A 144,179-nucleotide genomic window follows, 5' to 3' on the forward strand; every position below is an offset into this window, starting at 1 on the left:
ATTAGCCATGCCAGGGGAGAGTGAGGGATGTGGGAAGGGAGCTTGCTGTTGCCAGAGTGTCTGCCTCCCCAGGCCTTGTCCAACGCCGCCAAGGGCCGTCTGCCCTCCCGCCGCTGTTATCAGCTGGCTCAGCAGCGGCAAAGAAATGGCTAAACAAGGCACTGTTTATCTGTGCAGACTGTATTCACTGCACATCCCAGCCGCTGGGCTGCGGCACCATTTAGATCTGCCCGGCTCTGTAAAGAAAAGGTCGGCAGACCTACTCTCAACAACAGTCTGCATAGAGGTGCCAGGGGTGCAGATCAATAGGCGACAGTGTCCCAGCTCTGTCCGACACTGCAGACCCAACAACCCCAACTCTCCACGCCAGCCTCCCCCGAAGTCTGTCTTATCCAGTTCATCATGGTACTCCAATTCAACATGGTACAGGGAAATTCTTCTGCGCATAAGAACTTCTAAGATTATTTTTTTGTTGTGCTGCATTGCTACAGAATGACCTGAAATCACCCTGAGTCAAAATGACTTTGGCTAATTCAGTACCATTCAGACTCATTTAGCAAACTGACATACCAATTGTTCCAGAGCTGAACACATTATTTTACAACTTTAATTCAACATATGCTAAAGTCAACCTGAAGAGTCATCATGCTATTGTACAATTACCCTGCAAGGTAGTTTTTTAAATGGCACTTAGAGTTTGCATTCCTCACAGGTTAACTCGAATCAAATTTAATGCATGTGTGTGCTGCACTGACTACCACTTCATTTTTGGATTTGTATCAGAATTGATTACCTGAACATTTGGGAAATTGATGTTTCTTCTTGAGATGCACTTACTTAATTGGTACCTCTGGCATAAACAGTATTTAATTTGTAATTGTCTGCCAGCAGTAGAGGTGTTGTTCAGTGCCTAACCCAGCACCCAGTGTAATCAACAGGTAGGCAGACCCTGCACTGCAGCAAGTTAGGTGTACTCTCCTTATTTTCAATCACACATTATTAAGAGTGTAGGGCCTGCTAAGAGAGCAGCTGAGATGCTCTGAATCTGCAAGGACTCTCTCACTGTTTTCAAACGCACATCTTATCCATGGGCCTAGGAGTCCAGCCTGAGTAGACTGGTTTCAAACCAGGCCATGTCTCTATATGCAAAAGGAAATCACCCACACCACATGAAGAAATTAAATCTTTTTCAGACGTTTCAGGGATGACTAATTCAGCTTTAGACCAGTCAAACACAAGACTATGTTGAAAATCCAAAGCAAAACTAAATATAAAAACACTTTTGACTTTACATATTAGAACAAATTACTCTCATTCCCCCGAGCATGTTAAGGACAATGTCTCTCGTGTGATCTGTCCCACTTTGGCATAAAACGTGTTGTTTTTGCGTTTTACTCTGACTTTTCACTGGATGTAGATTCTTTGTTACTTTTTATTCTATCAAGGACCCACTCAGACTAAAATGCACTTCTGTGTAAGACAGTGCTGAGATCATGACAGTGTTTCAGAATGAGGCGGTAAGACTGACAGGCGGTCAGGGTAGAGCAGACAGCACCATGCTGGAGGCGAGAAGTCGGAGATCAGAGGTCATAAGGAAGTGAGGACGGTGACCTCTCAACAGGACAAACTGTTCAGTGGTGTTGACTTCAAATTGCCCAGACTCCGAAGTGGTTCTCACCCTCCATTTTAGGTGACCTATTCCAAGTGCTCACCACAGGAGAGAACAGCAAGATGCCCCGTAATAGCCTGGTACAAGACCCAGCACAGTAGGAGTTCTTCGACACTGATACTCTGAGGATCCTTAGTGGTAGAATATGCTGACTTATCAACACTACTTGATGAAACACGCATTTGGGATTCCTGGAGAGTGTTTAGTGTTTCCATGTCAGTCAGCCTCTTTGCTGCAGGAGGTGTCACAGCTCCAGCATAGCTATGAATTAAACACGCTCTGCTGTTCTTTATACTTGAGACCATGATCTAAGGAGAAGACATCCTGTCCAGAACTGTGAAGTGGTCATGTATTTATTTATCAGTACAATATAGGGCCCGACCAATACGGATTTTTTGGGGCCGATGCCAATGCTGATATTTGGCAGAAAAAATTCAGATAACCGATTAATCGGCCGATTAATTTTAAAACTATATTATGAATAAAATAATTTCTTCTTTAGTCCCTTAATGCTTAAAGATATGAATTAGAGGCAGAACACTTTACTGTTTTACAATACTTTGTCCTTTACATTAGTAGTTTCTATGATAATGAATCATTTTGTCCTCTTGGAACTACATGGAGTAATAGGATCAGGCCTGTTCCATAAGTCACTGAGGCCCAACATAGAGATCTAATCACTGGCTGCAAACAGATTCTAGTGAAGGCAACAGAACATCATATGCCAAAGTCTCAAGGACGGTAACAGAATGGCTGAGCTGTCTCACAGTTGGACAAAATGCCATCTAGTATTGTCTTTTATCTATTATTGTCTAAAAGATATCATTGGAAAAATGGTCCTTTGCACCTTGTTTGCAGACAAGTTTGATGTTTGCATGTGACTGCCGACTATGTATATAGGGGGTCCTCGACTTGCGTCAGAGTTCCGTTCTTACAGATCGATGTAAGTCGATTTTCACCAGAAATCAGAATTCTGATGAAAATGTAAACAAAGCTCTTACGTGCATCATTGTACAGATCAGTTCTTCAGAAAAGTCATGAATACCAATGACTTTCATGCATGTATGAGTCATTTTACAAGAAGATAACAGAATATTGTAACGGACTGATATTGTTGTTGATGTTTCAATGTTTATTGTTCAGTTCACGATTTACCTGATGTCAGTGAACATGCCATGTTTAGTTAGCTCACCTATGATTGGCTGAGAGTCAGAGAACAGTGGCTAATTATGGAGCTAAGTTGTAGGTTTTTGTAGTTATTTTGATATTGGCTACAGCCCACAGTAACCTGTGTGAAGATTCAGTAAACGATCAGAGAACGAGATACAATCTCACTCATTCATCACAGGGTCGTGACAATATATTTCACTGTTTTTACAACTTGACCAATGTCCATCAGTGTTTGGCCCTGTTTCAAGCGTGTTATTATATATAATTTCACTTCCACGGAGATTGCTTTCCTTTTCTTCGAAGCGCTGCCAAGCTTAAGTTTGGGAGCCATAATGAAGGGCAAAAAGTTAGCGAATGTAGCACAATCCAAGGTGGTGTACAACTGCAGAATGTAAACAAAGCCATCTTATAGCACTGGGTGATGACGTATTCGTTCACTCCACTCGCCAGCTAGTTCCACATAACCAGGTCCGATGTAACAACGAAATCAAGGACCCCCTGTATTTAGGTTTGTGATAGGGGTTACTGTGTGGCACAAAAATATAGATGTAGATAATTTACATACAGTTAACAATCTTGGATACAGTTAATACAAAATACCTACTTATCTGCAGCAGCAACTTCATGCAAACCACAGCTGTTTTTTATGTTCCCATCACTCAGTGAGCCTCTTCAGCTTAGAACTTGTAGAGAATATCAAAATCTGTTAGAAACATTCATAATATCAAATTACTAGCCGACTGTTTCCTAATTTGAGTTGCTATGGTTTTATTTCCAGTGGTTCAAGCCTTAGACAATATCATCTATTTATTGGCCAGTATAGGTATACATTATTAAGATGCAAATATACATGATGTATACATTCAAACTGAATTTAGTTGTCAGGCTCATGCTATTTCTCCAGCACCATGCGCTGATCTGTTTTCAGATCTTGACCATCTCATATCTTTGGCCTTTTTGACTTCCCAGAAGTTTAATATTGTCAGTGCTCTTAACCATTTCTGTCTGGATGTGGTCTGAGTGACACAGCGGGTGTCTTTGGATCAGACTAAAGAGAGGAGGAGGGCTTATTTTTACCACTGCTTTGGGAAATACTGGGCTGCAATCACTGGGAGAAAAGATGGTTCTAATTACAGATCTCTTCCTTCTATTTCCCTCTGCGTCTGTCTCTCATTCTTTTTGTCCTCTTTCTATACCTACTTGTTTTCTGTATTTTCATCTCCCCCTCAAAAAAATGAATTGTTCCCTTCTCCGTTTTTGTGCAACATATCAAAACACAGAACCATTTTAAAGAGCGTTCTGTAGTGCTATACACTAACTCTTGGAAAAATGGGCTAACAGAAGAGGACAGTGAGTCCTGTGCAGCTGTCAGTTCCAAGCTACTCATGAAACAACATCTGCAGCGCACACCAGGCCAATGATAATGTTGTGTTTAAGCGATAATGGCTGTTTTCACAAGTGTCAATTTGAGATTATGATGTACTGTTCTTAACTATGATGGATGAGTGTATGTTATGAAAAATCAGTTGCTGTTATTTCATGCAGGGGTCAGCATTGTGTGGACCACCAAACATGATGAAGTACGTCCAGAGGCGCATACCCACATATGTCTGGCAGCTGTCACTGTACGGTAAAAAGTTACATTCATACCAAACTAAACCCACAGACAAAGATGTTGGATTACAGGTTTCCAGGTCCGACAAGGGTCAGTTTAAAAGCTGTCCTTCATGGAGGATGATTGGAAAAATGTGTGGAAAGGAAAAAATCTGAGAAGCGGTGGTCAAGGAGGAATAAGAGCAGGGGTGAGAGAGGTAAAGGGATTGAGGTGGAAGGATTGCCCTAGAGAAGAAAGAGAGGGGGAGTGCAGGATTAGAGGCTAAGAGCAGTGTGAAGAAAGGGATCAGAGGTGGGGGGAGTGAAAAGAGAGAAAGAGACATAGCAGAAGGGAAGGCGTCTGCATCCGCCAGCAGGCCATGGTTGTCAGTGGCAGGGCCTCTCTCCCAGCACCAGGGGCTCCAGGGCTGTGGCCACATAATGAAGGCTTGTTTGAGTTCACATTCAAACATCACAGAGAGCGCCTGGAAAAACAGTGCCCCACGGGCTACTTTTATTAACCCAGCTAGGATTCCCAGCCTTTAACCCTGTTCCCAAAGTCTTCCTTGCTTCTTATTCACACACACAATGTCTGCCTGGTATAAAATTTGCAATGTTGAAGCGTGGAACCTGTAGTTGTTTGATTGTAGCTCCGATGGTGTCGGAGACTCTCCTCTGTCTCCCGACTGTGAGAAAATTAGCAAAGCTCCTTTCACAAGTGAAGTTAATTGAGAATGATACTATTGCACAAGATAGGGTTTAGTGCTATTACACTTTTGGCACTTTCTGTCTCACACGGAACCTCTGCCGACTGCTCTGCTGTTTGTCTTTTCTCTGTCTACCTCTCTGTCATAACACGCACAAGCCTGCTGAATGATGGCCCAGTGAGATTCACAGGGGAGGATATTTGACTCAGGATTTTCCGATAATAGGATTTGAAGCATGCTTGCAACAGATAGTGGTTTTGTGGTGAAGGAAAGGAGTATGTGATCCTGCTTCTGTATGTAAATACAGCAGCCGTTTGTGACAGCGGTGTTAATCTGTTTTTTCTGTTGCTGCTTCCAAGATGATTGTGTTTTTTCTTTTGTAATTGGAACAACAGAGCATGTCAGGACAATCTTTTAGAAGTTGGGAGGATTGTGTTACAGAGTTTTACTGTGGTTGTTTGGAGAAGTTAGTTGTCTCTTAGGATTGTAGTATTTTTTAAAGTCAGCTAGACACAAAAGACACAATACAAGAAATAGAACATTCCTGTTGTTAATTAGTTACCTGGGAGTTGAGCGGTAATGACATTTATTAAAGGGAGATGTTTGAAATCCAACGTGGGAGAGAAGTCCCCTCTGTTTTTTCCAGGGTTGCCTGTTTGAAGGGGCCCGTCAGTCTTTTGGACTCACAAATCCCCTTAAAACCCCTGGAGTCACTGAGGGTGTATCAGGCCCCTGGATCTGCTGTGTACAGGGCTGGGTGACGGGCTGTGGTCCGGAGCCAGCCAGGGGGAGAGGACAGCTACTGTGAGGGCGCCCAGAGAGCTAGGAGTCACTCAGCCACAGAAACCCTGTGTTTGTGTATGGAACGCAGTGCTCTTATCTCCCGCCTGTACTGACGCCACACTCTTCCTGTTTCAAATCTTTACTGCTGATTTTCTCTTCACTCTTGCCTCAGCCCCAGCCAGTCCTGTTGTTTTTTGGTGTTCTTGTTCTTTTCAATTGAGATTAGATAGAGTTGCTGTGGCGACACAAGAGACAGAAGCATTGCTGATTTGAATGAGTGTGATAAGCGCTTTAAATTATACTTTATCCTCAAATGTCTTTGATATTGTTACATGTTTAAATTTTACCAAAAAAATAAGTGTTATGTGTCAGAGATGCCCACCCTGTTAGTCTGTTTCAATATGGAGAATTTAGGGTTGGAAGAGATGTCAGCTACATAAGTTATGAGCAATTTCCTGTCATTCTCTTAATACACTGTAAGAAATTTTAAGTGCATGTAAGATTATACTGAATATTTGAAGTGCTTTTGACAGTGTTGTAAGGCTCCATGCAAACAAGCTCACCAAAAGCAGTATTTAAAATAATGCATGTGTAATTTAGAGAAAAAGACTTTTTTTAATTTTATTTACCAATGTGGCGATTTGGTCTCCATTTGACACAGCTTCAAAATAGTCCACAGTGCAGCATATTCAAAGGGTCAGGCGGGATTTATATGAGGCCATTTTGACTCTGTTATCTTTGGAAGTGAGAATGGAGGTGAACAAATCTGTGAGGTTCATTACAGTTATTACATTACATGGTAAAATTGTTAATAATTTTAGTGTTCAGCTTTAAACAAACCTTTTCAGAATAACCTTGTTAGTGATCCTTTACCGTTTTTTCCCCCTCAAATGCTGACCTTATGGACAATTACAGGCTACAGTGTATATGTGTGCCAGTCATAATTACAATATAAAATGTATAGAATACCTTTACCCATCTGTTTTTTCTTTTCTTTTTCTTTCTTTGAAAATTTCTTTAAAAAGTGGAATGGTTAGTAAAACGAGACCAAATTGAATCAATATCGATTGTAATATATACACTACCAGTCAAAAGTTTGGACACACCTTCTCATTTAATGGTTTTTCTTTATTTTCATGACTATTTACATTGTAGATTCTCACTGAAGGCATCAAAACTATGAGTGAACACATATGGAATTATATAGTAAAAAAAAAACCCTGAAGTCAAAACATGTTTTATATTTTAGATTCTTCAAAATACCCACCCTTTGCTTTGATTACTGCTTTGATTCTTGGCATTCTCTTGATGAGGTCCATGAGGTAGTCACATGAAATGGTTTTCTAACAGTCTTGAAGGAGTTCCCAGAGATGCTGAGCACTTGTTGGCCCTTTTGCCTTCGCTCTGTTGTCCATCTCATCCCAAACCATCTCCATTGGGTTTAGGTCAGGTGATTGTGGAGGGCAGGTCATATGACACAGCACTCCATCACTCTCCTACTTGGTCAAATAGTCCTTCCACAGCCTGGGGGTGTGTTTGGGGTCATTGTCCTGTTGAAAAATAAATGATGGTCCAACTAAACGCAAACCGGATGTCATGTCGCTGCAGGATGCTGTGGTAGCCATGCTGGTTCAGTGTGGCTTCAATTTTGAATAACTCCCCAACAGTGTCACCAGCAAAGTACCCCCAAAGCACCTCTCAAATTTGGACTCATCAGACCAAAGCTCAGATTTCCCCTGGTCTAATGTCCATTCCTTGTGTTTCTTGGTCCAAACAAATCTCTTCTGCTTGTTGCTTTTCCTCAGTAGTGTTTTCTTAGCAGCTATTTGACCATAAAGGCCTGATTGGTTCAGTCTCCTCTGAACAGCTGATTTGCTGTTTGCTACTAGAACTCTGTGTGGCATTTATCTGGACTCTAATCTGAGATGCTGTTAACTTGCGATTTCTGAGGCTGGTGACTCAGATGAACTTGTCCTCAGCAGCAGAGGTGACTCTTGGTTTTCCTTTCTTGGGGCAGTCCTCATGTGAGCCAGTTTCTTCATAGCGCTTGATGGTTTTTGTGACTGCACTTGGGGATACATTCAAAGTTTTTGCAATTTTCCAAACTGACTGACCTTCAGTTCTCAAAGTAATGATGGACTGTCGTTTCTCTTTAATTAGCCCATTGGTTCTTACCATAATATGGAACAGTTGTCAAATAGGGCTGTCAACTGTGTACCAACCTGACTTCTGCACAACACAACTGATGGTCCCAACCCCATTAAGAAGGCAAGAAATTCCGCAAATGAACATTGACAAGGTACACCTGTGAAGTGAAAACCATTTCAGGTGACTACCTCATGAAGCTCATCCAGAGAATGCCAAGAGTGTGCAAAGCAGTAATCAAAATAAAGGGTGGCTATTTTGAAGAATCTAAAATATAAAACATGTTTTGACTTATCACACAGTTTTGTTTTTGTTTTGTTTTTTACTACATAATTCGATATGTGTTCGTTCATAGTTTTAATGCCTTCAGTGAGAATCTACAATGTAAATAGTCATGAAAATAAAGAAAAAACATTAAATAAGAAGGTGTGTCCAAACTTTCGACTGGTAGTGTATATTTTAATCAAAATTGCTGTGATCAGCTACATTTAACCAAAAAAGAATGATGCCATAATTTTCATAATTGAATCACAGATTACAAGACACAACAGATTAGGAAACTGGAAGTGTCCCTGAATACTCAGACACAGAGATGCATGCAAATGCACGGATGGAATAAGTTACAATTTTTGTGTGGTGGCAAATATTGTTCTTCAGAAATTATTTTTACAAAGTACATCTTGACATTACACAACAGAAACCTCAGCTGTGGTCAGCTATTAGGTGTTGCGCTCAGCCGAAGCGCTGCACAAGTTATATGACTGTCACTGACTTGCAGTTCACTTACAATAGTCAATGCATTTGTTGATTTTACATAAACTGAAAGGTGTGTACACAAAAAAAAATCTCAGAAGCCAGCATCTGCTGTTTCTGTCAGAAAAAAATGTTTTCCCTCAGTTGTCAAGCAATGCTAAAACTGTCTCCAAGTACATATTTGGAAATTATGCATAATGTATCTTACATTTAATGAATAATCACTGCATATCCCTTTAAGTTAGGTGGTGCCTATGAGCGACTATGAGCGACACTGTATCTCGGTCATGAACAAGGTTGACATGCTCTAATTGTTATGAGCTAAATAATTGGAAAAAGTGAAAAGGGTTTTGATATCCATAGTGTTATATGTATAGCAATATACGCTTTCTACAAGGTAATTATACAGTTATACAGTTATTCAATATGTAGCACATCAAAACAGAGTGGATTGCATAATTTGTGTACAAAACAAGTTTGGTAACTGTGGGAAGTGTCTGTCTTTCTTCTCCTGCTTTACAAAATCAAAAACAGCCATCTAAAATACATAAACACTGAAAGTGCTCCGAACAGTCCTTTACTTGGTATTTCAAGCGTCACGACCAGTCTTCCTCTCCCCCGTCTGGCCTACCCGGCTGCCTGGATGGCTGATTTTGATGGCGCCAAGCGCTCTGCAACTCTGCCGTAATCAGGAACAGTGAGGGGCAGTCTCTATCACAGAGAGTTTCTTTCCCTTTCCTTTGTTTTCCACAGATTTCCTTCCTCGTTTTCTTAGATATTCTCTCCCCACTGATGTAAGTCCAAACAGAGGCCTATTTAGAAAGTAAACAGATGAATGAGGGGAGGTTCTGAGCCTGGCGTCCATGGAGTCAGGCACAGAGCGGAGACGTCTCGCTCCACCCGCCCTGTGCTGACACAGCCTGTAAATATACAGCATGACAAATGGCATGGCTCTGCAGCAGTCCCCCGACCAATCTCTAGCAAGCAGGCCTGATGCCGGAGAGGCTAGCCGACAGGCTTTGTCTGATTCACTGTCACAAGAGACACATTGTTTATAGGACAGAGAGACACTGTAACACAAACACTAATACCCCTCGAGTAGGTTACACATTGGGAAAACCCTTGGTTTATGGCTCCAGCATTGACCTCTAGGAGAAAATTGCAATGAGAAGTTTGTTGTAGCTCCTCGTTGAACAGCTTGTGCAGTGTGTCCCTTTTACGTATCCCACTGATCAATCACTGTGCCCAAATTTTGGCCTCATTCTTATAAGATCTCTCCAGAGGCCCTACTCTAGTTACTTTGACTTGAGTCCTCATGTTTGGCTTCAAACAAATATTCGTGTGTCTGATTATGACTGGGATCATATATTTTCACTATGGCAAATTTATTTTCATGCCTCTCACAAAGGACCTCTTCCTGGGGAAAATCCATCTTGGGAGACCTCAAAATAACAGTTTTTCTTCCCGTTTGTCTCGCTTTTTTTATTTTAAAGTTTTGGGTTTTTTTTTTTTTTAGCTTTGTTTGGCTTTATTAGACAGGTTTGTAGAGAGGCAGACAGGAAAGTAGGGAGTAGAATGGAGGGAAGACCTGCAGCAAGGGGCTGTGAGCTGGAATCGAACCCAGGCCACTGCATCGGACACTATAGCCCCTGTTTATGGGTCACCCGCTCAGCCAGCTGAGCTATCTGGGTGCCTTATTTGTCTAACTTTTGGCAAAATCACTGGCTATGTGATAACTGAATAACTAAGCAAAAGGTCATCTATAGGGAAATATATTGAGATGTTGATGGATCTGCACTGTTGTGGAGGCAAGGTTTAGAGAAAGGAATGCCTTTGAGGAGGAGGGGGAGGGAAAGGAGAGAGTTCGGAGGCCCTCAGGGGGGAAAAGCTCTGTTTGACCTCTAAGGACAGACCTGCAAACTGAAATGACCACACTCTTTCCGGCCATGTTCTCTACCAGGATTTCCTTCCCATGTCCAGGCCCACATCTACTGAAGCACCAGGGACATGGGCCACAGTGGGCCACCTATTGTGAACACTGAGCAGACTTACTAGCTGAGGTCACACAGGGAGTCTGTGAGCGCCAGACTGGCAGGCGATCCATGGTTTCCTCCAAGATAGGAGATCAAGTAAATCAGAGTTAGGAGTCGTTACCCTTTAAGAGTCCTAATGACCACTGCTCCTTCCCCCCAGCACGCAGCTATGTCTGAGATCTGGAGCATTATGAAGATGGTATTTTGTGCTATCATCCGTTTTTCATCGACTGGCTCTCCTTTCAGCAAACATGATATCATCCTGGTATCATGGCTAACTTAATGCAGCCAGTGTTAGTGTTGTGTTATGTAGCATTAGCATATAGACTGGAGCTCCATTAGTCATGCCCTGGACTTATGCCCCACATGGATACTGTGTTACCTCTTAAGAGGATCCATTTTTCACAGGCTGCCGTGGGCTATAAAGACAAGAGACAAACCAATTGATTTTAATTCGTTGGCAGCGTCAGGGGAGCCTGTTGGAATAGACACATGGAGATTCATCTCCCCAAGCACTAGTATTGACAAGGTTGTAATGACAACTACATGATCAAGACAGATTTACAGCTGCTGGGACAGTGGAAAACTCCTTGATATGGTCCATGGTGTATAGCATCACTTATATCATTGGACCTACGTAACGCTTGAAACACTACCTTCAGAAAACTACAGCACATTCATTATCTAGTGTTTTCAGATTACACACATTTCCATAGTGATTTGTTCTCGCTTAAACTGCAAGATCAAGAAGATGTAAATTTTGGGCACAGTAAACCATACGTATTAGAGCTTGATAGCTTTAAAATGTTAGAGGTTTTGTTGGTTTGCAAAAGATTTTAACTCTCCCTGCTTCATTTTGCCCAGTGCAGCCTCCCCACAGTCTTAAAAATCAGTTGTCATGGTCTAATCAGGTTGACAAAAAAGAATTTGGGAGTCCTAGCTTTCCAATTCTTCTACCGAGCCTCTATCCATTCTGAAAACGTACACACTTGCAAGCATTGCAGTTCTAGCTCATTGAACCCATTAAATCCAGATTCAAGTGGTGTGTTATTAACATTCAGCCGATGGTGATTGTATGATATGCAGTCCTATGAAATTTGTCATGAAATCCATCCTGTGACAATTCTCACAAGAGTTTAAGTCTTGATTAATATAGGATTTGTGACCATATTAGAGTTAGTGTCAGTGATGGGTGTATGCTCCGTAAAGATGGAGTCATTCATGAAAAATTGTCTTGGACTCTAAAATTTAGGCTAATACCCTTTATTGTGTGCATTGCATCCAATAAGACAGTTTAGGTATAAATCTTCTCTGTCTCAGAAGAGAACGTCAGAAGAATGAATTCCATATGTTTCCTTACAGCATTTACTCAATTCACCGTACAGTATAATCATGGTGGATCTGCTGAGGTAATCATTGGTCATGGTACATTAAATTTCACTTATCTGCAATGTGTAACTGAGCTGCAGGTACATCAGGAATTTTGAAAACCAACTTTTGGCATTCTCAACAACGTGTTCCTTCTCAAGCTAAAAGGACTCACCGGGATCATTCACTGACTTCCTCTCACCCTGCTTCACTCCAACGCTTGCACGGGTCCAGCTAGGATAGACTGGAGCTGCTTTGTTTTCATTTCATGATTCAGTGCCTGCTGCTCTCCTCTCTTATTGATTTACTTCAGGAGCTCTGCAATGGATGTGTAGCATCGGAGACGATAATTAGCCTTTCTGTGTAGGACCAACTAAGTGACTCTTAAGAGTGACTCTTGAGGGAGGACGTAAGCCAAGGTAGTGCCTGGTCAGAGAAGAAAGTGTGCCCTCTGTGCGCAAGTGAATCATCAGTGGGAAAGACAGGGTCACGAGCTGCACCAGCAGGCCTTAAATCACCCTGTCCCTGGGTGAAGAGAGACAGTACAGGCTACATAATGAAAACAGCATGTTTCTTTGAACATAGCTGCTGTCTCAACTTTGCATACTTTCCTTTAACAAGCTCACCAAAAATATTTGAGCTACATGTGGATGACCTGGTGGATATGGAACTGTCTGAAAATATAAAGCTAATGTTACCAGTTCAGTTTGTGAGCTACAAGGTGTGCTTGTTCTATGACCACAGTCACAGACACAGAGCAGGCCGTACACTGTTTAGTGATAGTGACCTGACCGTAATCTTCATCGGCTCTGTGGTAGTGAGTGGCTTCCACTCTGTACAGGCGGCTTCATGTCTGACCTGTCTGTGGTGTGACAAGGCTCTACTCAGTGGGAGAACTAAATGCTGAGGGTTGGGGTCACTCAGTGTCTGCCACCTCCCTTGAATATCTGCATGCCATTAACAGCAATGGCTCTGATGACATGTTCTTCCTGAACCAGTCTTGTCTGAGCTCCTTTGCTTCGGCTGGAGTCACCCGTGGCCCCTGGTCTTGAGGCACTTGTCTATTTTGGGAGGTCATTTGGAGCCGGACACTCTGTCTCCCCAAAGCAGCCTGTCTCCTGATACTGCTATCTACTGCCGGCTTTTAACAGGGAGTCACGGCAATTTACGAGAGTGACGCCAAGCAAGGCAGTTATCAGGACCCCAACACCAGATTAGCTGGTCGGTCTTCTAATGAGCATCCTTGAACGGGGAAATGGAGGGAGAACAATAATAACACTATTATCCATGGTCCTGACAGAACAGGAAATACTTTGCAAAGTGTGGCATCTAAGACAAAATAATGTCATTCATTTCTCAAGTTCAAAGATGTACGGTGACCTTCTGGATTCCAAAAAGCCAAATGCACGACACTGGTACATTTTCATTGCTGTTCGTGTGAAAGAATTGTTACATATAGTGGAGCACTTTTGCTTTTATTACAAGATGGAGAATAGAGAAGATTTGACAAGAAATGAGATAAGAAGAGGGAAAATGTCAGGTGTTCAGCCATTAATTATTCAAACAAATCTATATTGTATGGACCTTAATCACTACATCCACACAAGATCTAATAAACTACAGCATTAGATGAAATGCTTTGTCGTGCCAGGTTTTCTGAATGTAGAGCAACTAAATGCAACCCACATTTCATTTTTGGTTTCCACATCCTTATAGCCCAGTCATAAAAGGGACAATGCGTTTTTTCCTACTTACCTGGAGTCCAGAATAGTATGGATGGATATTTTAATAACTCTGCATGAAGTCACAAGGTATGTTGTGGAGCATGAAATGTAGCTTCACTCAGTTGGACTGGGTGTCTGCAGCAGAAAATAGCAGGTCCTCTCAGATGTGAGGAAATAAACCTCTACTATCTTCTAAAAATGGGTCGTGCATCCAGTTGTGATTGAAATATATGTACTTACTATACATTTATGAAGTGGTTATTCACTGTTTTAACAAATTATTTCATATTGTTCATCCCAGGCGCTTCCTACTTAAACTAAGTGCTGAAAAAAACAATTAATTGATCAGTCAGTCCACATAAAATTAATCTATTAATTGTTTCAATTCATGTATTAAGCATGAATGGAAAGCATTCTTTGGTTCCAGCTTCTCAGTTATGAGAAATTGCTGCTTTTATCTTTTGTGACAATGACAGGCAGTGTGCTTTCTGCCAAAGCTCAAACAATATATCAAGTGCATACTCATGGCAAGAATTAAAAAGACAGAATATTGACACTGATGCCCCTAATCACAGATGACTATCAGTGAGTGCTGGCATTCTGTCTGGTGTTTTTCTCTGTTTTGTATCGCTGTTAACTGAATGCCTTTTGGTTTGGGACTGTTTTCTGAACAAAACAACCAGTTCAAAGACATCAACTGGGAACTTATTTGCATTTATGATTATTTTGTGGCGTGCTGTTTGATGAAACTAATAGCAGTGAAGAACGAGCTACATTAAGAAAACAGCAGCTGATCTGTCCCACATCTGAAGGGCTCTTTAAGTTTGATCTGAAGTGAATGACTCAGCTCGCCAAACTAGTCTCTGCTGTTCAGTGTGGCAACTCAGCTTTAAACTGGACTCTGTGGCCTGCCCAGCCCTGGTCTGGTTAAAAATCATAAAATGTGTCTGTGCAGTGGTGATGTCATACTTGGCATAATGTTTCACTGTGGATTTTAGGAGGGTTAGATTTACTAGCATTCGGGAAACATTAAAAAGTACAGTGGTTCACACTAAGTGCCTGTGCTAGTGTGTATTGTTTCCCTGGCCCCCTCCTGACTTCATGCAGCAAACTACCACCGTTGGTGCTGAGCGCTAAAAACAGATACAATCAAACTTCTCAGAATACAAACTAAAGCCATTGGGTAGGATTTGAAAGTTGTTGTTCTCAAAACACCATGTTTACTTTTGTCTTAGCTTAAATGTGTAAATTAATGAGTTATGGATTGTGTCAATGCAGAGAATACAAACTTTGCAGAGCATTTGCTTGTGAATGTTATGCCAGTGTGGGTGTATGATACCTTCCTGAAATGTGAAAATCCACTTACTGCCAGTTGGTTTTTGCTCTAGTGCTCCTCCTCTGGAACAGCATTTTCATTTGACATTACTTGTACGGATGGCCACAGGCAGTCTAACGCAAAATTTATGAATGCATTAGGCACATTTAGACAGTTCAAATGAGCTGAGTGCAAATATGCAGCCAATTATACTTCTGTGGTAGTTATAATTTTATAATTTCAGTCAGCTCCTATACTGTAGGCAAATTACAGAAGCATATTAAAAATACATGACATCAGTTATGGTTTAATACATATCAATGAGTGTGCTGTTAAGTGTGTTCTTGATGGAGGCAGTTTGCAACAGTAAAGTCCCTTGTGGATAGCTTAGAGCCCTGGGGCAAGATGGCGCCCACACAAGAACCTGTGGTACCGCTTGGATAAGACAGTCAGTGATTATGATGTATTTAAACATAAAAATGTCCAACTAAATGGAGATGTTCCAAAACAATAATAAGAACGGAGGGGGTTGTATTGGGCCAAGAGAGGGTGTGGCTTCGACTCCATGGGGCTTGTTACCTTTGCTCTTAGCGATGCTTTTAAGTTGCAGATGAGAGGAATGTGGTGATTAAGATAAAAATCATACTGGCAAAAAAATGCAATTAAATGTGTTAAAAGTATATAAAATGCAGTCTTTCTATATCATTTAATGAAAAAGGTCAGCAGAGAGGGAATGTTATTATTTCAGTAGTATTCATCTTTATCATGTTCTGAAAGCTCTGTTGAGTTTTCCTCTTAGGAAGTGAAGTCAACAATGCACATAATGCTCATGACATCATGTCTTAGAAGAACATTCTTTATGGCATGTAGTCTGCATAGTTAATGCAGGTCCCACGTCCCGATAATAAACATCAGAGAACATTAATTGTGTATGTAAGTTTGTGCATGTGGACTGCGGACTGTGGATTTGTGAGCTGATCATGTTATGCTTATGTGGCTGGTTGTGACTATCCCCAGACTTTAATCTAAGTTTGTGTTTGTAGTCTTTGAGGTGTGGATTAGTGGGAGTGTTGAGTCAGGCCCAGGCGAGGGCCCAGGAGGTCAGCCCAGAGAGAGGCCCACGTAAGCAGGCTCCAGTGCTGCTGAATGGGCCGATAATGGCCTGGATCAGAAGGAATGTGTTCATGGAGCCTTGCTACTGACAGCCGGCCCCTGGGGACAAGAATTACTCTGACTGATACAAAAAGAAGATGACAAAAACAGTGCCACAGGCACTGTCTCTCTGGACTCCTTGTCTCCACTACAGCTAAATGAATCAAATTGCCTCCAATTAAAGATTTAACTATTCTTCTTTCCCCTCGGCTGTTCTATTTTTTTCCTTCCCATTTCATCAAACAAAAACACTTTTAACTGCATCATTGTAGTAGAAAAAACAAACAAACACGAGGTAAGCTTTGTAATGTTTGGAATGTAACTGTTTTCACCGGATTGTTGTGCAAAGAAATAGTTATATAACTTGGATAATTATATGAGCTATGTAAACAAAATCTTTGTGTGTTTGAAAAATGCAGCCTTGTTCTGCAACAAATAGGCAATCAAATGGCCTGAGTACTTGTAATCTACTAGTAGTTTAGTTTTGGGCCGAAAGATTCTAGATTTCTATATTTATAATGTATCTAGAAAGACTTTTTTCACTAGACCACACTTCTGTTAAGTGCCCTCAACTCTTACAACTGCCACTCATCCACCAATTGTGCACTATGGAAATTTTGAACTCATTGCAGTTGCCACAGTCCCTTGATCTTCAAGAGACAGTCAGTCCCTGTCAGCTGGGGTTCACACTAATTTTAGTTGTCCGTACTTCACAATATGCTGTATAATCATTTTTACCCACAAGTAAACCATTCTATGTGTTTCATTTCATTCATTTTAGTTTCTGGTCTCTAGTAAAATTCACTTATTAAACCTTTTTTTAATAAACAAGATTTGGTTGTACTGTACTTTCCTTAAGACATTTAAAATAAAATAATTATTATATGTATGAAATAATTTATTTTTTGTAAGATTTTCTTTTCTCTGTTTAAGATATGGTGGTTAACACATGGATTCAATCAAGCCAGACAGCCTAACATTACTGTATTCTCCAAAGAGGACTTTAACACAGTTGATCAATTAGGCAACCAGTGAGCTGAGATCACCTTCAAATAAACTACAAATTAATTAGACCCATATTTCATCACCACAAATTTGCCTTGGGACTGAGAGCATTCTCTTCCAAACCAGTTCCTCTAACCTAATTAAGTAGATACTCTGTGTGACTGGATACACAGCTTTGATCACAGGTTACTGCTTTTATTGATTCTGCAGCATCACATCAGTTCCTGGTACTACACATTTTCATTAAAATCATATGTTATATTTCAATTCAAAATTTATTGTGGATTATTTATTAGCTGTGTTTAAATACTGCCATGAAATAACGGCACAAATGGGGCTGAAGCATTACTTTCCTACAGCTACACAAAGCTGGTTTGTCAAAATTCTGTATATTGTCTTTCTGTGGCTTCTGGGGTCTCGCCTGAAGAGGGTTACACTGGAACTGGACAAAATTGTAAACTTTATAATCTTTTTAAAAGTGCAACAGTTTTATGTTCTATCATTCCTTCTTGTTTTGGTGTGACTTATTCTCTCACTTTGTCTGAAACATCAGTAGTTGGAGCTGGGCTGGTGTGACCACTGCATATTACCCAGGGGTCTCCAGGGGTGCATTGGCCTGGACCTTCACGGGGAGAGGGGCAAGCCAGGGGACAGGCCTGTGTGAACAGCTGTGCCCTGTTTTAGATCCTCGTACTCAGTTACCTCTTACTCTTTGAAGAAGTCTTTCCTTACACACTTTCACACATGCAGCACGCATTAGTGCAGTAGGACTCGGTCATGACTGCACAATGAAAAGTTCAAAGGCCTAAACTTTGATTTCTCAATTTAAAAAAAAAAAAAAAAAAAAAAAGATCCAGATGTTTTTGGTGGTTTTTAAATTGCACTTTTAAAAAAGATAGATCTTCCACTAAAGGAACCGATTGCGAATCCGTATAGGCAGTAAATGTTCAATTTAAAACCACAAAGAACTACAAATTGTTGTATGTAAAGCCAAAGTGGTTTTCATTGTTCTGTAACACTGGAGTTCATGCCCATCATGTGGTAGAGAGTACATGCAAGCTGAGCTGCCACAGCAACATTTAAGAGAAATAGCCTCAATCCTATTCTAAGGAATTGTTGGCTTGACAGTTTGTCATCTGTGCCACAGTGGAATTGAAATGCATGTCAAAAATCACATTAAAAAAAAACTCAGCTCTGTCTGATAACCACAAAATTCTTTCATGAAGGAACTTCTGACTATCTGTCTTGGAGCTGTAATGATAACTTTGCAGTATCAAGAATTCAGTACAGTCTGTTTTGTCAGTCTTATATTGACAAGTACCGTGATTATTTTTTTAATTTAGCAAAGTTTTTGCTTTTGCTCTATGGAAAAAAACATAATTTAAGCCTATGTACCTATAGAATTTCAAGCTGCATCAACATTAGAGTAGACACTGTTAAAGTTGGGGTAGGCAGAAATCTGAAAGAAAAAACTTCTGAATCTGAAATAGTTGTTCCCTCATTCAGCTCTCCCCTTTCTCTCCTACGCCCTACCCAACAGGTGAGCATGGACATATGGATGTGCTTCATACATGCATGCAAGACAAATTATTCATAAACATGATCAGAAATTTGAAACTCAATTAACCAAAGCCGTCATTGGCTACAGCTAGCAGACGGCAATGCTCAACATATGCCAGCCTGCATGGTAAACCTACCCACACAACCTATAAAAACTCCATTACAATACATTTTTATAATACAGAATAATAAAATCATCAGCTACCCTGTTCAGGAGAAGATTGGCAAGCTCAGAATATTGCCCTTCCTGCACGGAACTCCAATTCTTCGCAGGCATTTCACCAATATTGACATGTTTTACCGTGTTTATTGTCAGACTCTCTCTTTTTTTTAAGAAGTCCATCTTCCTTATTTTGTTGAATTGCTTTGCAGTGTAGGTAGTTCTTGCCAATGCTGGATTAGCAGTTTTTCTGTAGGATTTTCCACCATTGAATCAGGCTTTCTTCATCTGAAGAGATGAGCATGTGCATCTGCATCAGAATAGCCAACAGGAATGATGCTCTCTCACCTGTGATTAGCTAAAGTCTCTTGTCAAGGGCTAGATTTTCCTTGAAACTAGATGCAAGAGGAGGTGCAGAAATCTAGTTTCCCCTTAGACCACTTTAATTACAAAATGCTGAAAGGTCATTATGGAATTTTTGTTCACTGATGCCAAAAACATTATTACCTACTACAGCTTTAAGAGCATTGCACTGTTATACATGTTTATGCCCTTGTCATCGGCTTCAGACAAAGATGGCAGAGTTGTGATTAAAGGTTCAGCAGAGAGCATCTCCTTTTGCAAAACTTAAAAAGTGCACCAGCTATGTGTTAATATTCCACTCATGCTCCATTTAGATGTGTAAATTGTGTTTCCTTCTCAGTTCAAATTAAATACATTTGTTTTGAATAGACTATGTTGGCATTGTCAATCAAGTACAATGCAAGACAACAATCCAAACCTTGCCAATCATCATTTCTCAGTGGCGGAGTGTAGAGAGCCTCTTAATCAATCAAACAATACTTAAACAGATGGCCTTCATTTATTAATGTGTAGTCATCGTGGATAATAACTTCAGCTGTCTTCCTTAAGACCTGAGTTTGACACTGATTAACATGCATCATGACTGTTGGAGTAAAAATATCTGTTTAAAAATATTTACTTCTTAATAGAAATAAAACGGGCTCAGTGTAAAACAGAATGTTATGAAAACAGATTGCAGAAAAAAGTAATTTCCAAGTAATGAGTGATCAAAAAGCTGTTAGAATTGCAATTTTCCATTACAAGCAAGTCATCAACTGTCTTTTACACTCAATGAAATAAATGTGCATTGTCAGACAATCCAAATTTTAAGCAGCCATTTGTGATATGTCCAGATTTTATAAATTGACAGTTAAAATCAGCACAAAAGTGAACAGTAAATGCCTGCTTTAATACATCATTTATTTATTTCAAATCTTGTTTCTTGAATTCTTCAAACTCAATAAAGCATGTATCGGATAATTTTTTTTTATACTCCTACACATCTATAAATAAGCCAGTGAAGCCAACCTATATCTTCAGCAATCAGTCTGTTATCTCTGACCTTACATAATGCATATATTCTGATATCATCTTGATTTAAACATGCATGTAATCTGTCTCTGTGCTGCACCTCAATTGAATATCCTGCTGGAGCACGATACATCAATTTAAGATATCACGGTGTGATTTTAAAATTTGTATGTACATTTGAATACCTGGTTTATGCTATACTATTTCTGTGCAAAGAGAAAGTGGGGAAGATAGGAGAGTTAAAGTTTGCAGGGGTTAGGGTTTGGTTTTGTTTAACTTTGAGCATATTCACACAGTTTCTATAGTTAACTCACTGTAACAGTGACCGAGTCAAGACCCTCTCACAGGGTCACTGGATTGTCTGTATGTAACGTACGCTCTACCAAATTCAAAGCATCTAATATGTCTGCATGCTCCTGATGCTTTCAAACATTTGTTTCACATGAAACAGTTCCAGCAATGAGAATAGCAGAGCAGACAGCCTTGATGACTTATGAACCAGCTGGGTTTTCTTTTGAGTTAATTGAAAATTGCCCGATTTAAATGAAGCAGTACTCTGTAATAACAGTTTTCTTTTCCTCGTCTGACATGTGATTGAGTTACAAAAGGGAATGCATTTGCAACAGGTGCCTCTAACACAGTGCAGGCATGAGGGCCTCCATGTCCACCCTCAGTAACCTCCCTCTGCCCCAAAGCCCCGAGCTTGCCAGGGAAACCTGATTCCAGTTCAGACACTGGCACACTCTGCTGCTGCCTGGAGTCTCCACTGGTGCTACTCTGAGAGCCTCAGAGATGTCCCACTGAATACTGTGTGAGCAATATAAATTTGAGTTTGTGTTTTAGCACATCCTTTAAGATTTCATAATCTAAGGTATATTGGTAACATTTTCTTTTGTCAGTGTATCCAAAGTTCGCAATTTAACAATTGCAGTGCATGAAGCAGTATCAGTTTCTGTACCAACCGTGGAAGTTTTATAAATAACATTTCAAATGTATAACTGTGTAATTTTAAAATGAAGTAAATAGTTTTAAATAAGAATCACTCATGCGACACATTTATCTTATTTAGGTGGAGCAGCATTTTTTGCACATTACTAGTGGTTTAAAATTTGAATTTTATTTATGACGACTCACAAATTTTACATTGGGTGTAACTTTTATCACCAGGGGGTAAAGCTTCAAAGTTTTGTAGCCAGTAAAGCGGTGTTTACTCCTAAACTTTTGCTTCTTGGATCATGTTAATAGATCTTGGGGTGCGGCTTTGCCCCTTGATTTCAGTGCCAGGATATTTTAACTCTTACAAGGCCAAATCAGACTGTCATAATAGTGGTACTGAAATAATACTCGGTGAGCCTTGTGCCCATATTTGACGACAGATAGTTATGGATAGTTCCGAATATTATGTATATAATGTAACATTCTGGCCTCTGCTAACATCATCTTTTCTTAAAAACTACAATGGTCAGTTGCTCAAGAACCAGAACAGTAGCAGGAGTTCTGTTATTTACTGCCTTCCTGGACAAGACTAGAAACCTGAGCAGTCTGAGAGATGTCAGTATACAAGAACTCACCTGTTTTATTTATCAGCCTGTGAAGACCGCTGTCTCTAAACATGTGAAAGGTCTGAATTTAAATTCATATCATATATATCATATTTCTGTCTTGGCAACCTTTTGATTTGAATTCAATTGATTGCACAGCGCTAGCATGTGACATGTAGTTGTGTAATGAGTGAGAGTGTATCCTAATTATTACTTCAGGTAAAATGGACAAAAAAGAGATTTAACAGACGCTGAAAAGGCATTCCATTTGATGCTAATCTATTGTGACGTATCCACCAGACAAACAGTTTGTTGTGAACAGTCAACAGAGTCGTGAAAACAAAGCATGGAGTAGAAAAGTTAAAAATTGCAAAACATTTGAGAAAAACTTAAAGCTACCAGATCACGTCTCCAGAACTGCAGCCTACCTGGAGTGTCCACAAGTGTCAAGTGCTCTGAGACGTGGCCAAGGTAAAGAAGACTGAAACACTACCACGACTGAATAAGATTTACAAGTTGAAGCATAAAGATTGAGCCAAGAAACACCTGAGGAGGTTCGGAGACAGAGTTTCAAAGGTTTTATGAACATATGAAATGAGAGTGACTCTTTATGGAGCAGATGTGGGTGAGGCATGATCACTAGTGGACATTGAGCATGACTTTGAATCAGGTGCCAGCAGTGTGTGGAGGAAAAGATATGGGCTGCTGTCATTGAGAATAAGCTAGTTGGATCTTTTTTGGGTTGAAGATGGATTGAAAATCCACTCCCAAACTTGCAAGCTTACTGCCGATTTTTGTCAGGTACATTTCTCAAGCAGTACTGTAGGAAGAAGTCTGCAACTTTTGAGAAAGCACTGATCTTTATAAAAGACAATGCTTCATCACATGCAGCTCCACTGCTTGGCTTGCCAACAAAAGCCTCAAAGTCGACCGAATAATGACCTGGCCCACTTCCTCACCTGACTTAAATCCAATTGAGAACTTGTGGGCCCTTCTCAAATGTGAGATTTACTGTGAGGAAAGACAATACACCTCTTTGAAAACCCCATTTGGGAGGCTGTGGTTGCTGCTTCAGTGAAAGTTGATTGTGAACAGATCAAGAAACTGACAGACTGCATTGATGGAAGGGTCATGGCAGTTAATGAAGAGCGACTATATTGGTCACTATTTCTTAAAGGGGCAAAAATGTTAGGAGGATTGATCGAAATGTCACGAGACTTTGCCTATTAAAGTCAAAAACTGTACCTGACTTGAATATGGCCACCGTCCCTGATGAAGTGGCCTCTGTGTGCAGTAAAACAGTGTTTCCAGCACTTATGCAATGTTTGTAATGCTTTCTGAAAGTCCCATTATGTAAACATGTGAAGCACCATCTGTGATGACCATTGAATGTCCTAAGTGAAAAATGTAAAATTAATCTTTGTCTTTTGTGGCTTTTAGGAGTTACACAATCTCTAAAATTTAGGATTAGGTTGGGATAAAGTTTTTTTTTTTTTTTTTGAGATTGAGAAGAATAATTCTTTGCACTAAAAGTTGCCTAATAATTGTTCACACATATATATTCCCCTGCAAAAGACAACACTCACCTTTCCTTTGTGAACCATTCAGGTTTGAGATTCAATAACATTTTGGATAGACTGAGAACATTATACTTGTTCAACAATAGAACTGATTTTAATGAAAACAATTTGCTTAATAATTGTGCATGCAGTAATAAAAACTTTGACCCCCAATTTATCCCAGCTATTAAAATTCAATTCCCTGTTTCCTGCAGCTATTGTCACTTTAACCCTTTAGTTAATAGTCTAATAGATGCAAATACTCTTGTGCTACCTCCTTGGTGTTACCATCCTCTCTTTCTGTGCCACCCAACAAGCTCAGCAGCAATTGCAGTGCAGAAATTAGAAATGTGTGTAAATTAGTGTCTTCATTACATAGTTTCTACACTCAGTTGTAAACAAACCTTTTCAGCATTTGTCTCTATTCCAATTCTTAAACAAAACTAATTTAAAGCAACCTTTCAAATATGTTTTCATAATGACTTTATGGAGAAAAATCTGATTATATATTGTCTTAATTACTGATGTCAGTATAAGCTTCAAGAATCCAGTCAGTGAGGTTGTACTTCACACCCTTATCTACCCCCCACCAGTGGGAATCACCAGTGTAGTCGCTTTTCCTGCACCTCACTATCATTCTGCTATCGGGGAAAAAAGGTTTGAACTTGTCTTTGCTTCTTTTAACAGTGATAGTTGTAGTGGGCAGAGTTGAACAGCTAAGGATGAGATTTCACTGTTTCCTGAAAATAGTGGAATTGTTGTGGAGGAACATTTCCATGCAGGAAGATGAGCACTGTGATTAAAATGGACAATTTCTTGCAAAAAACAAGCAGAGCTGCTTGACTGGACAATCCAAATCCTCCGCAAAACTTTCAGTTTCATTTCCGGTCTTATAGGTTGGAGCTTCTTGTTGTTGTTGATTCTCCTGGCTCAGAAACTGTAACACACAGATAGCGAGGAGGAGAGGAGACTGCCGACTGCCAACTGACATAATCGACCAATTGCAGGCTTATACCTGCAATCTACATCAGGTGAGTCAGACTACTATTGTAGCAATGTAAACCTACAGTAGCCTCCCAAAAGCGAAAAACGCATATAATTGTCGTCATTCAGAAGCACAACAAAGCCAGAAAACCACAACTATCTGGCTCTGGGCAAGAAACTGACCCTAGTATAGAATGCGCCGTTTAGAAAATGAATATCTTGGCAAAATTGTCAGTGTTTTTTTCATATACTTTTCACTTCTATTTGTTCCATTTATGACATTTCTGAGATTTTTTTTGTGCTGTACATTAAAAACTAAAATACTTAATTTAACATGAATATCTTGGCATAGTTGTCGGTTCTTTCTACATTCACATTTGACTTACATTTGTTCAGTTGTTTCAGAGATTTTATTTGTGCTGCGCGTAAAAACCAAGTACTGAATTATTCTGAATGGAAGTTACTGTGATTTGAATGCTATTTACATACCTAACAGATATTGCAGTTTTGCAATCATTACAATTTGAAGATTACCACGGTATGGTATACCCTGTCAATATACTAAAATTAGTGCAAAATCTTCCAGTCATTCTAATTTCAGCAAAATTTTCTTTAATTTACTATATATTCATCTGTTTAAGTAAAAACAGACTGGCTGATGACTGGCAGTATGTGATTATTCTTGTCTTCCATGTCTTGTTTTCCTTTTTTGTCTTCAATCTTCATAATCCCCTTAAATCTTATTAGATTGGCGAGTATCCATCATCTCCATCAATTTCCAATTTATGTCTGAATATGTGTGTTTCGAAAAGAAGGGAAAAATAAACTGACTTTTTAGAGGAGCAAATGAACAAACAAAAAATATCCTATGCTTGAAAGTTCCTAGATTTCCTGTTTTTGTTTTCGTTTTTTCCCCACTCAAACTAAACTCACACCGAATGCAGCGTGGATGTAAATAAGTTTTAGTAACTTTGACTTAAAAAAAAACACGAGAGGTGGGAGTTTCGCCTTTAAGAGTTAAGAAACTTGAAACCTTGTTTGCGCAACAATCAGTGCAGCTCACAGCCGCCAAAGTGTCTAGACTAGCACATGATGGTAGTCAGCCAATGGCTCCACCGCTCTCCTCGGGGGCCCCGTGTGTGTGCGTCTGTGTGCGTTTGTGTGTGTTTGTCTGTGAGCGTGCGTGTGTGTGTGTGTGTGAGGAAGCGGGGGGGAGAGAAAAAGAAAAAGAGCGAGAAACGGAGGAAGAAAAGGGATCTGGGCTGCAGTTTGGTTGAGATCTGAGCAGAGGAGCAGGAGCGCTATTCAGCCCCGGATTGATCCTCTTCATGTAGTTTCAGCTCGCATGGATATTTTGTTGGGATTTTAAAGAGGACAGAAAAAGAAAACCCCGAAGAAGTGCACTGACATCTCAAGAAGACGGCGAGGATCCTGACTTTTCTGGTGCATTTTCTTGGGATTAAAATCGCATCGAAGTGCCTCATGCCCTACGTGCCGGTGTAAGAAAGTAGATCTGAAGCTTGTTTAAAAGTCGGAAACTGTTTCAGGCTGCAAGTTTGCCGTCTCGGTTGCGAAGGCTGCTTTGGATTATGTTACTGAGCGTATTATGTTTTTATGCATTCTACTTTTTGTACTCGTTCGTAACAAACACATAAACAGTCCATTCCGCAGCGATCCTGGACAATCAGCCACAGTTTGAGCCGCTTCGCTTTATTTACAGTGTGATCGGTTAAATGAAAAATGAAAGCCTTCTGATCGGAATGCTGCAGTGCATTTATTGCGCGGTTTTGTTGTAGATGCAACAAAATATCCTTCAGTCTAATGTTGCGGTTTTGCCACCAATGCTCGTCAGTTGGCTGTGCATGCTTTGCACGGCATTTCACCGTCATTAATGTTTTGCAACGACCGGAGAAGTGTGTGTAACATTAGGATATCCGTACAAGAATAATAATAAAAAAAAAACCTTATAGATTTTCAAGTTGTCGTATGTTCAGGACGAAACGCTCAGGTCTTGTGCGGCGACTCTGGAGAAGCCGTTTGATCCCAGATAAAGAAGGGGAAGATGGAAATGGCAAAACTAGTGAGGGCTGTAGGGACGATCTGTTCGGCAACAACCCAGAGAAAATTCCCAAAACGGAGTTCAGACCGATGACCCCTAGCGGGTCTCTTGTAGGGGACATAGGGGGTGTGTGCCCCGTGGAGGGCAGCGGCTTGGGGGTCACCTCGGACCAAGATGGGGGAGCGGTGTGCGTCCCGGAGCAGGGGAGCCCCCGCTCCTTGCAGGACAGTGAATGCAGGACAGTGACGTGCTGCTTATTCAAAGACCGGGACCACTCCGTGCTTAGGGGTCCAGAGACGGCTCAGGGTACCAGGGATCCGGGGTCGTGTCACTTCGTGCTGCGGAGCCTCGGACCGGGGGACGGCGGCTCTCCCGAGGCGCAGGAGGCGATGCCACGCACGGTGTTAGAGCAGGAACTGAAGGCGGCCACATACTCGCTTTTAAAGAGGCTAAAAGAAAAGGCGCTGGATACCTTACTAGAGGCCGTGGAGTCCAGAGGAGGGATGCCGAGCGACTGTGTTATGATTTCCCGGACAGAGCTGAGGTTGGGCGGCCATGTGGCATCCCCACAGCTGCTCGTGTGTAAACTGTACCGCTGGTCTGACCTCCAGCACTCGGCCCAGCTCAAACCGCTCTGTGAGTGTAAGAGCTTTGGGGCCCTGGACAGTCCTACAGTATGCTGCAACCCCTATCACTACAGCCGGCTCTGTGGGCCAGGTAAGGTCCTCTGACATACACTGTCTTTATGTTGTACCTCACAGGCCTGCACAGATAAACACTGGACACCTGGGTGTATAGTTTTATCAAACTTTCTTGTCCTAAACTGCAGTTCTTTACTGGTTTTCACTGAGGATGCATCTTTACTTCTACATATCCATCTGATCTGTAAACATGCAAGCAAGTCCTGCAGAAACAGTCCAACAATTTGTCTTATTTGGTCCTTTTGCATCCCAGATTTTACCCCATGATTACAAAGTGAAAGATCGTATTTACATTTGCAAGGCAGAAATCAGCTTTCCTTGATCGTAAAACTGCAAGGGTTCTTGAAATATGCTCTGAAAATCTTTGGTGTTTTCTCTGATGTTGTTTGGCTTACTTTGATACACAGAAGTGGAAGAAGGCAGATCGTTTGATTAAATAGTTAATGATTACCAAAGTCATCCTTATTGGAAGGTGAACAATAATTATGTGTCTTTGAGCAAGGGATATGGACTGAAAACAAATATAAGATAGCTTCCTGTTATTTTGACGATACCTTGAGTAAGTTATCAATATTTGTCGGGGAAAAAACATGCAAAATATTCCATCAGTTTAATATTTTTGTCATTTTCTGTCATTTTAGTGTCCTAGGTGGTAGTATTTGAATAGTTTTATGCTACCAGAGCATCACTCACACTGGCCTGCAACATCTGGACCTTTGGAGTGTGTTTGGACTGTGGCCCTTCCAGTGCCTCCATGTATTCCCTAATAATATACAGTACATGACAGCTTTAGTGTGTCTGCGTATGTCACTGCCTTCAGTGTGATTGTCAGTACAGACGTTTTCAGCTCTTCCCGCTGTTTGAAGTCCCTGCCAACAGTGTATGGCATGTATTTGTTTAGACTCATTCAGAGGTTTGGACTTGCTGTCATATGTCAGTTTAGTTGGTGTGTGGTAGAGGATTGAGCTTTATTTCCACAATCAATGAGCTATCTATGGCAGAACCTCCCTGACCTATATTAAACAGATTAAATTCTGGCAGGGGGTAGGCCTGTGATTTGGAAAACCTTAAACGCTGGGCCAATCGACCCCGCTGACCCAATGACAACGCCTGGTATCATGTGTAAAGATGCAAGCGTCAGTATTTCTGTCTCCTCACTGGCACAGGAGGTGGATTTTCCATAACATCCATGTTTACTAGAGCCAACTGGCTGTGACAAGCACTTCAAAGTCATAAGTCCAGTAATATCAGAATTCACACCGAGCAAATGTGGGAAACTGATGTGGATTTGGCCGTCTTGTCATAGCACACTGTCCGAATTGATCAGAACTGATTATATAAAGCTCCACATTTACTGACAAGCTGTGGCATTTATTGGTTTAAGTAGAATGTGTTTGATAGGAGGACATTTGTTTCATCTGCTGAAGTCGATGTGAGGTTATGTTAAGTACGTTTCTTCTCACTAAAACTACCAAGATGAATTGTAAGGAGAGGGAGAGAGGCACATACCCCATATTGGGACTAAGGCTCGTAGTAGACATAGCTCACATGCGCTCATGCGTGGCCCGATAGAGCTGGTATTTCTTTCACGCTATTCAAGAAGGTGGGCTTTGAATCAAGACCTTAATCGCTGGTTTTGACAGTGTTTGTAATTGGGAATGTAAGAAATATAGAAGAAAAACAATCAGTACATGGAATAGATTTGAATTTAAAAACAGTTCTTTTCTTTGTAAAACACAGTTGAAAACATTCTCAACAACTATTTACATCTACTGCTAATCATAATAAAATGCTGCTATATGTTTTACATGAGCGTTTTTAAAGGTTAAAACAATATCTAATGTGAGGCAGAGAGCTTGGATTGAAGTGCACAAAAACTTTTCCCTTTTATTTTGCCAGGCATTATGCTATTCGAATGAGATCAGTTTCAAGTTGCGCTTTAAAAGCCCTTTTGTCCTGAGGAGGTCCCCTCATGCTATTTAGGTGAAGGAGTGGTGATAATATACAGTTTGCATACTACTGGCGCCAGACTGACTAGCTGTGTATCTGAGTGACTGAGTTCAGATCCTGGCAATTACTGCCGCCACTCTTAAAGGACCCGCTGCTATTATGCTTTTCTCCTTCCCATTTTCCCTGTAGGCGAGGTCACTGAGCTCACAAAGTTTTCTTTCCTTTGTGCTTTCCTTCTTGTGCAAGTTATTTTCCTCATTTCTTCTCCTTTTATTGGATAAAAACAAGGTCCTGGAACACAATGAAGTTAAAAAGCAGAGATTTACTTGTATTTATTAAACTACTAACTAAAAGTTATTGTTAGTCTGTGGTCATTGTCACAACTGCTGCCGTTAAATAATATGTGCTTAAATAACAGAGACAAATGAAACAAATGCTTTCTATTGGCTTTATTAGCTTTTTAACTAGCTTGTGAACTAAATGATTAGATTTTGCAGTGCAGACACAAAGCTGTAAGAGCTGAGATGTAGTCTGCTGTCTCCTCTGAAATGGAACTGCTGAGTTATGTGTTTGAGCTTCTATTGTAGCTTTAATTTGGATGTATATGTGTGACATTTTAATTTTTGCTTTTATTAAACACTTTGATCATATTACATGTGGAAAATTCTGTGTAAAATACAGAATACAAGATATCTCACAATTCTCAGCTGGTTAACATTTACATCTGTCAGAAGCTTTCACCTTCTTAGCATAGCTTTCTTTCTTACATTATGTTAAGTCTTTGAATCCAGACATTGTTTAATAAATGTCAGATTGCTCTAAGACCTGAAATAGTTCATTCAAATTGTATTTACACATGACTGACTTACGCTGAAGAACTTGGGTGTCTCTCAAGCAGAGACTCGGTTTCACCCTTCTTGCTTTCCTTTATTAAGTTATTGACGTTATTGTTTTGTGTTACAGAGTCACCCCCACCCCCTTATTCGAGGCTTTCCCCTAATGAAGAACACAAGCCACTGGGTAAGTGACAAACACACAAATGTACTTTGAAACTTGCTCTCTATGTCATCCTCAGTTATTGATCTGGATACTGCGATTAATATTTGCTTTTCTTTGTTGTGAATTGTCCAATATAACTTGATTCATTTTTTTTTTTTCAATTATCATACCTAAAAAATGTTCAAAGCCTTTAAATGGCAAATTGCACAGTCAGTCTTTTGCTTTTGTTTGGTCTTCTTGAACAGGAGGAACATAAATATAATAATGTGAAGAATTTTAATGGCTATAATTGGGCACCGTGACTGACAATGTACATGGTAGCTTTGAGATGAGACCAAGGCCGGCATGTGGCATAATGTCAGCATGCCAGCTAGAGCCAGTGCAGATAGTAATGTGTGGGTAGTACAGGTGCATTTGAAATTATTCAGCCCTGCTCAGTTTGCACGTGTTTGCACGCTAAGCATTTTCCGATGATCTAGAATTTGACTTGAATCATATAGCCAAATCAAGACTATGACTATGAAACATAATCTCCCTGATGATACCTATGTAATTAATCAGCCTTCTCTATTATTGTTCTTGTTTAATCACTGACTAGTACTTAAGGCTGCTAAATCATTGCAAAATGCAGTTAATCTTCAATAATGATGCTGAGTATTCTGCGGCTGTGAGACACGTAAACCCCACCTATGCAGGTGTTCAAGCTCAGTAGCAAACATGGAAGAGGTAAACAAGCTGTCTGAAACGCTAATAGAAGAAATGATTTCATCATAGCACACAGACAAAGGTTTAAAAGATAGTGCCAAGACACTTAAAGTTCCAACAGACAAGTTTACAACTCATGGTACTGAAACTTTCAAGGATGTGGTAGAAAAAAGCAAATCAGACATTTGAGAACAGCAGCTGAGGAAAACCTATGTGTTATTTTCGAAGACTTTCAGGAGGACGCAATGAAAGCAGAACAAAAGTATCCGTAGAGACTATAAGAGGAACACAAAGCAAGCAAGATCTGCAGGGCTAGAAACTTTGCCGCACTCATATCTTGACACAAAGAAGCACACAAAAGTTGAACTTGCATATACAAGAAAAATGTGAACAGCCTTATAAATTCTGGATGCGTATCATGATGAAACTAAAGTGGAACCGTTGGATCCGCAGTATATCTGATGTAAGAAACACAACAAAGAGAAGGAACTATTGAACCTGACCTCTTTGAAATACCTGTAATAATGTTGAATAAAGATGTGATACCTTCAGTGCTGAATTGGACCCTGGTAATCACTGGACTCTACAACAAGACAATGATCCCAAGCAGATGTCCAAGTCAGCCAAAGCTGCTCCTGGAACGTCCTTCAGTGGCTGCCTCAGCCATGGATTCAAATCGAACTGAACATCTTTGTTGGGATTTAAAAAAAGCTGTGGCAGCACAGAAATCAAATATTAGTGAGCTGAAAGATTTTGCACATGAGGAATAGGATAAAATTCCCTGAGACAGTTGTCAGGAGGTTGTGAGACTACCACAAACTCATGTAAGATGTAAAAATAAGAAATAACGCCATAACTGACTTTGGAGGTTGAATTTTAATTATTTTTTTTTTTTTTTAAATCTTTAGTTCTATCAGGCTCTCAAAATCACTCTACTAGTCTGTATTAAACTTTATTTGACTGAACGTTAGTGGATATATTTAATTAAACTCAATTTACATTACTAGAATGTCTTGCAGGTACAGGGATTTGAATATATTCTGTTGCAAGTGTAGTTGACACGTTATTCGCTATGGCATAAAACTGCTGTGTTAATTGCTTTGAATTTGATATATGAGAATAAAACAAATGTTGGAGTGAAGAAGTTCTATAGATAGCCTCTCTGATGACCTGATGATCAGTAAGAGTGCGACGCAGCCATTGTCACTGTTAGTACATGAGGAATTAATTTCTGTTTTGTCCCCCACAGATCTGTCAGACTCCACATTGTCTTACACTGAAACTGAGGCAGCCAGCTCACCAAACATCACACCAGGGGAATTTTCAGGTGGGTGTTGTTTTTACAACTGTCACAAGTCTCCAAATAAGGAGCTCTGAAATTTAGAAAAGAAGGATTACTGCAAGGTTACCATTTCATAGGAGCTGGTCTGTAAATACTGAAGTGCCTTGTGAAACAAAAGGTTCTCTTTCTTGGAGAACTTGAAATTTTGGAAAAGTAGTTGGTTTTTCAGACTTTGTTGGCACTTTGGGAATACTGGATGACTTTGGATGGTCAGATGCTGTCTTTGTGGTTGGATACAGCGCAAATAGAAGTGAGTACAGGTGCTAATCATTTAGTGATATTTGTCAAATGCTAAATTTCAGCTGTGTATCTTTCTGGACTTGTGGTGTATGTGTGAGCAGCTGTTTGAAGTAGTAATGGTGGTATAGCGGCACATTAGCTAGCACCAGCACCTTCAACTCTGAGTGGAATTGACAGTTTTGAGTAATAAAGACCTACATTAATTTGTAATTAAGATATAAATGTTTTCCATGCAGATGTATTTGCACTTGCTTATGTTTAGATATTTACGTCTAAGCATAAAGCATCTAATCAGAATAATTCCATCTGTGAATCATGGCAATAAATCCCAGAGCTCTGAGTGTTGCGTCGCCCTGTCTTTCTGGCTTTGAAATGGTTAATTTAAGCCCAGATGGAAAAAAACAAAAGGAGTGTACTTTAACAACAGTTCAGTGCTGTTCTCTGCATAGAAGTTGAGGGTATGACAGCAGTTTCAGTTTTAAGCTGTACTTTATTCTTTCTCATTAAGAACCATTACAAACAGTCCAAGCTTTAAAGATAAAGGTTTCATTGTGAGCGGTGCAGAGGTTCAGTGGGGCGTGTGCACTGGCTTCAGAGCTGGTCTCCCCTCCTCTGTTTTTCTTTCAGAAATATTTGAGTGGGATCAAACTGTAATAAGATCCAAGCTTGCTCCGAAACACACACAAGCGCACATAGTTGTCCACATGCATGTGCGCAGACACTCACACATACAACTCTATCTAGCCTGGCTGTAAGTGGGCTGCAGGGAGGGGTGGGTTCACGGAAATGGACTTGCTCCTGTGAATGGGGCCACACCAAAGGAGGTGAGTAGAAACAGTCCTGTCCTCTGATTTGAAGTGAAACACTCCTTTCTCGTGGCATATAGTGAACATGCCTCCCCCTTCATGCTAGAGCCACAGCCAGCATGCACAGCGTCATGTGGACAGGGAGTCTGAGCCCTCATTTTGGGCCTTGCAGGGAACAGCATTTCCTGTTCAAGGGTCTGCCATGGCTCAAAGGCCTGGACACTGAGAAGTTGACATGGCTACCTGGTAGTGAAGTATTCAGTCAGCAAAGGCCCCCTCCTCCCCAGCACACAGGCTGTCACCACCTCAGCATGGCCTGGCGACACTCCCTGAGTCAACAAATGAGGGGCTTGTCAGAGCGCGCACCACAATTCCTCAGAGACTCTGGTGAGGGAGGATCTAGACATGCTAGGCTTTGGTTTCTTCCATCTGTATTGCTGTTTGTACAGGCCGGGCTGGATCACTCTGCATTGAGTGAGACACACTCAGCGGATTGGACTTGGGGAGAAAGAATGACCAGCGCTCTAGAGGGTGTTTTCTGTTCTATGGGCTCATTTGTGCAGCAAGTTTGTTTCTGAAGTTGGATTTGGTGCATGATGGTTCTTCAGTTGATTGAAACTATTAGCATCTTGTCAGCGATGCAGACTCACCAACAGGAATTTGCTCTTGTTCAAAGCATGTACCTTCATAAGACCAAGTGCCTGAAGGCCTACTTAGTGTAGTTCTGCTTTAACAGGCCTGAAATGCATATTGTCAAGTTATCCTGTGTTGAACATGCTGCTGACCTGGAGATGACTTTCCCTGTGAATCCCCCTCCAGCTTAGGTAGGGAGAGTGTCTGTGTGTAACCAGAGTATATATGGGATCCAGACTCCACCCCTCATGCAGGAACAAGTAAACCTCTTAAAAGCAAGTCTGGGGGGCACTGAGTGGGTGGGGTGTTAGTCAAATAATCAACTGCAGTTTGTAGCCCAAGGCTACAGAAATACCCACTGAACATTCTTCTGCATCACACAATGGCAGAGAAACTGATCGCAACTGTTTGGCGTGCTAGATAAGCTTGCTCTACCACTTTTCAGAATATATTCAGTAGAATTTGAATAGGAGTTGTGCTTCTGCTTCAGACTACTTCGTGCCTTATTAATATGGGATATCCCATTAAATCAATACACTGTGTTTTGAAGTTAATGGTAGAGTTACATTTAAGTGCAGATACATTTATCGGATCCCCCTCACTCATTCTTGCAGTTGTTTAACATGTTAAAATATTCTTAGTCATGCATTCTTGAAGAGCTTCCCACATGTATATTGTATAAGTGTCTATATTGTATAATATCTTGTGTAATATTCATACCTTATGATCCTATGTGGTCACAGACATTTGGACCATTTCTAGCTATTTATTTAGGTGTGATTTTCTCACAATGTTAGGCAGCCTGTGATGTCAGTTTACATCATGAGTGGGCCTAGCTTTAAAGTCTGTACCCTTGGTAGTAAACTCAATAGGGGTCAACCAATTATCAGCCTGGCCGATTATCAAATCCAATTTTCGGTATTTTTTCAATTATAAATACATTTCAAGATGCACTACTTTGCTTCTGATGTAGCTGCCTTTTCAATCTGTGGTCACCACTCTCAAGCAATCTGATTAATTACACATTGTGGATAAAAGCCTATCAACACTAAAGGATAAATATTGAAAAAATCTCTTTTTGATTAAAACATTACTTATGTAAAACAGAAATTTAAAAAAGTATTTCAGTGAAGTTTTCTGTTTGAGTTTGCGCTCTTCTACATTTTGACAAGAATACATTTTTACTGCACCAGCACCAAACGGTGGTTATCACCATCAGTCGACCCCTAATATCCTTGCACTGTGTGTGAGTAAATGTGCCTTTGCTGGTGCTGCCCTCCCAGTCTGCCTGCACACCCGTTTCCTCACTGCCTGGGCTGCAACGTGTGGACATCAGAAAGAAGCCCTTTGAAGCAGGTCTCATTGCTTCCTGTATGACTGTCTGTGGGGGTGTTTCTACACATTGACTTTATTATGTCAGTCACATTGTCTCTGACATTGGGGGCTCTTTATGTTTGTCACTGCTTCATTATAATGCTGTTCTGGCCAGCTTTAAATGTGAGGAGGCAAGCCAAGATGGAAAGATTTTTTGCGCTATTAAGGATTGTGCTGGCTGGAGATGTATTTTTTCAGAGTAGTACAGCATGTGTTGGTTACCATATTATCAACATTTATGTACTATGAATGATGCAGAACTTCCCTCTGGTTTAGACTTTTTAAGACCATGGCTCCACTCTGCCTACATTTATCAGCCACTAGAGGTTGTGTCCTCAATCAACCCAGTGGAGTCAGCCTAACGCTTTGTGTACACGCCTGTGTTGGTGTGAGTTGGATGGGCTCCTTCACATTTGTTGGGTCAGGTGACCAGAGGACAAGCAGAGTTGCTTGAGTCACTGAGCTTTTTTTTAAATTTGCAAATGAAGGGAAGTTGAACGAGAGCAGCGGAAAGATTGAAAGTTGCTAGACGTGGATTACACAGAGTGCTGTAGCGCTTACTGGAGGAAAGAGGGCATCAGCAGGTAGTCTGTGTTCCCACACAGCAATCATACATCGCTCTTCTCTGTCTGCCTGCCTGTCTCTGCTGGAAAGACCAGCGCTGTCTCTCTGGATGTCTCGTCTGCAGACAGTCACTGTGTCAGGTCCACTCTAGTATTGACTCATTCTTCCAGGCAGAACAAGGTATTTGTTAGATAGATGGGAAAGGCCTCGTGTAAATCAGAATACTGAGGGAATTTACAGTGTACAATTCACAGGTACTGGGACTCTGACTAGGCACTTGTAAAGCTTTTATTTATATATTTTTAAGTCTATGTTTCTTCCTTAGTGGCCCAGTGTTAGTCGGGGTGCATACTGACATACATTCACACACAAGAGCTAAGCAAATTAAATTGTGCAGTCAATACTAATCACAGCTTGCCTGTCTGTGTCAGGAAGAGGCGAGCGCCAAGCATCAAACCACCCCCTCTGTCTGTGTCAGAGACAGTGGAAATGCATGGAATAATTAGACAGTCTAATCAAGGCATGTGATGCTCCTCTTGATTAAAGCAGATTAGACTGGACACATACTTGTTGATCTGACTTTGAAGGCATGTGATTCCACTTCTGCTAGGATTTAATTAAAACACACATCTGAAAAGATTTGGGATTGATTGCCTCTCTAAAAGTTTCTGTAATGTCACATTGTGTTTTATATTATGTTTTCTGGTACATTTGATCATCTATTCATTTCATTGCAATGGGCTCAGATGGTTCTTTTTCTTTGGTGAGCTTATATATAATCACGAATGACAAATAGTAGGTGTACCCATATGAACACTAATAGCTGTCATCCTACATTTCTATCTTTTGTGCACTGTGTGAATACACAGTATATAATTCCCGCTGCACAGGCCTCCAGCGTTCTTGATGCAGCAGCAGTACTCTGACACTCAGACAGAAGCATGTTCTGATGGAGCTGCATCAGCATGTTAGCTATGTCCCCCTCCCACCTTGAGGCATGAGCCCCTTCCTCCATTCTGCAGACCCCAGAGTGATGCAGCCTGGACTCATCTCCCCCTGCAGCCTGGCACATGGCCTCAGGTTTCCACCGCAGCCCTGAGCCTTCCCAGTGCCTGGCCGCCCACACTCCCTCAGGAGCCCGAATGCTCCAGGATACGGGATGTGGAAATAATGTGACTCGAGTGCTTCCACCCTGCCTCCCGAAATCAGGTTTTGCGGATTGTTTATTTGAGGGGAAGGAGGCCTCAGACAAACATCCTGTTTTAAAAAGCTGCCTGGGTTTTGTAGCAGCGCAGAGCGGTGAATTGCCCCTTTGACAGCGGGGGGAGACTGAGGAATGTTGAAGAGAAGGCCAGCATCTCAGGGGACGTGAGGGGGCTCTCCTCACCCGTTTGTCATGTCCAGTTTGCAAAGTCTGTTTTAAGCTGGGGGAGGAGGATTGTAGCGATACATCCTGAAGGGTCTTGTGCTCTATTCTCTGTGTAGTGGTGTAGGGCCTGTACCCACAGTCCTCGTCTCAAGTATCCGTTCCTGTCCTGGGAGGCTGGCTTCCGTTTCCCCTTACGTAACACACATACACATAGAAAAAAGAGCCATTGATAAGAGCGATAAGGCCATTTTTCATTTTCCCTTTCTCAGCATTGTTGGACTGTGGTGTGTCACAAATCTGCTTTCAACTTTTTCTGGCTTGAGTTATGACATTGAAGATTCTCAGCAGAGTCCTCCAGAGTCTGCACGGCCAACTGCTTCATGAATATAAGCTTTGGTATTGTTTATGGAGGGGTGTTGCATGGTTGTAGTTGTGTAGATGATATAATTGCAATGTGGTTTGTTTCTCTTCTGTGTACAACGAGGTCATCTGGCCCTTAGATTAATATCTTTTACATTTTGTTCTAGGTTTTTGAATTGTAAAGTCCATAAGATGAGAGGCAAGCTAAGATTTACAACATTTCTAGCAAGCCTCAGGCTCATAGTAAATACATTTTCCCTGTGTTGGCTTTCTGTGTTATACAGCAAAAATATGAATTTGAAGAAGGCACTTTTTTGTCATCTTGAATTTCCAAAAAGATGGAAAGATGTCATTCTGTTGAGTTTTTTTTTTTTTTTTTTTGCCTTGATTGGTTCTAAGAGTGATTTTGAGTCAGATCTGCCACCACAGGTCCTGGATGTGGTGAGGTAATGTGACCTCTCCGTGCAGAGTGACAGCCATGCTAATCTAAAGCAGTCCTTGGAGAGGCCTGAAACCCCTTACATGTCAACAGAAACTAGCCTGCTGAGCTTAGTATTTATCTGTCTCCCTTTGGCAAGCCAGTGTGGTGCCAGTGCTGCTGGGTGTTTGACTAACTTCTGAAGGGCTCACAGATAAAGATAAATCTACAGCCTCGTACACAACTGCGAGTCTAAGCTCACAGTGCTGTGCTTGTCATTCGACTTAGAGTGCACTGTGCTCAGTTGGGAAAAGGTGGACTGTGTTTCATTTTAGGGCTTACCACACAGAGAGCAAGTACAGTCAGTAGAAATAACAGGAGGTGTGCTCAGGTGTGCTATAATTTTTGCCCCATATTCTACCTTAGCAAACAAAGTGAGTGAGCTAATCTTGACGTGTGCTCAGGGAGGGCTGCTGTTGCCATCTTCACTCCCTTCACACCGCAGCACAGCACCAGCCTCCACCAATAGGGCCATTCATTCAGCCCAGGGCACAGGGTTACAGCAACAAATAAAGAGCGTGCAATGCCATTAAAAATGTAAGGAATGTCCAACTGTTAGTTTAGCATTTTAATGTGCCTCCTCTCAAAGCTGAGAGGGGGAACAATACTCCATTTGAGCTGGCCTGTGTAAATGTGCTAGCCTAGCATCGCTTGGCATAGAGGAGTGAAGGAGGTGCCAGTTGTGGATGCTGTTTTTATTTTCTGACCATTTTACCCACAATTATAAATCCAGACACTGGCCTTGGCCAGCTATGATTTAGGCCTGTGGCCTGATTGCTAGCGAAAATAGATTCAGGATTTTTTCCCTTCCTCCCCAGAGGAGCATTGACAGTTGTGCCTGAACCTATGGCTGTCAGTATTTTTAAAACTCAGAATAGCCAGTGCATTCTTTGAGCCTCCAGAATGCTGTGTGTGGATTAACTGTAGGGGCCCATGTCATTCGACATCTCTACACAAGCCTTTTACAGCTGGAGGGAAAGGATAGAAGCTCATTGTTGATGAACTGTAAACTCCTACTGTATCAAAGCCTTGTCATTTTTCTCTTTATTGTAGTGTTGTGATTTTCTTCCTCTTTTCTTATCTTGAATGTGATCTCCTAAAGCTTTATCTTCATTCCACTCCCTTGTCCTAACACGGGGACAAGTATCATCTACATAATTTGGAGCCTTTGATTTTGTTCCTGAAAGCTGATACCTTTTAAATGTTACTAGAAAACCGTTATTCAAGTACAACTTTGATAAAGTAAACAGTAATCGGGGATCAAGTTTTTGCAAGTAGTAGTTATAACAAGTTGTAAACATGCTTATGTGAAAAATCTCATTGATTGTGTTCCACAGGGGAAACGATATTTACTTTTGTCATGTGTGTTCTTATCTTTTATTTGTGTGCATTTCTAAAGTCTTGGCGGTGTGGCTCAGTACGTGCAGTCAGGCTGTCGCATTTCAGGGTACGGTTTAGATTAGAGGTCTGGCTGTAGCTTCCCCCTCTTCCCCTCTCTGTGACTGCCAACACATAATTTACTTAATGAAATCCTGCCATTCCCTTTAGCTTCGAGATTTTTTGCAGATGTTGACAGGGAAGGACTTTGTGAATTATTGGAAATGTTCACTCCTGCATTTTTAATGAATGTCTTGCTTGTTGTGAACGGGCTGACTTGTCGAAGATGGGGGAAACAGTTGTCTGTGTTTGGGGAGCTGGTGTCTGGATGCCCGCGGTGGAGCAGTGTGGGTTACAGCCGAGCAAGTGTTGTGATTGAAACAGAAACTCTGGTGCCGCATTATCCTGACAGAACACATTCTTCTCACGGACTCTGATCCACTGGGCCAATCAATAGAAAACCATTGTTTGAACGGTAACTCTGTCCATCATAGCTGCTCCACCTCCCAGCCCCGTGGAAACCAAATACCTGCCTTTCGCCTTAAATTAGTCAGACTAATATAACTCGTAATAATAGAGTTCCTTGTTATTGTTCATTTGAAACCAAGCCTTCAGCATAGCTCGAGAATATACGCTAACTAAAGTCTGTTTCCTCCCTCAACGTAGGGTCTTGCTTTTCCCAGAAGAAAAGTGTGTCAAATCTGAAGAAAAATGCTAAATTAAATATTAGTTTACGAGTCTGCATGTAAAAGTTTCAAACCACCCAAACTTGCTGACTTGACATGTGATTTGGTGACAATTCACCAAACAAAAGTCCTTAAGGAAGAGGAAGAAAGCAACCTTCTTGCTGCCCTCCTCACCCCCCACAGTCCTAACCAGAGTAGGAAGTTAGGAGGCACAGTGAGGGGAGGGGTTCAGGAATGTGCAGGGTCTCCTCTACTCAAACGCTCCAGCCTACTTGGCTCAAACCTCCCTCACACACCAGCAAACAAACACACACACACACACAACACTCCAAAAGATAGGTTGTATGAGGAGGTGAAAGAGCGCAGCCACCCAGCAGGATGTTCACTGGGTGTTTTGCTTTCGATGCTCTCTCAGACTCTGCCGGCCTTTAAGGCTGCCTGTAGATATGACATATTCACAAACATCCCCCGCAGTTTTCACAGAACTTTTACATGCCCTGGAAGGCTCTTGTAGGCCTCACTTGGATCGCCACCATCACTTGTGCTCTATGTTTCTGACACATTGCAGAGCTGAAGCTTTGGAGGAGGTTCGGAGGAAATGAGCAGCACATTTTCTTCCCCTGCAAAAAAATAAAATAGAGCCTTCTCCCTCAAAGCGGCAGCGTCAACGCGCCCAGACGGATCCTTCACATTAGCCTCCTTAGCTTCCTGTGCTTTTTACACCCTCTGTTGTTTATTGATTTAATTTATGGATTCTGTTAGTTATCTGCTACCAAGGGTACAGCACTTTTCCTCCCTCATGGGGTCATCCCGAAACAGAAACAGGGAAAGTGAGGAGGAAGTGGATGACAATGTAAAGCATTCCCATTGTGACCAGCAAGGCCTGGTGACTGGATTCAGTTTCTTGGGCCTCACAGTGTTTTCTCCCAGCATATATCTCTGTCTCTGCATCTCTTGTGCTCTCTCAGCACAGAAAGGCCATACCTCAGGGAGAAAAATCCATAGACATGTAAGAGCAGCTCCAGTTAGCGCGTCTGTCTGATAAAGCCGACTTTGATGGCAGTGATAGTCCAGACGCCAGCCTAAATGTGGCCTGCTCAGGGGTTATAGTCAGCCTGTGGGAGCCATTGTCTACAGAATTAAAGCCATACCATACTCTGAACGGGAGGAGGGGGAGGCCTTTGCTTTAGTTCCACTTTGCTGTTTGGGTGTAAAACAAAGTTAAATCAAACAAATGGTAGGAGCTCAGGGTGAGGGGAGGCAGCAGTGGACCAAAAAAAAGAATTGATTTGAAATTTTCACACATACAACCACAGTTTACATACACGGTCCTCAAATCCCCGCACCTCCAGCCCCCAAGCCCAGAGCCTATCAGTTCATTGGTCGAGTCTAATAGCTGGAGGGGAATCTAATCCTTGGCATAGGATGAGAGACTCCTGCTCTCCTCCCCTCGACTGCGCTGCGTAGAGACTGGCAACAGTGTTTTTCTTCTTTTTTTTCCCCCCTCCTCGGCAAAGTTTTGGGGGAATGAGTGCGTCTTTGCTCCCCGCTCTGGATTAGGAGAGATGAAGTATAATGGGGGTGGCTCCGGAGCTTGGTGGGTAGATGTTAGCACGGAGGGGAAGCTGTTGTTTGTCTGCCTGTCCCTGACACTCGGCCTCCCATTCATCTCACTCCAAGGCTGCAGAGCTGTGTTTACCCCGGGGCAGCTCTTTTCTGCTTCTCCCGCTGCCCTTTTCCCCCCCTTCCTTTTCATGCTGTCTTTAAAAGCATTACTGGATGATCATCAAGGATTGCCATTGAAACTTTCAAGCCTTCATTTTTGTGTACTTAACAGTAATTATCCAGATTCGCCCTCAAGTGCAGGGAACTTGTAACGGGGCGATCTGCTTTTTTTTTTTTTCTCAAAGTAAACCTTTGGAAGAGGCTTGGGTACATTGTGTTCAATGTTGCTGTATTTAAAGACAGTGTAAACAGCATGTTGGTCCTCTGTTATAACCATCTATATAATAAAGACCCATTTGTTTTGGCCATCCTCCCATATTATATGTAGCTGTGGAATGTAACTTAGCACAATTATTCAATACGTGTACTGCTACTCTCCCACATTCATAGAACATCTTTACTTACTAGTTGCTTAAAAACACAAGGAGCTTATCAAATATACACTGTTCTAAACTGTAATAATATAATAGTCTAACAACCGCAGGGGCCAATTTTTTCGATTATTGTTATGTTTTGCTGATGATACTTCTGTAATTTTACCACAGTGACATTTCCATTCCAAGGTTTTTCTTGTAATATCGTGTTTTTATATTTAGTTTGGCTACTGTTTTTTTTTCTCCACCACCGATTATCTTCATGCTCTGTCATTTTTCAAAGAGAATAATAATGTTTTAACTGGACCACTTGCAGCTGACGTTTTAATCCTTTCTGCAGAAATGTGTGCATGTGTCACTGTTTGCCATCTAAGTTCCAACAAACTGATATAAATCTGCGTTTGTTGACAGATCTAATGTCCTGCTTTTGATACTCCAAATCCGTCCAATCAGTGAGGCCACAGGGAAACTGAAAAATCAACATTTTCTCACCGTTTCCATGGAGCTCGTGTAGTGTTGTGGAAATCAAACTCTGACCACCAAATTCTCGATCTTGGAACAGCGCTTGTTAAATACCTCTGTTTACTGTGTGATTGTGCTCGTATATGAAGTACATGGAGTTACGGGCATTCAAGGCTACTTTGAAACAACTAAAATGTGTGGGTTTGTTGCATTTTGAGTGTTTTAATCTGCATATATGGATGCTTAAAGGAAAGCCTTTTTTTTTTTTTAAATTCTCAAACATATTTCCAGTTGACTGTGGAAACTTTTATTGTCCAAATACTTGCTACAGATTTATGTATCTCGACTGTTCTTATACCAACACTGTGAGTCTGGTTGTGTAAGGCGTTAGAGTTCATTAACTCCTTCATGTGCTCAGATCTTTGCCTCAGGCTGAAGGAACAGGAAGTGTAGCGTCCGTACTGTGGCGGCGTCCGCTGACTCTGAGACTGACACTAAGAGGAGAGGCTTTTGAGAATAAAATAACAATAATAACATGCGCTACTATTCTAATGGGTAAACGGAGCTGTTAAAAGGTGGCAGGGTTAAATGGATGCAGAGCACCAGTAATTGCTCCCAGCCGTCATGGCTCCACCCTGAGCAGATCCTGTGAAAGGCCCAACATGGAGTCTAAGAGAGTTGGGTGTCCATGTTGTGGTCAGAAGGGAGGAAGACACACGCCCTCCCTTCACCGCCTCATGTCTGAACTTTAAGGTTTGGTCTGAGCCTTGGGCTGTTTTGTATCTGCATCAGTTTATGGTCATATACTACTAATTAAACTGACTTCATACTCTCTTATATCAGTTCGGGAAATGCAGATAAACATTTACAGAACATCCAAATACGGGTGTGGAGTACGGAAAGCTAAACATCTTCAGCTTGATGCTGTAGCATCGGTGGCAGCAGTGAAAGCTGCTAAGCTAATAGAGCTGAAAGTCCTGCTGTTGGCGTATGTTGTTTTTTTTTTTCACAAAAACAGCATTTTGTAATTTAGTCGGCTTAATGTAGACAAGCTCTCAGCCCAAAAGGCCTAAATTCATGGTAAAAACACAAACATGCTCGCTGATTTTCTTCCCAATCCAAATAGACATATGTGCGCAAAGGCACACGTAGACACTAAATACAACACAGAAACAGGAAAAGGCCTGGCTCTTGTGCTCATTGTCTTCCGCCAGGCTCAGACTTAACATTAAATACATTTCTAACCTTTGTCCCGCTCTCTCCTCTTCCTGGTCCTCACAGCCTCACTGGCTAGCTTTGTTTCAGTCTATGTGTGAAAAGTAGATACTATTGACCAAATTGTTTTTGCTTTATTCTTTTCATCCAAAAAGGAGGAGACGGTAGCCATTTGGTCTTTTGTGTTTCTGTGCAGTTTCAAAGTGAGTTTACCTTGATGTGTGGGCTCCATTTGATTTGAGACAATAGAGGGCCATAAACGAGTTGGGACTGAGTTCTTTGTGTGGCCGAGCCGTGCTGCAGTAAAAGCTGAGCTCAGAGTGGAGGAGCTGGAGTGTGGAATTCACTAATGGCACATGCATGTTGGGGCCCCTGAAGAGAGGGGGTCATTTCAGCCATCAGTGTGTGCGCAAACACACAGAGAGCCTGTCTGCAGCTTCCCCCCACCTCCACACATCCCCACTCACTCTTTTCCTCCCCTTCCACAGCACAGAGAGCCTTGAACCAGCAGGCGTTTCATCTGTGCAAGTCTGGTCAACGTTTTTGCTAATCTTTGTATAAACTTTACTAGTGTGGGTCACTCAGCAGAAAGGTTTAGTTGGGTGGGAGGTGAACAAGGCATTTTGTTGCTGCGTGGATCTGCGATGCTCCACCTTAAAGGCGTTTGTTAATGGGGCGGGCGGTCATTAAGCCCTGAGAGCAGAGAGACTGAAAGGAATGGGGCCACAGGCCCAGGCTTTAAATCCTCTGTGCCAATAGACTCTCTGAAGCAAAATAATGGCATCACTCTGTGTGTGAGTTAATGGGAGCTGATAGCATGAAGGCTAGGGGGTCAGCAGGTCATGGGCTTGTGCTAAGTTGTCAGGGAGCTGAATGCCGTCCCTGGGCCCACAGCAGGGGGAAGAGCTGGGGGGAGGGGGAGGAGGACCCCCTGCCTGGCCCTCTCCCCTCACCCCCTCTCCTGTGGAATGTGAGGAAGATGAGGGAAGAGGAGAAAGGGGCTCCCTCATTCTCCAGGAGGAAAGGGTGAAGAGACGGATGTGAGATCATGGAACCTTCAGCATGTTTTATTCTTTTTCTTCCACGTCTCCGTCCTCCGTCCTCCCTTCGTCCCACAGCTTTTATGAGCAGCGTACATGTAGGACAGCGAGGAGCAGAGCGCACTGAAACAGCTTCTGAAAGTAGTCAGTGTGTGTTTGTGTGTGTGTGTCTTTGGTATGGTGAAGATCGAAGTCTACCTTGGGAGCCATAACTCACTTTGGAGTGCTGAGGGCTGTCACTGAAAAGAGTTCACAGACTGCAGCCATGAAAACTGAATTAAGAAGCTGATTTACTGGACAGAGATGTTCAGGAATGAAATGCCATCTTTGTTCCACTATAAACAAAAAAAAAGTTAATAAAACATGTGTCTGCAAAACATATACTTTTCAGAAAGTTGTGACTAGACTTTGAATCCAGCCCCTATTGAACATATTGTACCTGCAAGGACTTATTTTCCTATTTTAAGTGGGCGCATATGTAATCTTTATTTCATTTTAGTAAACAGGATCTGTTTTGAAAGTGTATGTGTGACTAGGAGTGAGTGCCTCTGCTGGGTGGTCAGTGTTTAATCATGACAGCGCCCTCTGGAGGCAGAGAGGGGGTGTACAGGTCTTCAGATGGACTGACCTCACTACACCCTCCACTCCCAGGATATGTATAGTAGCGTGTGTGTGTGTGTGTGTGTGCGTGCGTGCGTGCGTGCGTGCGTGCGTGCGTGCGTGCGTGCGTGCGTGCGTGCGTGTTGGACAGACATGCATGCAATGGTATTTATACAAGGCTTAGATTTCAATACAGTGCCTCTTTCAGTATTTATAGTGTAGCCATCTGCTCTGAACAATAAAAAGAGATAGTTAATCCCTTAAAACTCAAACCTTCCTTTTTACTATTGCTGTTTACTTTTGTTTATCGTTTTGTTTAATGGCCGTTTCTTCCATCTCTTCTAGATGCCAGTATGTCACCTGATGCCCCTAAGCAGAGCCACTGGTGTAACGTGGCGTACTGGGAGCACCGCACACGTGTGGGTCGCCTCTACACAGTGTATGAGCACTCCGTCAGCATCTTCTATGATCTACCTCAGGGCACGGGCTTCTGCCTGGGCCAGCTCAACCTGGAACACCGTAGCAGCACCGTTCAGCGTACACGAGGCAAAATCGGCTACGGTATCCTCCTCAGCAAAGAGCTGGACGGCGTTTGGGCGTACAACCGCAGCGAGCACCCCATATTTGTCAACTCCCCCACTCTGGACGTGCCGAACAGCAGAACTCTGGTGGTGCGTAAGGTGATGCCGGGCTACTCCATCAAGGTGTTTGACTATGAGCGCTCATGCCTCCTGAGGCACACCACGGAGGCCGACCTCCTGGATGGACCCTATGACCCCAACAGTGTGCGCATCAGCTTTGCTAAGGGTTGGGGCCCCTGCTACTCAAGACAGTTCATCACCTCCTGCCCCTGCTGGCTGGAGATCCTCCTCAACAACCACAGATAACACAGACGGACCCCACAAACTATCCCAAATATCATCTACCTAGATTTAATATAAAGTTTTATATATTATATGAAATATATATTATACTTGTAAATACGGAGTCATTTTTACAATGTAATTATTTATGTATGGTGCAATGTGTATATGGACAAGAGGAAAAAAACGGAAAATGCACTTTGGCTTATATATATTATATATATATATAAATATATATAAAAATAAAGAATCTTTCAATACCAACTTGAGAAATTATACAGCAAAATTAGGATGAGCCTGGATTTGGTGTATAGTTTTCATATACTATTAATATCCAGACAAAAAGCTAACACCATTCACACATTGATAATAAAGTATTCGCATAATGATTCTCTTTGTTTGGTCTGTATCATTAGCACACATTCAGTGTTTCTCTTTATTTATTTTTACTGTATCTTGACATCAGTATCCTCAACCCTGCTCTTCCTGTCTGACCACAGATTGGGGTATACTGCCACATATTGTACTAACATGTTATATATGTAATTGTGTGGTATTTACCGTTTAAACCAGGGGCTGGGAGACTCTTTTCACTGTCAATCTGGGAGCAGATGGTAAAATTCAGGCCGTATTTTGCTCGCTCAGCTTTTCCGTTAACAAAATGATCAGAACTGTCATGTGGCAGTTTATTCTGAATGGTTGTTGTGAGGAGAACTGTGGTATCTGCTTTAGTTTCAGCACTGAGGCGTTTATTAAACGACTCCACAGACAACTGATGATATTTATATTGCAGTAGCATCTACAGTATTCGGTTCATAACTAGAATTTTAGACTAGCTAGCTCAACTAAACCAGATGTCCTTGAGGTCCTAAGGAGCCCCGGTAATGACGGCTGAGAGGAGATGGTGTAGTGGAGAGGACAGCGTGGGAGGAAATGATGAAACTCGGTCGCAGCAACGCTACGCTAGTCCTTCCAAAGGTGATCCCACTTCAGCACATCATCGATGCCTCATGGTCTCAGCTCGTCTCACAATGGACGTTGTTGTAACTGACCAGGGATGCAGCACCCTGAAACCACCACAGTGATACTGGAATGTATGCAGAGAAACCAAGAAGTTTTACAAGCCTACTGGAATCTTAAAAACTACAGCCAAGCTGGATGTGGTTTAGCTGGCTTCCTTCATAATTGCTGGTATTGGGTTGTCAGGTTGGCGGTGATGGTAGCGAGAGGGGGGGAGGTGCAGAGGTCTCTGCCAACATTCAGCAATAGAGGCATTCAGTGACACTCTGATTCTGGTTTAATGAGCACTGAACTGTGCAGTTACAAGGATGTGTGTGTGTGTTTGTAAGTGGGTTCTTTGAGACATCAGAACTGTTTGATGGGCTTTTTGAAGTTTGTGAATAACGTGCTTCGAGCAGAGACAGTGAGAAGAGCTGCTTTCAGTTTGTCATATTTTCTGTTGAGAATTCTGCTGCCCGATCGTGTGCTGCTGAGCGCTGCGTCTCCGTCCTTCACCTCCTCCATAAAGACTCAGACAGCCTCCTTCAGGCCTGCTGTCTGTCTGGAGCCAAGACTGTGCAGAGTTCAAACAGCAGAGAGGAGTGGCTCCACTCCGCCTCTGTCTCTGCCTCTGCCTCTGCTCTCTTCCCTACAACTGGGGGCCATTATCCTGCTCCTTTGTGTCTCTGTTATGGGAAAAGGGCCCACATCACCACTGGAGAGGAACTGGCAGACAATTATATGGGGTGGCGAGGAGCTAAGACACATAGTGAGCAGATTACACAAGCCACCACAGAGCGTATGAGAGGGGGCCTAATTAGACAGGGCTGGGGAAAGGCCAAGCGACAATACACATCTACTGTGGCTGCATCTCTGGGAAGGCGCCTGCTCTGCTCCACTCCAGAGCTGGAATAGTTGTGGCAGGAGGACTGTAACTCTGGGGAAGATGGAGGGGAGAGAGGAAAAGCCATGCAAGCAGCTTTGTGTGCTCCACGAACTCAGGAATGGTATTGATTATCAGGCCGCAGCCCTCAACCGTTTTCTGGAGAAGTCTGTCGTCCCCAAAAAACGAGACGCCATTTTGTTCCACTGTTACACCGAGCTGTCGTTGCAGCATTAGAGTTGGATGTTAGAGTGAAGACAACGCAGCAGTCTACCTTTTCACAGCAACACGCTACATGTGGGCATCCGAACAATTGTGTTTCGGTGCACGTTGTGAGTTTTGTGCTGCTTTTTAAAGCTCTGAATTTCGAAACCCTGTTATTATGGCTTCTGTCCTACCAAAGCCTCAGTACATTCCTCAGACTGTAGATTCTTGTCTGTAAGCGTTTCTGGTTCTCCATGTTCCCAATTGGAAACAAAGGAGGTCTGCTAATTACAATTAGGTCACAGGATTCCCCAGTTCTTTCCTAAAGGTGAGCACACCTGCGAGAACATCGCCTGGTTCAAACTGAGTACAAATGAATAGCGAGGTGGAATATTCTGTAGGTGTTCCCCTAACAGATGAGAGAGTTAAAACAGACATAAAAGTCAGTTTAAAAAAGTTAGTAGGTCATTTGAGCCGGGCAGATGTGGGAATACCGCAGCTTGCTACTACTGCTGATGACCCCGTCCTGCACATCTGGCCCCAGTAAAAGCAGAGTGAGGTAATAGCACCTTTTGAAACGCAGAGAGATTACACAGAGCGCCTCAAACACTTCCTGCTCTCTGTCTCTCATGTGCCGCGGCCCACGGAAGTCTTCTCACCTTGGCTGAGGGTGTTAATTACGGCTCCTTGCAGCTGCCATGCTCGCCACTTACTGGGCGTGCTGACACATGCGAGCGCGCAGGGGATCCACGCTCTCAGAGGGGATTATGGGCTAGCACGCAGGGCAACATGGGAGAGGGAGACTTTTGCTTTTGGATATTTTTCCACCTTAATCGGCTGAATGAGAAGTGGCGTGTCGCTGCTCACACACGTCTGTCCTCCACAGGTGCGTGTCGTGCGTCTCCAGCCGTCACGTGCATTTTTAAAACACTTAACGTTTACCGTGTCGCTTCCACCGTGCCGTTTTTGTTCGCATCTCCCGAATGACAAACCGTGATTCTGCTACTGTGCTGCAGGCCTCTGACCGAGCCTGGAATAGACCATTGAGTAAGCGTTTAGGTGGTTTTTCAGAAGCCAAAAGCAGCCCGGTCCTGATGCTCTTCTGCAGATCCCACCCTCCCTTCAGTAATTACAGGGTGCACAGGGGCCTCTCTGACGTACGAAAAGGATTTATTTTAGTGAGTTTCCACAGAGGTTAAAAGAATGCCACAGTGTGAGCACACGCACACAGACACACACACTCCTCTAGGCTCAATTCTGACAGCATTTATCAACCGCCTGTTGCTGCCTCTCCAGCTCAGATCATAAGAGCACAGTGGTCCTCACTGTGGCAGTCAGCTACATTAAATTAGCTTTTAAAATCCAAATCGACACGTTGAACGTCTCAGCTGTAAGTCTTGTTGTCAGTCATCATTTCTGTATATTCTGCTTCTAAAAGCAACCTAACTGAACACAGGCGTTTCTTTCTTGAGTGCACCCAGGCGTGACACTGCGTGGTTTCTCTAGGGGAAACTAGGATGTTTTTTTTTCCTGTAAAATCAGAATTCCTCTTTGATTTAACCCCTACCAAAGAACAAAGGCTTCATTCACTGCGGAAACCACTAGAATTACATTCTTTAATATTTCATTTTTCTCCGTGAGGCAGAATTTTCCCTCTGCGCCGAAGAGTTTCACTGATGAGAAGAAAAAACGTGTTTGCTGTGCTCTGTGTGATATAATCTCAGAAATCTCTATAATTTAGGCTATACCAGCCTTCAATAGAGTTGCTTTATGGGCTATAATCATATCCCTCCAGACCCCTCTACCTAAATTGTGAAGCAAAAGCACATGAACGCAGTGTGCGACGGCAGTGTGGAGATCTTACGCCTGCATGGCTGTGGGTTGTTGGAAATGTGACTCTTTGAGAGAATGAATCATGAATCACTTTACACTTTGTGCAAAGTAATGCAAAATACATCCAACTTAACCCTGAGTCTCACATGTTTGGAGAAGTAATCCTATATATTAAAGTATGTCATGCTCATTGATCTCACTGAGGGTTCAACAACTTTTTTCCACAGGCCCAGTTTGTCCTTTTAGAAGTCTGACTGAGGTTTTTTTCTTCTTTTCCAAGGAGCTGTAAAAGAGAAGATCTAGGAACGCAGCCCCCTTTTTTTTCTGCAGGCCTCCTAATATGTTCCATATTGTGAGTTTAAATGGGGTGGACTCAGGAAATGCAGTCACACTGCTTTACCTTCCAAGCTTCCAGTCTGAGGTTTGGCCTGCAGTGATGGTGGTTGTGTGGACCGGGGCTGATTGGGTGGCTGGAGCTGCCGAGGCGGTTAGGCTCGGCCGTGTGGGCTTTCTTCCTCCTCTCCTCAGGAGCCGAGATGTCCACGTCGCTGATTCTGTTTTGTTGTGTTTCTGTGCCTGGAGAGGAGCAGCATCTCATGCAGACCGCTCATTAATGACTCCCACTCACATTCTGGTTCTGCAGCTTCCTCCATTCTAGCTTATCACGCAGAAGATTGATATCAGTAGTGCCAGTTAGCTTAGCTTAGCATAAAGACTGGGGGAAATAGCTGACCTGGCTCTCACTAAAAGCACCTGATTTAACAGGTTACATCTCGTTTGATTAATGCATACAAAAACTGATGTGTAAAAATGACATGCTGCTTTTTTACGAGGCGTTACGTGCCAGATTTTTTCATGTTCGCAGGCTTGAACTTGGATGGAAACCTCTTGGTCGCCTTGATGTTCGCTTGTTTCCAGAGTTTTTCATTTAGCCCGTGCCAGAGCTTTAAAACAACCCGTCAGATGTTTAACTTTCTTGTTGCCGCTGTAGTGCTCTGCTGGGCAGCGTGAGGCCGCCTCTCTGAGCGTATATCTCTGAGAAGAGTGAAGATGAGTGAGGAGGCTCAAATTCCAGCCCAGAGGTCAGGTTTCGCATTCCTGGGGCACACACCACCGCCTGTCTCCACACTGACATACCTGCTGAGTGTATGAGTGCCAGCAAGAGGCCAAGAATGTGTGTGTGTGTGTGTGTGTGTGTGTGTGTGTGTGTGTGTGTACGTGCAGTTGTGTGTTTTTCATTCAGACTAATGTCACAATGAGCGTATTGCATTCCATTACATATCATCCAGCGTGCAAACTCATCACAACAGACAAAGTTGTGAGCTGGTTTCTCTTTCGTGTGATGCAGAGAAAAACACCCACGGATGTAGAGACCGAGCACTCATTACTCCACACAGATCATTCACAATCAGCTCAGAGGGTGGGTGGGAGCCCAAAAGAGCCCCCCCCCCCAAAAAAAAGACAAAGCCAGGCTCCTTCTCATCTCGTTTCAGCAGAGCTACTGCAGCCGAAACTCTGCAGAATCCAGAGAATAGAAACCGCCATGGCTTTGAACTGCTCGTGGTGCCTACTGGGCTGCTGTGCTGCAGCGTTTTATTCCCACGTAAAAGCCTCGCTAAACAAAACTGACTTGTCTTTGTAATTGTTCAGTCATTTTGTTGTGATTTTCATGGGAGGAGGATTATGAATACCAGTCCAGCCGAACACAATGGTTTTCATTATTTTAACAATAGTGTTTATTTCACTGTCTTTGAACTGGGCCTGCACGAGGGGGAAGTAAATCACTAATTAGATTTAAGTGATGCCTTCTTTGTTGCAAATATAGTTGCAAGACAAATTCAGTAGAAGCTGTGTGGATTGCTTCTGCATCCTCAAACTTTTAGCAACCTTTTTGTAATGACAAAACGACTAAAATGCGCCAAACCTTACCTCTCTAGCCCGTGTCAAAGTTTTATGGGCTATGACATCGGCTTGGACGTTAAAAGCTGTATTCATGATGACCGTGCTGCTTTAAATTTATGTCAGACTTGGCAAACCCCAGTACAGTGTAACTTTACATTCAATACTCCCCTCTTTGCCAGTACAGCTGCAGTAGATGAGGCGGCTTCTGGCCAGGAATTGTTGGCTCATCTGCTCAATACTATGGATCAGCAACATAATACCTCCCAGCAGTGATTTATCAGGTGTTTTATGCTAACAATAAACACATTTTTTAATTAAGTTTAATTTTGGAATAATTCTTTAACACTGGGCCACATTGAACTTCGCCAAAAGACGGAAACTTGGCCCAGCAGACGGGTGTTCAGTCCCAGTGGGCTCTGTGCTTTGCAGGGTCCCCAGAGAAGCTTCTAAGCGTCCCCAGAGGGCTCCCCAGCCAATGAGAGCAGCCAGTGTTAATAGCATGTCTTATTCCTTGAGGGCTGTGCAACATGATCTCCATCTGACATTCCTGGGCTTTTGTTTGTCTCCATTTCCACTGCGCTCCAGCCCCAACTGCTTCACTCGTCCCGTGCCATCCCATATGAGGCTGTTTAACATCTTAATCTGCTGCTGTCTTTCATCTGGCTCCTGTTAAAGCCTTAACAGAAAGATTGTGAATGCTAACTTCTGTCAGCGCCTCGCTGTAAGAGAGAGGGGAGAGAGGTGGAGAGAGGGAGAGGAGCAGACGAGGAAGATTTAGGAAAGCAGACAGGAGTGTAGGACACATTTGCGCAGTGGTGAAAGAAGAATTCAGATCCAAGTCCTGCATTCTTACTCACTTTTTGTATTATCTAATCAACCTACATAATTACCTAAGGTAGCTATCACTGCTAGTTTTACTGAAATATGGTCCCTTGCTAGTGTTAGTACATGATTTGATTGTTAATATTGATGCACAATTCATGAGTTTATATCAAGTTAGTAAGGCTACTGGTTCCCAACATGGGGGCCAGACCACCTTGAAAGGTCAAAAATAAGTCTAAAGAGATCATGAGATGAGGATTATGGGTTGGAAAGAAGAAAAGTTCTTTTTGTTAGAAGTTTTAATGTCAAACCTTAATCTAAAAAAGTAAGTAGAAGCTGTAGCCGCCAAATGTAGTGATGTAAGAAGTGTAACAGTAAATCATACAATATGTTGTTTACATGAGTGTTTTGTTGACACACAGAGAAAATGAAAAACAAATCAGTGTCATATTATAACATGACAAGTTTATTGTTACAATAATATGTTTTCACGTTATTTTGACATATAGACTTATAAAGTTATAACAAAACGGAACCAGAAACACATCACAACATGACAACTTAGCAGCAATAAATTGAGGAAAATTGATGCATTTCTAAATTTGATTAAGCCCTACTTTATGTTTGGCTTGAGATTCTGCTGTTATTCTACACGGCGGATGACACTGTAATACATAATGTATCCTTGGAGTTCTCTGTGCTCCTCCAGTTGATCAATGAGGGTTCAGATCATTCTTCTTTCTGGACGGCCCCATGCATTTTAAAATCTTTCTTCTTTATGTATGCATAATTACCACAATTGCATCATCTACTGCGCTTAATAACAGCAGACTCTTGTTGTGTCTAAATCTATGCATGAAAGAGAACTTCATCAAATTCTGTCCTTTCTTCAGTTCATTTGTTCTGTCTGCACCATCCTTCAAACATATGTTTTATAGGATAACAATGTTATCACATTAAAAATCTATCTATCTATCTATCTATCTATCTATCTATCTATCTATCTATCTATCTATCTATCTATCTATCTATCTATCTATCTATCTATCTATCTATCTATCTATCTATCTATCTATCTATCTATCTATCTATCTATCTATCTATCTATCTATCTATCTATCTCTTGTTATAACATGCTAAGTTTGTATCTCGTCGCACAGTGAAAAACATCTTGTTCTGACCATAAACTTTTTACGTTACGACATGAAACTGATGTGTTTTTCTTTTTCTGGTGTGGCAGCAATATATCACAGTACTGGTTGAACCACAATGTGTCGCTTTGAAGTTTTTGCTTACAGCACTGAAATGTGCGTACATATGAACACTAGTGTGGTTGACTGTCACATGTCTCCTATGTAAAATGTAGTAAATTTCCCAAAGGGGACAATAAGTCATATCATATTTGAAGTCTAGTGAAATTCGAACATGGAGCAACATGAACTGGAAACACACAGATGGAAAACAAGTCTTTCACATGAGTAGAACTGAGTTAATGTGCTTATTTACTTTGCACCACTGCATTTGCTTTACATATTTTCTGAAGGGAAAAGACAGATGAGGAGAATTTTAAATCAAATCTAACAAGCTGTCTGTCAGTTTGACCTTCATGCAAACATATTCACCTCCCTCCTCAGTCTGTGCTTCTTTGGCTGCTCCTCCACATCCCATACATGGATATTTATGCTCACCTCTGCTGTAATTCATCATATACATGAAATACCTGAGTGTATGACATGTGTTCATTTTCTGATAACTCTTCCCTCATCTCTCTGGCTTGTAAAGGTGCAGCATGGAGGGGCAGGCCAGCCAGGTACAATTACTTTTTTACTTATCTGTGCTGCTCTTGTCAGCTTGTTGCTGTGCATGACGCTGTGGTTCTCACAGATTCCTCTGCAGATTTATGTGAACACCCATCCCCTCGCCTGTGGCAGCAGGTACGAGTGGCGGCAGCCTGTCAGAGCCTCAAGGCCCCATGATGTTCTTACAGCCATTAACATGGCAAGCAATTGCTAACAGGAATGAGCCCCTAGCTACAGAAGCAGGTCATCGCCAGTACAGTAGAACCTCGTGCATCAGACAAGCAGGGATTGTCGTCGTGAGGAAAGCAGTGCTTAACATAAAGCAGCACACATCAAAGCCCTCTCTGTGCCATCACTGAGCCCATCTCCTCTCTTCACTGGCATTCCTCTAATTGCTTGGGTCTTTTTTTTTTTTTGGCCTGTATGAACAAAATGAAGCAATCCAGGGGAATTAATATAAATGCTGTAATAACTGCCCTCAGGGCTACTCAAAATCATGATAATAGCAGGCGCCTCGCAAGCAGAAAGAAAAAGAAAATCCTCATTACACTTGCTTCTGCATTCTTCCTGAATGGCCGACATGCTGCAGCTTGTCGCTTCTGCTTGCAAAGTGTACAGACTTATCTGTGTTGCTGCCTCTCATTCCTGAATGGGCTGCGAATCGAAGGAGGAGGCCCGAATCTGGCAGAATTACGTGTTTGAGAGGGATGTAATGAAATTCATATTTTTTCTAACGTGTTTTATGTCCCACGGTGCCCTGGTGTGAAAGTTCAGTTCTTCTCCAGGAATCTGAGCTCCAGTCCTGAACTCTCATGCCAAGCTCTAGCTCCCGGCTGTAGGTTTAAACCGAGGGCAAGGTAAATTTGGTCCTCAGTGCTGGTTTATTTTTGCTGGCACGCGCACGTTTTTGGGCACAACCAGGCATCTGCTAGTATTTCAGGTCTCTGGCACGGCCTCAGTCAGTGAGGTACAGTATCAGGGGATTTCTTCCCTCTGGCGATGGCTCCAGTCCAGTCTAAGAGGCCTGTTCACATCTAAAGAGAGGCCTCCTGTGTCAATGTGATCACTGTGTGAGAATACAAGAGAATAGGCAGGTGGTTGTTGTAGCCAGAGACACGCTGGTGGAGGCTGATCGGACTCACTACACGACGAGTCAAAGAGCTGTTTTATTTTGTTTTGACTGGACAAATATTTGTGAGTCCATTATGAGGTTACACCTACAGACATGGGCTTAGGAGACAGTAGGAGTTTGTTTTCATCCTTTTCATCATTCCCTCGCCGCTCCCCTCCTCCCTCCCGACTCCAATCCCCCCCCCCCTCGCCCAGCAGAGTTTTTAATATCAAAGTGCGCAGTCTGACAGGGGTAAGTCTCAAACAAGGGCTCTTTTGTTGGGGCTCCCTCCAACCGGCCAGGAACGACAAGAACTTGTCAACCCTTGTTCAGTTAGAAAGGAAGATGAAGAGAGGGGAAAGGGGTTGGGACAGAATTGGCTCCTCTACAGCGTACAAAAGAGATTATTTAGGTGTCTGGCAGTAGGTATGAAACTGAATAACTTAATTTCAGCTTATTAAGGAGCAGACATACTGTCGTTATGAAAACACTATTCATTTTTCAGATTCCCCATATATATATGATATCATCACGTATAATAGGGACACAATGTCTCTGTCTATCTGTGGGAGAGCTGGACGACCGTTGTGAGTTTGCCAGAAAACAGACACACAACGTATAATACACTTACAGATGGCCTGGTATTTACACTGTGACTGCAGGTCTACAGGTGTATATTAAGCAGTGATGGAAAGTAACTAAGTACATGTAATCAAGTAGAAGATACTTCACTTGAGTATTTCCAGTTTGTGCTGCTTTATGGTTCTTGTCCACCACATTTCAGAGAAAATTTTATTTATTACTCCACTACATTCATTTCACTGCAGCTTTAACTAGTTGTTTTCACTTAAGAAACAGAACCTGTTGTCAATTTTTAGCACTAATTTGACTTGATCTTGCCTTATTTTGTCTGAAAATGATTCAGTTATCAGGTTAAAAGTCTCCAATGTGCCAAGATCCTACTGACACATCTGCTTAAAATCCTTAAATCACATGAAGAAATAATTTTTTTAAAAAGTCGACATTATTCACTTTGAAATGTAAAAGCAGTAGTTTTGTTGAACACTTGTTAGTGAGATGCCTGCTTACACAAATTGCCAGCCAACTCCAGATCAACCTGTTACTGCTGCTGGCATACTAGTCAGCTTCTAAAGCAGGTCTAACAAACAAACCCCAGCGTGGAGACCCATCAATTTATATCAGTGATGTGTAGTACATTTTTGACTAATTATTTATATCCAGTTTTTGGAAACTTGCAAGCACTCATTTGAAAACTACTGCAGAGGCATAAAAATTATAAATTCTAATCATTCTGTTTTCTTCGTTTACTGTTTTTTCAGTCTAACAATGCTGTGGAAAATACAAGGTCAGGGAAAATTTTGGTCAGACAGACGAGCACCTTCAGAGTAAATCCTGGTTCAGTCTACTTTGAGGATCAGGATTTGTCTGGATCCCACATTCATTCATTGTTGCATGCAACATTACTCACTTTTACACATTTTGCACTTTTTATGCATTACAAATGACCTTGCGGGGCGTATATTCTGTAACCTGCAGTGACATCAGTTTTAAAAGTAACCCTCCCCACACTGATTACTAAAGACTAAAAGCCCTGAATATCCACACAGTAGTTTAAATGGGACTGATTAGACCACAGAGCTATACAAAGCTTTGCTGACATTTACATGGGGTGAGAATGACTGCACTCTTGAAAATTAATTTTCTCATGCGAGCATAAGATAAAAAAAGGGCAAAAAGGGAATAAACCCCTCAGTTGTTCTGTGAGACAGCAGAACTAGTCATTATGTTTCCATCCTCACAATGGCAAAACCACTAACATGCCGTTTAAATCAGAGGTTCATCGAAGTCAGCGGGATTCATCATGTGAGGAAAATAAAAGTCTGTACAGTACAGCATTTCATGGTATGTTGAAATGTTTCAGTCTGGACCCAAGGAAGAACCTTCAATTAACAGGAAGGGACATCCAGTAGAACCAGGCTCAGGGAGAGCTGGCTGGGGTGAGGTGAGAATAAAGAGACACCAAACCCAGAGGTCATTCTGCAATATTAGTATTTTTACATATAAGTTGCTGCAAAAGAATTTTGAACGTAGGACTGTAAGAGAGTATTTTTACATTGTAGCACTCTTACTTAAATATAAGTACTGCACTAACTTACTGTACTATGCTTACATACTATAATCTATCAGATGTAAAGTTGGGGTGATCAATCTGTCTGACCAAATCCAGAGAATGTGCTCTTTCATAGAAAAAAAAATATAAAAAGCCTTCAGCTCTTGAGACATACCACCAAACTTTTATGCTTCTGTTTACGATTACGGCTTTGATGTGCCGCTTGACAAAGATCACGCTGATTTGAGATCTGATAGTTTGTTCCCACAGTTGTGAAGGGCAAGTTAGAGTCACAGCTGGGAGCATGATTTGATTTAAAGGTTTAACTATCTGTGTGGCATTTTTTTGTAAGTTACTGTGAACTGCCTGTTCTGTCATCATGGTACCTTTAGCAGCTGAGAAGAGCCGGATATTAGTATCAGTACTATTCTTGCTTAAAGCCTATTTTCAAACAAAAACAGCATTTTCACAGAGCAAAGACACTCTAAATATGTTACTGGTAAACTTTGTTTGACCTCTGTCCACAAAGAATGTCCATATGAAAATGCTGGTATGAAAATGTACATTTACAGTGAAGTGTAATGTACGTAAGGGGGGAAAGGAGAAGGGAGAGCTTGTGGCTGGCGTCCAGCTCAGGCCCCAGATGTGCAGCGATGTTTGGGCCTTGTTCATGTTGTAAGTGTGTAGTGAGGAGCTGGCTACCGGACACACACTGAGGGATCTGGGCAGCAGATGACTGCTCACTGCTCCCAGTGTAGATCAACTGAAGGCTATTAAGGATTTACAATACAGACACATCAAGAGGAAGAAGAGTTAATCAATAACATGGTAAAGTTAGCCGCCCATGTCTTGAACTTGGTAACATTTTATGCCGATTTTAGTTTCTTTTTGATCATGTCGAAGGGAAACTAGTTCACAAGGTGAAGGCCAATATTGCATGACTTTTTCAAAAGCATATCTGCACCTTCGTGTTAAACATGGATGTTCCCTTCAGTGAGATGATCAGATTAGATAACTTTGGTGAACAGACGAGTCCTCAGGCCACTGCTATTTACCCCACAAAGCTTCCTTAGTGATTCCGAGTACAGGAACAAATATATGTCAGTTCCCAACTGCAATTTTGCGTGACATTCGCAGGCAGTGTAGCAAACTGTGAACACCAGAACTGAACCTCTTAGGAAACACTTTGTGATGGGAAACACTTAAACTTGACAGGCATTCATCCCTCTCTTGAGAGCTGTTAACCTGTTTCTCACTTTAAACACAGACTTCTCATAGTTACCAGATAACAGTTATGAGGAACAACATTATCATTCATTTGGGGTTGTATTTCTGATCACCTGGTGAATATTTAGCCAATATTTGCTTTCTTTTAGCTCGGTTTTTGGTCACCACCAACTTCTGTGGGAAATATCTGATTCCTTAATTGTCCACTTTGCTCATCAGCTACTTCCTAAAGTTTGTTGTGTGCCATTTGACCCTGGATAAATAGTATACTGTGGGATTATCATGCCTTTTTGATTTAAAAAATGTCATGAAAGGCTTGAGAGTGAACAAAAAGAGTAACGTTATGAGCAGTGCAAACCACAAACTATGAGCTAATTAATGCACAACAGGAATAGGATGTTGGCTTGATTGATCATTTTATTGTGGTTTCCTCTCTATAGGCAACCTGCTTCTTATTACACATTGTCATTTTGTTCGTACAAAATATTGGTTAGTGCAGCTTTAAATAGCCTCAATAAACCTCACACCAAACTGTGGCGGTTCAATAAAATATTCATTGCTCAAGCAACTTTTCTGATGCTGATTCCTGTGATTAAGTCTCTAATTGTCTCATTCCTTTGTAGCCGTTCTTCGTCTTCCGTCTTGTAAAATTCCCCCTGAATCAACCCTGATTGTGGGCGTATAGTTGTAATACTGTGCCTGTTTCACTGAGCCAAAGCCTTTCTGTTTTATGTATCTCCTTCTTCATTATTTTCAGGTTTTCCCTTTCCGTCTCCCACCACATGAATGTGAGCTCCGGGAGAGTTTGTCCTCCTCTTGCCTCGCTTTTCCCTTTTTCCATGCAGTCATGGGGATGGCTGCCTGTTCCCACACTGACATGTGAACAGAAAGTCGGAGCAGCAGAGGTAACATTCGTCTACCTTCCCACCAACTTGTTTGCTTTCCACCTTACGCTACACATGGAGAATGAAATCTTACTATTTTGAGACACTTGAGGGGGGAAAATACTCCACCCAGAAGTTATGCAATACATAAACATTCAAATGTTCCACATTTCTTTCGTGGGCTTTTCAAGAATGGCCAACTCTCCTCCAGGGCCGTGTGGGGAGTCTGTGAAAGGTTTGCTGGACGGGCACAGCAAATACACAGCTCAGGAGGAGTGGAAGTGTTCTGTCATGGTTGAACATGGGCGTCTGGAGGTGATTAGAGACCATTTGTTCCTGTCAGAACACAAAGCTGCAGCCTTCTCTGTGCGTGATAGATGAATTAATGGAAGTGAATTGGATGGGATGAAAGGGGACACGGTCATCAATGAAATACTTTGACACTGAGACTTTCCGTGATTACCTGTGTTGGAAAGTTTTTACTCCTGACTGGCCAGATCAAACATAAGAAAAGACTGTCACGTTTTCTTCCCTGTGTTCTCATGCACAACATTTTCCTATTTGTATTTCATGTCCTTGTATCCAAACTTTTCCTCCCTCCGCTCTTGTTTTCTTCTTTTCTCCCGCACACACGCGCACTCACATACATAATAAACATACTAGTTGATGACCTGGCTAATGCTTGTTCCTTGTCTAAAGAGCAGAGATAAAGACAGAGAGGAAAGTGGCGAGTGGTGCAGTAGACCCCCCTCCCCTCCTGTCCTCCCCAAGGGGATCGGATGTTCTCAGCCGTTATAAGCAAGCAAAGCTGGCGGCCGGCAGACCGTCTGGCTCCAGTGCAGCCCGGGCACACAGACAATGCCAGACCTTCTGTCATGAGGTTTGCTTTCACTGAGGTCAGCTAAACAAGCCTCTAGGCCCTAAACACAGCCATGTGCACACGCACTCTTCCATCCTCCGACACAAAGCACATCTGAACACACTCAGTCGAACTTACTTCTTTCCCCTCCTACCTTAGTGTCAGTCTCTTGTTTGTGTTGTCTGTGTCTGTGTTTGCAGTGTCACTCTGTCCTGCAGTCAATGACCTCACTCTCCTTCTCAGAGGAGAGGCCGCTGGGTGACCCGCTCGCTGTGCCAACATCGCCATTCTTCACATGCCATAACACTTTAATTAGAGCATTACTATACATTATTACTCATATATTGTGTCACCAGCAACTGTTAGTGGGAGCTGCATTAGCAAATATGACAAATCCAACCATAACAAATTGGTACTCGGTACATTCAGATAACTGTGGACTGCTGCTGAAAGGTTTATTTGGTAGCTGCAGTTACCAACTACTTTTAGATTTTTCATGCAAAACACATGATCACTTTGTAAAATATGGTCCCTTGTTGGAGAACAGGATGTTGTTTACACAGAAATGCATTAGTCATAACGATTGGACATTTATCTTACATGATATAAACTCATATAGAGGAATTATTTCGCTTTGCTTTTGACATTTTAAGTTCATATTGAGGCCAACACTTACTTATTTTTAGTTTAGAAAGTAACTTTTATTGAAGCAAAAAAACCTGAACTGACTGATGCCGTCTAGTAGAGCAACATTTCAAACAGCAGTTTAAACATCTAACAAACACAGCATTGACAAAAATGTCATGCAAACACAACACGTTGCAGCATACAGATAGGTTTTTGCTGATCCACATGCAAAATGTTTTTCCTGTGTTAAATTGCCCTCTGCTTAGGCCAGGTTGTCTTAAGTGAGCCGAAGCGTTTAAAGAATTATCCACAGATTTTATCTGCAAACTGCAACCTCCTAATCACCATAACACCTCTTTAAAACAGTTTCAACAGAAACTGAACACTGCAGCCTTAATGCAGGGAGGCTTTATTCCAGGACTTGGTATTAGACTGCATTAGTTTTGAATAAGTGACTAAGCATCTGAGTGCACATTAAGAAACTTGAGGTAAAAATTACCAGACGTGTTTTTTTTAATCTAATCAAGCAAATAAAGTGTCTTACAAGTCAAGACTCTTATAGCATTGATGCATAGCAATAAAGCATCTAATATTAGAATAAAATAGTGCTGTTCACTGCTGCAAATGGCTTGCGGACAATCTGGATTATGATTGAGACGGCTACCAATATATTATCATAATTCTCCACCCTAACATACATTAGTACCTTTAAAATTTGTCCACACTTCTGGCAGCATCGTATGCTTCATATTCTGTATCAGTTTGTGTTTCTTCTTGTTTGTCATTATTTGATGTTTACGCTTGGAGAGATGTTTTACCCAGAAATCCATGTTTTATGTGTTATATGTTACTATTCTCCAAAATTGCTCCAAAATTCCATTATATGAACATATTCAAGACATTTCCATCATCAATTTGTTTCATTTTTCTTGCTCAAATTATGCTTTTGTGGTCCTCAGTAAGAAAACCAAGGTTGTTGCAAGCGTGTTTTACTGCAGTCGTATGAGGGGACAGACGGAGGCCGTTAGATGGACTCTCATGTTTGGGGATGCGCCAATCTGCCTGCACCTCAGGAGAGTAACTTTTTACGAGTGAGTTATTCCAGCTGAGGCTTCTTTGTAGCCTGCTGGTTTTGATTTCACAGTCCATCCCCACTCCTCTCCATCCCAGGACGGACCCCACGCCTCCCCCTCCTCCCTCCTCCCTCCTCCCTCCTCCCTCCTCCTCCACTACTACCCCTAGACTACACACCGATACTCGCTCGCCTCATGTTAAAATAGCAACACGCAGCACAACAGGTGTTTACACTGGCTCGTCTGTCCGCACAGGTATCAGGTTGATTTATGAGGGACGAGGGGAAATTAAGTGTGAAGGGTTACATTGTGTTTAAGACACCGGCAAGACCTGCTGTGTGTGTGAGGTGGTTTTTCTCAGAGGTGGCTGGCCTTCAAGTCCTCTGACAGAAAGACAACAATCATGAAGCATTGCACCATTATTTTAATGAAAAAAGCTGGCAATTAACACTGAAACACAGCTTTTCCAGCATTTTTTTTGACACATTCTGATAATGAAGGTGATGGTTTGTGTTATTTGGTTTGGAAAAACCTATTTAAGATAACAGATGGAGTAAGATAGTGATTAAATTTTGGGCCTTTTGTTGGCCGGCCATCCCTTATGTTTCATTTCCCCTCAGTCTGTCAAAGCAAAAGGAGCTGAAAATAATATTCAAAACAATACAGGAGTCTAATACTGTCTGCTCAAGATACATGAAATGCTGTATACACTTTATAGACTTATAGAAGGACCAACACTCGTGCCTTTTTAAATTGAGAAGCCTACAGTGTCATCTCCAGAGAAGCCAAATAACCGCTTCATACTCAAATGTTTCCTTTCATCCTCCCTTCCCTTTGGCTTGCTCCCACTCTTTTCTCCAGCCCGTCCTTCTCTCTTATATCTCCTTCTCTTCCCTCTCACCCACCCCTGTTTTTTATCACTCCCTCTTCCTCTGAATGAGCTGCCCTCAGATTACTGGGGCTTGTGGAGGTCTATCAGAAACATGTGTGGAGGTTTGGAGTCGGCTGATGGGAAGTCCTCCGTCAAAGCTGTTCACCCTCATTTCTCCCAAAGAGCCCGAGCCAGTGGCGAAGAAAAACTCTCAGCGAGTTCAAAGACACAAACTTATTGGCTTTTTACAGGATATTATTTTCCACCGAATGGATAAACAGGAAAAACTTCTCACCCTAAAGCGCTCTCTGTAAAATACAGGAGCAAGTTGGAAAAGTGGATCATTCAGGCCCTTCTCAGCTCTGAAGCTTCCAGCCTGTGATTCTCCGGTCCTCTGTCTGACTAATCCTGTGTGTGTTATATCATCAGAGAGACGGCATGTAAGGATTTAAAATGATCAAATATAATGGTGGGTGATCACACTAAAACATATCAATAAACGTAAATAAAACAAAGCTGCATAATTAGAATTTCTTCAGAGATTATGAGGAACATATCTCATCATATCAGTGTTAATATGTGACAGAAAATTTCACTTTGAAGTCCTCATTTTCGGAGGCACTCAAATTAATGTTACACTGCCACCTAGTGGACTGTAATTGTCCTAGTGGGAATAAACTTGGATTCACATTTGAGCTTCTCTTCTCAAAATGAACCATTTTCAAAAAACAAGACATTTGAACGAACAGGCAAATCCTAAAGTGATGTGTGTTCTGAACGTTTAGGGTATTTGTGTATCTTCTTTACGTGTGTGTATGTGTGTGTGTTTGAGAGAACACAATCTAAACTGTACAGTCATGGTAGAAGTACTCCTTTTCTTATGTCGAAGTGCAAATACAACAAGCAGAAGTCCTCCAGTGAAAGCTCTACACAGGTAAAAGTACACACATTTCATCAGCAAAATTCACTAAACGCATCAAAGGAAAAGTGCTCATGCTTTTTGGTGTGGTGGAACCAGTTTTAATTATTTAATATACACGAGTTGTTTAGTCCATTGGTTCCCAAACAAGGAGTCAAATTCCCTCTCAGGGCCTCAAACAGTAATTTCAACAAAACCAGCTGAGAAGTTCAGAGTGGAAATGCGAGAATACATCCCAAGTAGCCACTGCTTTTTTTGAAACAGATTATATATCCTAAAGCCTGTGAGCCACTAATTCAATCTTAACTGAATATACATTGAAAAAATCTTAATCCGTAAAGTAACTTGTTACTTTGGCTGTCAGATAAACTGTATATGGTATAAAAAGTATAACATTTACCTGTGAACATGAGAGAATTCAAAGGAAAAAATATTTAATACCATTATAAAGCTAAGCATATCTGCTGTTAAGGCATTGCACATTAAATGTATCACTATCAGTATATATTTATATTTTGGCATTCCTGCTACACTTGACAGCTTGCAGACTGTGAGGATCAGATGCAGCAAAGATCACAGATCGATGACATCCGTTTTTAACCAAATGTCTTCATTGCTTTTATTTTGTGTGGTGCAGATTCAGTGGTTTCTGATGAAAACCAGGCCTTTCTGCTTATTAGGAAGAAAACTGTGCAGAGGAATGCTGCTCGAACCAGAAAATGTCTTCCCAAGGTCTGTCTTTCAGCTATCGAAGCTGAGTGCGAGCATGAGAATGGGCCTGAAAGAGAATGGAAAAATCCACGGCATTTAGGTAAAGCCATGTCATAAAGGCAGCACTAATGAGCCGGAGGTTTTAAGAGAGGGAGCGGAGGAGGGAGGAAATGGTTTACATATGGATTTGAAAGAGCACAGGCATCACAGCTATGTTGTGTATTTAATGAAGCAAAGTAATCCTGGTGCACGTCTCTCCCCTGCTGCTGCTTCTCTCCTCCTCCTTTCACACTCACTTCGTTTTTATCCAAACTTAGCGCATTATTCACACAAGTAACACTTAAATACACATTAACTTGTTGTGCAAAAGTAGTGTCTTCATTTGACAATTACACTTTTAAGTATGAAAGCTCAAGTATCACCGTGCTCTGTCACTTTATTGACATTAAAAATCTGCCTTTCTTTTTTGGACCCTCTTCTGCTTTAGTGTTTTGTCCTTTTACCAGCAATTTGACTGTATCTAACATCTCACTTGTCAGAGGCTTTGAGCTCTAAAACCAATAATTTGAGGTCTGTTTTGTGTCTCTCTGCACTAAACTGCTTAAGTTCGACAAATGCATGGGTTGACCAGAGGCTATGCATAATGATGATAATGCATAACAGATAAATGCAGACTATTGTTAAAAGACAGCATCAAGCCTTATTGCTTTCTTTTCCTTGAGCCACATTAAATCATTTTCTAAGCCACATTAAACTCCTTTCCCTTTAAAGAGATAATAAGATTGTAGTTTTAATGAGTGATGGTACCTGGAAGAAGACAAAACTCATAGACATTATAGAAGTTTCAGGATCATTCAGCTGCTTCGTCTACACATAAAATACAGACCTATAACTGCCTTGAAGCATCTTGAAATCGAGTTAGAACTAGGAACTAATAGGAAGGAGTATCTATCACACAAATCGTTAGGGGTTGGGAAAGAAAAAATTATATTAATAACATCTTTGGTGGTCCTTGAACATTTCAGAGCCCCACATTTTTAATTCAGAAAAATAAATGACTAAATAGCATGTTAAATCTGCTTGTTTAACACACTTGTCAACAATTTGGTGTCAGTTATTCGCATCATCTGGACAAGAGGGTGAGAATGTACACTTTAATCATACAACCAGGAAGAAGTGTTGTTTCGTGCGTCCTATAAGTAAAGTGTTCCTGGCAGCCTCTCAGTGCTGCGGACATTCTTCCCTTCAACCACTAAATTAAAACAGCAGAGGTGATTTGGTTGTGTGTGGGAGTGTGTTTTTTATGTGACACATAATTAAGGCAGTTTGGTCCTTTAGATTTAATCCTCCTTTATCCCTCCATCTGTGGCTTCCAGTATGCTTTTAGTCTCAGAAGCAGTACAGATGCACATCAAACGCAGAAAAGTAAAGGCAGACAAACTGTTACACATTGCTTCGGTTGCAGCTTTCAATCTAGACTTATTTTATATATATATATATGTACACATGGTAAAGATGTCTAGTTCTGTATCCGACTACAGCAGAAGTACAGTACTGTTATTTCAATCCCTTCTGTGACTATATCTGACCTCACTGTATCACACTATGGCCCAGGCCTGCACATCCACCGTCATGTTCTGTCATTATGAACTAACTGTAACCTGGATGATGGCAGACATTAAACTGACAGCTGCTGCAAAGGAGACAAATGATGTGAGCAGGGTTTACATAAACATAACAGCTGAGTAACAGGAGCGGCCTGTTCTGTCATCATTCAGTCCTGAGGAATGTGCTTATTTACTTCTCCAAGATGAGGCTCTGCTGTTGGGAATGCAGGTCACACTGCTGAGAATTTGCCTGCCTCAAGGTTTGGATGGTTGTTAGTCCCAAGTTAAAATAATATAAATATGGGTTGTAAGTGTAAACAGGATGCATCTTGACAGAACGGCTGCTAATAAGGTATTATGTTATTATGATATAATAATATTATCTAATGTGATTTCTCACAAAATGTATATACAAAGAAATATTTATGTCTTTGAATTGTATTGTATTTGTTGATTTAAAAAACATATAAAAAAGAAAACCTAAAAAAAAAAATGCAGAGCGTTTGTCTCCCCCTTCTGACAATGAGAGTAATTTCACAAACACTACCGACACGTGCTTATGACGTGGGTCTACAATGTTTATCTTCACCATCAATCACTTTTTTTTCTTGACTGGAATCCCTCCTCTGAAAGCCAGACTTCCTTTATAGAAACTTTTCTTGGACACTTGCTAGGTTTTGCCACCACTCTCAGCTTTGCTGTGGTTGCTCCCCTCTTCACCTCTTCCATTAACATAAAACACGTCACTGCCAGTGTGTCAGTGTCGTAATGTCTTCACAGACACCAGATTTCAAACTCATACTTACGGGCTGTTAATAAAAGATGGATGTAGCATCTGGGACTGAAAAGTAAAGCCAACATGAAAATACTTAAAACCTGCAGTCTTTCCGATGGCCAGCAGGGGGCGACTGAAGAAGTCTGACTGTACAGGTCTATGAGGAAATGACCCGACTTCTCACTTGATTTGTTACCTCAGTAAACCTTTTCCTAATAAATTTATGGTTTCGATCACTAGTTTCAAGTCTCCTTCAAAACAGCGTGATGTTCGTTTTGTAAATTTTGCTCCCATTTAGAAGAAAATAGATGATCAAGCAGGGTATGTTTTAGAGTGCAGCTACTTTGTGATTGACAAGTAGCTAGTGTATGATCATAAGTAGTTTCCTTTCATTGACCCCGGCTTCTTACGCTCGCTTTCAACAAGCCAAGATGGTGACAACAAAGGCTTCAAAACAGTATTCCAAAAACCAGTGGGTCACATCGCTGTGGCTGCATCCATCTTTTTATCCACTCTATGGGTATACTGTGAGATACAAAGAGATTTACCTGATGCTGATGGGCCTAATCAGCGCTGTGTGAACTCATTTGGCAAGAGCTTAAATGTAGCCTCCCGCATTCCTGCTTTAAAAGTCACTTTAGTGAGATTTCAGCAACTACTATGTCTTTATGTACTACTGGAAAATGTTTTACAAAAGTAATATTTGCTAATATACTCAAACTAATGAAAACCTATTTTCAGGATACAGTAAGAGAGATCAAAAAGTTCACAACTGCTTGCATACTAATGCTAATGAGAATGCATTATAGGGAAACACCAAAAATAGTGATGAGTCCAATAAGAGCCCTTCACTGCCTGCAGCTCTCTGAAATAAGCAAGTTTTAATGTTCAAGAGTAATGCTTAATTATCCATACATGGCCATTTACAAGCATATTGCCACAGGGCTCCAGCTCCACAACAGTCCCCAGTCTAATAGAAGATAGCATTATTGCATGCAGTCAGAATTATTCACTGCATTACCCACGATTCATAGCATGTATTAACACAAGCAATTTCATGCATATGGATACAGTGGGTCTTAGCAGGGGAGCTCCTGATTGCTCTGAAACTAATTTCACAATCATTAGTTTTGGTGGTGCTGTGAGTGACAGAGTGGATTTACCAGATTTTGGAAAATGACAAGTTCCACAAGCTTTGTATCAAAAATAATACAAGATGAAAGTCTGATCTACGTGAAGCTCTGTGTTGTCCTGAGACCCTGTGCAGTGAAAGAAATGTCGCTAAATTTTCTAAATTTTCCCTCACAAATACCAAAAAAAAAGCAAACAAAATAATAAATAATGATAGTGCCTGCAGCTTATAATGTCTGTCCATGAAATAGATATATTTTTTAAAGGTGTCATTGAGTGAGAGGTCCTTCATAAGTACAGGGCCAAGAGCTTGAGGTGCAGGCCGAACAGAGAGCCTTTTCGCCTGGAGGTGAAGTTAATGAATCATGGCCAAGTGCTGCATTCTTTCCATATGTAAGATGAGGAGATATTTTGCAAAGCCTCTGAATCAACTTAATGCTGTTATGGGCCATTGTTCACAATAAACATGTAAATTGTGTTTATGGAATAGCATATAAGTCACTGGGTTAATGGCACTGATTCACAAATAAATTATAATCACAGTGTGTCGTAAACATACTCGGGCAAAGGCAAAATATACAACAACAAAAAAAAGCAAAACACATGAAACACAGAAGAGCCAAAGAGAATAAAAGAAACAAAAATGCCTTAAATCCAAACAAGGAAAACATTTTTTTTAATCAAATGAAAGGTGTTTTCAAAGGAAGCATTTTTATTGATCATAGAAGCAAAAGCTGAGGTGTTACTAGTGACAATAATGATGGTGTTTTCCTATTTCTAAAAGGCTGCGGCAGCTTGACAGTAATGCACAAAAACAGAACTGTGGAACCAAAGGAACTAAGAAGAATTCAGCTCTCATTAATTAGATTATTTATGCCTCTTTTTAGAAGAGACAACTGTCCTTTATTTAACAAAAGCAAAATTCAGAATATCTATACAGTGCAATGTATCGCATATGGCATTAACTGTTGCAGCATTAGAATGGCGCCACTAGATGGGGATGTGCTATCTGTTTTCTATACAGTCCACTGTATTTCAAACGGCAACTTGTGTATTCATGTGATAAATTAAACTTATATGCCTCAGATCTGCTTGTGACCTCAGAAAATACAGACAGGTGACAAATAAAGGGAAAAGCTAGATAGTGTCTTAGTAAAGGCGTTGTGCTACTACGGGCCACCAGAACAGCTTCAATGCACCTTGACGTTTATTTTCCGAGTCACGGAACTCCACTGGATGGATTCTGCCACAAGATATTCCCTCATGTGGTGTTTTGAAGACAGGAGTAGAGAGTGCCGTCTAACACATCGTTTCAAAATCTGTCATAGTTGTTGTGTTGAGATCTGATGGCTGCAAAGATCACAGCAAATAATTCACATCATTTTCAGACTCAAGAAACTGTTCATTGAGACATTGTGCTGTGTGGATTGAAGCGTTGTCATCCTGACTGCCATCAGAACAGAAATGTTTAATCACAGGACAAAGGCGATCACTTAAAACAACTTTGTGCTGATTTAAAGTGACTCTTACGTCTGAGGCGACAAGTGGCCCTAAACCATACCAGCACAATGCCACCACAGAAAAATAGGAAAAATAGATTCCCTCACTGTAGGGGTCAAGAGTTCAGGTTTTGCATTTATCACCTGTCTGTATATCAAGACAATATTCTATGATAAACGAGTAATTAATGTTAAATACACTGCCTGTCCAAAAAAAAGTCGCCACCTGGATTTAATTAAGCAAATAGGTAAGAGCCTTCCATCAGATAATTACTGCAGGGATGACAACAACTTATTTAACCCTAGCTGATGCAGCGAGGAGCTTCTCATTTCTTAAATAACCATGTCAGAAGAAAGGAAGTTAATCTGTTTCAGAAGGGTCTGGAAGGATAGTGGGGAACCATCATATTCGAGGAAGAAATGTGGCCTGATGAGTCCAGATTTACTCTGTTCCAAAGTGATGGGCGCATCAGGGTAAGAAGAGAGGAGGATGAAGTGATGCACTCATCATGGCTAGTGCCTACAAGCCTGTGGAGGCAGTGTTATGATTTGGGGTTGGTCGGCTTCAGCAACGTTATGTTCCCAAAGAATGAGGTCAGCTGACTACCTAAGTATACTAAAAATTACCAAGAGTGTTTCTTCCCTGATGGCACGAGCATATTCCAAGATGACGATGCCAGGATTCATGGGGCTCACATTGAGAATGAGTGGATCAGGGAGCATGAGACATCATTTTCACACATGGATTGTCCTCCACAGAGTCCAGACCTCAGCCCCATTGAGAGTCTTTAGGATGTGCTGGAGAAGACTTAGCACAGCGGTCTGACTCTCCCATCATCAATACAAGATCTTGCCAGAAAATTAATGCAACTTTGGACAGAAATAAATGCTGTGACTTTGCAGAAGCTTATGGAAACACAGTGAATGCGTGCTATACTCAAAGCTAAAGGCAGTCTAATGAAATATTAGTGTGTGACTTTTTTTTGGACGGGCAGTATATGTGTAAAGCAACCCAGCATCACTCATAAGATTTGAGCTGAAATTCTGTTTAGAGACCAAAAGTGTCAGTGGTAAGAAAAACTTAGCAACTAATTTACTTATAACCTATTTACAAATTTTTTAATCCCCATTTAGAGGACACATTTTTGAGTTGTGAACTTGCTCGGGGCAGAGACAACCTTGGTGCTAAATGTAAAAAAATGATAGATATTGACAGTATTAACAGTATGCTAATAGTTTTCTTACTTTCTTTCTTATATGCAATTATTTGACATTTGTAAATGTTATTGCTGTGCCGTAAATAATCATTTATGGTCAAGGTGCTCTAGCTTTTCTTATGATAACTAACAGAAAAGTCATGCTGGAAGATGATCAAGTCCAGCCAGAGAGGTTTTCAACAGATAATAATTCTGAAATAGTTCTTATTAATGGTTCAGAAGTGTTTCATAAAGCAAAAGTGAATGATTTATTAAACACTGATAAGTCATCAGTTGCTCATAAACATCTTATAAAAAGTGCTTTATTACACACTGGTGCTGCAAATTCACATCTGCATGTAAGAAGCATAAGTAATCACACATGCAGGCACGTGTGAGGAAAAACCAGAAGCAAAAAGGAATCTATCGAGCAGCAAGAAACACAGTGAGGAGGCAGGCAGCAAGGAGTATGTGACAGTCTATCACTCCCATGGGTCTGAAGCCAGAGGAGGAGGATTTGAGGGTGTTTCGGTTCAAGCCAGAGGGAGGGGAGAGTGGAGGGAGGTCACTACTGGCCCAGATTTAGAGGTGCCACTGTCTGGGGAGAGATTGATGGCTGCGAGCAACAGATAACAGCTTGCAGTGTGAAGAGAGATTAAAAAAGGAGGCAGAGATTGTAGGGGGAACCGGACCCCACCCACATGGGGCTGCGCTGAACAGCCACATCCAATTTTAACACACTGCAATTAGCTGCTGAGGCAATTACAGGTTTGTGGAGGGTAAATGTGACCTACTCTTATTTTTTTTTAATCATATAATATGCAGGAGGCTGTCATGCATCCCACAGAATTTATGTTTGTGGCCACTGGGTGAATAGATGCTAGAGGAATTTTAACCCTCGGGTTGTCCTGCGGGTCAAAATTGACCCGGTTTAAAATTTGAAAATGTGGAGAAAAAAATATATTTTCACAGTGACACTTCTGATGTTCACATTTTCAAAATTTTTGGGAAATTTTAGAAAATTTTTTGATGGAAAAAAAGAAATGTTAAAAATGTTTCTTAAGCACATTCACATAAAAATCAACCAAAATCCAATGAAATTCGCTGGATTTTGGTTGATTTTTAAGTGAATGTTCTTAAAGAAAATATTAGAAGTTTTACTGATATATATGTAATCACTTTAGATATTTTTAGGATTTTTTTGGGAAGATTTTTACTAATTTTTTGAAAATATTTACAAGAATTTTCTTGCCAAATTTGGGGGATTTTTTTTTTTTACCTTTGAAGGGAAACTTTTAAGGAATTATTGGAATTTTCTTCCTGAAGGTTTTGCAAATTTTCAGAAATTTGGGGAATATTTTTGCTGTATTTTTGGATTTTTTTCAGACAAGGAAACAATATTGTTTGGTGCCCGTAAATGAGGACAACGGGAGGGTTAAAGTTTTATGGGAATTCAGAGGTCTCATAACACTTTAAATGTCACTACAGTCTGTCCATATGGACACACAGAAGACCATTTACTCTAATTGCTATTTCATCCTTGTATAAATATTGTTGTGACAGCAGCCTGACTGATTGGGTCCCGCCAACACATCCTGCTTGTTTCCCACATAGCCCATGAGTGGTCCATCACAATGCCTTTGTTAGCCATCAGATTGTATGCAGTCATTACTTATTCAGCCAGCCGTCATGCCTTTTGTCCAAAATCATTCTTTACGCCGTCCCTAAGACCTTCTCCTGCCTGCTGCGGCCCATCTGCCCCCCTGTCTGACACATAGTGCACGAGCCCCCCATCACACACACACACACACACACACACACACACACACACACACACACACACACACACACACACACACACACACACACACACACACACACACACACACACACACACACACACACACACACACAAACAAAAGCTCCCCACACCAGCTGTCCAGCTCGTGTCCCCTGGCAGCAAAAGGTGCCGGCCTCGGAGCAAAGCATCCGAGTGCACAAGAAAGCAGTGCTCACCGCTCTCCAGCCTGTTTGGCTTATCAGTGGCAGATACATGGTAAACACAGCATAAAGCCTCTCCAGCTTTGATTTTACTCGAACAGAATGATTTACACGCATGCATACAAACTGCTGATCCACGCTGTGTAGTAGATGGACACCTGTGTGTAACAGCTGTGATGCTCCACCATCTACAGACTGCTAATCTTTACATGTTAATATTTTACATGAACACTATGAGCAAGCTTATTTAGTCCAATGCCAACATAGTTTCCCTCCTGATCACTAGATGCAGTCAGTTTTTATTTCATAGGTTTTCTTGAAAAGCAGAGGTCTTGCTAAATAAAATACCAATAATTTTCTTGGTCTGAAGTGATTTTGAGGTACTTTGATGTAATATTTTGACAGAACAATATAAGTGTTTATGTTACTTAAAGAATATACACACACCCAAATTTATTTAGCAATAACATAAGAGTCAAATGGAGGATTATGCTTTAGTTTGAGCAAAAAGTAACACATACTTTTTCTGTAATATTTGACAGTGTAATGTAGGCCTTTTGAATGAAGACATGGGAAAAAGCACATAAAGCTGAAATAAATGGAAGAAAAAAATGGAGGGTTAGTCCACTGACAGAAAAATATTTACCTTTTTTCTCCACAAACTTTTAAGTTTTTATTATATAAGCAAAAAAACAACATTTTTTTCATTGCCTACTTTAAATTGTAAGGCTTTATTGATTTTGTTTGAGTTATGTCATAGTAAACTCAACATTTTTGAGTTTTGAACTGTCAAATCAGACAAAATAAGACATTCACGCTGTCTCCTTGGGCTTCGGGAAACTAATATGGGCCAAGTGACTATTTCTGACATTTCATAGATCAAATGACTCATTATTTAATTGATTAATCAAGAACATTTATAGTAATTCCTTATTAAAATAATCATTAGTTGCACTGTAGGCCCTGCAGTGTTTATTCGTCCTAATTGCTAAAAAGAGGACATACTTTAGTTACCAGCTGACTGTTCTACAGAGAGTGAAATGTGTCCTTTAATCGACCTATTACTTTTCGGGTGACACTGCCAAGATAGCAGTAACATTTATTTAAGAAGAAGGAAGTAAGAAGTCATGCCAAATACTTGCTTATAAATAGACATCAGTCATTGATGGAGGTTATAAATAGAGAGAAGGAAAAGGGGCTGGTCCAGAACAAAGATATTTATAGCACAGGCACACTGCTGTTTACTGGAGGCAGCAGCCTGAGGTGCACTTATCTATAAGTACCACTGTACACACAGTAGCCTCCCTCATCCATTTCTGGAAAGATGCATCTGAAGTGAAATTAAATCACTTTTATGAGGGGATCAAACGGATTACTCCTGAGGGTCTTCTATTCATGGCCACAGTAAATGCAAAAGTTGGATCACTTTTCAGTGTTGACATATCTCTGATTACCACATTTTTTCCATTTCTTGAGTGTGATGTTGAATAGATGCATAGAAGAGGGTTTCAGAGGGGTAATATAATCCTCGGACACTGATAACACAGCATAAATTAAAACGGAGGTGGAAGAACCAACTATTTTTAAAATGCACCACATGTTGCAGATGAAGACAAAAAGGAGAATATGAGAGGAAATGCTTTGAACACTGTATTTTAGCTCAGTACCGTGGATTTAAAAGTGTAAGCAGTTAGATGCTGTATTTATTTTTCCTATTACAATTATTAATTTAATGTTTAAAGTGTAGAAAAGTTAGGCTACATATGGGTTGACACTCTTGCCTGGTGCAGGTGGGGGACAGACCAGCTGACCGAGGAGCAGGAGGAGGGGCAGCAGTCCGCCTGGCTGCCGGAGCCGCTGCTCCGACACTCAGCCCACTGGAGCGGAGGGACCCACCGCCGCTAGCCGCTGCTGAACCCCGGCAGCGACCAGCCTTTCTTCTGACTGGGAGTCTAGCTAGCAGGCTAACTAGCCGACCTAGCCGTAATTACCACAGGAGCGACAAACTGTATCCTCTGTAATTCTGGACGGCTGTAACCAGTTGTTTTAGTCGCTATTTAAAATGTCTATATTACCGTTCACTCCTCCGATTGTGAAGCGGCTCCTGGGCTGGAAGAAAGGAGAGCAGAACGGGCAGGAGGAGAAATGGTGCGAAAAGGCTGTCAAAAGTCTGGTGAAGAAGTTGAAAAGAACGGGACAGCTGGACGAGTTGGAAAAGGCCATCACAACACAGAATGCCAACACGAAATGCATAACCATACCCAGGTAAAGACGCACAGACAGCCACACTGACCGCTCAGCTAGCAAGCTAGTGCCGATTACAGCTAACGTTAGCCCAGCAGCTAGCTAGTTAGTTAGCTTGGGCTGATATTAGCAGTCAGGTGATTTGTTATTGAGCGACTTTTTTTTTTTTACAGGTTGTTAACTTAAACATATCAGTTACCATATTCATAGAAGACGAGATATAGCGTTTTAGTTCATTCAGTTGGTTTTGTTTATTAGCTTTAGCTGCTAGCAAGCACAGTCCTGCATATTAGCTGACCAACTTAACCATGTTGTGTTCACGTGTAATATCCAGTTGGTGTTTCAAAGTCTGAATTACATTTTAAATACATGTGATTTTCAGTCAACGTTACAGTAATTATACATTTCAACACATACACTTAAGTCTGTTATGTCATTTTCCAGCGTTAGCTCGCACTGAGAGCATGACAGGTGTTGTGCCAAAAAGTGATCCTAAAAAACTGATTACTCTTCAGTTTATTTACATCTGCAGCTGCTTGTATGTGGATCAAACAGCCTTTACATGCAACTAGACATATTTGTGGTGACAGCGAGGGTTTGTCCTGGTGAAACTTTAACATTCCTTGTAACTGAATAATTGTGACCAAAGAAATGTTTGCAGGTTTGGATTATACCAGAGATGCAATGAGTAATCAATCAGTTTGTCAACTATTAAATCTGTCACCAACTTTTTCATCATTGATTAACAGGTTTGAGTTTTCAAGTCACAATTCTCTGATCCCAGCTTCATAAATTTGAATATTCTGTAGTTTCTTTCATTCTTTATGGCATTAAACTGAATGTCTTTGGATTGTGTACAAAACAAAACAAACGAGGACGTCATCTTGAGCTTTGAGAAACTCTAATCGACATATTACCATTTTCTGAGATTTACAAACCAAAGGACTGATACTTTTATCCAGAAAATAATCAACAATAAAGATATTGAATGAAATCAAGTCATTTTGATGCATTATAAACATCTCAGTCACAATATAGGTGCTACAGTCACTTTTTGGCAAATGGTAAATGGCGTTAAATAAGTTGAACTGGTCCTTTAAAGCTATTTCAACCGCTAACAATTGCTGAATTGGTTCATATAGAACACGGTGGAAGTAAAATTATGCAGAGACATGAGGACAATTGCTTTTAGGGACTAAAGTTAGTTTTTAGCGTGACCTACGGTAACCTGCAAATGTGAATTCTGTCATTTTAAGGGGAGCGCGAGCTGCGGGCTGTAAATCTAGTGCTCCATCCACAGTTCACACGTGTGATAAACAGGAGAAGGAGTGGTTGGAGAAGCTGAACTCTGACTCACAGAGGATGTTTAGACTGGAGTGTGTGCACTCTGGGAAAGTTGTAATAAGTGTTCAGTTTGGGATTCCCCATATGGGAAATCCATCTGTTCAACACAAGTACACATATGAGGTGGACTGTACTATGATTCTGCTCTGTACAGACATGCAGATGTATTTGTAGTAGTTTGATTCAGTGAACTGAAGTATATGTGCAGTTAAACTAGTTTAGTTGTTGTAGACAGTCTTTTGTAAGCACCAACACTGAAAATTTAATCTTAACATAAAAGTGGACATAAAATTATAGTGGAACATTTACTCTTGCTATAACTATTGCTGATTTTGATTGGTTTAAACTCTTTTGCCTCTCAAACTAGGTGGGTGGACATCTTGGCCTTCTTGATGAAACTCAGTAGAGAAGAGACTACTGACTTCTTTATTTGATAACGTCTTTTTTTTCCCATGCAAAATTCAAATAGGCAGCTTGTAAGACTAATTTCTACCAATCTGGGATTCCCCCATCCTGGTCTGTGTGAAAGTCAGCGCACGGGTGGTAACCTACATTAATAACTTATCCTCAGTTCTTGGGAATGTGCTCCGGGCTCTAGGGAGGGCGTGGGCCACTGTTTAGATTGTGGTTCAATTTCATCGAGGCAAAGACTGTAGGCTTACAGAATAACAGCTGTCTTGCAATCTGTTGGGGATGCTGTACTTTCATCCCCTCCTCCAAACTCAGAGAAAGCGGTTGTCAGCAATTTAAGTGGTCAAGTACATACTTGAAGTGCTAGCACCTAGCCTGGACTTAACCAACAAGAGATTATTATGTACTGAAATGCCTCAACTGTGAAGCTGAGAGCAGTATGGTTGGTGAAGGCACTCACATTTGCATTTTTGCTTCAAGCGCTACATGTTAAATCAAAATTATTATTATTATTTTTTTTTAATTAACAAGTGTTCTTGATTTCTACTTAATGTAACGGAGCAGTTAACGCTGACTTTTCTGACTGCCTGTCGTTGTGTGGAGGGTAGAATTAGGGATGTACATTTGATGGTCGATGTATTATTGGCCTGCAGGTATGAACTCTGAATCGATTCCATTTACCCAATAAGCGGATTTCAGCTGTTAATTATATTGTGCTGCTGACAAGGGATGCCCCATAAAACCAGCCATAAAAACGCTGAAATTGTCAAAATATTTACATTTTTGAATTTGTAAGCATATATTATCGTCTGTCACACTGTATTAGCCACAAACAGTTATTGATCTTGAAATTTAATAATTGCATAAAATTTTGTTGGAGGAGCAAGGAAGTGATATGTTTATGGCGAAAATTAATAGAAATTAATAAAAATACCCAGGCTGGTGTTGAACTGGTTGAAACTAAAGTCTCTGTAATGTGTATCGTATCTGTTTTAACAAGAAGACGACCAGATGCCCCTAAAATAATGTTGTTACCATGTTTCATGTTTCTACATATGCAGGCACTGGGTACTGCATCTTTATGTGTTTGTGTTATACAGTAAAAAGTGCAGGTTATCTTAGGAACTTCATGTGATAAGAGGATTGGTGTTAGGGTACTTGTGAATCCCTGGGTGCCAGCTGTACAGTTGTTATTTCTTCTACTGATAGTAGGGTTGCCTGAGTCCAGCTGTGTGTCAGAGTAATGCAGCCCACGCCAGCCTCAGCAGAGTCATGGGAGTGCTGACCTCAGCTGACCCAGCAAATACACCATATCGTGCTGGAGGATGAACTCCTCGCTTCTGCAGCTGATGTTGCCTGAATGCTTGAGTGAAATTGTTTGAAATTGAGTGGTGGGTAGCGCTGAGTGTCTGGAAAGTGCATCATTTCTGTGGAGTATCTTTGATTTGACTGTACTTTTTGAAATGTGAGTGCAATCAGGCTGACTCAACAGCAAATCCAGCCACACTAATGTCCGCTTTAAATGTCTAACACCATACATATGACATGAAATGACAGCAATTTCACTAAAATACGTGTTGTCCTTCTCACATTAGTACAGAAACTGGCAATCTAATTAAATATTTGGCCAAAACACCAAACCCATAGTTATTTATGTTTGTGCCTTACTGATAATTAACTGGCAAAATGTCAGAATTTTAGCAGCGTCACCAAATACATTAACCCTAACTTATTTCATCATGCTAAATAAACTTACAACATAAACATTTTTATTGTTAAGCAATGTGTTTGCTGTACACGTTCTTCTCTCTCAAGCTGATATCATTATTTCTAATCTTTATGTTGCCTGAAACTGCCCAGTTTGTCAGCTGTTTGCAGGTGACATTAGTCAATCTCAGGACACTTTCAGATAGCTGTTCCTAAGTACTCTGCCCCTGCTTCCAACTCATCTGCTGATATAAACTACGATATGTTCCACCATATTTGAGTACACTTGTGTCATCATTTATCCAGCACTTGTATACACTGTATAAAATCTGCGACTTATCCACTTGATTCAGTTCTTCACAACAGAGTACTACTTCATGTTGATGCTGCTTTTGTTTTGGATGCACAGGAAGGGAAACCACTCAACACGCTTTGGTATTTTTAAGACTTCTGTGTGATTCGTTTTGGGCGTTTTTGTTTGAACAGATGTCTAGTTAAAATTCAGTTTCATTGGAAACATTTTAGGCATTTTGGATGTTTTAATTCCTTTCCATCATGCAGGATCACTGGATTAGGACAGTATTTTGAAGAACTGGTGTTGATTGATTTATTTGGAACAGTGTAAGAAGTTATTTGATACTTTCAAAAAAACTGTTAATGGCATTATTTTTCTAAGTGCTTGAATCTTATGCACTGTACTTGACTTCATGAGAGGCTAAAGAATGAGAACCGTATGTTTCTTGTCTGACAGCTAAACAATGAGTTGAACTGTTGTTGAGTTCATTTGGAAAGATGCCCATATCAAGGATCTGGTGCAGTCCTTCCTTTCCATTGTTGCCCAATTGAGTCACTTGGCAGTATGCATTTTAATACACTGTACAGCTGCATAAAAAAACTGTTGACATCAGGTTTCAACTCTTCTAGTACACAGGCCAAATACTCCTCATTCCACAGTCAATAAAATTTTAGCTACATCATGGTAGGTCGATACTACATCAGAGACAAAAACATTCTCAATAGACAAAGGTTCCACTTGGATATTGCCTTACGAAAGTTAGAAATTTCTTTAGACTTCATGCTGTCTTTTGTTTGGATTTCAAAATAACGTGTATTTATTTTTAGTTGGCAAAAAAATGCCTTCTTTTGTAATCATGTTAAAATAGTGTAAGCAATTTTGAAGAGAAAAAAAGCTACATAAACCGGTCTGACATCAGGCAAATGCTTTAATGCTACACCTTTTGTCAATGTTGATGCATTAACAGCTGACAGATTCTTATTGACCTCAGCATTTCAGTTTGGAACTTTTCTAGAAGTAGAAATGAATTACAGTTTCTGTCTCATAACTTAAATTTCAGAAGAGCATAGTTCAATGCAACATAGGTTTAAATATGCATGTGTTGTGACCTTCTGGTGTCTTTCAGGTCTTTAGATGGACGTCTGCAGGTCTCCCACAGAAAAGGTCTTCCTCATGTCATCTACTGCCGCTTGTGGCGCTGGCCAGACCTCCAGTCTCATCACGAGCTGAGGGCGGTCGACCTCTGTGAATTCGCCTTTCACACGAAGAAGGATGAAGTGTGTGTCAACCCGTACCACTACCAGAGGGTGGAGACACCAAGTGTGTGCAGTTAATTGCTACGCCATCCAAATTACTGTATTTAAAATAATGCTTTTTGCCAAACTGTGCACAGAACTGAACTGGTGTTTTGTGCGTCTCTCAGTTTTGCCTCCCGTCCTGGTGCCACGACATACAGACATCCCCGCTGAGTTCCCACCACTGGATGACTACAGCCCATCCATCCCTGAAAACACCAATTTCCCCGCCGGCATTGAGCCACAAAGTAACTATATTCCTGGTGAGAAAAACTGTGATTCAGGGATGGTTTGCTTTGCAGCTTGTTTGGAGCTTTCCTCTCCAAAAAATGGTGTTTCTGACTAGAATGTTCACATCAAATATGCAGTTTTATAGGAACACTTCAGACAAAAGGGAGCTTGACAGTAAGAATTAAAGTCTTTCATGGTAAATGCTTCCTTTATTTATTGTAATGTTCTCTCTCTCTATGTATATATATATATATATATATATATATATATATATATATATATATATATATATATATATATATATATGTATATGTATATATATATATATATATATATATATATATATATATATATATATATATATATATATATATATATATATATATATATATATTAAAAAAATAAAGTTGTTGTTGTATTTGCATGTTACAGAAACTCCCCCACCAGGGTATCTGAGTGAGGATGGTGAGACAAATGATCACCAGCTCAACCACAGCATGGACACTGGTGAGTCACATGACTACACACACACACAACTGAAGCTCTTACTGTTCTAGTTATGCCTTTATTGTGGTGATGAACGAGCCCTCTATTACAACTCTATTTCAGGTTCTCCCAGCCTGTCGCCCAATCCCGTGTCACCCGCAAACAGCAATCTTGGTAAGCGAAATCAAAGCTTTACTTACTGAGCATATCATGCATTATGTGCACATATCTGGTTGCTGGCAATGGCTTTAAGTTAAGTGCATGTAATCAAATTACAAATGTCAGTCATTTATTTACAGTGATACTATTTTTTATTTTTTTTAATCTCACTATTTTGTTCTGGTTGGTTGTGTTGTAAAGCAATACATTGCTACACCCCAACACACAGCAGAAAGGGGTTATTTTCTATAACAAAGCACAGCTGAGTTTTAAAATACTCACAAACTCTAAAATAGCATTTATGGTTAAAAATATACAGAGAGTAACTTCATGGATCATTGTTAAATAGAATCATAATCAAAGCTGTAGGCAGTGGTTGTGACCATAAAGCTGCACTTAAGCGCTGAACCAGTCTAGAAAATGGAAAAGAAATACCATTTGTTACTGGAATTAAACCGACAACTCTCAGTCAGTACAGAGAGACACAGAAACCATGGTGTAAGTTAAAATTTATGTACAGGGCATCCTGGAGGTTCAGCTGGTGAAGGCACAAAGTGTACACCTTGTGTGCTACAAATGTGAAAGTAGTTTCACACATTTAGGACCATTTCTGAATACTTTCCAACATGAATCATCCTGCAGCTATGGGCTCATCCCTACCTGACTGTACCTGATGACCCTGATTACTGTACACCTGAATACCTGTCCTCCACATAGAGCACGTCCAGTCCTGTTGTAACTGTTATCTCTATAAAATGTCTCCTACGAAGTGAACATTCTACCTGGTGGGTTTAAGATTATACTAGCAAGATTCTCTGCATTTTCTATTCTCTTGATTTATTTTTTTCTTGTGGACATTGCAGCTTACCAGCAAAGTGAGCGAAATGTTTTGTATTTCTTAGTGATAGAAAGTTAACAGAGTATAATATTAGAATACCTTTGTGAGATTGATTCAGTGTGTGCGAGTGTCTGTGTGTGAGACTGATGAGCAATATGCAAGCAGTGAGTGGTCTACGTCTGAGAGGCTGAGCCTCAGGGCAGTAACAGAGTAAGTGTGGTATGAATGGAGGCTTTGTCTATGGTCTGTCCTCGTCTGTGGAAAGGCCAGCTACAGACAGCTCAAGATAATGCAATAAATATCCGGTTGCCAGGTTATTCTATCTATGTGGAAAGCCACCAGGAGGTCATTGTTAAAAAAAGAAAATAGGTACGTCATGTTTTGTCCGTTTCTGACTGGGGTCATGTCGGCCGTGGGAAAGAGTTTTATCAGCAGTTTGCATCTTCATATTAAAATGTCATGACCACAAAGTAATTTACGTGTTCTCATGAACTTAATTCTTATTATCTCTTTATCTCAACCCAGACTTACAACCTGTGACGTACTGCGAATCTGCCTTCTGGTGCTCTATCTCCTACTATGAGCTGAACCAGCGTGTAGGAGAGACCTTTCACGCATCCCAACCCTCCCTCACAGTCGATGGATTCACAGACCCCTCCAACTCTGAACGCTTTTGTCTGGGTTTACTTTCCAACGTCAACCGCAACTCAGCAGTAGAGCTCACACGCAGACACATAGGTACCCATTTTATTTCATATGGACCACATAACCTCTGATCTAATTTGCCTTCCACATCGTCATAATCGGCACGTTGTTGTCTGCCAACTACAATCTTTTCTCTTGCCTTTCCAGGACGGGGAGTGAGGTTGTACTACATTGGGGGAGAAGTGTTTGCAGAGTGTCTCAGTGACAGTGCCATCTTCGTCCAAAGTCCCAACTGCAACCAGCGCTATGGTTGGCATCCTGCCACTGTGTGCAAAATACCTCCAGGTCAGTGTGAGACTGAAACACATGAAACCATCAGGGCAATATAACCATAACAATAACTCAGTTCTAATGACACAGACATACATCTTTTTTTTTTTGTCCTCTGCGCTATTAAACCTAATAATAAATACTTTGTCAGGTTGCAACCTGAAGATCTTCAACAACCAGGAGTTTGCAGCTCTGCTCGCCCAGTCAGTCAACCAGGGCTTTGAGGCTGTCTACCAGCTGACCAGGATGTGTACCATCCGCATGAGTTTTGTGAAAGGCTGGGGAGCTGAGTACAGGTAAATATTTTTTAAGCTGCTTATGACATTTATCGACTGAATATGTGTTTAACATCCACATAGCTAAGACTGGCATGAGGCAGTGGAAAGGTCAACCAGTTCTTGCTGCAGTAAATGTTAGCATCAGATGCTACAACAAATTCAGCTACAGTTAGGTAATTTCCATGTAGGTATTAAATGTCAATGTATAAAATGCTTCTGGCAGATAGTATACTTAATAGAGGCCAAAACACTTGTGAAGTAACATTAACTTGACCTAACTAGTCAGTATGACCTTCTACTGTCACATTGTTTTGTCTTTGTCCAGTTCCTTGAGACTTGAAGTCTGTCTTGCATGTACGCTAGGAATGGTCTTTCTGTAGTTCAGGCAAGATCTTGGAGAAAAATATGATCAGATTCGCAGTTTCTGGATTTTTCAGTAAAGGATGTGCACATAATTTTAACTAGGCATTTAAACTTTTTAATAAAATCATATCAGAAACAGATTTTTACTCAAAACAGTATTTTGATATAATTTCAGTCAAACCTGAGCAAATCTTTAAATTGAATTTAGAGGTGAAAACGAAAGATGAGGGATTGTTGCGCAGACACGGCAGCAGGAGGAAAAGGAGGATGATGGGGGAGGGTGCAGCTGTGAGTTGGCTAGAGGAGGAAGAATGCAGCAGGCATGCAGTGATGAGGGGGGCATGGAGTTCGGGGGTGAGCATATTTCAGACTCCCTTTGCAAAGGGGATTCCCACTGGACTATGAATGGTGCGTGTTGTATTTCTGGCACCAAACACCTCGGAGGAAAAACATCTCTGGTAGAAACTTGAATGACTTCAGAAATAGCCTGTAGAGTTGGCTTCAGTGTTGGTATTAATTCAACTAAAAATACTGACTAGACGGTATTTTTGCATTGACTGTAATGACGTGACATTAACCAAACACATGCCTCAGTGACTTTTAATGTACGATGCTGTGATGTGGTAGTAAAAAATGCTTTCAGTAATAACAGTGTTGCTTCTGTCCTCTTCATCGTGCAGGCGTCAGACAGTGACCAGCACCCCCTGCTGGATAGAGCTACATCTGAATGGTCCGCTGCAGTGGCTGGACAAGGTCCTCACACAGATGGGCTCTCCCAGCATCCACTGCTCTAGTGTTTCATAGGAGCAGCACTCGCATCCGAGCAGCCCTCCTTCCCATCCACACACCAGTCACATAGGAAAACTCGAGCATTTCTCAGTGATAGTAAGGAAAGATACACCATTAATCAAAGCACCCTTTTCCTTGCTGTCTACCCTCTCTCATCACGTGTATAGCACTTTCTTCAGCACCATTTCGTGTCTCCGTTTCACTTTTATTTTAGGACGTATACGTTCTTTTGTCTTCATGTTCCCAGCAGACAGCCATTAATAGTAGATTTCTGAAGAACAAAAGAAAACCGCATTTTCTTCACTGTTCATTCAGATGTTATGTCATCGCTTAGTGGTGTAGTTTTTTATTTAATTAAGGTTGAAATGTTTGTTTCTCAAGTTGAAGCTCTGGAACAATTTCAACTTGGCCATCTTCCACACGTTTCAAAACATTTTTGATTCTATGAATTAACTAAGATTATGAACACGCTTCCATCTTTGTTGTTTCAGTGTCCCAGTACCACTCTTTGTAATCACTGAATTGGGAGGCCTATTTATCAATTGAACCATGAATTTACATACAAAATATCATTCTCTGTAGTGATTTCATATATTTAATTAATATTTTAAGTACAAGGTACTTTGTCCATATTGATTTATCTGCATTATTGAAAATGTCAATTATCTGATTGATCATTTAATTGGTATTTGATCTATTTTAAGAGAAGAAAAAATAGCCCCATTGTTCCTGGAAAAAAAAAATCCTTGTATGAAAACTATTTTGCTCAGTGAAAGAGACATTTTATAAGTTATTTTTGCATATTGTCCTGCATGGGAATATATTTTTATTATTGCCTCAATATGATTGTACATAAATATTTATAGCTTGTGATTTCTTGTAGTCATGCATTGCTATAAACAGTGGACCTGACTGATCTCTGGCATGGGTGGACTCACAGTAAGACTTTGCTTTAATGACTCAAAACTTGGCCTGCTTAAGTACGAGCTTTTCTAACCCGGGTCAGCTTGTTCTTAAGTGTGACACACAGGATTACTGTACCAGCTATTACAGTTATTTCATAATAGGGACATATGAGATACATTATGTGTCATCATAGTGGACTGAGTGAATTTAGACACCATGTGACTTCAGCGTGAAGGGTACTACGACCAAGACTGTGCTTCATCCATTGATGGCACGTGGAGTGAAAACAAAAATGCAGGTCTTTTCACGTATTACCAACTGTTAATCATAGTACACTACGCTCCTTGTGGGTAAATGATGCACTTCCAGTTTACCGTGTTGATCGGTATAAAGCTTTAGTTCTAGTGGTAATTTGCTTGTCCAATAAATACTGTATATTATATGTACATTGTTATGATATAAGGCATGTGTAATATGCTCACTGTCCTTGGTCACCGTCTTTGAAGCCACCATGTTAATCCTGCACTTACTTACAGTACATAAGTCTGAGTCACCATGTAATCTATTTAAAACAATTACATGGTGTGACACTAAAATACTGTGTACTACATTGCGTTAGGTAGTTGCTAGATCTGTATCAGTACTTGTGATATTCTTAGTTGGTTTTCTGTTCCAAGTCTTACGTACATTTTTTCATGTAGCCTAATATTTGTTCTCCAATGACCAGTTTTATCTGTGAAATTTTAATAAATTGCAACAGAGTAAAAACACTTTTGACATTTTTTTATATTAGTATTTGTTATACACAGTAACTAAAAAAACAAACACTTGTGCATGAATGCAATCCGTTATTAGTGTCCTGTAATAAATGCCAGCATTAGGAAACTGTCAGAGGTAATGAGTCAAGCCCACTTTCGGCTTTATAGATTGTATCTTGTTGGTTGACATACCGTAAGTAAGGCTGTTACAAAGGATTCTTTTCTCAATTAACTCATTGTTTGGTCTGTAAAATATCAGAACACGATCATAAATTTTGAGCGTTTCTCAAAGCCTAAGATGATATATAGGTCAGTAAATCGTCACACTGGAGTAAAGAAAATTGAAAATATTTAAATATATGAAGCTGGAATGTAATAATATTGGCTTTTCTCATTAAAATGACTGATTAATCAATTATCAAACCAGTTGATTAAGTCAATAGTTGAGAACTAATCAATAAATTGTTTAGTATTACTCTGCTGTGGTGTACTGAAAATGGATAGAAATACTAAAACCCCTGAAATACAGCAGCACATCTGGACAACTCATTTTATTTATTGCAGAGGTATTCCAGTGTAACAGGTATGTATTCCAATTTTTTGATCTGAATGAGTTGGCAGTATGCACCCATGTAATGTGACAGTGTTCACAATAACTTAGCCACACTTACTGAAGGGCAAAAAAAAAAAAAAAATCATAAGTTTCATGTTGATTTATCGGAATACGCATTAAATCTCTCACAACTCTTCTAAGGATAAGGCACATTATGCAGCTTTATCATATGTACCTATAGACAAATACATAAAATCCAAGCCCACATAATTCATCATGTTTTTCCACCTTCACTGAATCATGTGTTGAGGGCTAAAGCATAGTGGGGCCCCCCAGGGAGTAGGCTGAGGTTTAGGGCCACTCATTGGCTTCTCTTCTATTCAGGATATCCATCAGTTTTTTTTATGGTACACCAATCATTTCATTCTAAGAATTAAAAGTTTCTAAATATGACTATGCCTACAGTACCATCTGCAAGCATCTCCACTTTCCAAGCCCAAGCAGGATGTCAAAGGCCGCTGAATCTTGTGGGAGCCCCGGGAAAGACAGGATGATCAGGAGAAAGGAGGCTGAGTCACAGGTAGCTACTTTTAGCTTTCCTCACCCGATGATAACCCATCTATCTCATCTTCATCACCACCGATGGCCATCCAAAACGCTTTAGCAACCTGGAAAGCATGTGTCATTTAAATACTTTATGCTCCATTTACATAAATAATTTATTGAGTCGGCTGAGGATTCCCAGTGGAACATGCCAGGGCTCCAACAACTAGGTTTCAACAAAAACTAATAAAGCTGCTTACCTTTTCTGCATGAACTTTTCTCTGCTCGTGAGGTAACGAAGAAGCTTTGTCTGCAGATTAAAAACCACTGAAATCATCTATCATGTTTAGATAATTTTAGGTACGCAAACATTTACAGAGCGAGAAAGGTGGGCATTTAATTTTCAATCCACAATTACCTTTCATCTCCTTTAATTTGGTGAAGAGACGCTCAAAATTGTCCACATCTGCATCTCCAGCTGTAAGATTGGCAAGCTCCTGAATGTCTAAATCAGTCATAGCATCTGTAGGGATCAACATAATATCTAAGTAATTGTGCCAGTAGCAGGAAAAATGCAGGAAAGTTAGTTAAAAAAAAAAAAAAAAGACTCAATCAGAAGATGTTTACTTACCCACTACTGTGTCCTCCTGTGTGCCTGCGTTTGGACTACTCTGTGTGTGGTTGGCCTCCTCATTAACAAGTGTGCCCTCTTCTGGTGAGCTGGAAGACTGACACAGAAAAGGAGCTGGGGTTACCACTAAAACTGATTCACAATCCCATTTAAGTGAAAATGGATGGACAGACATGAGAAAGCAAGACAAAACACATAAAAACATATTGGCAAATCTAAATACAAATCCAATTAATATGAAAACTAAAAGGGTTACAATAGAAATTCCACTGACTGGTGGATCTTGGCAACTGCGTGGGTTGTTGTGTCTGGAGGCCACTAAGCTGCTCATCAGACCAAATCCCTGATTGTGCCCTATTAGACAGAGATATAAACTCTCAGTTGACACAAACACACACAAAGATACAGTAAAAACACAAAAGATAACTCTACTGGTCATGTTGTACCATCCTTCATCTCCACACTGGTCCACACGTTAGCATTGAGAGCCTGGACAATTCTCTTTACTCCCGTGGACTCTGGAAAGTCATCTGATTAAAAAGGAACAAACGTGAGAGTCCAACGATTACCAAATCATGAAGAATTAAAATATAAATGCTGTGGATTGTGGCTGTAATTTCTGCTGCCCGTAAAACTCACCATCCTCATCTGGCAGCTCCTGTGGATTGAGCTCCACAAGCTCAAATGCATGAGCCAGACACCACTGTTGTGCTTCATGCCTGGTGACCCCTGGAACACCAGTTAAATGTCATGAGAAAATGCATCACAATGTCTTCTGCAGACTGACAGACTCCACATAGAGTTGGAGAACTCACCATTTTCACAGACTCTGTCGCACACCAGAATGAGCACCTCTGGAGCAAGATCTTCTACCACTGATATCCACGGTTGTAGCTTTTCCAGGCCGTCTTTCTGCCAACACCATGCACACATAGTAAATGTTACAAGCGCATCACCAGCTATACTGTTAAGCGTTTCCAAATATACCTAGTTCTTAAGTCACATACCACTGTGCTGTCAAAATAGGCGATGAAAGCCTGCATGGACTGGGCAATCTCTGATGACATTTGAAAAGTGCTGGGTACAACGCATAGCCGGACATCTGCTGTATAGTATTTGTTGTTGATGGTCCAAGGATACCACACTACGGTTTCCTCTCGCTTGGTCGGCTCGGGTAAAGTCTGAGTACTGAGGATCTCTGAGGCAAAAACACATCCGTTACTCATCACACAAACAAAGGCATTACGTTAGGCTAAGCTGCTCAACTTGCTTTCACTTTGGCCACGCTAGCTGTAAAACTAGCATGCACGTATCGTTTAAGTAAAGCACTTAACTAGCTTGACGACATTGGGAAAATCACTATTAGTGTACGCTGCTAACAGGTAGGCTCTTATAAACGTCACCTGCTGTGCTAAGAGCAAGTTAGCTTTGATTAGCGTTAGCCTGCTTGCTAATTCATGCACACAATGCTGTGCTTAACTTACGTTTTACCAGCTCTTCTTCTTTAAACCCACTGTCACAGCTAGTTACAAGCACACACGGAATGTTCATCTCTGTGCTGTCTTCTGTCGCTGACATTTTTGTAATTTTTAGGGGCAGCTACCGTGTCTGATAGCTTAGCCTGCCGTTAGCCAACTTTGATAACCTTTCAACTCTGACAGACGCTACGGCGGTCGGTTCCGGTGCACGCTCGGTCCGGTTGCCCTGGACTTCACAGCCTGTGTTAAAAACGTCGATATTTCGATATTATTAGGTAATTAGTTCAATTCCTTTAGTAAAGATGTAGCACTGTAAACTCCATTTTTGTAGTTTATTTTACTGGAGACGTTCCTGTTTAAAACGAACTAGGGAAAATTTTAGCCCTCAATTTTGCCTCTCAGGCATAACAGCGCAACCCTCCTCCGTAAAAACCAAAAAAAAAACGAAACCAGTGAATTTATAATGTATGGTTTGTATGTGGTTGAAGTAAGGTCATGGTTAATTCATTTTCACCTGCCATTTGTAAAGTTGGCTTCTGTTATTTTTTTCGGAGACAGGGAGGAGTGACTGCCTGACAGTCAACATCTGGGCTATTTTACACCAAATCACCCTCGTCGTCATGGTTACACTTAGAGTTTCATGTATGTTCATTGGTGACGAGCTAACTTATGTGAAAGCAGTACTTAACCTAACTATTACAAGTCGTAGTTGTGATATCATATAAGTTCTATTATTGAAGCCTGTACTAAACATGTCTAATATTCTACAAAAAGAAGACAAGCTGGGAGCAGTTTTAGTTCAGGTAAAGTTGCCATAGCTTCGCCAGAGAAAACTGACTTTGACTCGCTCACTTAGTTTTTAAAAGTTAGTTCAAATTAATTTCTGCTAAATTATGACCCAATGCTCAGTTAAGTAATTATATAAAATAGCGTAATGTTACACAAAGCCTAAAACATTTCTCTAGTTTGGCTTTTTTTTTCTCCAGAGAAACCTAGCTAAACGAGCTAAATTCGTCCTCCAGATAATATTTTTTAGCTAAACTACCCTTTGCGAGACCTAGCCTTAGCATTAAGTTGTTTTTTTCCCCCCTTTAGGTCGAATAACTAAAATGTGTGCATTGCAAAACTTTGTATTGCAGGTTCAAGATGATTTAAGACAACTCAAAGCTAGTCTTGAGAAAATCACTGCCAGCGAGAAGAGCAAAACACTGGACATTCAAGCCCTGGACAATGCCATTTGTAGGACCGAGAATAGCATCAGGGTGAGATCAGTTTCATGCAAAATAAGCACTTGGAACAATAATATTAAGTAGATGTCAGACAAAGGCAGCTGAGTTACAGTTAACTTTTCTTTAATTGTCAATAGAAACATGCAGAGGATTATTTGAAAACTGTGAATAAGCAGCAACTGGTTCTTCCAAGCATTGAAGACTTACAAAAGAAGACAGTGCAGATTCCTAAATGGTAAGTACCTCAAGGAGAAACTTAAATGACCACAGGAAGGATACTTTCTCAAACCATCACATTTTTATAACTTGGAATAAATCTGTTTAGAATTGTTACATATTCTGGTAATGGGAATTTGGAGACTGAAAGAAAGATTTTACACAGGAAACCTTCTCTTGAGAGAGTCTCAGATGTGCATCCACAAAGGGAAGACCTTCCAGGAGCTTCACCTTGGGGAAAGGTACATTTTTATTATTTTTCATATTATTCATGTTCAGAAATGAATACATAATATAATGAATAGCACATGTACTTATTTTACTCTGTGGTATTGAGTGCAAGCTACAACAGCTACAGTTAACTGATAAGTTAGAAATCCAAGCTATCATAATATACGAGGACAAGGGTTCTCCATGTTACAGAGCAGAGAGACAAAAGAAAAATGTGTTTTTCTGCCTAGCAGAAATATACAGTTTATACATTAAACCTTTTGACATTTCTATTATTATTTCTACAGTATCTCTTATTATAAATGCAATTTTGAACCTTTAAAAAAAAGTTTGATCTTTTATCTGTCTTTTTCAGCAAGGTTTAGCTGTAAACACGTGTCACTCAAACACTAGAATCATTATGCACCAGAAATGTGGGATATCACTCCCTGATGTCCACAAAAAGAGCCCGAATGCAGTAAGTAACCTTCCATTAAGTGCAGAATAATTTAACTTTAGCTGTAGATTGTCATGCATTTTTAATAAAAAACTGCACTTTATAGAGGGATTTAGTTAATTTCAAACGGTTTGATTTTTTGATAATTACATGAATACATAGATATGTGTGACTTTCGTGTTAGTCCTTGATTTTTTGATCTTATTGTGATGTACTTGTTAGTCCAGGTGGGTTTAAAATAAACACTATGAACTTGCTACTTCACTCAGGTCTGCCCTAGAGCCTTTCAGTCTGATAGTTGATTATTTCTCCAAAAATTATGTACTGCAGATTGTCGGATTGAATAGTCTACATGGAGTAGATGACAGTTAATTTGCTGTGGCTTTGTAAAAATGAATAGCCAGGAGAATTTGAACTTTTCATTCATTGCACTGTTCAGGGTACACATTGTATTTATTTTTCACATATTTTGTCTTTGTTAGTTATGAGACAGTTTTTTTCTTCACAATTCAATCTCACTGCTAGAAAAGACAGCAATCAGTACATGAAGTCTTAAACTATAATCAGAACAATATTATGTCCTCCAGTTATTTGCTTTGTAGTGAGAAATTGATTCCTGTGTCATGAGTATTTGATATATTATAAAAATATTAACATACAACACATGCCTCGGGAAAGATTTGATTAGGAGGCATTGCAAGTTTCTGCTACAACTAAGATGAATTGGCTATCATTGTTCCGGTCTCTGATACTTGCTCCCTTAATCCCCAGAATAGACACTTTATACTGGAGTGATGGTTCTGGTCTGCATTAATAGATGCTTCAAGTCTCATGCTCAGACAGACTGTGACATAAAGGTCACCAGGTTTAGTGGTGGCGTCCAGCACTTGTCACAGCAAACAAATTAATCTTTGCAAAGGTCGGCATTAGTTTAGGATATATTTTACACAATTTCTTTTCCGATATGTTTTTGGGAATCTCCACCTGACCTGAGAAATAGAGGCCAAGACTGTCACTCTGATGTAGGAGAGATGGAAGTGCTGGCTTCAGAAAGCGGAAAGCAGCAGATTGCAGCACATCAGCATTCTTCTAAAGAAACAGGCGCCTGATTGCTGTGCTATGGGCTACTGGTTTACAGCTGTCTCAAGACAGAAGTGGGTACCTGGTCCAGCATGCCAATAAGACAGCCGTAGCTTCCCCAACTGCTAACCACTGGCTCTCTGCCTGCTGCCGCCTCCTGCAACTCAGGCCAGCTCCTCTCTACTCCGCACCGGTGCCAGGGAATGAGCTTTTGCATTTTAGCAATTTTACAAAAGGTGCCACCTTTTCCCAACCCCATCTGAAACAGATGTGTGCCTTTGAGGGGAGAATCTTGTAGCACCTGGCCACTACCTGTGGTCTGTCAGAAAGCTCAGTGGTCTGAGGAGAACGAAGGAGAGGACATTAGGTGACAAGTCTGGAGGAGCACAAACTTTATGTTTTAGGAGTAGTAAAACATTTGAATTTAGTCATGAATAATAAGCTGAGGCAACGACAAATGCATCTCCCTGGTTCTCTTAAATTTGGCTGATAAATCTGCTAGAATTGTTATTATAATAATCTTAAAATTGGGACTTATTTGTGACTAATTACATTAGAAAGTGGATTTTAGGGCACTTCACAGCTATGCCAGCGGCAGTCTTATGGCTTTGCTAAATTCTTAATGAATGCCAAAAATCTGTTGTTTATAAGCATGTATGCTATCCGAAGCCCCTATTTTATTCTCATTCCAGTACAAAATTGTTTTCCTCTTACATCTTTGGGCATGCATAAGACTCAGTTGATGGTTGGTTAAGTCCAACAATCTGTCTAAAAAAACATGCTGTTGCTTTGAGTTTGATGAAATAAATGTTGCATTGTTTTGGCTTCTATATCTGATGTACAGCATCTGATCTTATAACAATGTTCTACTCAGGCAAAACATGGCAGAGTGATCACTGGCTCTGTGGCGAGACTTCAGACTGTTAAACCAAACGGCCGTTGCATCCCTGGAATACCTGAAGAAGACAAGCGCACAGGTTACCAGACATTTCATCTCCTCTTCACCACCACCTTACCTCTGTTATACCCCAGACAAATGCTCATTGACAACTAGTGTTTGTCTGATGTTTGCAGAACTTTGATTAGGTCACTGCTTCCATATTACTTCTTATATTCAATGACAACTGTAATTGACAATATTTTATTATATTAAATTATTCAGATTTTTTTATGAAAACATACTGTATTTTCTATATCTTTCTTAATAATTTTTTACTGCACCATATTTTCAGCCGTTCTTTATGAACAAGGACAAGCACAATATGTTTTTATTATTTTCTTATTTTAGTTTTGAATTTTTCTCAGTGCCACACAGAAGTTTGCTTTGTACCTCAATCCAGCACAAAACTGCGTCTCTTCACCCTGGAGAGGGTTCATATTCCTCCAAGACAGGTCTGTACTCCACTGACTTAAAAAATAGATCTGGGATTTATGTAGGAAATGTTTCAGATTGCCTCCAAAGAAAAAAATATTATGATATTAATGATTGGTTTGTATAGTCTCTAATGCTTTGTTTAAAACTAAGAAAAATGATGCATTCTCAAATACCTAATTTTTAAGAAACTTGCCATGGAAGCCTTATAACAAAAGTCCTGCAGATTTGGTGTCCAGTATTTTTTCACACCTTCTGTTTAGCTCATATGACATTTCTCTCAGTGTTTTGCACTCTGTAGTGGAGGGGACAGCTGCTGACTGACTGATACTGATTTATCACTGTTAGAATACAGTTGAGCCTGTCTGTAAATTTTGGCTTTACAGGTTCAAAGTGCCACAAACAGCTAAAATGGGAAGCAGAACCTGAATCCACCGGTGTACCAACAGACAGTGAATGTGCACTTCTCTGGAGCACAAAGACACCGCCTCCCTCCACAACCTCCAAGAGCATGGACCAACGAGACCAAAGAGACAATCTTATCTCTGGAAGCCTTCAGGTGTGAACAGTATAATAGATTGAAGCAGATTTTATATTAAAAGAAAGAGAGTGTAATCAAAACAATATTTCATTCATTTTAACTGTATTATCAGAGTCTAGGTTGGTTGCCTCTCACTTGTTCCCCTGTGCTCTGTAGAATCTACCTGTGCCAGCTGCTGTAAACATCACCAAATACCCCTTTACAATCATAAAGGGACAGATTGATCCAACTGCAACCGATTTCTGCCACTTCAAGCAGAGTTTTAGCTTATGCTGGACCACTGTGGTCGATGCTCTGGGGGCCCTGGAAAAACTGCTCAGAGACTTTGCTGTGCCTCTAGCAAAAGTGAGCGGAGAACGACTGGTGGAGTTTAGCCACGGTCGGGACAATGGTTGGAGAAAGGCTTCTTTAGAGATCCCTCTCGTTTTGGTGCTTGAAAACTGGGAGGAGGTATTAGGTGTGGTCTCACGCCCAGGTCAGCGCTATAAGGGAGAGGGAGGCATGGAGGCAGCTGCCATCCACATCCAGTCCTGCTGGAGGCGCTACTCAGCCCGGACAGCCTACCTGTGCCACTGCCGGCGCAAGTGGGCGGCTGGCACCATCGCCATCTCATGGTTGATGCACGCTCAGATGCGCCGTGTCAGGAAGGCCCTGCAGGCCCGGCGTTTCAGTCAACTGGAGAATCATCGCAGCAGAGCACACGTAGAGTTGTTTATATCAAAATGCTACTGCCTTTCTCTGTCACTCTCTCTTGCTTGATATTGCCTTTTAGAGCTTGACTTGGGTTTTTTTTTCTCACTTTTCCCTAGTTAGTCACACTTTTATTTAAATCCTTTGCATAATAGGAGGGATCCATTTTATTTAGGCTATCTGCATAATCTTGAAAGGTAACTTGTGCTGGTGTGATTAAAAATGCAATATCTATTTGACTCTCCAGGGGGGAAAGGGGGCCTTTCTTTAAAACTATTGTTTGGACTAAAGATAAAATTATGTTTATACAGTTCACCTTGTTACAACTGAAAGAGAGTGTGAGACAGATGAAATGGAAAACATCAAGCCACGGTGACTGTAAACATTAATTGACATGCCATAAATGTCGTACATATTTCCAAGTCCCCCTTTAAAAAATGAAATTGTTTTGGTTGGTGATTATGACCTACTTGACCTCTAGAAGGCCGTGTGAGTTTTAGCAATTACCTGCAAGCACAGAGTATTATTCAGAGCAGAATATTTTTAGATATCATCCACATACATGGAGGTGATCTTTGTTTAAATTTAAAAATGACTCATGATTTTAAAATGAAAACAGACTTTATTAGGAAAATTCTCCTTTTCCAACTGAAATTGTTGAAAAGGCTGTAAAAGATATGTAATAGACTGGGAACTGAGGAGTATCTAGAATATATAAGCCATACTAAAACTGATTTGATTTAATGCAATTTGAATCTCATGATAGAATTTAATAGATAATGACATTCAAGGTTTTTGATTTGTTTTATGCTCAATATCTCCAAATATTTTTAGCTTCTTTCTGACATCGCAGGAACATAGAATCTAAAATAACCTTGTAATCTTCGACACGGGAAAAGAAATTGTGTTTCTACTTCACTTTCCAAGAGTGCAGTATGACAGCACAATTGTCCTAGATGCATAATGTTCTGTAATTCTTTTCCCATTCAGTGTAGATGTCATGTCTTTGCTGTCATCTGAGCTGAACATCTTTTAGAGCGCTGACATAATATTAATTAGTGCCTACAAGTTCATTTAGTTTTAACATCGTTGTGTGTGTGTATACATGCACTAAATGTATGTTCTCACTCTTTAAACATTCATACCCTGTTAATTAAGCCTGCTAATCTTCCCCTGGCAGTAGCATCATGTACCTTGCTGATTGAATTAATTGTGAGAAGATGTTTCTAAAGTAAACGCTTAATTTAATTACGGTGGTATTTTATGCTTGGTTTGCTTCTGTGAGCCCAGAGAGAGATTGGCTTGATGTGTTTTAGCTATGCAGTGATGTGATGATTTGTGTGTGTGTGGTATGTGAGTGTGTGTGTGTGTGTGTGTGTGTGTGTGGTATGTGAGTGTGTGTGTGTGTGTGTGTGTGGTATGTGAGTGTGTGTGTGTGTGTGTGTGGTATGTGAGTGTGTCTGTATGCTCAGGCAGTCCCCCCTCTGATCACTCCTATTCTCCATCCCCAGCATCTGGCAGCCAACTGGAAACACATCCAGTCCTCCAAGAGGACCATTATCCACATCCCTTCATTAGGTAGCTTCCTTTGCCTGCTGCAGACACACACACACACACACACACACACACACACACACACACACACACACACACACACACACACACACACACACACACACACACACGCACAGGCACACACACGCACAGGCACACGCACACGCACACATCTGATCTAGCAGCAGTCATCCCCGGTCTCACCACTCTGCTGCCCCAGTCAGTGGCCCTGGTGTAGGCACTCTGTCTCGTTCAAATGACTCTCTGCAGGAAAGCACTCACAGGATGATGACAGTCCCCATGCCAGGGAACTGAACAATTTAGTCTCAATCGGCATTTAATTTGCAGATTAAGCAAATGAACAGCCATTATGTTGAATATTTACAAGAGGCACAAAGGTCCTGTTTTATTGCTGCGCAAAAAAAAAAGCACACACACATACACTCACACAAAAGAAGAAGAAGCTGCTGTGTGTTTGCACTAAACATGGAGTGCAAGCTATGATCGGTTCTTGTTCTAATTTCGCCACAGCACTCACATTTAGACTGTAATCAGGCATGTGCATTGTAAATCATTGAGCGATTGTCTAAAATTATTAAGCCTAATTACTAGCAGATGGAATGCTTTATTTGCACTTGGGGTGGCTACAGAGAGTGCTGTGTGAGCAAGGATAATTAGAAAGTTGAACCCCATTGTTGTTAATTAGCACGAATCCAATCATTTAATTACCTTGATTCAGTTGAGGATTCTCTCTCAGGCAGAAATCCAGACATACATGAGCTAAAATCCTGGCGGTATCGCTGGATGTAGTTCAGTGGTGGCTGGACATGGTGCAACAGGACTCCCAGCGCACGACAGACACTGCACCTGCTAGTTATTAAGCTAAATTAATCATCAGATTGTACAACAGAGTGATTAGACATAACTCCCTTACGCCCAAATCTAGTGACATCTGAAGGTAGTTCAGCTACAGACTTTTATCTTGTAAGAGAGGAAGTATAATTTTTGTGACCTTGTTTATACAGGATACTCTCAGAGCCAGCGACTGTACTTGAGGGGATTTGACGTCCTACAGAACATCCAAATAAGCAGAGTGTGTGATGTTAGAGGTAGGAGCGTCTACACAAGTTAAGCTTCTCTGTATGCTTTACTACAAACATGTAAGTCATAAACCCTCTTTGTATAATTGTAGATGAAAATGTGGAAGTGATCTACGTTTGTCCCCAGTATTTGGGGGACAACATCTTGCACTATTACACCAGCCTCCTGAAGTGTGATGGAGCCACAGATGGGGCTGATACCAGGACAACTCAGGCCTCATCCTGCATGAGACGCTTGATCATTCTCACACCTGAGGCTGTAGACTATTTTCCGGTAACGTAGATTTTTTTCAAAAATACAAACTTTAAAATATTAACATGTCAGTGTGAATTTCCAGCTGGATGTTTGCAGTTAATGTTATGGAGAACTCTTCTGTACTATAGCGATGTCCCAAGCATTTGTAGTTTGTGAATTCTCCTCTAGAGGGTACTAGAGGAGGTTGTTACCATACAGTTGTCCTGTGAGAGCCACACTCTATCTGTTTAATATTTTTTCATCCTTTTACTACTTTTGACATGATACATCTGTGTTATTTTGAAGTAAACACACTACAGCTATATTAGCTTAATTAAATTTATGTAATGTTCTCAAGCTGTTGGTCAGTAGGTAATTATATTCCATATTAGAAGGTTTAATTAACCATTTGTTTCATCTAACTGCTGCATTTATAGAATTATTTTGATTACCTCACTACAATAAAATCAAGGTGCTGGTATATTGTCTTTTTACTTCTATCTATTGTTTTCATCTTGTTACATCCTTTTGTGCTAGATTGAATGTGCAACATGACGTGGTCTTCTTCATTTGTTTTTATTGATTTTCCTGCTGTTTTGTTGTTAAACTGTGCCAGACGTGTTGCTGAGATGAATCACTGCTTCCCATGGCTGGCAGCGCATTCTGCCAGTGACAGAAGGGATAATTCCATGTGGATCAAATAAATACAGATGTGAAGTAATTAGTTGTATTCCCAAGGAGCTCATTGGTAGCACACATTAAAGATGTGAAGGATAGGGGAGGCTTCCCACAGGCAGCTTTTATCAATTCAACCTGCTAGAATACAGGAGAGGTCAAAACCCTGCTGGCTATTTCAATAATAGATCTGTTGTGTGTGTACACAGTGATAAATCAGGTCAAGAAACAACCCTTGGAAGAGACACTGAGAACGCTCAGCTCCAGCAGTAATCTTTCTCCCCTCTTTTCTTCCAGACCCATAACATGTGCCTGTCTACGCTGCTAAAGTACAGTCCATGCACCCTGAAGCGCATCAGAAACCTCATCCAGGGGAAGCAGGCCTTTATTGTGGGTGGAGTGGCCCATGTGGATGACCTGGCGGTGGCTGATGAGCTGGGTGTCCCAATCCTGGGTCCAGAACCAGCTATTGCACAACTCTACAGCACAAAGTCTGGAGGAAAGAAGATCTTTGCAGGGGCAGAGGTTGATGTACCTCCTGGTCAAGGAGACATCTACTCACTAAACCAGGTCAGACACCAAGAACATACTTGTATGCACGCACTGCATTACATCGAGCCCTTCATCAGTGCCCCAAACGCAGATGAACACATTCATGTTTTTTACCATAACCTTTTTCTTGTATTATTTAGTTTGTAATTCACATTTTTCTCTCTTGGTTTAGCTTCATGAAACGCTGGCAGAGCTTTTGACCCAAAACACTGATGTGCAGCGCTGGATCTTCAAGATTGACTGTGAGCACGGTGGCCGTGGTATAGCATACTGTGATGTGTGCCATCTCAGCTGTTATAACTGGGCTCTGCAGGAATGTCGTCGTTGTGGTCCTGAGCTATGGAAGTCTGAATGGATTCAGGTAAAGGTATAACTCTGAGGATTGCATCAGTCACTCCTTGACATAAAATATTGAATCACTCCTTAAAGCACATTTTATACACTTTAATGCAATGTTTTATTGGATTTACTTGAATTTTGGGTTGGTGTTTTCATTTTTTGATTTGTTTCTCCTATTCTTCCTAAATTGATGTTTTATACTATTATGTCTTTTTTTATGAATCCTTTCAAAGCACTGGTTTTAGAAATGTGCAATACAAATAGAGTTTATTGCTAGCCTCATACAATGAGAAATCGGCCATTTAAAGTTAACATGGTAAAAACTAGATACTTAACAGATCATATTACAGTAACAAATAGACATTAAAGTTGAGATTGTGCCCCTGGTTGAGAGGAAGCAGCTCAAAAAAGGATTAGATTCACTTTTGTCATCAAATGAAAAAAGACGTTGGTCACACTGGGGTCAGAGAGATGCCATCGTTCAGCTTGGAGAAGGTTGTCTTAATGTATCAGTTACAAAGCTGGTCCCTGTAGGACAGTATTTTAAACATTGTCCCCAGAGCTTCAGAGCATCAAATCAACACATAAAATTTCAGTTTATACACGTAGTCATTTTCCATTCCTGAGACACTGCCGTCAATTAGAGATGGTGTACTGGTGGCAACAAAAGCATTTCATTATAGTAATGCTCTAAATCACCTCGTAGTGACAATTAAATCACAGTACAGCAGAGTATTTCTTATTCATATATTTTTATAAAACTATCATACCGGTCAATGTCACAAGATTTACGGCTGGTGTCATTTGTATTACAGTTGTCTTGAAAGTACATTGAAATACAAATGACACCAGAAGCTGAGGTTTTTAGCTTCTATTGGCTCTTTTTGCATTGCAACACTGAAATTTCTGTTTTTGTTTGTCTGTACACACTCATGTGATGAGTCTCAGCCATTTGTAAAATAGACAGATGAACATTTTTATTCTGCTCAAAATATAAATTGAGATTTCATCTTGGACATTTTCAGAGCAAATTAAATGTAGTTAATCACTAGTAAGCCATTCATTTACTGCAGATGCAATCTGTACACAGCTTCTGTGCCCCTGGCTCTTATTTCTCATATGCTTACAAAGTAGCCTTTGATTTTCTGTCATGTGTTAATTACCGTATTTTGCCATTTAACTGGGAGCTTTGTGTAAACTAATTACAGGCTAATGATTGTGGGCTTGGAGCACAACGATTTTACTTTTTATTCCATTGGAAAGAACAGCAGTCATCTCAAGCTTCTTACGGCTCACTCTGTTTTGTTCCTATTAGCTCGTTCTTTGATTCATAGTGTATGTGTGGTGCGGGGCTGTAATTGTTGTGGCTTTGGTGCTGTTAATTATGGCAGAGAGAGGCTGAGCCACAGCCAAGGTCCATAATGGTGGCTGATGCAGCACAGGAAAGTAAATGGGGTTTCTTTCACCAGCTGGGGTCCCATGGAGAGGGAAGAGTGCCGAGGCCCCCAGTGTAGGCCGACAGCCTCAGGGCTTCTGGGCCATATGGACACAACACTTTAACTGGCCTTTATTCTACACCTTGCTCTTTTAATCAAAGCAAAGCCCACATCCTGTGCTTCTCATTGCATGATTTTTTGTTACGACATTGTTTTCCCCTAAAATGTATTAGCCTCGTGAATGTAGTGCATTGTCCTTCTGCTGTTGTGCTAGTTCATATTGAAGAGAGCAATTTGGCTCTCTATGCTGAAAGATTACAGAACAATGTTGTTGATTAGATTCAAACATATGAATATTTTATATTAGAGTATCTCCTCGTTATCTTCTGCTCACAGCAGAAACTGTAGATGGATGTTTAAAGTTATCAGTATATTTTGAGATATAACACTCATTATGTAGCACTTCACTGAAACAAAGTAAACATAATTGCAATTGCAGCGACAGCTACTGAATAGGATGGATACTCACCCTGCTGAATATTTGCAAACATTAAAAGCTTTCAGTTAATAGATGAGTAAAGCCATGGGTATAAAAATAGTAGTAATTTAATTAATTATTAACAAATACAAATGCGCAAAATTAAGCATTTTAATATTAATCCATAATTTAACAGTTCTCTACCAAGATAATTGTTTACCAATAAATAACAAATAAGTGATGATTAAAGTGTATATTATCAAATATGTGTCACGGTTTAGTGGAATGGCCCATACCCTTAATAATCACTACAAAAGTAGAGAGGGGCTTACTGAGTATTAGTGACTTTAGCCCACACAGACTGCAGACATTTTTTAAATTATCGCTTGTTCTGAAGGGCTCAGTATGAAAAATCCTGACTCACAAAAATACCATGTGATCTTTCAGAATAATACCAACAATTAGATCCCTTCTGGCTATGCAAAAGAAAGGATACAGCAAGGAGGAGGAGGGCTCGAATCTGCAAGACAGGAGCTTCCACAGAGGTCTATGAAAACGTGTGTTTTTCTAAATATTGTGAGGCCCACAGCTTCCAGCACAATGTTGCAGCCTGCAGAAAGCCCCCAGGCCTCTTTTAGCATTTACACAGAGAGAGGTTAAAGACATGTAGATCTGCAGCCATGCAATGCCTGAAGGGGGCCATACACACACTTTAGCGCTCACACAGCTTGCATATGGATCATTAGGCACAAGAGGGTAAAAATTACACCTAATAGCATCAACAGATGGAGTATTTCTTTTTGTCATGCTGTGTACAAACAGATCTTGAGCAACACCTTATTTAGGTTAAGTTTGTCAACGAAATGGGTCATTTGATAATCACTAGCACTGAAGAGGTAGAAGGACAGTTCATACAGATGTTGCCTGTCTAAATATTGTGCATTCTGTGCTTGCATGGTGGAGTTTAAATATCTAATTATCTGCCTTAATATATGAATAATAAGCATGTTGTATTTTCTTTTATTTCGTGAAGGTCATAAATATTTTTTCTGTAATGCCTTTGACTGAAAATTTAACCAGGCATGTAAAGTTATGGAAGAGACAACAAAAGACTAACTTAGCTTAATGCTTCATTCAGTATTTCACATGAAATTTGTTGTGAGCTAGGTTAAAGCTTCAGTTGGGCAGTGTTATAGAAAAAAATATTCATGCAAAATGTAGAACTAGTCACATTATATCCTCTTCTTCCTGAGACTTACTGTAGTTTCTCAGTTGTTTCGCTATGTAATGGAGAAATGAAATGGCAAATCAAAGAGGCAAGGCAACATCTGTTTTATTTATGACCAGATTGCTTGGCTTTATGTGGACACCAAGCAAAGGCTGAATCCTATCACGGGGTACTGTACGCAGTTTAAGTCCAAATAATTTATTGCAAAATACCTCTCTTTCTTTTCTTCCTGTCCTGCTGTTTCTGTGAACTGCATAGGCAAAGTCCTGGGGTGAGCTTGCTCTTCCGTTGAGAATGACAACCGTTCCCTTACACTTTTTGCCGCACCATTGTGTGCTTTATGGTTTGTATAGGGGGAATCACTGTGTAGCATTTGACCTCGCCTCTTACAGTACTTGAATATGATGATGGCTGTTACATGACTGGAATATCAACAGCATAATCTCTGGTCCTTTCTCCAGTGAAGCCAGACAGCATACACTCAACATAAAGTAACGCTCTAGATAGTACGAGGAAAGAACAAAGACATTATTTCCATTCAGAATTTACTCATCTTTCAAAGATATTTCACATATTTTACTGTGTATGTCTAAATTAAATTCCTGTCTAATGGTGACACACGTACATGATTAAATACAGAACTCTGCATTTAAAAGGAGCAGTCTTTATACAGTCAACAAAGCTGGCCGTTGTTGTCAGTTGTCAATTGTGGTTTTATACCCTAATATACATATTATACAAAGACTGTAAAAGGTTCAGTAGAGCCATTGTTGTGAGTTTAGCTATATCACAGCATTGTAAGTAGAAAGAGTACTTGAGTTGCCAAACTGTTTAAGGGACATCTGAAACAAAAGTTAAAAATTAACAGCATAATTAAGTGGTGAGACCATTATGGCATTTCCTAGTTACAGAAACAAGAGTGATATCGATCCCAGTCAAGCCCTGATTGATCCCCAGATAGATGGGGTTAGCTTAGGTATTCATCAGCTGCCCAGTAGAGAGAGTTGTTATTGAGGGCAGGTGCTTCGAGGCTGTGAGTTAAAGCCATTAGACTCCTGAGGCCTTCTGATAATAGGCTGTCACTCACAGATAGACCCTCCCGCAGTATCCATCAGACACTCACACAGAAATTGAAGCAGCCACCAAAGGTCTCAAGGATAACAAGCAGTCACTGGAGTCATCCGGATAACACAAGGTGTTTCCAATAATGTATTCGACACCTACAAAGCCTTGATAAATGGACAAAATGCAGTAACTGTGGCTTGTTATCTTGAATAAAGGCAAAATCATACATAATGTCCTCAGATCTATTTCCAGCTTGATTTCAGTAGATCCCTAATGTATGCACTTTAACTTTCTTTTTGTAGGAGTCTGTACTGCTCAAATATTTAGATGAGATCCCAGAATGGTTGGCCCATTATGCCCAGCCTGCTAAAACGTCCTGCTATCCCAACTGGGCCTGCTTTCTGAAGACCTTCCTCAGGCAAGGTCAGACACCTATTGTCAGGCACTGAATGCAGTTCTTTTGCAAGTGCAGCCATATGGAGTATGCATTTCCTATGTCCTTCGTAGTTCTCAGATGTTGCCTTTGGGAACTGACAAATAATTTTCATGTCAGTTTCAGTGGTTGTTAAACAGCTGCTAATAGACGTCAGATGGTGTATCATGTTGTTGAGTGTACTGTAGCCATTTCTCTGCTCTTACACTGTGTCCAGGCGGTGTGGTGGAGGCCTATCCCCCTTCAGACAGTGTCACCTGTCTGACAGTAGATCTGCTGCTGGAGCCTGCAGGGGAGGTGACCATGCTGTCTTGTGGAGACCAACTCCATGGCTCTTGTCAACTGGAAGCTATAGGTTCCACTGTTCCTCAGACCTCTGTACACCCAGAGACTTTGCGCTCTATCTGCAACCGTGTGGGCCAGGCCTGTCTGCAGCGGCTTATCGTCGGTTATGTCTCTGTGGACCTGGTTACTTTTCTGGACCACAACACCATGGAGCAGAAGGTGAGACCCAGACAGAGCACTAGAAGGCCTTAGCTTAGACTACTATGATAAGTATGATCTAGTCAGGTAAAACATATGTCATGAAAGCTCTCAATTTCACCATATTGGTGGATAAGATCAATTTTTGGGCTGGATCAGGGATCCGTAAGAGCAGATAGGTGCTTCCCATACGGCTCCCCTGGGATCCAGAAAACAGACAAGGCAAACTGTGGGCACAGGGACCAAATGTGTCACAAGGCCATCTAATAAACTGTCAGGTCTTATTGTGTCGATACACTGATTCCACCATTTAAGGCGTGCCCTTTAACCTTACAATACAGAGAAAATCAGAGGCACCTATCCTTCACACAATAGGTCATTCTAAAGTGATTTGGCAGCTTCACGGGAATACCCTGTCAGTGTTTAACCCCTAGCTGGTTACCTGCACTGGTCTGCTGAAATGTATCTTGTTATATTAGCAAGACACCATGGAAGCCTAATGTCATTTGTCAGGATTAAGTTTTGTTGAAAGCATCTTGATTTATGATATTTGAAATGGACTGGCTTATGATGGTTTAACCTCTGCTCCTAACATGTGGCTGCATTGACTGACTATTGATCCAGAGCTGTAAAATGAAATGCTTTGTTTATAATATGGTCTATAAAATGCTAAAACCTGCAGAACAGAGCTACTTTATAGGTTTACCAAAGCATAAAAAAGGAAGAAAGAAAGTGATGTTTTTTTTCTTTCGTTAAAAAATAATCATCGGACAGCACTACATAATTTGTAATCCACTTATTTAAAAAGGATTTTATTCAGGACAGTGCAAAAAAACCCAACATACTTGTATTTGCTATTTCCTCTCTTCACTGATTTGGAGTGGATTTCAGCTAAAGGCACACTTGCCACTAGAGGGTAGTATCTTCTGGATTAGATGTTAATACACAGTGTAAGCAAATCGATGTTGCAATTTGTATCTTAAAACTTTTAAATACAATAGATTATAGCAAAAGTACTTCAGTGCATTAGCTTCCTTCTTTCTTTTAAGATTTAAAATGCAGAAATAAATATATTCATTGTCAACAGTCTTTACATAGATAGTAAATTTTACAACATTGTATTAATTTTTAGGACAAAAAATATGTTGGTTTTTTTTTTTTTTTTTTTTTAACATTTTATGGCTATATATTGTGAGACTGAATTGTCATTTTAGTGACAAAATTGTGACATTCAAAGCAGGAAATAAGCTATTTCTCAACTGTGTCTGGGGCAGAAGCTGCCCTTTTCTTTAACTGTTTAGAATGAAATAATGAAAGCCTTAAAATTAATTTTCATCTTAAAAGTCGAAAAGGATTCACTGACAGCATAATTAAGAATAGAATATAAAACAGCACATGCTTCAATAGAAGCAGGAACATTAATGACAGATTCTTAACAATCTCCCCACACACACAAAGCTTAGACAGAGGAGAGCCACATGGGCAAACCTGTCTGGATTTAAACATCAATTTAGATTCAAACCTGTTGCTAAAAGCTGCCTACTTTATTTGATGGGAAGAAGTGGGTCACATATGTTTGCCCTTGCAGTCTTTCCTCACATTGTGGAGCGGTGGGGCCCCAGCTGCAGCATCAGGGTTTTTAATGAAAATGCAAGGCAATAGAAAACAGGTACAATCCAGGCTTACATTTCCCACGGCTTTGTTAAAAGCGACAATGGGACGTTGGAGTATGAGTTTTAGTGAGTTTAGTGAATGGTTAGGTGGAGTGTGTCCATCCCTCAGGCCCAGGTATCAATCTGATACACAGAGACTTTCATCCACCCAGCAGTGGCCACTGTACCCCTGCAGAAAAGGTGACATACTGGTGAACTGTTGCTCAGCATTGACTTTTTATAACACTTAATGTATATATGTATATTATTTCCTGTCATTCTCCTATAGCTTGTATGCAAAATTACATCTTATTTGCAATTTACAAATCAAAAGCAATGCCTAATTCAGATTTAAATATTTCTAACTGAAATATGTATTTTTTGTCATTATATATCAATGATTGTTATGGTTAATTGGAAGCATTGTAAAGGATTATGTGTGGTTTGTGTTGCTGTAAAATATATACATTATTATCTTAAACTAGATGATCTGAACTGACAAATTATTATTCAGTTATATGATGTACAAAAAAAAATATCCGAAACAGCTATAATAGTTGAGCTAAATAATTATTTAGATTTCTTCTCCAATTTGAAAAATTGCAGATTTTCTTTGTCTTATATTATTTTAAGATAAATATATCTTTCAATTTTGAACTGTTGTTTGGACAAAATAAGACATTTGAAGATGCCACCCAGATGTCTTTCTCACTATTTTGTGGCATTTAATTGAAAAAAAATAATTATTCAAGAAGCTCACTATTCAATTATGAAAATAATTGTTAATTGCAATCATGCCTTGTGTTTCACAATATAGTAAAACTTAGTATAAATCTAATGAAGCCTTTTAGATAATTACTGTGTATGGTCAGATGTCCATGTGCTGGTGGAGATAAAGTACTCAGGTTACAGAGACTACAGATTCAGACAGGCAGCAATTTGCATTCAGTGGCAGGAGCGTTTACTTTGACAAATAGGAACAGCTAAAGGAGGCAGCCGACTGCCACTTAGTTATTAACAACTCCTTCACTGGTGATTTATTTGCCACTTTTGAAGTAAGGGCATAGCTATTAGGTTATTATTGGGAAAATTAGCCCTGTTTAAGCAGAAGACTATGACCATACCTGACCCCTTAATATACTTATAATGATGCCATTTACCATACATATCTGAACTTTACTTCTCATCAGACCTGAGCCAGACAAACTAGCCCAGGGCAGACTAAAGCCAAACACACAGGGAGGGATCTGCTTTGTGCCTGTGTCACTGTACAGTTGAATTACTTAAATATGTCAAACACACACCGTTAAGTCTGTTTTCCCTTCGCCTGCCTCTCAACATGGGATAGCATTGTGAAGATTAAAAGGTGTCAACCCTTCTCTTTTTAAGGATTGGTGGGTGAATTAGTTTGATGTCCCATTTTTGTGAATAATTGGAATTATTAGGTCTATAGTGTGGGGTTTTCTCTGCTGTGACACCGAGTTCATGATGTGTTGTTTGCAGGTGTGGGCTGTTGATCTGGACATCACATACAGTGACCAGCTGGCCATGACCCAGATGCTTCTGATGGTGACTGGAGGAACACTGAATTGCCGCACAGGCTGCTTAGAAGTGCCAGCACCAATCAGAGAGAAATGCTGTGAACACCAGATTGCAGCCAAAGTACCATTTTATATTTGATTACAATGACACTTTTGCTAATGTTGTATTTGTCTTAAACAATCAAGACATTGATTTTCAGTTTCATAATTTTAATTGTGCACCTTTATAGATTTTCCCCAAACGATGTTGTTAGTTTAAAAACTAGCAACAACAAAAACCACATGATAAATGTGATCCTGCCATAAAACCTGCATTAAACTGTAGCGCAGCGTCACTGATGGTGGTGATGAACCAGTTCTGCCCTATGTCTCTAAGACCCATGTTTTTACCTTTTTCGTATTGCAGATTAAAATCTGCAATACGAAAAACAATGTTCTACAGCAGTCTGAGACTTTAGAGGATGTTTGTACGACTACAGTAATCACAAAGATAGATCAACGTTTTGCTCTTCATTATTGTTAAATACAACTAAATACTGTAATTACGCAGTGAGCTCAATTGGTGTTTAGGTGCTGAATTCATTATCATTTTGATAGATGAGCCTAAATAATCAACACATTAATAATTCATACCGTTTTCATTATGCATGTGTATGCATGCTTGAACACCTCATCAACCTGGTGCCAGGCCTTAAACAATAGCCTGCTTTTATTAGCAGTATGCCTGAGTTTACGCTTGTTAATCTGCGACTTGTATTATTTTATCAAACATTCATTCAGTTGGTGGCCTGGTTCTTCAGTACAGCAGTTGAGCCACTGCAGTGGTTAATGGCTTCACCAGTGGCCATCATTAGGGACCTGCATATTACAAACACAATTAAATCCCTGTTGGACACTTTTATTGTTGTGTGAGGTCCCTGTGTTTGACAACTGCAAACACTCAGCCTTCACAGCGAGTTATGGGCCATCTCCTGAGCTCGCAGGGGCTTAGTCCTGCTCCTTTTGTCTCCCGAAGGTGGCTGAGAACCAGGAACATTTTTATCCTCTTAAGCCCTGCCACTTTTAAGTAATCAACCTCTCTAGTGTTACTTATGACACTCACAAGCTCAGAATCCGTCCATTATGGTGATATGTATTGTGCGTCGAGTAGTCCTTTTGTGCATTCAGTAATGCCTTGGTTTCAAATTGAAAGCAAAAAATTTTCAGTCCCCAAACTGTAGTTTCTTTGATTGGTGTCGTACAATTAAGCTCATCTTGTGTTTGGCATGTCATCTAAGCATTAATTGTTCCTCCCCGCAGTTAATTAAGAAAGGCCCAACAGTTTACCACATGTGCCCCATACTCATCATGTTCACTAATCACACACACAAACTCAACAGTGACCCTGAGGACATGCATGGAGCTCAGCCATCTCTGCTTGATCCATTTTACACAGACTACCTCCTATTATACTTAACCCTCAAATATAATAGAACATACAATTATTTTTTTCTTGGTTTTGGTGAAATCTGATTCTTTCTTGTTTTCTCCCTTTTTTGCAGCTTCCTGTGGATAATCGTTATGCAGTTATTGGGAACCACTTGCATCACACCAACCTTTCCATGTGGTACCATCATGTGTTCTTTCAGATGTGCAAGTTTCAGGGCATAGGATTTAACATGAAGGTACAAATTCTAAATTTTGCTTTTCCATCAGTCGCTCACATTGCTCTTTTTCACAGCTTATTATGTCTCTGAATCAAAGAGAAAATCTGCATATTTTACACATCAAAGTCCATTTTCAGGTTTCAAGGAGTATTACAACATATGAGGAAAAAATATGTCTAAAAAAATCTGCAGGTTTGGAGCTAGATAGAATTGAGTTGTCAGATCTATGTAGCCCACTCCTCGTTTCTGCTTGAGGCTACATTAGCTGCAACAAGCGTAACACACCACAACGTTTAGTCCTTTTCACACAGAAATCATGTTATAATGCCACTAAGAAGACCCCTTTATTATGCCATCTTTGCTCATTCACACTGAAACAAACAAGCTGCTGCAGAAGTGAGTGTCTTTCAGGTAGCAAATAGGCATAGCAAAGTCAGAGGTGGGACATATAACACAATGGCATTTGTGTCTGGTGTGGTGTGTCCCCTCATGCTGACTCTTCCTTTCACAAAGACATTGATGCAGCTCCACCAGCACCACGAAACAGTCCCACCTTGAACTGGCTGCGTAAAAGAGGCTTTTGAATTATTGTGCAAGGTTCATTGCATAGGATTTATGAATTACTGGCAGTCATGTTGCATTACGAGTAGCATTAGTGCCGTGTTTGACAAAGATGGAGAATGCATAATACAGACAATCACTGCTTTCAAAGCACATATATTCACATACTTTTCTTACTTTCAGTGTGTACAGGAGCTGCCCTTATGAAGTAGCCGCTGTTGCATGCAGCATGCATTCAGTTAGGACTGTGATTGCTCTAAGCACTCCTGGCAGCTCAAATTTGTTCATAATCATTCTATCTTGATTGTGGATCAGAAAAGCATGTTGACTTTGTATACTGCAAAATGCGAATGTAGTGGGACATCCTAGTATTACTGGCATACTGTGTTTGATGTAGTATGTATTGAAGTGTACTTAATCTGTATCTGTGGCTACCATAGTTGAGAGTATGAGTGTTGGAATGAACCTGATAACTCTAGTCATTTATGTACAAGAGGTAAGTGAGAGCAACACTAGGCTGTTGGAATACTCTTATTAACACTACACTATGTGATGATTCACTGTGCGTTCATGACTTTTTTTTCAGGAGAAGCAAGGCACAGTTTTTGCTCTTTATGACAACAGTAAGCGGTGCTGTATTGGAATGATGTAAGTAGTTCTTATTGTGCCAAATTCATATAGAGTGTTAAGAAACCGTATGAAAACTCTCTTGAATCACCTGGTTTTCTGCTTTAATTGGACATGAAATGTGATCTTTAAATCATAATAATGAAGAATTCATAGTGCTGATGGAAGAAGTAGGTGAACCTGGGGATTTATTAACTGCTTCGACCTCCTTTAGCAGCAATAACCTGAACAAGCTACTCAGAAAGAATTTTTGATCATTCTATCTCACAGAACGTCTTCATCTCAGCCATATTCCTAGTGTGTTTGATGTGAACATCTCTCTTGAGGTCACGAGACAGTACCTCTATATGAACGCTGACTGGGATTCTCCAAAAGGCAGATGCAGTTTATCAGAAGGCATTTAGTTGTAGATATACTTTGATGTTTGGCTACATCACCCAGCAGACAGCCATTTCTGTAAGATACCTGTTCTTTTTGTGAACAGCAGATTCAAAATGTTTCAGTCTCCAGATGTCTTCGCTGACATGACTCTAGTTTTCCTAACTCTTGACTCAAGTTATCTTTTGGTAATGTCAGTAGGCCGTGAGTTTACGTACTACTCTGCCTTACATTGTGAATGATTAAATTATGTATTCAGCTTGGCCAAAAGCATTACAGTTATATGTGTTGTTAGCCAAAATAAGTTGTGTTAATTATTAATTCTAATTGAATGAAGATACACAAGATACATAAATGCAGGTAAGCAAATGATTCACCTGCTTTTTCTGCTGTTGTCTATACTTTAATAATGTAATTTCGGGTTCATCTCCAGGAGAATAAAACACTGAACACATGTGGTTTGGCTTCAGCCCTCTCTGTTCAAAAAGACAAGCACACGAACAAACAGTTCAGAAGGCTAAGAACCAAAACAATTCTTTTAGAGGATTAAGATACCACCTCTGGCTTTGTAAATGTTACAAAGTCTAGAAGTTGTTAAGCAGAGGGTTATTTAACATATTTATCATGCAAATCCTTTAGCTTACACAGTGCTGTAACAGTTAAATCAAGCTGTGCTCATCCCCCTAAAGACTGAAGATGTTGTCTGCTGAAAGTTTCATTTAACCACCACCATCAGATGAACAAGGTGATTGTTTCTTAGCTGGCAACATGGGGATCATTAGTAAACTCGTTTGTTTGGGGTGTCGTTAATAGAACCGTCTCAGAGGATCTCCAGGGAGCTCTGGTGACCTTTGCTCGGAATCTGTCAGTCATTCATCAGGAGATATCATCCTCTAAAATGCAAGGAGAAACCAATTTCAAGGTACCATGTTAATGACTTAACGATCTCTCCTCATCTGTATCATGAAACGTGCATATTTAGTGGAGCTGCTGTCAGCTGAAATTCCTTTGCTAAATAAAGTGCAACCATGTATTTTTTTTCTAAATATAATGGCACATTTTTTTTCTCAGATGAGCCATAATGCCCCTGTGGAATGATAATGCACAGTAATCTAAGTTTATTTGTCTTTTGTTTTGCATTTAGGGGCTTATCAAGGACATAGAAGATGTACTGCGCATGACTGCCCAGAACAAGAAGCAAATGGAGGAAAGACCTGCTGCGTAGACAGTTGCTACACTAACAAACTTGCCTAACTATTGCCAAGTTAAGTGGTCATGTCAAATACACTGTAAATATGTGAATGTTCAAGAATAGACTCACTGAGCATAGGTTGCCAAATAAATTTCTGAAAAATACTGCCAGAATCTGTCATGAATCTGAATAACTATAGATTTTGGTATCCGTTTCAATAGTCTGACCATGTAGTATTATTGGAAAGCAAAAACTACACATGCAGTAAATCAAGTACAAAATGTTTCTGAAAAGGAATCAGTAAGTTTTCATGCATTCACGTTATATAAAAAAAATAAGCTTTTATCAGAAACTTGTTTAAGCCATGTTTAATCACATACAAAGGCAGTAAAAGTACAGATATACTGTGTACTAGATGAGTGCAGTTAGTGTGTTGTTTAGTGTTCGTAAACATATAAAGGTCTTCTGTGGTGAACATGGGGTCACACATTACTTGGTTGATGAGGACGTGCTTAGTATTGAGTGCAGTTTCATCCTCAAAGGACTCTTTAAGATGACAACAAGTAAGATGACAGTTATGTTTTCCTAAATACGGTATATTGCTGTTGAAAATTCACACTTTATGCTAACTTGCCTGTTTTTTTTTAGTCTGTTTAGAATTATGGTGATTGTGAATGGTGACTGTTTTGGATTATATGCTTTATAAATGAAAACACACAAATGTCAGAATCGCTAATAAATATTTTACAACGTTAGTACACAGAATTTGCAGCAAGTATTTATATGTTTTTTGTGTCATCCAGGTACTTGATGAAATGAAGTTGATCATTTGGTTTAGAGAGTTTATAGCAGAATCCTGGCTTTGCTCTCAGTGCTTAAACTTAGTGTAGCATTTTCAGGATAATGTCCAACTGTATGTGTTGTTTCTACATTAAATACATCTTCGTTTCTAAAAGTAAAATTACGAATTTCAAAGCTATGGGACAAATAAATTTAACTTATTTTGATTTTACACATTTTATCAATTTATTTTGTACATCATTTAGTAGAGTTTCAATTAATCTATAAAACACTTTATATGTGTGTTCACGGCATTCCTTGATAATCTTTGATTTTCATTTGGTGGCCAACAGTTTTTTGCAGGATTTAATCTGACCCAAGAATCCATTAGACTCAGTTGGTGTGTAGACTTCTGTCCATGGTGCTGAAAAACCCCGGGGCACTGAACCTTTGAAATATTTTAGATTGACTTAGTTTGTATTTAAGACTGACTTAGTTTGTATTTAAAGGAGTATGTGCTGTGATCATATACTCAGCAAATATTTATTACCACCGGGGTCAGTCATGATCAAACTTTTTGAAGGGGGTATTTTTAATAATATGAATTTGTAGCTAATATAGTTTGATATAATTACATATTTTATTTTATGTTTACTTTTGTGGCAAGAAGTGGTAAAAACAGAGGAAGATTCTACACAATAAAGCAAAAAAAGAGGAATATTTTTATCAGCAATGCATTTATTTAGTTAAACAGCACCTGTGAGTAATCTCTAAAATTACAAATTGCATGATGGAGACTAGTTTCGGTTTTCACATTTTGTCTTTTTATAGGAAGTCTGAGTATGCTGCAGTCTGAGGAGTCCTGCATGACTAATATCCAGTGACCAGGTGATTTCAGACAGCTGAAATGAAGTGCAGGTAGTAGAGGAACAACTTCGCGGAGCTGCGTTTCCGACCGGACGACTAAAGCTGGAGAACCAGGTCAGAGCAAGAAACACACACACAAGCAGAGGAATGCTGCTCTTTATAGAGGTTTAAGCTGTTAAAATTAAACTGTGTGTGGATTCGGCATGTATATTTGAGGTGTAGCGGAATATTTTGAACAGCGTTTATTATCTGTAAGCTCAGCAACCGGACTTTAGCTTGTTTGCTAACCTTAGCCGAGCTACAGGAGCAAAACTCAAGCCTTTACTAAAAATGTCCTCATCATGTAGCATCAACTAGCTTAAAAAGGTAGTACATCTATGGCTTACATAGGTCCGTTTGAATAATTTGCATGCGGTCCAGATGCAAAAACACGAACCGAGGAGTGACTCGTTCTGCTTTTTGTAGAAGTCATGAAGGACTTTTTGAGGAGGATACATAGCATCTTCCTAAAGGTCGCTCTGTTTCCGGGCACATTTGGCAGAAAACGTCCGCGTCCAGCTGCCTCCGAGGTCTTAACCTGCCACCTGCAGCAGCGCAAACTCCCGCCGTGGACCTCCTACTGTGTCCGCTACAGCTCCGTCCACAATGACCAGTTTGGACTGTCCAACTTTAACTGGAGCGTTCAGGGATCCAACTACCACATACTGAGAACAGGCTGCTTCCCCTTTATAAAGTATCACTGTACCAAAGCTCCCCCACAGAACCTGGACTTTGAAGACAAGTTTTTCACCATGTTGAAAGTTATTAATCTGGGTCAGTATTAATGTTCTAGCACATTTCTCCACAATACAGATCATTTTCCATTATATTGCAGCACACACTACATAACCACCGTGTCCTTTCATTGCAGGTATCCCTTGTTTGGCTTATGGCATTGGGTGCTGGATGGTGGTGGGAGCTGCAGAAACAGTACAAACAAGTGTCGGACCCGTCACAGTCTATTTTGCGTACAAAGAAGATGAAGGCGCACAGTACTGAAACAAAAAGTACCACTTTGAAATTTTAAGAGAATGTCTGCCAAGCTGCTGTATTTTTAAGTTTCCCCTGGTGACCTTCTGCTGGAGATATTGATGAAAGTGTCATCCCGTGTCACCGGTTCTCTTGTCTGACCGCACAGGTTCATTTGTGTTTAATTATTAAAGATTTAAAGTTGCACTGGAGGAGTCAGTTATGCATGTCATTACACTGACATACAATACTCAAAGTATTTATTCGGACAGCTAACTTCCCATTAATGTTTAATGGAAAGTTTAGAATTTCTCGAAGAATAGACTGCTGGACTCAATGACTGAGTTTTTACACTCAGTTTATTGTAAAAATTTATTTTTGCAACGAACATTAAAAAAAATGGCAGAAAAGAAATTATTTCATGGCTATGTTTTTTTTCTACTTGTATTTAAACCTGTGATGGGTATAGAGAAAAACTTTTGGAAAGTGTGATGCAAACAGGGCAAAGCCTTAATTTAATTTATAACAAGTTCTATAATTTATTTGACGCTGCCACATCTCGTTGTTTCATTTTGTGTGACAAATACAGGAGTGTAAATAGCCCCAGCTCATTTATTTAAAGTTAAATTAGTGGTCACCCTCCACGCAACAGATAGTCAATAGTGTTAGAGAAAACCCAGTGACAAGACAGGTCTGATAAAATAGGTTTTAATTACCAAAGTGTGGCCTTTGTAGAGAGACATCTGCATCCCTTCCTTCAGGCCTTCTACGGCCTTTGATTTCTGGTAATGTGCTTTGCTGACAGGGCATGCTTACCCCTGCTGCATAGTTCTGCTCCCTCTGAGAGGCAGGTTGACAAACTGCCATATTGATTTCTCCCCTCAGCATCTCCTACTAATAGCATTTATCAGCGACCTCAATTTTCAGGCCTTTGCCTCTTCATTTTTAGCAACAATGAAACTGCACGAATAATTTCTTGTTGTACATGGAAATCAATGCACCTTTTGACCTTCTTTGCACTTGAAGGCTATGATATCCGCCTGCATGCAGTTCCAAATGTAAACCACCTTCCATGGTGTCCTGTTTTGTTAACTTGACCAACCTTAGCGAGAATATTTAGTAATTTACACGCCTAAACACAGTAGCACCACCATCAAGAAAGAAAGACTGCTTTGCATCGCTGAAGTGAGTGCTAATTACTGAATCTGATATTTAAGAGATGTTTAAAGTCCCTAACTGTACAATAATTTCCACAGCACCTCAAAAAGGACCACTGGCTTAAATATTGTTATTGTAAGCAATGTAACCTCTGTTGTGTGCAAACCGTCTAAACCTCATGCAGAATTCATGTCCAAAATCCTCTTAAACAGTGTGATGACACCACACTATCTCTTTAATCATACTAATTGCCTTGAACAAGGAACATTTAGACACACTTATGGAAATCTGATCTGTAGTATCAGGCTGCACTTAAATCCCCCTCCTTTCATTTCCAGCCTTTCATCAGGACTGAAAGTGTGCATGGGGAATGCTCAGGCAACCATGTCTTAATTACTCATTGACCCTTTGACCCTGGAGCTGCATTGATACTGCTGTACCGCCAGACACAATTGCAAGGGGTTGCGACTGACTGCAGCTTTGTGTGCGGCTATTACAGGATGATGTGAGTCAGTGAAATCTAAACTGCGGAGCATGTGAGTACATTGTATTTGTTTTCAGGGCTTCACCTCTGAGTCACTCTAAACTGCAGGGGAGGGCACCCCTTCAGCTCGGCCAGAGGCTCAGCGTTACCTGTCGAACCTTAGTCACCACCGCGGCAGGTCTAGGGTATCTAGACTGCAAATGGACTTCTGTAAATTAACAAAATGTGTCTACATTTGTTGCGAGATTGATGCCTTTTAATAGCCGTGGTAGTCTAGTCCTGTATTGAAGTGTCTAAATTACCCACCACACATCTAATGTGGTAATGAACAAAGAATTAATGCCTGTTTGGCAAGTTTAATTGCATGCTGGAGCTGGTAATAAGTTTTGTCAAGGTGAAATCTTTAAATACTTGTACTGTTTAGAATTTAGGTAAGTAAAGTAAAACAAGTGCTGAAATTGAGTGTGGCATTGCTGTAAATTGTTAATGTTCAACAGTGAAGTTGCTAATCAACTTGCAGGGACTTGTAATTATCTTCTAATTAGCTGATAAGTTCTCAGTTTCTTTGGCGTTAAAAAAAGAAAATAGAGCAAACCACGTTCATCTCCTTGGAATAGTTGATGCGGCCTCTCCGTATAAATCAATTATTTAGCAGGAAAGTCACACCAGTTTTTCCTCTGTCATATAGATATATGGCTTGGCAGAAACAATTATTGTGTGAACAACCCCTGCAGCTAATGCTGGTGAGGTTATCATTATTAAGCCTCTGGATCAGCCACCAGCTCCGTCTCTGCGCTTGCTCCACGAGCAGCGGGGGTACCTGAGCCATCACTCAGATCACTTTCAGGATCACGCTGGAATTACATCTTGATGCGGGATCGTCAGCAAACGTCACAATATTTACTGTCAAATGGCACTTTTTGAATTACAGTGTGACACCTGAAACATAAAACTCATTACCTTTCATGTAGAAACAACTCCAGTTGTAGACATGTGCACACTTTGATCTGCTTGTGAAGAGTTGTAGTACAGAAATATGTTTTTTTAATCATTTAAAGGTTTTTCTGTAGTTAATACATGCTGACCTCTTGTCATTGATGCTTGAAACACTACCTTTGCCTTTTCTTTTGGCAAGTGGATAGCCATTAAAAATCTATTAGGGTGTATTTCTTCACCCAAGGGACGACAAGGGGCACCATAACTCTTTTTTTTCACATCCCCCCCTTGTATATGCGAGCGTAGGGGGAAGGGGAGTATTGAAAGACTATGCCCTCTGTGCCAGTGTTGCCAAAGCTACTGTCAGTGGGTGGCTGGAACGTCTGTCAGTCATCTGTTGTGGCTTTCCTGGTTCAAGACCACTTCCAGCTGTCATTAAGACTAAGCTGCAGATTAAAAATACATAAGAAAGACCAAATAAGACAGTTTCATCCAGATCGCCTAAACTTCACATTGAAAAGATCATTTAAAAACGGATAATTCTCTATTCATGGAGTGGATATGAATTTCTAGTTGTACTTATTATTCATCATTGTCTTTGGATATATTGTGTTCAGTTGTTGCCCTTAAGCTTGTGCACTCGTCTTTATGCCCAAGCTCCTTTTTTTCTTCTTCTTCTTCCAGTTCAAGTTGATTATTATTTTGCTTTTCTTTCTTGTCGATGATGTGGTATCACATTCACTTCATTCATACTTAATGCTTACTCTGTTGACATTAAGAGAGAAATGGATTTTAATAGTTTTTCCACGACTTATCGAGAGAGTGAAATGAACTATCCATTTTTATTATATATTATGCAGTATTTAAAGTTTCAGCTCATTAAAAAACAGACGCCCTCCGCACCCCCCAGGCTGTCTTTTACCCCCCACCAGCATGCAGTCAGGCTCCTCTAGCCACAGGCTCTGCTTGATCTGTTTTTCCTAAGTCAAAATTGAAATACTCGGAAATATTTATTTATTTGTTTATGCGTTTTTATCTCACCAAAGAGTAGCATAATGTCTTTGTAGCTTAAACAAGCGGCATCGGTGGATCAGAAAAAGGGGATAGGGAGTGGTTTTGTTAGATTCATATAATTTGCTTTGTCGCATATATGTTTTTATCATTCAGTTTCCGACAAAATATCATATATAAAGAAATACTGCACGTGCCTCAATTTTGCATCAGGACAGGCCCCTCTTGTGTTGTTCGATCGCCCTGCTTCTTACTTGCACAATAAGCAGCAACCTGCACAGCAGCTCCGTGCTAGATTGGAGATTTACATTAAATACACTGATACCGGTGCTGCATACCAACACAGAAATGGAATAAATCAATTTTGTTCTCAGAAATGTTTCACATACTTTTTGATGCAGTGTGATCTCCAATCTTTCTGCAAATGAGCTGCAGTGCCTTGTAATGGTTTCTGCTCCTCGTGGGAGACCGGTGTCTCAGAAAAGCTGCTGATTGAGGGAGAAATGTAATACAGGTGTAAAGCAGACTTGATAGGGGTCTTACACGAGGGTTATGCATTTTAGCAGCGATATACATACTGTTACATATTTATCAAAGAATATGGAATTTGCTGGGTTGACTCTTTCTGGCCTGCAGAGATTTGCAGGTTTCTGCTGGAGTGCTGTTAATTCTGTTGGAGAGGGTGGCTATTATGTTGAATTAATAGGAATTAAGGGTTTAAATTGGTTAAGTAAGCACTTCATTAATCGTGAGTGGGTTGCTGCGTGTGAGAGGTTTATATGTGGTGCAGACTGCGGTTGCTTAGATGAGGGAAAACGAGGGAGATCTGCATTAAGAAAGTTGGTTGTTGCTCGGTAGATGTAGACAAGAAAAAGAAAATAAACCATATACTGTCATTTATCAGACAAAAATAGCTGACTGAATAGCAGAACTATGGCGTGTTGATTTATTGTCTAGGGCGGCTGGCTTTGTACTTGAGTGTCTTTCATCTGCGTACATCTTTTTTTTTAACTTTCTCTGCAAGACAAAGACTGAAATCTAGAGATTTGTTTTAATTAAAGGCTCCCTTTAAATGCCGAAACCTTTTAGCAATGTGTGACTGAGATTGTAATCTTTGGCCTTCAGTTTGGACATGAAGTGAGCCGCTGTAAGTGAAGTTAAGGCACGGGTCAGTTGGAAGCACCTGCCTGACTTGACGTGCCTCCCGCAGCAGAGGTGGACTAATTGAGGTGTGTTTTTATCTGGGCTTGCTAATGATGATGAGGGTGCAGGAGAAGTAGTCTGTCCCCTTAGGCTGAGGAATAGCATGACTTAGCCAACCTTCTGTACTTATTGTCCAACAAAGGGGGAATTCACTTAATGCAGTGCTTCAGAAAAGTGGATAATTGTGGCCACGATCAATAAAGTAACAGAGCAGAAAATGAACGGTGTGTGCTGTGTAGCTGCGTTGTAGATATTTGACGCAAATCGAAAGAAGCGTGGCTCTTGTTTTTGTGTTTGCTTCAGCCAAGTCATCAAACACTGAGTCATTTCTAGTAAATCTGTGCAATATACATATACAAGCAGATAAAGCTGTACATATTTGCTTTGCATATGAGTAGCTGTGGCCATGACGGTGTGTGTGTGTGGGTGTGTGTGTGTGTGTTTTGCATGTGTTTGTGTATATGATAGAGGGGGTAGGTTTGGCTGGATGAGCCACATTGTTCCTATGCGGCCCAGTGACATCGCTGGAGGGCAGAGAGGGATGGAACCTGAGAGGGGTGACAGTGATAAATAGCCCTTTTAATAACAGCTGCCCCACTTGGCCAGCTAGTCCCAGTCAGTGTCCTCTGTGTATTTATGCCTATGTTTATTTATGCATCCATAGCATGCAGGAAATCACCACCGCAGGGGTACAATCATTCTTTTTTTTGTGGTGGTGAGGGGGGGATTGCATTGGTTTAACTTTGGGAGGAGGTAAGCTAGCTCATCTTAAACCAAGCAGATATTCATTTAACCCCGAGGTTGATCTGTCGGCATGTCAGCACTGAAATAAACACACGTTCACATCGCACAGAGGTCTCTCTTTGATACGCAGGCACAAACAAAAGTTGTGAAAAGAGAGGATTTCTTTAATGGGCATCACAGTCAGAGGAATCGGGTCAACAATGGCACTGAATCCCACTGAGATGAGGGCAGAATTTTAATTTGAATATGCGGTAACAAATCTTGAAAATGTTTTTCTGCAGTTTCTGGGGACATATTCAACATTCTAAATACCATGTAAATTTTCTTAAGAATCAGGATTTGCTATTGTTTTGCACTATAAAGGCTCCTTTATGCTTTATGCAGCCTTCAATCTGCATGGCTTTTAATTTTTGGGTTCATTGTTGCTGTGTGACTCAAGTCAAAAACCTTTTGTCTGCTGAAATATGACCTCAGGCCCAGGTCTGTGAATAGGGAGAGGGGAGGCTGTAGATCAGAGGTGTCAAAGCTTCTTCCCGGAGGGTGATGTCGGCGCTGTTCTCAGTCAAACCAGTTCCCTCCCTTTAATTGGTTCAATTAGTTAAGTATCCATATACATTATCGTGTATGCATTTTTCATGACTCTTCTTAACGCTCTGTTTAAACAGAACAACTTCCGGCTATGATTTGCCATTTGGATGAATGTCAAGGAGACTAAATGATTGCGCTAATTGAGTAATTAAAAGCAGATGTTGGAGCAAGAGCCAACAGCATACACTTTAAACACTTTGCCCTCCAGAAAACCTACAGTGTTTTTGACACCCCAGTTATGTATGGTTATCCCAGAGGTGCTTCTGTAATAGTTACAGTTTCACCCTTGTGATTATTCAGTTGAAGTCTTTGCTATTGAACCAAAATGGTGTTTTTATGCTATTTTGACCATGGGAAATGGTCTGGAAAAGAAAAGCCCATCATGCTGCCTAATGGCCAGACTCAGTGGTGCACAGATTCAACACAAGCTCTAGACAGGCAAAGCACGATATCTCCGCACTCGGCCTATCACTCTTACCCCCCGCTGTCCTCTGGTGGGACACTAGTGGCCTGTGCGAGACTCTTTAGAGGGAGATGATGTTATGTTGAAGGTAATTAACATTGGAAATGTGCCAGTAATGGGAATCAGTGTGCCATCAAATCGCAAAGGAACAGAGTGTATTTCCATGGTTTTGACAGCTGTGGTGATTGGAGCATTGCTGGAAGGCTTTACAAAGTGCAGATCAATAAGTAACAATTTTCCTATTAAAGAAAAATTACTTGGACATTGTACTAAGATAGCTTGTGGCTCTTTCACTTCACAACAGTTATGGAGGAAAGGTCTCTTTTTGAAGGAAGGTTTGTGTAATTTTATCCTTAATCAAATTTGCTTTTTTCATTCCAGTACGTTGTATTTTTAACGTTATTTGGAAAGAATGAGGCTGATTGTCTCTGTCACCCTCTACACCCCAAGTCCAAAATGAAGAAATAAACTTGAACTTATGTCCCATGTGTTCTGATTTCTTTCCCTTTTAAAAAAAAAAAAAAAAAATACAATTTATGTCAAAACCACAAATCTACAATTTGGTTGAACCAAAATTTTAAACAAACATTTCTCACCAGGTTTGGATGGTTTTCTACATGCATCCCACTATTTATGTTTGCAATAGAAACTAATTAATTGATAGATTTGATTAATTTACAGAAAAATAATTCATTAAAAATCAAATGTCAGCCCAAAATGCCAGTTTACACTAGCACTATCTTCTTTAATGTATATAATGTACACATTTATTGTATCTGTTTTCTATCATTTCAAATTAAATATTTTTAAATTCTCACATAGTTCATGACCTTGGTCTCACAGAATGTAATGTGTGCTTTCCCTATTTTTTAATCTGTCACAAAATATATAATCAAAAAATAATAGCTGTTAGTTGCAGTCCTATTAGTAATTACTGAATGTGTGTTACAACAGGAAAGAAGGTTACCCAAAACAGTATGCAAACATTTTTAATAATCAGATGTTGAGCTTGCAGCTTATGGTTCAAGGTTACTGCTTACAGATGTGAAAATCTGCTATTGTATTAATTGATTCCATGAGTTTATAGGGTGGTTTATTAGGTGACCTGATATTTTTGCCTGATATTAAGCCAAGAGCTGAATACATGCACAATAAATTGTGGTATCACAAAACATGGGATCATCCAGGACCCCTGACAGTGGACACTGTAATAGCATGTTTTTAATTTAATCCCATATTCTCAAACTGGTTATCTCATTTGTTTCACCTGTGAAGTAATTTCCAAAGTAGGTAATAATTGCCTATTTTAATGCCCAGTGTAGTCAGTTAGGATGTTCAAAACCAGTGGAGAAAGTTTTACGACAGATTTTGTTTTAATACATCTCTAGGCCACTAGCGTGGCTAATGAACTTAGTAATTACTCATCAGTGGTAGGAAGAGTTTAGCCCGGGTGAGATGAAAGCAGTGGCTGCTGGGAGCCACAGGAGCGGCACAACAGGCAACAATCAACACAGTGTCTGTGCAACAATCAATCAAAACTGTCAGACCCTCAACAGTCACAGTAATTTGCTGGTGTTTCCCAGAAATGAGTACACCTTGTAAAATGTAGCTAAGATCACTTTCCCAAACACCTTGCAGCGCAATATGTTTAAACCAGCGACATTTGTGTTGTGTGATTTATCACACTGCTCTTAGAAAAATTATTATTTTTAGCTAAGAAAGTGTTTCATGGACTCAAATTACTCCACTCATGCCTGAAGTCACTTCCTCCTACAGTGTGCTGCGTGGTTGAATGTTACATTCCTTTACAGTTTTTTTTGGCTCAGTGTCACAGCTCAGCGGTTTTTATTATTTGTTTTGCTTTGTTTTTCGCTTTAATGTCTAGTCAATCACATATTTGATGTGTGTATAAGACTACATTACAAGCAGCTAGAGACAGTAAAATGAAAATAACACAGGAGTGCGAAAGGAAATGTATTGGTCTATCTATCTGTCTGTCTGTCTGTCTGTCTGTCTGTCTGTCTGTCTGTCTGTCTGTCTGTCTGTCTGTCTGTCTATCTATCTCTGTTGAACATTTAAATATGAGTTGTCATATTTTAGTGAGCATCTGTTAAATCACAGTAATATTTAAATACGAGTCAGATCAGGGTGGTGAGTAACACTGGACTATTCACAGATGCTCCTTTCTGCAGAGCTCTAAATCATGTTCCTTAATTCCCAGAGCCACATCTCAATCATACTCCTTGCTAATTTGAGAGTCACCCTCATTTCGTTTTAAACGATTCATTTTTGGCAAATTTGTAAATGGCCCCGATGTGTTCTACAATTTAGTCAATTACTGTTTCAGCCAGCAGGACTCCAGGGACCAGGAACACACATCGCCTGGAGGTACCATCTCAATAATTGTTTCAGAAAAGTTGGGAATGGATTGCTAACGCTCTGTTCCACTTATTGAAATGTCAATTGGAGCCAAAACCCTTTTACTTCTCTTCTCACTGCTTCTCAGTACAACTGCTTCGCCTTTCCTTTCTTGACTCCTAACCATTGCTGAACGATTAAACTGAGTTTGATATGTCCAAATATTTAATTCAAAACCAATCATGTTGTGTGGGCTGTTCTGACAGTTATTTACCAACAGAAGGGTTTAAACTCATATTGTTTCTTTGAATTAAACCTTGATTTACATTTTTGCTGTCATTTGCCAAATAAAAATGTAGCAGATCGTTTGAACTCTACTGTACACCGAATTTGTAATTAATTGTTAATTAGCTGGATAAAATTAAGAGATGATAATAATCCAAATTAGATCTTGATGGGTACTAATTAAGAGGAGAATCCTTCTTTATGGAACCAAACAGCATGACCTGAAGACCTCAATTAATTAAGTTATTATTAGCCTTTTCCCTGTGTCTAGATCTCATTCAACTGAAGGCAAAATACATCACAAAACTCTGGAATATGTGTTTCCGTTTGTTTTGCCACAAAGTCCCTCACCCATCCTTACAGCCAATTAACCTTTGATGAGTTTTGGTGAATGCAGATTAATTAGAGCCGCGAAGAATCTACACATGATGCAGTGGTTAGCATTTAGCTGTTATCTGTTGCCTTTGTCTCCCCAACCCATGTAGACACTCACACCCAAGAACCAACACTGTGAACTGTTGGTGAGGTTGGTTGATGTCAAATGGAAGAGGTTACATAGCTTTTTGTCATTATTTATTTATTTATTTTTTTAAAGATCACATCATGTGTGGTCATAGTTATGGGCTGTTTAATAGGCTACTTGTGTATCAGTGCTACTTGTACAGACCTTTGCTACATGTCGTTCCCCTGGACTTGGTGCAAAAAGAGAGAGAGAAAAAGAAAGAAAATCAAAATAGTAAATGCTTCTAAAAAACTTCCTCAGTATGAACATCAGGATAAATTAATGTGTCAGCTTTGGTTTGTAATTTTGCTTTTAAAGCAAACCAGCATTGCGTTGCATTTTTAGACAATACAACAGAATATTAAAAGTAAAACCTGCCAAATGTAGCTGTAAATTTAAACAAAAACGTTGTTACTACAAAATAGTTTCAATACATTTGATTGGTTTAACATGAAGCAGGTTCTGAGTTCAGTTCTTACAGTAGTAACAGCTCACTTTGATGTCAATTTTCTTTTTAAAAAATGCTGTAAATTGATGGGTTTGTGCCTTCATTTAATTATTTGTTGGACTGCATCACTGGACATTTCAAGCTGTAAATGTAAATAATAGCCTTGGCTCAAAATAAACATTGTCAGGCACATCCTGTCAGGCTAAAAGCTTACAGTGAAACAGGAAAGTCTGTATGGGATGTTTTTCATATAAGTCGAAGTAGTTTCCGTATTTTGCCCAGTGAATGTGCACATTATAAAGCTCTATATTTCATGCGTGTATCTTCTAGTGGGCTATTATGAAAAGAGTGGCCATAATAATGTGTTCATTCCACTACACAAAAGACTCAATGTTCTCTGCTATTAGATGTAAATAAATAAGTAAATAAAATAAAAATAATAATGTGCAGCAATAGCAATCAGCCAAAATTAGTTAGAAAACTGCAGCTTTTTGGATATTGGCAAAAATCCAATATTGTGCATCCCTAGCTATTTTTATTTGTTTTTTGTTTTCCCGTTATCCTTCTTTTAAATATCTATATTTGCATAAAAACCTCCACAATCAGATATCAGTGAAATCTTTAAGAAGGCTTTTCTAAAAACTCCAAAATGACTGATTAAAAGCATCTATCAGAGCAGCATGTTTCAGCGAACTTCCCTGCACTGAGTGTATCACAGTCATTGTTGATAATAAGGAATAAACGTGCCCAGTCTGTACTGTGGGTCAGCTGCATCTGTCTGTTCTTATTACTGGATGGGTAATTCTGTATTTCTGTGTGTAAGACCTTCAGCTCTATTCTATAATTAACTTTTGCCTGCGCCCATCAGGTTCCATTCCACACTTGATGTGTCCATAGTGACTGTTACATGCAGCCAGCTTGCCATTCAGTATGTATTAAGCTGTCAGAGTGGGCTGCTCTCCCAAGCCGCCTGTCTTCACTGAACAACCCAGCCTATTAACTCCTATTGACTGTGACACACATGTCCCTCCAAAATGAGCGGTTCCGTATTGATTTTTCCTGAGCGCTGCTCACTTCCCCCTTTCATGCCGCCAAGGGTGAGATCTTTATCCTGACTGATTGTATATGTTCATCGTATCAGAGTACTGTTGTGCAATTGCCATTTCAGATCCACGAACCCTCTTCTGCTCTGCCCCTCCTGTGTATCACGGCTACTTGTATTTAGCCGGGTCTCGGTGAGACAATTAAAAGGCCTGACTCCCCTGTGTCCCCTGTAACACTGCGGTCAAATGGAGCTGCAGACCTTCCACACAGCCCATAGTCTCCCTCCAGCTTAATACAGTGCACAACATAAGACATGACAGCCGGCTCCTCTCCCCCCACTAACACACTGTCTCCCAATCAATGGAGCTGAATAGAAGGGTGCCATATCCTCCGAGTGATGCTCTTTCTAACTGCTCCAGCCAAAATGAACTCTGACAGCGTGTATCGACGTCATATCAAGCACCACCATTGAGAGAAAAATGATTATCTGCTGGTGAAATCAGTTATTGACATACTGTGGAATAGCCTTCCCTCCCCATGGGATTTATTGATACAGTTTATTGCGTATAAATATTTATCTAGTATGTGTCTGAAATAGATTTGTCTAGTTTCGGTATCCAGTGCTTGTGTGTGGTCTGGTGTATGGTTAGCCCATGGAGGACCATCAATACCTCGCTCTCGCTCTCTGCCACTCAACCATGACTCTGCCTTTCCTTCTTGTTCTATACTGTTTTTACAGGCAGCATGAAATTGCTTCGACTGTTGCGACTCCGTCCTGAAGTTAATAGTAAAACATGTTGTAATTACATTTTATTGCCTCACACTCTAGAAAATCAAAATGGCTTTACTGTGGCCATCATATTGTAAATGCATGTAGACGTGCTACATGCCGCACCATCAGTGAAAGAGGCACTCAAACATGAGAAAAACTAGAAATACCTTAATGGAATCTTACTCTAGTAAATAAATGTAATAGTCCTGTGTTTCAGTTTTTGCTTAAAGCTCTATTCAATGACTTTTTCATAGTGAAATATCTTTTAATTTATACCGGCACTGTAGTTTATTTCTACAGATATAATGGAAGCCTTTACACTCTTATGACTCCACATTTTAAAGTAGCAAAAAACTGCATCTTTGTATTACCTTAATAACATGCCACTTTCCAGACAATGCAACAGCTGCAAAGTATTTACTGCAAATATGTGAGATTCAGTCCATTCGTTGTCTAAAAGCACTCAGCTACACATCTCCAGTTAGTACAACAGCTGTAGCTTTATGTTTTATGCAATTACCATTACAAAAAATACTGTCATACTGTGTCTGTGCAGTTGAAAAAGGAGGCCAAAACGAACTTCTATAATCACTCTGCTACTTTGTTCCGGTTTGCAGCTGATCTGATATAGTAATCAAGTAACATAGGACAGTTACAGGATCAAATTAGAGACACTCAATTTAACATGCATGAATTGTATGTATTGTGCAAAGGTTTTAGGCACAATTTTGAAAACACTGACAGTTTTAGTACCTTCATGCACAAACAAAAATGTATTTGGTACGACAAACTTTAGCTTTTAAAACAGTGTCAGTTCTCCTCTGCACACTTTCACACAGTTTTTCAGACAACTTGCAGGTACTGCAGCCACACTTGTTTGTGGATTTACTTTGTTTCAATGTCTTCTGTCTCCAGTCTAACCCCAGACTGTTCCAGGAGTCCTTGTCATTTTTGTCTATGAATGTATGTCTTTATGATGCTGCCCTGATAGTACTATATGATTGATAAGGATCTGAACATCTGAAGTAAAGTTTACAGTCCATCTGCACTATTGTCATCTTGATTTTCCATTATACAATTTTCTCTATTTTACTTTATTCTGAACACACAGCATCTGTTGCATGTCAGCACTGGAAGAATTGTTTTGTTGCTCTTCCTAGAATTTGTTTTTTGACTTGTTAAGAGATTTTCCTGATAGAAATTGTGGATGTTAGGATAGATGGATAGATCGATTGCTATACAGATTGTAAAACCCCTAAAAGAACATTAGTAATTTGTGATATTGGGCCATACAAATTCAATAAGCATGACTTAATTAACAGAAATGGGCAGCTCAGAAAACTGAAGACTGATCAGAATGGGGATTTTTAGTCAGATTTGTGCGTATCCTTCATACATTACAGGAAGTACGGAATTTGAGAAAATGAAATTGTCACTTTAGCTTTTCCGTCACAGGTTTATTACTTAGTCAGTCATACTATGAACAAATGAATTTCTTTGCCATGGACTGATGTAACACACGTTTTTTTTTATATAGTTTGTAATATTTTCTTTCAAATGTGAAAAAGACAAAACTCATTCAGAAACTGCAATTACTGTTGTCTCATAAAACAATTTTTAATTAGCAATGTTCAGCCAGACACTTTAAAAAAACACAGTCTACATGTAAAGTAAAATGAATAGAACTTGGAACTATTTAGTATTTTTCTTGTTCTGTTGTGTCAAGTTGTTGTTTTTCCCAATTCTCCTCTAAAAGCTTTTGTCAAATTCAGATGAAACATTTCTATCCCAACAAATTTGTCATCCAGTGTCCATCAGCTTCATCTCGCTTTTATTATGTTTTTATTGTACAACAAATGCTGTATTGATCTTCCGCCTTTCGTAGCACCTGAACTTGAGATGACCTGCTTTCCTGCTCCGATGTTTAGAGGAGGGAAGATGTATCTGTGGCATTTCCATCACACAGCTTGACCTTTGTAAATGTTCTTACTTACATACAGACAGGCTTTTTAAGAAGTTGTTTCACAGCATAGTAACAGGTCCGAGAGTCAGTGCTCCATGAGCCAAAGGAGAACAAAAAATAGTATATTCAGAGGACTTTTTCTGATTGTGAGATTGTAGAGAATACATGACATGCGGTGATATTGTATGATATTGATTTTTGCAGACAAGCATATGGCAGAGTGACTTTTTCTCCTGGATGATGCACGACGGCGGCCTCACGAACATGACAGGCAGTCTCAGGTCAAATACCTCTGTTTCCCATCCTCCGCTATGTCTCTATTACAGTCTGTTGACTCTCCGGCTGACTTATTGACCACCTCTCATGCTCGTTACTCAACAGAGGAGTAGTTTGCTGTGATTGATACCATGACTACTCTAAAACCCGTCTTAGCGCTCCCCCCTCCTCCCTCCTCTTTACTCTCCAAATCCCATCTTCGGTTTTAAAGCCATGAGTGGTTTTCATTAATGGTCTCTCCTGTTTATGACACCATAATTAGAGTTGAGGAAAGGCACCTAACTACCACGGTTCCACCATACTGAGAAAGTCAATAATGCAAGCCCAACAACTTCTCACACAATTGAGCCCTGTGGAAAATCTATATGCTCTGCTGCTCAATGACTTTATGGTGCCGTTTTAGAAGAGGCCACCTGATTTGTTAGTGTTTTGTCCTCCACTTTTAACTAATCCCACGGAATTGATTATTAACACCAACAATATCATTTAGCTTCCAGCAGCCTCCACAGAATAGATGCTGCGTGGGATGTTTCCGGCCGCTACACGACAGCGTGTTTCGGTATAGCAACCGAGTCGGAGCCTTGTGGCCATTTACCTGCTTTATAATTTGTTTTGTGCTCCACCTCATGTACATGCAGCAACTCCTGTAAAAGCCCAACCAGGCTGACCGCTACGCATGGGTTATTTGTGTGGAGCAGGTCATGTGGGATATTATATTAGATTGCTTTCCAAGGAAATAATTCTGCCAGGTGGTCTATTGGGCTTTTCTCTGTGTATCTGTCAGGCAGGGTCGTGTACAGTCACACAGAGAAACAGAACTGTTTGAATACACACAAATACACCCTGTTTTCTTCCTTTCTTTCTTTTCTTTAACTCACCCATCTGTCTTTTTAATTAAAGCAGCAAGAAAAAAAAACAGCTAAGGGAGTAGTAGCACTTTCAGAATAATATGTACTGTTGTGGGCTAGATGATGAAATAAAGATGTTGCTTTATTTTACAAGCCAGTTTCAAGTGAACATTTTATCAGTGTGAAATTCAGTCATTCAGGAGCCACGCTGCTGCTACTTAAAAATTATTCCCCAGTCTGGCGGTTGTGTCAAACGCTTGATGTATGCTTTCTGCTTTCTCTTTCACAGGTTAGTGTGAGACAGCAGCTTTCATTGAGGAGGTGATGAACAGAGTATAGTGTGTTTATGCTCCATAAATGCTCAGCAGATGGTGTTTCTTTCCAGTAAAAGCAAGTCAGGTTTTATTTATTTATAGCCCAACATTGTAAAGAATGCCTCAAAGGGCTCCGCAAAAGAAAAGTTAAAAACAGTGGCTACGTAAAGCAGAGTAGTTCAAATTAGAAATACTTCTTGGTGCATTTGATCTGGATGTGTTTCAGCTGGCTGGGGTCATGGCTGTCATCTGATGGCCGCTTTATAAAACACCATGAATAGTTGATGTCAGAGTGTTCACTGCAGCCCAGCCTTGAATGTAAATAAGATGCTGGTGACTGAGACACAGTTTCAAGGATCAGGCTCGCTGCAGCTCTGTTTCGTGGGGTTTTGCCTTTTGCATATCTCCTGTACACCTCAGAGGAACAAGATGAAGGCTGCATTCACCATTCAGTCTTTAAAGTGTGAAAAAAAACAGCCCTGTCATTAGTCTGAATGGGGTCAGTGCAGAGGGCTGTGGTAAAACAATGCAGGGTCACCAGGTAAAGTTGAGCCACTCTCAGGTTTTGACAGAATACAACACAGTGTCCTCTAGCAGGGCACGGTGTGTGTTAGTCAGATATTTGCAAGTACATATCCATGGGATATTACCGGTAAAGGGAATGTTGCATTTCTACTGTTTACCCTTGATGATGATGAACTTACCAAGATGATATTCATAACAACCAGTGTGTTTTATCTTTATGCCTGAAAGGACTTTAATTCTGTAGTTCTGTTACTCAAAGTGGATTTAATCTTAGGCCTTAGTAAAGTACATTGATGACTGGTGATGCATAGCAGAGTGTTCACCATCAAAGGTTAACATGATAGAATGCTAGCATTTCTGAATAGGTACCAACACAACATACTGGCCTCATGCCATAAACTAAACCAATGGGCATTGTGAAGGTTTGACCTCCAGGTGATTCTAGAAGAAAAGTGTCAGTAGAATTCACCATCTGGGGATTATGAACGTACACACTGGGCAAAATGTAGTTGCAATCCATCCCCTAGTTATTGATTTACTTCTGTCTAAACCAACCCTGCCGTCCCACAGAGTTATGCTGCTGTAAGGGATAAAAACACTGCATGAAAGATAATTCTTTAGAAAACAAAAATAAAGGATAAAGGAGAAGTAAATTTTAGTTTTCTGGTAAATTTTTTCCTCATATGTAGCAGTTATTTTGCAATATGAAAGCAGTGTTAATGAGGCCAGGAAAACATGTTGAGATGACAGCAGTCTAATGACTTCCATGACAATATACAGGCAGTGGTATAATCACAACTAAATGTCAGACACCATAAGGCCTGGTGCATAATGGCTCCAAATTGATATTTCCCTCTTGCTTTAATTATGAAATGCAAATTTTGCTTAAAAGGTATTGATTGTAGTTTAAAGGAAGAACAAGCCATCAAACTAAAAAGTGAGGAGAGGACCCTGGACTCATAACAGACTGGAGGGAAACAAAAGCCAGGCAACCTCTCGCTGGTTAGCTACGTCGCTGTGTCTTACTTAAAATGAGATTAGAGGGTAAATTAGCAGAGGATTAAGATAAATATCAGTTATGATTAGTACTAGTAAGGTGCAGACTTCAGCCATTAATCAAAGCAGTCAGTCAGGGGCCTGTGAAGCAGTTTTTGGAGTAACTGAATCCCCCAGAGTGAGGTGCGTCACTCACTTTGCCAAGCAGGAGATGAACCGGTGCAGGCAGCAGGACAGTGGATAGTTATCTATCATGAATAAACTAGGCCTCTGAGAGCAGAGCCACACAGAGCTGACTGGGACTCCAGGATGGGACTTTTTCCCCTCGGAGACCCCACACCCTCTGGCCGGCCTTCCTGGGAGATTATGTGTTGCTTGCTTGGGAGCCAACATGTGCTGCTGTAAACGTAAACCAAACTTTGCTCATATCAGTTCACCCTTGACTGGAAACCTAACCTCTGTGACTGAATGAACCGGTATCATAATTAAATCATCACTGCTTCGCTTTTGCTGTGCCTGCAACCCTAACCACAGCAGGAGAAGGGTGAGAGGAGCCGGCCGGTGATGACAGCGTAACCAAGAGCTCAGAGCTTTGGTGAATGGTCGAGCGTTGCAGGAGCCAGTGGGGCAACAGCCACCCACCTAACACCCACTTAGACCTTATCTGGATATCTGTGCTATCACTCTCTTAGTTACACCTACAGTGCCCTTACTTACCGCACTCCTTTTAAACATTGTTCATTACCTTGGAGAGGGAAGGTGCAAGTGTAGTTATTAACCTGCAGATTACCTGCACATTTTTAAACCCAGTGACCTCATGTGGCCTTTCCCCATTTGTTGTTTTGTTTGTTCCATTTCTGGTTTTGTCTTTTAGCCTCAACTCCCAATTGCCAGCAGTGTTAAAGTCCAATAAAAGTCTCGGTCCCGATCACACACATTGCTCTAAAGTTCTCAGAGCTGGAAGCACACAACTACATTTATGAGCAGGTCATATGGGGCCGCACTAGCACAAATATTTGATTTAAAAAGGCAATATGTGACACAAAGGTGTACTCTGTGTTTGCCACCTTTATAACCTGCTCACCTAGTTTGCTGTGTGTGGTAGCTCGATGTTTAGATGGGGAAAAATTGCAGTTTGCAATTTCCTGTTAAGTTCTAATTACTTTTGTAGCTGTGGAAACTGATTTCTAAATATGAATTCAAATACATACTGATACATTTCAGCCTTTACTACCAAACAGAGGGTAAAGCACACATGTTGACCCATAAGTCAGTCTGAGCTGTTATATTACCCTCCGATAGTCCCCAAACTTCAACAAACAGTGCTGTAGCTCCGGCATCTAGCAGTCATCTCTGCTCTGTGTTCCCGTAATGCCTAATGGCATGTTGCACTGTAATGACTGTGGACCTATCAGAGTTCATCCTGTTGAGCAGAGGATATTAAGGAGGCTAGTTACAAAGGCCAGACTTTAATTTGACCTCTGCCTGCCCTCTTCTCTAGTGAGGTGGCTCGGAGAAGCAGGCTGGAGGTTCGGGCAGTTTGTGATGAATGACTGTATTTGGTGGGCAGATTGTTACAGTTCCACACTAATTGAGGGGTCAACACAAAGAGCAAATGTGGTAATTGAGTCACTTGACTGTGGCTATTGAGCTTAGCACAGCTCTTCTGACCCTGTAGCCTGCCCCAGAATCCACCACGGAGCACTCTCTTGCCTCCGCTTTTATTGTGCCATCCAAAAGATATTATTGTCTCATTTGTTAGTCCTTTTTATACACGTCTTCTGTTGTCTGAGATAGGTTTATTGGACTCTTAAGTGCTATGCTGTTTTCATTAGAATAACTATTTTAAAGGAGTCTGCAGTTCAAGGACTTGTACTACGGTGGAGAGATAGTAAGACAGAATTTTGCACTAAAAAGAGTTTCGCTTGATTTGTTTTAGTCAGACTGAAGAAACCCAGATGAACTTGCACTACAATACATTTGTACATGTAAAGATTTGAATCATGTTATGAAAAGATTATTTCTGATCAGAAATAACAATAGCAACAATCTTGTAACAATCTTATTTCAATACATCTATGGACATGAGTGCCTTTCCTTTAAAGTTATCAGTGTAAGCTTTATGGGTCTTTTGTTGTTACACTGTTCTAAAATTTCAAACAAACTGTACAATAGCAGGAAATGAAATATCCATTGAACCCTCTGTGACAAGTGTACATGGTTATAAATATATAGAAATCATTCACATGTGCTGCAATAAGTCCAAAGTTTAATTTATGTTGTTTGCAGATCTTAACGTATTAATGCTGTATCATTGCTGTCAGTGGCACTGGAGTCTGATGGTCCTATTTAGTGTCTTGGTAAATAATTAATGAATTTGGTTCCCTTAATGTCTTCTTACTTTTTCTCAATATAAAAATAAGCTACACAATGAAACAAGGTTGTAACAAACGGTTGTTTCCATTATCAGTTCTTCCGATGATTATAGCTTCAATTAATCATTTTTGCTTTATAAAACATCAGAAATAAGAGCTATATTTACCAGAGTCCAAGGTTAGATTGTCACATCTCATATTTTACCAACAGTCCAATATTCAAAGATATTTAATTCACTGTCATGTAAAAAAAGAAATGCAGATTATATCTGCAACACAGAAGATGAAACTAGATAATTATTGGTATTTCTGCTTGAAAAATTCCTCAAGCAATTGTTTGCCTATCAAAATATTTTCTGATTGACTGAATAATCAAGTGTTTTGACTTTACAATGAAAATTATTTGGTGCTTTGATTACATTGTGTACCTATTTCTTTGCCTTCCTTTTGTGTGCCTCCCTCCGTTGGGTAACATAGAAGTACATAATGGCTTGAATAATGTATTTAGTGGTGTGTCAAACAGCGTTTCCCTTCTTCTGCTGCGATTTTTTTGGCCGAGCATCACAGCTGTGTTATTTTGCCAAAGTGGTAGTCGTGTTCGCGGTGGAGACACGTTCCTGTGTTACTTGGATGGAGTTTAATGGATCTGCTGGCCTTTGCATTTGCTTTGCTCCTGAAACATGCGCTCAGCTGAGACTTGTGCAGAACACCATCCATTTACACCTAATGGCCATTGCCTTTGGATGTGTTGAGTTGTGAACAACTGTGTGTGTGTTTGTCTGCGTGTGTGTGTGTGTGCGTGCGTGTGAAAAGCTACAAGGACAAATGCATTCTGCATTTAATGAGTGTGGGCCAAAGGGAACCTGGGTAGTTAAAACTGAGAGTTGGCGAGACTATTTTGTCCCTTGTTACCTGACTCTTCTGTTGCACCTTTAAACTGCAACATGCCACTAAACTACTCTGATGGTCTCACAGGACAGATGTAAAGGCTGCAACCCTGTGTGAATGGGATTGATGGACCACATTAAACTCTGAGCTTCATCCTGCTTAAATGCTTTTGCACTCTAAATCTTTCCTGCTATATCACCGTGGCGAGGGCGCAGACTGGAGAAGATTTATCCGAGAGATTGTTGGATTGTATTTGAAACTGTATATGTGGTTGATATGTGTGCCTATTTATTTTATTAAATGCATGAGTAGAAACAAAGATGAGATTTCTTTGTTTACGCTGGCGCCTCTCCCAAAAGCCTCTTTAAATGTCCACCATTCTCCTCAAATCCTCCTTACTCCTAAGATGTGATTGTTTTAATGCACAGAAATATGGATGTTGTAATTACCATTTGCACAAACAAGACAGAAGCTTCATTGATATGCTGCTGCTGATAAGACAAGAGCTTGGCAGCGAGACAATGGCTGAGGCCACCAGGGGCTCGCCAGCACCAGAGACACGGGACCGTCCTGCCTCCTCCGTCAATGCAGGCGACCAACAAAAGCGGCCCGTCATTCACTACACACTAGCGTTTTTAATTAATTTTCAGCTTGCTCTCCTCGGAGTGCTTACGTGGTGATGCTGACCCCCAGATCTGAATGTAGATCTGAATGCAGCTTTCTCCTCAGCCCTGGCTGTCAGAAGGTCAGCAGTGTGGACTCCCAGTGCAGGAGCCCTGTTTTCTATAGTCCTGGACTCAGGAGACTTTGACCATTGTCCCAATAAGGAGTGTGTATGTGCTAGAGGTCAGTAAGGGAAATGGCAAAGCAGCATGTTAAACATAATAAACAGTGTTGACTGAATATCACACAAGACTCTGTGTAGCATTCAGTGGCGTTGGGACCTTTAATTTGGTAGTTGCCACGGTAATTGTCTTTATCGTGGATGTATGGGCTGTTATCAGACTGTCAAAACAGTCTACCTGTTAATCTTTAGAAGACACATAATATATGATCACATTTTCATGCTGCGTTAAGACTCCACAGAGAAGGGTTTTAGTTCTGCTCTAGCTGGCCATGCATGAGCACAAATCTGGGCGGCCGGTGGATAAGCCGGATCAGAGTTGATCAAATTGCTGTTGTCTTAAAGCCATTCCGGTCTGGATTAGTTCACAGGAGTGGTCACACCCACTTGGTCTGTAAATCTATATCGGTCCTTATGTTTCCACCTTGCACCCCCACCAAGCTTTTGTGATCTGCCAGGGCTTTGGAGGATAAAAGGAAGTAGGACTTGTTATTTTTGTTGCACGCGCCAACTTCAAGGGGGCTTTTTAAATAAGTGCCCTTGACCTGTTCTTAGGTTTATCTCTCCACCTCCTTGTTACCCCTCTTTTGTCTCTATGGGGGGCTAAATTTAGTCTGATTAACTAATGGCTCTTTTATTAGAAGTGAAGGTTTTTGGGTGACTGTGGCGCTTTCTTCAAAGCTTTGTCATCTCACAGGCTGCTCTTCGCCTTGGCTTTCCAGGAGGAGATTAGACCTGCAGTCCACCTGATCTGCTTACTCGCATCTTACTGATGGTGTTTTGATCATATTTACTTCGCTTTTATTACTTTTATTCCCTGTTCTTCCCTCACTGACATATCTCATCTCTTAAATATAACAAAATTCAAAGAAAACAGGTCTTTGAAATATCTTTAACATTAATTTAATCCAATTCTTGAAAAAAAATATTTAAAATTTCAGCTAATCTAGGATGGCATTATTTCAGCAAGCTTTTGAATCTGGCCCTGGTGGCTGTGTAAGATGTCCTCTGGTCTCTGAAAGCTTTAGATCTAATAGTGGACCATTTTGCTCACAATTAATAGAGCTCCCCATGAGACCAAGAGCCTATAGACTTGTGGAAATACTGTAGCAGCCTTCAGGCAGCTAGCTAGATGTGGCTTTCTTCCCCGTCACTCACATTTGTCGTAATGGCACAAGAGCCTCACTGGCTATTCCCCAATGCTGTGTGTATGCATGAGTGTGTGTGAGCCCACTGCCCCAAGCATGTCTCATTTCAAAGTGCTGTCGCTCCCTCCTTCCTGGCATCTATTAACACTCACCATTATCATGCTAATCTACATTGTATGATTACATAAAGTAATTTATGCACACTTCTATTCCATGGCTGCACAGAGAGGCATACCTCCTATTGTTGAATGTTTCCGAAAGAACATCTCATGATCGTGGCAATCGCTTTATTTCTGCTTTTACTTTCTTGCACCTTTCACACTTGTCTTCTTACTTTATCAACAAAATCGGTAAAAGCCCTCACAAAGGTTTGAAGGCCTCTGCCTACTGAGAAAATAATAGCTAAAATCGCTAACTGAGCCATGCTGCTTTGTTCTTGATGAGAGGGGACGAGTTGAGATCGCTTTCCTCGCAGTCCTCTTTAGCTCCATATCGGAAATGGCAAGAATGTGTTTTGTGTTGAAAGCGGAGGGCAAGAGATGAGCTCTCTTCCTCATTTATTCACAGCTAGTGGAGTAATTAGGAATGCAGAAGGCTGTTAAATTAAAACTGAATTGCACTTATTAACATTTTAACTACCAACCCCACCCTCTTTAGACACTAAACAAGGACAGTTTCAGCTCTAATATGCCTGAAGAATCCCGCTGAGGGGACTCTTTATGTATCTCTAAAACAAAGACGTTCTTTAAAGTAAGATCTCCCTTTTGTTTAAACAACCAAGCATTTAACATTCAGTGTAATATGCCGGGGCTTCTTCCATGCTGTCAGGAGACACACCCCCAGAGCTTCTCAAACTCTCTGCTTAATGGAACACTATTTGTGGTCAGATTGGATAGCTAATGGTGGTCCCTTTGAGGGTAACTCTCCAAATTAAATAGCATGGATTCACATCTGTCAGACAAAACCAGGAGGCTCTTTGTAATCAATGACCCAAACCAAGAGAGGCTCCACGGGGGGCACCTCTGCTATGATGGCAGCAAGCATAAGGAGCCACCAGGGATGGAGGCAGCTCACCTGCACTAACAGCCACTGTGCTGGGCTTGTGGAGCACACTAGAACCTGGGAGGGAGCACCAGCAGGGTTAATGTACATTTATAGAACAGGTCAAACTACTTAAGCCAGGCACTGATTTATAATGCAGGAGTGCAATGTGACTACACTGTAAAGGGAATTCTTGTTTTTCTGTGCAAACATTGCCGTCGGTGTTGTGTTAAAATGTTGAACCCCATTAATTTTATCACTCCCCCTCTCTTGTTTCTCTACGTCTCTAAATTTTGTTTGGAGGAGAGACTAGCAAGACCTCCCGCTGTTGTGGAGAATTTCCTCTCGTTGTTAATTTTCCCTGCTCCATATGGCGCCACAGACACTTCACCTGCAGGCTGTAGCAGGCCGTGCGGCAGCCAGCAGACATCCTCGGGCTCAGGCTGTCATTTACACAGGCCTGTGCATCTGTCTGAGCAGAACAGAGCACAACAGAACAGAGACAGCTCTTCCCTTCACCTCACAGCCTGAGTCCGGCACCATCCACCTGACAAAATCACATTCTGTCTCTGAGATACAGTGGAACGTAATATAGCAGGTTAGGACAAGACTCCCTTCATGCAGCGGGCTCACTGTACCCGTTTGGACAAATCAAGCTGGAAAATATCCAGAGAGATGATGCCAAACATGTGATTCTGTCAGTCTGTCTTTGAGCGTGTGCGTGCATGTGTGCTCACCAGTGTGTGTGTGTGTTTTCAGGGGACTTGAAGTTTGCCTATGGCAGAGCCATGGAAGAGAGGGTTTCATCCTGGTTTGTCATTGATTAGAGAAGGGTCTTTAATTCCTTCCCACCCCATGTTGTGATTCATTTGCATTTTGTGTCAGGAGGTAATGGAGTTTTGCTCCACGGTTTGCTCTGAAAATCTCGAAGATGTGGTCTAATGTGCATGCAGCCGCCAGCAAAGAGCTTTCTGATTTATTAGGTCTCTCATGTTAGCTCATTTTTTCCCTTCTTCCTTATCTTCGGGTGGGACGATGTGATTCTCAAACACTTTGGAGAGAGGAGAGGCGCAAACATTGACGACTCCCAGTATGCCTGTCATGATTATTATTTTAGAGTCTAGATTTGCATCCAAAACTGAAACATTTAATAGTAATGCAATTGTACGATAGTTTTCTGTTCATTTTAAATTACATCTAAACTTTGTGTGCTTAGAAGATATAATGTCTCGGCGGTAATTCTGCGTGTTTTTTTAAGTAATTTATCTGTGTGAGATATAAGACACTGGAAAACTTCCAGTTACAGTTTTAATTTTGAAACTTATATAACTTTTAAAACATGGTTGCAAAGTTTAAGAAAAGGTAAGAATAGAAAACTTAAATTTAAAGATCAAATATGATATTTAATTTTATTTTTTTAAAATGTGAACATCCTTTTCTAAATGAGGTAATTTTGTAATTACTATCTTCGAGATCTTCGAACCTTGTTCTAATTTACTGCAGTGAAGGCGGTGAGCTCTCACTGTCCCTCATCATTTCAGCGCATGCCCTCATTTTCCATGAATCTTAAAGGGTTCATGTTCACAGAGGTCTGATTTTCCCATTATGTCTGAGATGAGGTATGAGGTTAGGGGAAGCTACTGGTGGGGCTGGATTGGCTGAGGGCTCATGAGTCAGGTTGGTTTTCTGAGTAAAGTTGGGAAAATGTGGTGATAAAATTTGTCAGGCTCTGGGGGAGGCCGTGTTCAGGGTCACAACTAAATCTGTGTGCCACGGGCAAAAGGCTAGCCCATAATTCCAGCACAGACGAGCGGAGAGCTGACCTCAGTACAGCTGAGGCCGAGCCACACTGATTTGTGCCCACCTGCTGGATAGTCGCTGATAACAATGAAGGCGATCGGAGAGACGAGGGTCTCTCTCTCTCTTCTTCTCTGCCTTTCTTCTTGTCCTGTCTGTGGAGAAGCCTGAATGTCCTTGCATGCTGACCGTCTCCCAGCTTTTTTTAATCATTCCTTCTCAAAAGAATGCACCTGTTCACATAACAGTGAGCAGCTTTTGAAGCAGCAAATGGAATTTTCAAGGAATCCTTACAAATACTTAGTCTATCAAAGAAATAACTCCATAAATATCAAAATTGACAGGACTTGCACTGTTACAGTTGCCATCTATTTCCATTCACATATTGATTTTCTATTGTATTAAAGTGTTGCATCAACATGCAATCATGTTAATACATCTTACCTATTGTGAGTCATGGCTCATTCAGCTGATAAATATGTAAATTAAAGTGTTTTATACTTGATAGCCAACATTAATCTCATTTGGATGTCTTAAACCAAATTAAATGAGAACGTGTAGCTCATAGCAGTTTGGGAAAAGTGTCGTGAATTCATCTCTGAATTAAAAAGGAAATGAGCAGGGGACAGAACTTGCTTTTTTTTATTACAAATGTTAATGAAAAATGTTATTGACTTGAACAAATGGAGAGTACACCTGGAAATGTATATTAAAACCCCTTTCCAATTTCTCTCTCTACGTAGTTTGCAATTATAGTTATTTCAGCAATAGTGGGGGAATTAATTTTGCGTGCAGACTGATAATGTTAGCAGTGTAAGAAGAATGGATATTGTGTTGGATAGGGGGTCTCTAGGTATTTACAAGGAGTGGAGAGAGCAAAGCTTTATTTAATTGAAAGAATGAATCAATAACAGCTGCGGCGCTTTGTCAGAGAAGGCCTTGTGAAATGAGCAAGTAATTTAATGTGGACAATCCGAGGCTGATAGCTGATTGAAGGAGTGCATTCTGGGTGGGAGATGCAGGTGGTTATCTTAAAAACTTAACAAATTGCAAGTACAAGCGCCTCCATGGATGTTAGCTTTTTTTATTGCTGAGGAGTTGCAGAAATACTTTGTAGTTCTGTCTTTTCTCCTCAGCAGACAAGAACACTTGCTGCTTCTTTGTCACTTGTCAATTCTTGACACGCGTAAATGTCTTTAAATCCATAATTAAGAATAAGTAGTTTCAACATGCCCTTGCTATTTTCAAGTGATCCACAAACAATACTCTAACGTGTCCTTGTGAAGGTTTCAAAAGTTTGTAAAGTGACGGGGTTTTTTCTTCTCTTGTACTGTGTATCGGTGCAAACAAAATTTGTTTTTCCTCACTAGTTACATTTTACAATCCAGTTTTTTTCATTGCTGCTGGATGTTGGTAAATGTTTCCTCAGATCTCACGTATGCATCATTGCACTCACGCCATCACTGAAATCCTTTTTAGAAAAATCAATCTTTAAGGTAAATTAGTCTCCCTGCACACTGGCAGGCATCCCAGTATGTAAATTCATGTGCTAATTCACAACATGATTTCATTTCAACTTCCAAGCAAATGAGATTTTAATTGAAAATGAGATCTTGCATAGAGGCTCTCACTGGAGATGTGCGGCAAGGGAATGATACTTTTCGCAGATTGTTTTAAGAGACAAGAACACTTTTTTTCCTCCTTCTTCCAAGCCATTTACAAAAACATTGTATGTTTCTCAGCATTTCTGTACAACCTGCAGGTTAGTGAGGAGGCACCGTGACATTAACATTGTGCTTCAGCTCCTTGTCCTTATGCAGAGGTGGGCTATTAACATTTGTGTATTTTCATTATGTTAATGGTGTTAACAAATGCCCACAGATTGCCACCAGTGGTGCAGTAATTTTGCCTTGCTGATCATAAAGTGTCCGAGAGGGTCATTTTGATTATGACACGCTAATTACATATTGCCTTCCCTCTCTGTGTATTCCCCCCCCAAACTCAGAGCGACCTACAGTCTTTAATGGTAAGCTTTTATGAGTTGGAAGGAAAGAAAATAGCAGGAAAAGATCTCTGCCTATGTTCCTGACGGCTATGTTGCGCGCATGCTTCACTGCCTCCCTTTAAACTTCCTAAATTGTGTTTCACAATAAATAGATGCCCAAGCCCTTAACTGCCAGTATTAGATTAGATACCATTAGATGTAATAGAAAATTCTCTGCCTGTAATATTTTCATAAGAGTTTGAGGCATTTGATTAATCTGACCACATTTTATTGCATTAATGATTTTTTTTCCTTCCCACTCTGCTGTAAAGACATTGTATACAGGCTAATGCTGTTTTCTCTCTCCCCTCTCTGCTCGCTCTCATTCATCCTCAGCCGTTATTGCAATGCATTGTTGATGAGGTGAGTCGGCGTCTTATGTGCTTTCACTCCTAAAGTCATTCCTAATGGAGTGGAAACCTTATATTTTGTTTCCTAATGAAGCACAGGAGTGGCAGACAGCTCCGCTTGGGCTGTCCTATGGCTGCCTGCAGGTTGAAGCCACCGGCCCGAGCCAAGCTGCTCTGAGGGAGCCAGCAGGGGATGTTGGGTCGGGGCAGCAGACAGCTTATGCATCAACTTCTACGCAGGCCGCAGAAAGTGTGTGGATGTCTTAAATAAATAAATAAATAAAATGCAGAAGTGGGAAAAGCATTAAGATACCTAGCAAAACTGGAATTTAAAAAATACTTCTTTACAAGTAGAGTTAATCTTTATTCTGAGAGTATTATGAGAGGGAACAAATTTTAGCCGTATTATATACATTGTAAAACTTAATCTAATTGAAGTAATTAATGTTCCTAGACAGTGATTTCACAGTGCTGTTTGCCAACTTACAGACTTCTAACCTGTGGAAGTAACAAAGGACTCAAGAAGGGAATTTAGTTTATGTCTTTCTCAGATAAATGTAGAAGTTAATTTCATTTGAAGTAAGTCTTTCATACTGTATTACTGCAAAATGTGATTTTTTTTTGTGCTTGTTTGTTTTAAAAGCCTCGTAGTTAGAGAAATTTTTCATCCCAGCTGAAAACCTGGCAGAAACTTCAGTTTATGAACAGTTGATAATTAATTTTAGTTATTTATTTTTAGTTGTTAAATATTTTTTGTAAACTGATTGAAAATTTTGTATTTTTAACTGAAATAGTTTGACATTTGGATTTGAAGAAATATGCGTATTCTTATCCAGAGTTGCATAAGAAGACAGATGTCATTGTCCAGTCTGCTTGTTAAATGTGAAGCTGCAGCATAAAACCAAGACCTCGCTGCATAACAGTGATCTCTAATGCTCACTAGCTTAATATGAACAAAAAACAAAAAAAATGCTGCCATTTTACACTTCTGTTTCTTGTTTATGCTAAATTAAGCAAATTGGCAGCTAACTTTAGCAGTATATTTCCCACAACTTTCCCCTTTTCCCTCCAAAACAAAAAGGTGTCAGATAATTGTGGAGCAGCAAAAGTATAGCATCTCCATCTTAAACAAAGTGAGGTAAAGTAGTTTAATAAAGGCGTACTCCAGTTAAATGCAATTATCTCCAAATTTTGCTTAATTACAGATCTTGCAGTAAATGTATTCAGGTACAGTCCACTGCTGAAACAAGGCCAGCGTCTGCAGTTTTTGTTCTGCCAGCAGCA

General features: G+C 40.5%; 5 protein-coding genes across 5 annotated transcripts; 4 read left to right on the forward strand and 1 right to left on the reverse strand.

Annotated features, from left to right (window-relative positions):
* The first annotated feature begins 25,775 nt into the window (after positions 1-25,775).
* On the forward strand, positions 25,776-46,906 carry smad6b (SMAD family member 6b). Its single transcript, XM_023277213.3, has 4 exons — positions 25,776-27,371; positions 30,269-30,325; positions 32,259-32,336; positions 46,000-46,906. The coding sequence occupies exons 1-4, from the start codon at positions 26,582-26,584 to the stop codon at positions 46,539-46,541; spliced, it is 1,467 nt and encodes a 488-aa protein (XP_023132981.2). The 5' UTR covers positions 25,776-26,581; the 3' UTR covers positions 46,542-46,906.
* Positions 46,907-75,390: 28,484 nt separating this feature from the next.
* On the forward strand, positions 75,391-86,672 carry smad3b (SMAD family member 3b). Its single transcript, XM_023277188.3, has 9 exons — positions 75,391-75,846; positions 80,709-80,902; positions 81,006-81,140; positions 81,541-81,615; positions 81,718-81,768; positions 83,117-83,329; positions 83,444-83,581; positions 83,718-83,862; positions 84,888-86,672. Exons 1-9 carry the CDS (start codon positions 75,644-75,646, stop codon positions 85,009-85,011), a joined length of 1,278 nt encoding a protein of 425 aa, XP_023132956.1. The 5' UTR covers positions 75,391-75,643; the 3' UTR covers positions 85,012-86,672.
* Positions 86,673-87,196: 524 nt separating this feature from the next.
* aagab (alpha and gamma adaptin binding protein) lies at positions 87,197-90,108 on the reverse strand. The gene is made up of 10 exons (XM_023277190.3): positions 89,872-90,108; positions 89,395-89,585; positions 89,203-89,299; positions 89,027-89,116; positions 88,834-88,917; positions 88,662-88,741; positions 88,388-88,484; positions 88,175-88,279; positions 88,017-88,066; positions 87,197-87,881 (listed from the first exon to the last, which is right to left on the reverse strand). The coding sequence occupies exons 1-10, from the start codon at positions 89,963-89,965 to the stop codon at positions 87,804-87,806; spliced, it is 966 nt and encodes a 321-aa protein (XP_023132958.1). The 5' UTR covers positions 89,966-90,108; the 3' UTR covers positions 87,197-87,803.
* A 96-nt stretch (positions 90,109-90,204) lies between these two features.
* Positions 90,205-115,159, forward strand: iqch (IQ motif containing H). Its single transcript, XM_023277227.3, has 22 exons — positions 90,205-90,668; positions 91,005-91,127; positions 91,232-91,329; positions 91,477-91,552; positions 91,897-91,998; positions 93,932-94,034; positions 94,363-94,449; positions 94,816-94,988; positions 95,127-95,672; positions 97,172-97,238; positions 98,240-98,323; positions 98,407-98,588; positions 99,522-99,794; positions 99,949-100,137; positions 104,625-104,745; positions 104,973-105,259; positions 108,394-108,552; positions 109,973-110,095; positions 111,225-111,286; positions 112,457-112,565; positions 112,788-114,596; positions 115,024-115,159. Exons 1-21 carry the CDS (start codon positions 90,618-90,620, stop codon positions 112,866-112,868), a joined length of 3,096 nt encoding a protein of 1,031 aa, XP_023132995.2. The 5' UTR covers positions 90,205-90,617; the 3' UTR covers positions 112,869-114,596; positions 115,024-115,159.
* Positions 114,603-115,907, forward strand: c3h15orf61 (chromosome 3 C15orf61 homolog). Its single transcript, XM_055009251.1, has 3 exons — positions 114,603-114,848; positions 114,948-115,295; positions 115,393-115,907. The coding sequence occupies exons 2-3, from the start codon at positions 114,953-114,955 to the stop codon at positions 115,518-115,520; spliced, it is 471 nt and encodes a 156-aa protein (XP_054865226.1). The 5' UTR covers positions 114,603-114,848; positions 114,948-114,952; the 3' UTR covers positions 115,521-115,907.
* Positions 115,908-144,179: the final 28,272 nt, after the last annotated feature.

Source organism: Amphiprion ocellaris, chromosome 3 (genome assembly GCF_022539595.1).
Source record: "Amphiprion ocellaris isolate individual 3 ecotype Okinawa chromosome 3, ASM2253959v1, whole genome shotgun sequence".
Lineage (NCBI taxonomy): Eukaryota > Metazoa > Chordata > Actinopteri > Pomacentridae > Amphiprion > Amphiprion ocellaris.

Bases quoted from the DNA above. Each gene is read 5' to 3' on its own strand.
- smad6b (XM_023277213.3), top strand. From the start codon at position 26,582: ATGTTCAGGACGAAACGCTCAGGTCTTGTGCGGCGACTCTGGAGAAGC. The intron at 30,326-32,258 runs GTAAGTGACAAA...TGTCCCCCACAG, and splicing joins TGAAGAACACAAGCCACTGG to ATCTGTCAGACTCCACATTG. The intron at 32,337-45,999 runs GTGGGTGTTGTT...CATCTCTTCTAG, and splicing joins CACACCAGGGGAATTTTCAG to ATGCCAGTATGTCACCTGAT.
- iqch (XM_023277227.3), top strand. From the start codon at position 90,618: ATGTCTAATATTCTACAAAAAGAAGACAAGCTGGGAGCAGTTTTAGTT. The intron at 98,589-99,521 runs GTAACGTAGATT...CTTTTCTTCCAG, and splicing joins AGGCTGTAGACTATTTTCCG to ACCCATAACATGTGCCTGTC. The intron at 111,287-112,456 runs GTAAGTAGTTCT...TGTCGTTAATAG, and splicing joins CGGTGCTGTATTGGAATGAT to AACCGTCTCAGAGGATCTCC.
- smad3b (XM_023277188.3), top strand. From the start codon at position 75,644: ATGTCTATATTACCGTTCACTCCTCCGATTGTGAAGCGGCTCCTGGGC. The intron at 75,847-80,708 runs GTAAAGACGCAC...GGTGTCTTTCAG, and splicing joins AAATGCATAACCATACCCAG to GTCTTTAGATGGACGTCTGC. The intron at 81,616-81,717 runs GTGAGTCACATG...ACTCTATTTCAG, and splicing joins CAACCACAGCATGGACACTG to GTTCTCCCAGCCTGTCGCCC.
- c3h15orf61 (XM_055009251.1), top strand. From the start codon at position 114,953: ATGAAGGACTTTTTGAGGAGGATACATAGCATCTTCCTAAAGGTCGCT. The intron at 115,296-115,392 runs GTCAGTATTAAT...CTTTCATTGCAG, and splicing joins GTTGAAAGTTATTAATCTGG to GTATCCCTTGTTTGGCTTAT.
- aagab (XM_023277190.3), bottom strand. From the start codon at position 89,965: ATGTCAGCGACAGAAGACAGCACAGAGATGAACATTCCGTGTGTGCTT. The intron at 89,117-89,202 runs GTGAGTTCTCCA...CTGGTGTTCCAG, and splicing joins CGACAGAGTCTGTGAAAATG to GGGTCACCAGGCATGAAGCA. The intron at 87,882-88,016 runs GTAAGCAGCTTT...CATGCTTTCCAG, and splicing joins GAAAAGTTCATGCAGAAAAG to GTTGCTAAAGCGTTTTGGAT.